Source organism: Parambassis ranga, chromosome 19 (genome assembly GCF_900634625.1).
Source record: "Parambassis ranga chromosome 19, fParRan2.1, whole genome shotgun sequence".
In the NCBI taxonomy this organism is placed as follows: domain Eukaryota; kingdom Metazoa; phylum Chordata; class Actinopteri; family Ambassidae; genus Parambassis; species Parambassis ranga.
Window position 1 is genome coordinate 17106388 of NC_041039.1, and position 138546 is coordinate 17244933.

General features: G+C 43.2%; 6 protein-coding genes across 7 annotated transcripts; 2 read left to right on the top strand and 4 right to left on the bottom strand.

Annotated features, from left to right (window-relative positions):
• Positions 1-215: 215 nt before the first annotated feature.
• On the bottom strand, positions 216-64281 carry nell2a (neural EGFL like 2a). The gene is made up of 20 exons (XM_028431036.1): positions 63926-64281; positions 63512-63640; positions 55573-55723; positions 54216-54389; positions 53517-53613; positions 51028-51100; positions 50513-50595; positions 50002-50130; positions 47871-47973; positions 45610-45701; positions 43932-44037; positions 43553-43681; positions 31399-31524; positions 21903-22025; positions 20415-20510; positions 10510-10650; positions 9296-9489; positions 6091-6267; positions 2929-3153; positions 216-787 (listed from the first exon to the last, which is right to left on the bottom strand). Exons 1-20 carry the CDS (start codon positions 63975-63977, stop codon positions 746-748), a joined length of 2442 nt encoding a protein of 813 aa, XP_028286837.1. The 5' UTR covers positions 63978-64281; the 3' UTR covers positions 216-745.
• An 8827-nt stretch (positions 64282-73108) lies between these two features.
• Positions 73109-73826, top strand: dbx2 (developing brain homeobox 2). Its single transcript, XM_028430491.1, has 3 exons — positions 73109-73112; positions 73231-73415; positions 73635-73826. The coding sequence occupies exons 1-3, from the start codon at positions 73109-73111 to the stop codon at positions 73824-73826; spliced, it is 381 nt and encodes a 126-aa protein (XP_028286292.1).
• A 751-nt stretch (positions 73827-74577) lies between these two features.
• LOC114451696 (prolactin-like) lies at positions 74578-75739 on the bottom strand. The gene is made up of 5 exons (XM_028430492.1): positions 75730-75739; positions 75467-75645; positions 75256-75357; positions 74938-75123; positions 74578-74787 (listed from the first exon to the last, which is right to left on the bottom strand). Exons 1-5 carry the CDS (start codon positions 75737-75739, stop codon positions 74578-74580), a joined length of 687 nt encoding a protein of 228 aa, XP_028286293.1.
• A 1273-nt stretch (positions 75740-77012) lies between these two features.
• On the bottom strand, positions 77013-78248 carry szl (sizzled). Its single transcript, XM_028431769.1, has 4 exons — positions 77900-78248; positions 77636-77802; positions 77422-77514; positions 77013-77323 (listed from the first exon to the last, which is right to left on the bottom strand). The coding sequence occupies exons 1-4, from the start codon at positions 78181-78183 to the stop codon at positions 77013-77015; spliced, it is 855 nt and encodes a 284-aa protein (XP_028287570.1). The 5' UTR covers positions 78184-78248.
• A 2810-nt stretch (positions 78249-81058) lies between these two features.
• Positions 81059-90432, bottom strand: mov10l1 (Mov10 like RNA helicase 1). The gene is made up of 26 exons (XM_028430498.1): positions 90339-90432; positions 89921-90041; positions 89629-89810; positions 88904-89063; positions 88691-88803; positions 88426-88613; positions 88101-88238; positions 87739-88020; positions 87404-87604; positions 87195-87309; positions 86800-86977; positions 86662-86732; positions 86503-86594; positions 86356-86411; positions 85685-85779; positions 85532-85604; positions 85266-85447; positions 84806-84952; positions 84542-84663; positions 84104-84203; positions 83832-83978; positions 83572-83745; positions 83257-83406; positions 83038-83145; positions 81232-81372; positions 81059-81136 (listed from the first exon to the last, which is right to left on the bottom strand). Exons 2-26 carry the CDS (start codon positions 90015-90017, stop codon positions 81059-81061), a joined length of 3390 nt encoding a protein of 1129 aa, XP_028286299.1. The 5' UTR covers positions 90018-90041; positions 90339-90432.
• A 2440-nt stretch (positions 90433-92872) lies between these two features.
• On the top strand, positions 92873-108963 carry nuak1b (NUAK family, SNF1-like kinase, 1b). Of its 2 annotated transcripts, XM_028430729.1 has the most exons (8): positions 92873-94204; positions 97858-97978; positions 101770-101921; positions 102952-103017; positions 103106-103225; positions 104600-104732; positions 104850-105989; positions 106137-108963. In XM_028430729.1, the coding sequence occupies exons 1-7, from the start codon at positions 93899-93901 to the stop codon at positions 105941-105943; spliced, it is 1992 nt and encodes a 663-aa protein (XP_028286530.1). In that variant the 5' UTR covers positions 92873-93898; the 3' UTR covers positions 105944-105989; positions 106137-108963. The 2 variants fall into 2 exon arrangements, with proteins under 2 accessions (XP_028286530.1, XP_028286529.1); XM_028430728.1 differs by having other exon boundaries at positions 104850-108963.
• Positions 108964-138546: the final 29583 nt, after the last annotated feature.

Consider the following 138546-nt stretch of genomic DNA (forward strand, 5'->3'; position numbering starts at 1 on the left):
ACATGAAGTAAATGTAAATGGAAATACTTTATTTCACTATTACACAATAACAAGCTTGAAAATCAAAATTACGAAAAAGAGAAATGGAACAAAAAATGCTACAAAGCACCACATAATATCGACGACTTGTAAATGTGGCAACAGAACCTTATGCTAACTGGCTAACTATCTAAGGTATCATCATTGAGAATTTAGAAATCAGCAAAAATGTTGGGACATCAAGCACAGTCATGCCAGGAACAGTAATATCTTACAGATTTATGTGGTGATGGTTGGGGGGGGGGGTCCTTACAGGTTCACACTTCAAGTGGTGAGACAGAACAAAGTGAGTGTGTCGGAGGAAACTGCAGTCCATCATCTGTTTGGTATGATATAGGTTTGCATTTGGTATAAAGGAGCTGAGGAGGCAGGCGTGGGTCACAGAGTGTTTGCACAACACTATTAATGCTCAACCGGGCAGCAGATGGACGGAGCGCCCTGAATAAACAACATGAGCTATAAAGTGTAGATAAGCAGAGGAGGAAGTACCTGAAGAGCCACTGTGTCTGTTTGGATTATCCTGATCGTTAACCTCTGTGTATCTGGTTCACCAATCCTGACAACACAAACACTGTCTGACCCACGCCGGGAGGAGGAGGAAGAGGAGGAGACGGTGAAGAGACACGGGGTGGTGTTACTTTTTTTTTTCTTTCTTTCTTTTTGAATCATGGAGAACACTGTACAGGTGCCTTCAGATCTGCTGGGACTAAAGGCACATGGGGTCCACTGAGCAACAGATGTGTCCATTCTGCAAAGAAAGAGAAGGCAGAGAAACATGAGTGGATTATCCTCATGCTTTAACCTCGGGCAAACGCTCTCTGCGAGCCAGCTGATACTCTTTTCAGGTGGCGCTGCTGCTGCTGCCGCCGCCACTGCTGCTGCTGCATGCACACTCAGTTTGGCATTTAGAGTTCCTCTGGGTGTCATTTCTGCACCGACTGATCCGAGGCAGCGATTTTCTACTGAGAATACAAATGTGAAAAGTCTTTCTGCTTGAAACTTTTGGGACTTAATTCTCTGGATCATGAAAAGGTGGCGAGCACAGAGAACTGTATGAATCATTAATCAGGAGTCATGCAAAGGCTCCACATTCCTTTATCGTGGAGCGTCCATGTTCTCTCACTCAGGTGTTAGATTTTAACAATGTTTCCCTTTTTCTATGAATTATATCCACGTACAGAACCAGTGAAGACAGAGTTAAGGGACAATAAACTCACTCATGTGTTGCTGTTTTATTCTCTGACGGGATGATGCTCAGGGTAAAATTGTCATTTTGAGGTTGCAGAGTCCTAAAAGGACCAAGAGGGCCCTTGGGTCCCGTCCACAGGGACCTTTAATCCTGGTTTGCACGTGTGATGAGTGCCTATTTACAAGATAAATATGACGCCACAGTTTGTTGCAATACTACTACTGGTCCACCAGGAGTGGCGTGACTTAGGCACTCTATGTAACGTATTACTCATTAATTAAGACATCACTGACAGCCAAGCAGAAAGAGAAGATTTAATCCCAGAAATTCTGGCAGGCCTTGCTGGATTAGGCTTAAACTAGTCATACATTTCACAGTGACGAGGACGCTGCTGACATTTACTCACACAGAGCCACCATACAACAACCTGTGGAGAACGGCTTCCCCGCCTGATTACCTGACTGATCTAAGTGTATCTGCACCTCCATACATTCTGAGAGCTGAATGATCAAACGTGTTCAACGCAGTGCAGAGGAGGCACGCTGTGACTCCCAGCAGAGACAGATGCTTTCTCAGTTTCTCTTTGGCCAATATGTCTCTTCACTTTTATTTAAAAGAGCAGCTCAACATTTGTGAAAACAGGGTCATTACACAGCCGTGTGAAATACTGGAGACTGATTGGTTGATTCTGCAGTCTTGTTTTTTTTCCAGCCATGTAAATGTACATAGATAATTTCATGTGCTTGGTTGTGTTATAACCAGGATAATATGCTGTAGAGATGGTAGTCCTGTTTAAGGTCTGGGAGCTGTTAGAGGGCTCAGACGGGAACTTTAGTGCAGTTCTGTTTGGAGTTAGTTCCTCGTTATTTATTTACATTTTATTTACACTGAAGGAACCGAGGTTACTGTTCTTAGAACGCTGTTTGTACGGCCTTCTTCTCTCCTTCTTGAGGGTAGGTACAGCCATGCAGTGTTGCCTTATGTTGTGCACTTTCTGTAATGCTACATCAGCTGAAGGCTATAACATCCTCTATTGCAGGTGTGATTGCAAACAGAAAAGAAGCGCCTGAAGGTGCCCGGTGTGGTCAGTGTGGAGCTGACCTTAGCGACCCGTTGGTCATACATCTGTTCGTTTGATTAGCATATATATATATATATATATAAGTATATTTACTGAAAATCTAACTTTTACCTTCACAGTATATGTAGTGATTAATAAATAAAAACTAAATAATCAGACATTTTACATTAAATCTTGTTACTTCTCCACTCTATTGAGCTACAAAAAACAGCAGCTGCCTCCTTCTTAACGTATGGATATCATATTTTTGGCTCTCCACAGCCACTATGTGTATCTCTGTTCACAGCTTGGCCGTTCCTCAGTCCACTAATGTACGGCTCCATTTGTGGCTCTACTCAATTACTGCAATTCAAAAATATTTCAGTCTGTCAGTCAGAATCAGGACACCAGCAGCTGTATACACCCCGTGTGTAATGAATACCACCCTGAGGTGTTACAGGTGCACAAATTACCTTCAGTGCAGAAGCTGGACGTACCCTCATTCTTAAAAAAAAAAGAAGAAGAAAAGAAAAAAGCACAAAGGCTTCTCACTTTCCACACCTTTTTTTTTTCTTTGGTGCCGCGTGTGCCCGCTGAACTAGGCGGACTGTAATTTGCCGTTTCGATGCCGCCGGCTTACCTTGCACTGGCACAGGGTGCACTCTGTGCCGTGTTTAATCCAGGAGGAGCCGCTGAAGCGTGAGATGTTGTGCTCGTCTGTGCACGTCTTGGTGATGTCGTTGCGGATGGTGTCGGCCTGGCAGGGGTCAGTGACACAGCGGGGACAGCACTCGCCCTCGGGCACCACAGTAAACTCGCAGTCCACAGGGGGGCACGGCAGAGGCCAGCAGTCCACCTGCCCCTGCTGCGGAGACATTTGAGACGGGAAGAAAACTCAGAATAATCTCAGCCTCACATTTTGTAAGTTTTCAAAGCCTAAACAAGTTACTCATGCAACCACACATATTTCTCCTGACGTTATGTATTTGTATGCTGGAGGGACCGTCTCCGCTTGAAGAAAAAAAAAAGGCACCAAGAAAATCCAGATGAGCAGAGCAATCTTCCTGCTCCACAGTCAGCAGGTTTTTCCACACTGTAGAAGTAAAGTGCTCCAGCTTTTTAATTGACTTGTTCTAGTCTTATTATTGTTCCCATATTTATCTCACAGCAAACTGCACAGAAAGCCTTATTGGATTTTTCTCTGCAGCCAATTTTTCCACTGCCCTCAGAAAGCAGGTCATATATTCTGGCCGTCTTTGCAAATACTAACCCAACTGTACGCTACATCATTCTGGCCTGACCCACTTCTGTTTATATGCTGTCATCATGAGTGTTTCTGCTGCACACCTCCTCGTGAAGTGAAATATGAGTTCAGGCTGTATATGATTAAACAGACCCGCAGATACACACACACACATATAAAAGTTACAAGAGGCTTGATGCAGGCGTCCCAGCGGGGATATTTAATATCACTGAAAATCGCCTGGCTCAGCGTTTCAGAAATGTTGTAGTAAATTAGGCTGGCTATAAAGACGCACAGACTCACACAGCGCTAATGCCCACTCCCTGCCTCTGTAGAGTGTGTAAACATTTGATGTGGGGGAAACCCGCCGAGTGGCAGCCAGAGGATGGGGCTGAATGTAGCCTCAGGTATCTGCTCCTCAGTGCCACTGTCATCTGTTTTTGTCTGCTTATGCAGATGTGGTCTATGATCACAAAGGAGGCAGAGATTTGCAATACAATGAGCTTTTATTTGCCTTTCATGCGGAACAGTGTGGCATAAAAACTTTATTGAACCAAAACTGAAGCCGGGCTTTGATTTTTTATTTTTTTTTTCCAGTAAGTTATTATTTTAATCTGGCTTTTTATTCAGCGGCATCTCATCTCAGTTTAATCTCTTATGCTTTTACATGGACAGATGTGTGTAAGAGTGAATGTTACAAAAGGCCTCCAGCAGATTAAAACTGGTGACATTTATCTGAGCCAGAGAATCAGCCTGCAATCATTTTTTTTTTCCTCCCATGCTTTGACCTAAAGTGCAATCTACATGTATGGTTATGGAAATCAATGCTTCTTTGATATTCTGGTGATTTAACAAGATAGCGAACCACACGTGTGTGTGTGTGTGTGTGTGTACGAAGTTTGCAAAAGGCCACATCCTTGATTGCACAGTTAGCAGAGAAGGATCTTGGTCTTGGGAGAACGTTCTGCCCATCTGCTTGTCCTCACTGTGTATTTTAAGGCCCCTGCTGAGCCCGGACAGCCATGATTCTGCTAAGTGTAGCAGCATTCAAGGTTCATTTCACGTCCCTGTCACGCTATCGGAGCCCCTGTACGGTGTCACAGAAGCAGCCTTCTCCCTTACTTTTTTTTCACCAGTGCTGCTTCGCTTTGCGTGTACATCTGTACCTGAATGCATTGTATATGTGCGGACATATGCACAATATGTGTTGTTGATAGGGGCGCCTATACATACGTACATACACTGCATGTGTGTGTGCTCCTCAGGTGTGCCAGCATTCTCAAACGTATTGTATCTGCTTGTGTCAACATATATAAGTGGCTACAGCCTCAGCACGGCGAAGCCGAGCAGACCTATTTTCAGCCAACTGTGCTGCCTCTCAGCTGAGCAGAGATTTTCAGGCTCTTCAATAATGGCTCGCTGTAAGAAATCTCAAACGCAGCCCTCAGGACCGGGCATCAGGACAGCATTACAGTGACCGGGAGGGAGGGAGGGAGAGAGGGAGGGAGGATGGAAGGGAGGAAATGACATTGCTGTTGTTACTGGAGACCATAAATCTGTCAGGCTGGAACCAACTTACAGCATCTTAGCTACAAGTCGGACTGATCTTTAAAAGCAACAAAGAGCGGATAAAAAACCCAGCTGTGAGAGCTCGTCTGAGATCCAGAGGAGAGATGATTTGTGACTCATTCAGCAGAAGAAGTGATACTGGTGTGGGAGTGAGCGGTACAGCATGTTAGGTCAAGACAGTGGGGTAGAATCTAAAGCGTGTCATTTGCATTTAATATGCATATGTGGCCATGTGGTACGAGAGAGGCGCCTCCCAGGAGTGATTTATTGTTTTTGTCAGATTTATTGGGAAACACTTAGAAACGGCTTCCCTGCTGCTCAGACAGCAGCACTGTGCAAACCTTGGAAAAGGTCAACACAGCGGAAAACGTGAAGAAAAAAGTAAACAGTGCATACATCTGACTGTGAAAGATTCATGCGGCGGACAAACCGTGTTAGTTTAGTGTGAGGAATAGGACTGCACATAGAGGACACTAGAAACTATCAGAAACACACACACACACTACAAACACTCATCAATCAACGCAGCCTTACTGCTGCATCCTCCCACTCCAGAGGCAAACACATTCTCTCAACCTTGGCAGTATCCTTCAATAAAATGTGTAATTCCATCACAGCAGACAACGGCGCAGAGGGTTCTTTGAATTCTTTAAAATCTCCATGATCACCCGCTCTCTTTGAAAACCAATCTTTATTTTCTCCTTTCTGCAACCTCCTTATTCACCTCTTAATCACTCCCCCTCTCTTGCCACAAAACATCTCTCCTTGACTTTCTTTAGAGAGCACATCTCTCATTCATGAGCATTTCCATGGAGACTGGAGTATTTGTTACATTTGGTGTGTGTGGGCACTGCGGCACAGCAACGAATGCTTATGTTGTTTTCACTATCACCCTAACTGACTTCAGATAAAAGCTCCACAGTGCACCACGTGCGGTGTAAATTTCATTAACACATGCACGTCGGGGTCCATTTATCCGTCTGCACTCACCAGGCACTGGCACTGCTGGCAGTTCTCCACCCAAGTGTCGCCGCTGCCGTAGGTGAGCAGGCCATTCTGGTGCAGGCACTGGCTGCTCAGGCGAGGGTCGCACTCGGGGCAGCAGAACAGGTCGGCGTTGGGGTTGTCGCAGTCGCACACCATCCTGCGGCACATCACCTGGCCGGCCTGAGCACGGAGCACAAACATCAAACCTTCAGCTACACATGCAAGCGCAACACAAACACATCGTTTGATGGCATCTTTAAACATATATGCTCATAGTAAATAATGTAATGTGAGCTACTGCTGTTTGTGAAGCAGTGTTTTTATGGGTATTCATCTCGTACTGTAGGCGGCGAACAGCTGATTGAAATGTGTTTCATGAATACTGATGCTCTTGGAGCTCTTGTTTGAAGATGTGCTACTTGGATGTCTTGTCTCAGTGACTGAACGTGCCTTCAAACTGCAACTCATTACCTTCATCAAACTGTTATGTGCTGCTGCCACTTCAACAGAAACAATACCAGAAACGTTGATTCCAGTTGTAATGTAAAAACAATTAGCTGATTAAGTGACTGTTTAAACAATCAGAAAATTATTCAGCAACAAATGTTTTGGTTCCAGCTGCTTCTTGATGTCCCGCTTTTTTGCATTTTAAGACTCATGGGAAGAAAAAACATTTGAATAATTCAGGCTGTGAGAAACTGTGCTGATATTTTAAAATATTTTTATGACAATTTCTGAGCAGTTTAAGGATTTATTAATCAAAACAAATTACAGATGAAGTGATGAGGAAAATAATCATTAACGGCAACTCCATTGACACGGCAAGAGGGAGCATGTGTAGCCTTTAGGTTGATTCTCATTAACTTTATATTGACTCTCCATAACACTCGGTGTAGAGAGTCATAAGCCCTCACAACTGATCAACACACTCAATATAAACTGACCCCAACCGCACTCATCAAGGGTCATTTGTAATCTCTAATACAATTCTCATCTTTTTAATTTTAATCCTGACTATCCCATAGTTTAAGCCTGTACATGTTAATATTTTTCTTAAAGATTAAATTAATCAATATAATATGAGAAGTCTTTTCCACACGTTTTACAAATTAGCACCCTGCTGCAAACAGCACTGATGTGTTCTGGCTCCTCACACAGGTTGAAACAATGAACTATTTGCATATTGCATGACCTCTGTCTGGACACATCCCAGACTTTGTCTTCCACCTGTTGTTTGACCTTGGTTTTCACCCCCCCCCCCCCCACCACCGCCACCAAATCTAATATCCAGCTGTGTCCACCCGCCACAAAAACAATAACATGTTTACTCCTCTGCTCCTTGAACTGCTCAATAAAACTAATTTTGACAGGCAGCTCTTCAATTTCTCAAATCAATTAATATGACTCATTTAATTAGGGGGCCATTTCTGCTCTGGTCCATTGTAATCAAATGAATAATTTGCTGCTTGATCATTCACTACCGACACTAATCCACTATAATCACCTTCCACTACTGCCAGACACTTGGCATTAGGTTCAGTGAAACACTCAAATGCAAAGTATGACTTCTGTGTGACCTGATAATCATGAAGGAAAAATGTGTCAGGGTGAAGAATGAGCTTTCTGGATCAACTGTTCCCAGATGCCGAAACACTCTGGTGTCAGAAATCAATCAAAAGAACTGTTAAAAAAGCCTGAGTCACAAAGACAGACCTTTACAAAGCAATTCATATAGCTCATGAACTTTAAGAAATTACTCGTTGTCACTGTAGCACCAGTGTCACTGTGAGCAGCACCATCGCACCACCTGTATACACCAACCACGACTCTGAACACTCTACTGTCAGCTGCTAAACGCTCTGCCGTTTAGGTAGATGACAGTGTTGCAATCTCTAGACTTTTAGGCCCTGTTCACACTGGAGAAATTCAATCCAGCTAGAGTAGGATTGAATTCGGATAGCCTGTAAACTGGATACATTCAGACCAATTTTCAAATCTGGCTATCACACACGCGTGTCCGCGCTCAATCCAGCTTAACCCGGCTTCTTTGTTGTCCTCCAAACCGCTAGGTGGCGCCTCGTAAAATACAGAGTCTGTTCAGGCTGCGATAGGGCCGTGCGCGCATGCATCATGCTTACTGTTTACATACGGCTTTTGGATGCAACCCGGACACTGTCCCCGTGAACCAGGAAGTATGACATCGCTAGGGGGGATCTGCTAGCCACATTTGTGTTCAGACCTGAGCCAGATGTAAGCCATTTAAATCAATCCAATTATATCCGGATTCACGTTGTTCAGACTCAGAAAATCTGTATATATCCAGATGCGGCCCGAATCCCGCTCTAGCCGGATTGATTTCCCCAGTGTGAACACGGTCTTAACAGGCAGGAGCACAGAGAGCAAAGTGAAACAGCTGTTTTTTGACCACAACCTCATTCTGCAGCGATATTTAGGTCCATGGGAAGAAAATATGATTTCTTTGTTAGATTGTTAGGAACATTGTGTACATCAGAAGGTTGAAGCAAGGCTCTTATCAATATAAACCCAGAGGAGACAGACAGCTGTTTTGTCTTTCTTAAACTCATTTGACCCATTGGTAATATAAAATATTGATCAGTTCTACTTAAAGCATGCAGTTACACAGTCTACTTAATCATTTACCATGACTGAGTGCACACTGCCGTTTACATGTTTTCCATAGAGAGGGTGGAATAACATGAATTTTTTTTTTTTTTTTTTTTAAGTTGCTTGGGACAAAAATTTGGGGCAAATCCAAACAAATGTGCACACTGACATTTCAAAACTTTGCTGCTGCCATGACCATTATTCCCCCTACAAGTGGGAGGCCATTGGTTCACACACACTTCAGATATTTTAAATGTCACTGACTGATGGAAGCGCAGCAGCAATACACAACAAGCTAACATTTGATGACTGGCCCAGTAGGGGACATCATTTACGTTGAACAGGTTTACACTGGTTTTGCTATGCTTTGTGAATAAAGAGAGACTGGAGAAGTCTCTCCTCCATCAGCTGGATATACATACAGTAAAAAAGATGGATATATCGCAGTGGACACATTTCCTCTGTCTCCCTTATTTTTCTGTCTATCCATCTTTTCCGCTTATCTGCTTCTGTCTGTTTCAGCAACGTCTGCCTCTGCCTCGTCTCTGTGTTCTCTCCGTGTCCATCGAGCTCTGTTTATTACCTGGCAGGAGCAGACTGAGCACCTATCACTGTCCAGCACCCAGATCTGCCCGCTGTGCTTGACCTTGTTGTCATGGATACAGTCGCCGGTGCAGTTGTGCCCGTGGGGGCAGCGACAGTCATAGCCTCCCTCCAGGTTAAAGCACACTGTGTCGTTGGCACAGGTGTTCCTCCCGGTCTTGCATTCATTAATATCTGCAGGGAAGCACAAAAAGATGACGTCATACATATGCTCTGTGCAGTGTACACGGCCAGTTGCTTTAATAACAGCACGACAAGGTGGAGGAGCTTTTCTTGAAATGTTTTTTTTCTGTGATGTGTTTCGGGGAGCAGCCATGTTTTGTGAAAAACAGTATCAGGCTTCTGGAAAATAACCGCAAACTGCAGAACTTTTTTAAAATCTTGATGGAAACACAGCACATAATGTGACCCAGAAACCTACTTTTTTTTTTGGTCAAATTATAACTTTGCTTTTTGAGGTGCAGGCAGGTAGGTTTCTTTTTTTTGAGATTGGCTTGAATGTGCTTTTTTTTTGTTGCCTCCCAACTCAAACTGACAGCTGAGATCGGGTCAACGAGTGGAGCAGCGCTAGCACTATTGTTACAGGCAACGCTTCTATGTTGTTGAAGATTGAGGGTTTCCATTTTGACAGCCGACATTTCTTCTGACAGGCTGCATCAGAGAGAATGTTCCAGAAAATGAACAGGCTGCAAAAAAAAGCAACAAAAAAAAAGCAAAAAAAGTGACATTTTTGGGAGGAAAACACACTTATAATGACAAACCTACTGAATCACACAACTATAGCCACACAAAGATATCCATGACTTTCTGATTTTGGTCGACTTATATATTTGAACTCACACTTGGCATCTACAGTGCAGCTATAAATTAGAGGGAGGACCCTTGAAGCTCTAATAAAAAGTGAGATGTAAAATTAAAAGCCATTCAATGGAAAATTAATGGGCTGTCAATTAATGGGGCTTTGTGGAGCTTCACGATGCAAACAAGGTCATATTCCTGGAATGGTGAGATGCAGGAAGCAGAATTTAAACATCACTGAGATCTAAAATCTGAGGCTAAGGCATGAAATGTAAACTCTACACACTTCATATTTTGTGTGTGCAACATGTAAGTCCTAACATTAGAAGGAACAGCATAATCTTTTCATCATGTTTTTTTTGTTTGTTTAAGAGAAAGTGAAGATGGGCCACTCACCTACACATGATTCCCCATTGGCAGAAAACAAGCCGTTGTCATGGTAGCCATCACGGCACTCACAGTGGTACCAGCCGGGCAAGTTGACACAAGTGGATTTACTATCACACTCGACAAAGCCATCCGCACACTCATCAATATCTGAAGGGAAGAGCAGAGCAGAGCTGTAAATCAATACATCATCAATAAAAGAATAAAACACAGCAGTCAATGGATCAAATATAACGAGTTTTTTTCAGAGGTAAGCGTATTTTGAAGTCTCATCCTCCCAAAGCATGCGGGTAAACACATACATTCCAAGGTGTGCAGACTTTTTTTAACGTTGCCTGAACACAAGGAGTTTCTATATGTGATGGACTTGGAGGCTCAGACAAGGGCTTTGACACAGCATCTAACACAGCCTGTGGGTGGGTCAATAGATGGAGCTGATGTTTGTTTTCACAGAGCTCCACTCCACCAAATATCCTTGACTCCCCGCCTCCTCCTTCAGCTCTTGTCTTTAATACAAGGCTGAGATTACACGCACTGACTTTTCCCTCTGTGAATTTTCCTGTCATTCTCTGCTTGTTTCATTTATTCTGTTTCCCTCTTTCACTCTCTCACTCCCCTTTCTGCTTACAGCAGGCCAACATCCAACCCTTTTATCACAACTAGCAACCCTGCAAACACCACCCGAACCGATGCGATTTCCAACAATGAGCATAATACACACAGAGAGACAGATTACTCTGATATTTCAGCTAACATTTAATTAAACTGAGGGCCAGACCCACATGAGAGGAAATAAAGCCTGTTATTACACAGTAGGGCTAAATATGTTAGGTCCAGACATGCATCGTGATTAAATGTGTCTGCATAGCCAGTGATGGCTTTTTTATGATTGTGCATGATGCATAATGCTCCGCTCTCATTATGAAAATGGCAGTGTGCCGTGTATGACCTTCTCCACGACTGCCTGCAACAGTATCCCCCACAGAGGGAGAGACAGACGGGCTCACAGTCCCCCACCACCCAGGCAGTAATGGGATTAAGATCTATTGGCTAATGAGCCCTCAGCCTTTTAATAGAATTTCTGCAGCAGATTAAGCGTTGATCAAATGTCCCACAGATTAGGGCTTTATCTATTTAAAAACTACCCGCATTTGTCTGAGTCAGCTGCAGGTTTGCTGAAAAAAAAAATGAACTGTATATTCCTCTTTTTTTTTTGGCTGGTTTCTCGTTCTTACAGCATGAAAGCCTTTAAAGCCCACATTTCCTTAATTACATCAGTTTGGTGTGAGCAGAACACCTCGTTTTCTCCCCTCAGGACAGCAAAGCTGGGTTAAAAGGACACTGCTTAAAAATCACGAGCACACAGCAAATAGCATAACTAGTCTATCTTTGAAAATTGATATATATTCTCCCCACTCTGAAGAGAAATATCCAATGCTCTTTGTTGCCTGTGTGATAAAAGCACAGGGAGCTTTTAAAGAGAGATGAGGTGTGTTGCCAGTAGAAAAAAAAAAAAATCAAGCTGAATTTGTTCCAATCATCCTCTTCTTCATCCCCAATATGGCTGCATGAAGCAGTTCATCTGAGCAGTCAGATACTATTTATAACACCGACGGTGAAGTAAAGTCTAAAAATATGCAAATGGTTTATTTTCAGACGGTTTCATTCAGGTGTTTTAAACGCTCGACTGTCTGTGTGTAACAACAGAAGGTGACACCCTCAACAAAGGATTTGTCATTTTCTCTTTATCTGAGCAAACCTGTCAGCTGCAATTATGGTGCGACCATTCTGAGCCTGCTGTCAAATCAACTTTAAAGTGCTGTAGAGCATTTTAGGACACAGTGAAACTCGCTGTTGTCGCACCTTGGGCTCAACACAACTGACTGTGTGAGGCACACGGCGAGGATACAACAGCCGTACAAAAGTCTCAGCTTCTCTTTCATCATCGCGTGTAAATGATAATGGGAGATCGCTGTAATTAAACCATCAACGATTGACAGTCAGACAAGGGCGCTGACGAGAAGAGCCACCTCCACTGAATCACAAGGCTTCTCCTTTGTTGAGTCACAGATGGATGGCGCAGTATTTTCACTTGTTAAAGCACATCATGTTTTTCTTCTTTTTGGCTGTTTGGAAAAAAAACTGACTACACAAACAAAATAAAATCTGGCTTTCTGTCTCTGTCTCCTGGAGAGAGGTCAAGGCTGCAGCAGAGCAGTTATTTCAGAGTCGTCTTTACTGAATGGAAAATGAGGGATGGGCCTGATGAGGAGGAAGGCAATGAGGAGGAGTCAGAGGAAGAGGTAGAAAGAGGAGAGCAAAGACAGAGGATGAGCCAGACTGCAGTTATCCTACTCGTTATCCTGAGTGGCAGGCTGGAAACAAGGGCTCTATTAAGGCAGCTCTCGGAGGACAAAGTGCGCAACATGCGGACAGTCTCTTCCTATTCACCCTCCTGGGCTTGTTATGCCACTCCGCCATGAACCCCCACTTCCTTCTGCTTTTATTCAACCCTCTGTCTTCACCTTTCCATGTGCTCCTGTCCTTCATCTGTCTGTGTGTCTGTCTGGAACTGAGGCTGAGGTGCTCTCATTAGTTTCTTCCCTTTTTGTGGAGGAAAATGAAGAGTTTAGAGTTCGTCTTCTCTTCATCTCTCCCTCTTATTGCCCCTGTTCCTGATCAATCTCTGCACTTTGTCCTTGCTGCCTATACTGATCCTGGACAGGAACAATGCCCTTCTTTCACTATTCTTTGGTTTGACTTTGATTGACAGGTAGAGATACCGTTCTGCCGTGGCGCATTGCTGAGTGTGAAACTGGTTAATGCTGCCACATGTACTGTATCATTTCCCTGGAGGTCTAAACCAAATAAGCAATGTGAGGATTAATCAATTCCAACTCTGAGCTGATTCACACTCCACTGGAACATAAGTGGATTTTAAAAGGAGCCGAATTTGTCATATCAGAACATGTTTACAATGACAGCGGAGAAAAGACTTCAGCAATCGAAAATAAAGTATACAAAGCTATTATTAGCCTGCACATGACAGTGCGGTAAGGTGAGAAATGGATCCCTCGTTCCTTCATGTGCAGCTCAGTGTAACTGAGTGATTGTCGCCGGTCCTCAGTCGTCATTAAGTAAAAGAGCAAATAATCAATCAATCATCATGGAACCCTTGGCAAACTGAGTTATACACCGAGTTCCTGAAGATGAAACAGACACTGGAACGCAAATCCATATCTGCAAGCACTTGAGTGGGAGAGTGGATGAGTAATAATGGCAAATTGGAAACAAGGCTTGTGAACAATCGGTAGCTGTGAGCACAGAGAGAACGCCATCTCACCCGGCATGTAATCCACTCACTGTTTAAAGTACAGATGAAATCACGATTTGTCACCTGCTTTTTATTTTAAAGGTATTGAAAAAACCTTTATAGTACACAACATAATATAATCAAGAATACATCAAAATATGATGTGCACGGTGAAATGTGGCCTTTCCTATAATGAGAAACCTGCAAGTGATTGTCTGATGAGGGCGCCCCTCGAGGCCTGGGAGTGTATTACCTTTACTGTTTAGGTTCATCTGTTACAAAAGGTGTTTTCAGCCACAGGTGCCATTTGCAGCCTCTCTTCACAGGCACGTAACATAACTCATTTATGACATTTAAAACGGACTGATTTACATTTAAAATGGAGCATGTGTGCGTATTTCGATGGCCACATCTCTATGAGTCACCCCTCACCCTGTTTTTAATGCCTATCTTTTACCAGTCGTCTTTTATGCCTTATCCAGCCACGCTTAAAAAATGAAATGTAACTGCTGGCGAAAACAAAAGTGGTTGCAGTGTCATGGGGGCAGATGCATTATCTTTACAGTGTTTGTTGTGGCCATTGGGGGAACTGCAGTTTTGGGCACTTCCATGTCGGCTTCATTTTGCACCCTTCTTTCATCTCGGCTGGATGTTAAAATCAGTAACATTTGGATTTTTTTTTTAATCTCTAATCACAGCACCGATCTGCGAGCAGCTGCAGAGAAAAACACGCGTTTTAATTTCTGTTGCCCTTTAAAGGGCTGCAGCTGTCCTGTGCCTGCAGCAGCTCCCTGCTGCAGCAGCTACAGTAGCAGCATATCCCTGGGAGACGTGTCATTTAGGTAGAAGCAGCAGGTTGCGCTCTGCTAAACGACAGCTCCGGCCATCAGCGGGGCTTAATTAAGACACTCTAATTATGGGTGATGGAGTGAGTGCTTTGTAAGGCCGTGCCTAAATAAATAATGAATACATAATCATTGTGCTTAAACAAGCCGCTTGAGCTTAAACAGTCGCAGGCCCCCGGGTCTTGTGGGTAAATTGTGAAGAGGAGGAAGGAGAGCTACACTGATGCATCATGGGAGCTGTCAAGAGAGATTTCAGCTGTGGTGACGCACTGATGTTTTTGTACGCACACATACAACAGAAACAATTTCACTAACTTCTGGAATCTGCCTGCCTCTATGTACCTGTACTGGTGTATCGCCCTCACCAGCTGTGTTTACTTAATTTCTTAGTCATGTGTGTTTTGGTATATTTGCTTTTTCCTGAAAATGTTCTAGTCCTTCATGTTGTCTAAACGTCTACGTACTTGGAGTGTGTGAGGGAAGAAATAGTTTGTCCGACCCTGTTCTGATCCCTGTCCAGAATGACCTCAGCACTCCATGCTCCTCCCTTCACTGCCTTCAAGGTTTTCTTCTGAACTCACTGGTCACTCCTTTTTTAAAAACATTTTAAATCTTGTTACAGATCACGCCCTGTCTTCTCCCAGCAGGCTTCATCTAATCATTAAATATCCTACCCTTTCTTAAGTGCCCACACACGTCCGACCTAAACAAATTTTCTCCTCCCTCCATCATTTTTCACATTATACATAAAAACCTTCCTGAATATTTCATTGGAAAAATAAAAATATACTGGATCTCGTATAAAAAAAGGTCAGATATTTCAGTGGAAGATGCCTTGTGCTGGTAAATGATATCTACAGAAAAGCTTTTTCCTTCCAATAAAACATCAATTTACAGTGTAGGTGTAATGCGCTGCTGCTTGATGGTGCTCTTGAACATAACCCTCCAGCGATGTGTAGGAGTCACAAATCTAAACAGCATCATTAACACCAAACATAAAAATCTTTTATCTCTTTCTCCTTGTCCTTAAAGAACATTCTCAAGGCTAAACTAGTCTCCGTGTGATTTGGCAGCGCTCGTTTAGAATAAGGTGGAAAGGAGGACCTGGGACTGCAGATTAATTGAGAGATGAAAGGATGAGAGGTGTCCATCCTCAGTAACTGATCAAATGCTCCTCTCCCTTTAGCAGCCCACCATGTCCTTTGAGAAACTTGCACGAGGCCAGCCAAGGACAGTGAAGATGGCCATTAGTTACAGAACTGACAGCATAGTGACAGAAAATTTTTAAGTGGTGGCCAAGCATCTTAATAGGCTTAGAGAGGCTTGAAAGGAGAAGATAATGAGCTGAAAATACAAGAAATACAAAGGCTACCTCCCCATTCATCTCACCGGAACAGTTCAGAACTTCAGTCAATAAACACACATCTAAGAACTAAACGTGGAGAGGATGGTCACAGATGTTGCATCCAATCATTTCATGCAGGGACTATGGGCTGGGAAGGAACTTCTAAGCCTTGATTCTGAAAAGCATCTTAAAGCTTTTTACATTTGCTTACATTCCCGGGCCGCTGAAGATGCTAATGCATAGATCAGGCCTTCCTCTGAACACCTTCAGATTAAGCTGAAACATGGTTTATTTAAAGTGTTTGTTACATTTACTGATTGTGTTTATATTTTGATCAAGGCCGGTGATGCGCGCTGTGTATAAAAGTGGTGTTTTATGCAAAATGAGTACAGTGAGATAATAAATGAATAAATACTCATATAGGCAGAGAAAGTGGAAAATGAAAGGATGAGATGGATTCAATTTACTGGATTTTTACAAAAGAGTTATTCAAAGAATAGACCCCAGATTTCCAGAGCAGCCATCACAATGTTGACGACATTTTGATGGAACGATAAGCAAGATACTTGTATTTTGTCTTTATCATTGCAGATGTTATACATTGATAAAATATACGGTAATAATCTCATGTGAAGAGACATTCTTTTGTTTTATCTTTTTTTTAATTATCTGCATAATTTTAAACTCAATTTGAGCACAGGGCTGCACTGTTTTTAAGTGCATTAGCTTAAGATGCTTGGTTGGAAGCTCCCAGCTTCATGGTGTCCTAATCATTATGAGCATTGTGTTTTCCAGACATTCCATTTAATGTATGTTTCTAAGATAGCATGAGTGCATTAAATTGCAGACAGCTAAAGTTTTGAAGCTGCGTTTTTTTTATTTTAAGTGCCTTTAAATTACCATGAATTCATATAAAGGCTTTTAAAACTATGTCTACAAATCTAGTTTTGATTTATATAAGGAAAACAAGGCAGGATAAATATGTTCTGTTTTGGCCAGTGGACAGAGAGTGTGCTCCTCTGCAACATTAACCCAAATAAAAAGCAAAATATAATCATGGTCACTGTGTTTATATTTCTATATTATGCATTGATTATGTCATGCTGCCTGAGAAACACCTTTCGAGCCACAGATGCTCATTTTTCCAAGCTCAGAAAAAAAAGGCCCATTCACTGAAAAATAATCCTAATATTTCAGCATTTCCCACCTCTCTCTCTCTCTCTCTCTCTCTCACCATAGAACTAGCCTGGGGGTGCCATGTTGACTATGCAGCATGTTCAGGGCATACATTACATGGCTGCCCCTGTGTACATTTATATCCATGACTGAAGTGTATGTGCAGCTGTATCGTGCATAATTCATGATGTGTCAGAGTTCTCCACTGGCTGGTGTCTGTCTGTCAGCACTGTGTGTCCCCTGTCCCTCCCCATCCATTCCCCCTGAATGGTAATGACAAGGCAGCATGTGTGCACACACACGCACACACACAACTAACACAAACAAGGACACACCGAAACAGCTACATAAACAAAAACAATAAATATTACGGTGCATGCTCACCAATGTACAACGATATAAAATATAGCAGCCAGCAGTTTGCAGGTTGGCAAATCTGAAATCTGCTGGCATCTTCTCATACGTAAATGTGTGTGCGCGTGCTCACAGGTGTGCGTGTGTGTGTATCTGCTCTGCCTTGAAGAGCTCCTGTTCGGTGTCTCATGACAGGCCGTCAGTCTGCCGCTGCAGCAGCAGAAGTGGTGGAGTCCCTGGGGAGGCCTCTAAAAGCTCACAGGGTTCTGGGGGTGGGGAGCCCAGACTTAGTGAAAGCTTTTCCATGTTCATCCACCCAGCTCTGCTTCTCCTCCTCTGGAAGCCCTGGCTCCACCAGCCTCATCCCGCATCCAAATGCAGAGGAGACACTCACTAACCCCTACCCTCTAACCACCCATCCCTCCCTTTGCATTTCCCATTCCATTGCTTCATCTGTCAGTTTTTCCCAACGTCTGTATCTTCCTTTCCACTTCACCTCCTCTCACCCCGCCTCCTCCTCCTCGCTGTTACCTCTCTTTCCTCTCCCTCCTTGAATTTTGCATCTGTCACTCTCTCCGTATATCTCCATCTCTTTCCCCCAAAACCGCTGTTCTCTCTCCTGTCCTCCCCCACCTCCTTCCCACCAGTAGAGCAGCATATCCAACAGAACGTTAACCCCCATACATCTTTGTGAGCTTCTGCAGTAGACACATCCCTCACTGGGAGCTCCTGTCATACTGAAGAGACAGTAGGAGCCCTCCTTTCACAATGAATGACTGGTGAAGCCTCTGAACAGTGCCAGAGGCTTTAGCCTTGTAGCATGGGGCCCCGATGGTGGTCCTGGGCTATAAAACCACAAGAAAATAAATAAATAATTAAATAACTGCAGCAAGGCTGCTGTCATCGGTCTGACTTGGACGAGATTGTAAGGGAGTCAGATTGTGGGGGGGGGGGGAACGTGCACATTGTAAGAGCAGCTGTGGTGAGAAACATCTTGTCGTCTGAGGCAGAAGGAGCGTGCGGGAGTTTTGGTGTGCATGTGAGAGCTTGTTTGTGTTTGCGTTCAAGAATTCTAATCAGGCACAATGATGAGCAGAGAGGAGTCTATAAACAGACCGATCCCTGAGCCACCAATCATTCAACCCCCAAGTGGTGTGATTAGGAAACAGACAAGTGTATTAAATAGAAATACAGTTTGAAGAAAATACATGACAAAGACAGCAAACTGTAAAAACTACCCAAATACATTCACTGAGAACAGATTTAAAGCTCAAAATATCACTTAGTATACAATAATCTGCAGTATTTAGGTTTGAATAGATATAACCAGGATATATAGGTGATGGACAAGTACTGACTGCTGCCACCTGCTGGTATGGAGGGTTATTTTCTTTAATGCAGACAGTTTTTCTCTGGCCTGTAGGCAAGTTCAAATCCAGGCAGAGTGAGATGGCACCTCAGCCTCCAGGCTTGAGAACTGAGGTTCAGAACTGCTCTAAAAAAGCCTACAGCTGACTTCTCAAAGGGAGAGTCCAGCTTTATTAACCTATGGCCTGGACCTTTTTCCTGTAGCTGAAATATTTTTCCTTTGACCATTTTGCAACTGTCTTGTGACACAAAACAGTGACCTACAATAAAAAAACCAGGGGACTGAAAGAGAAAGATGAGGATCTAAAATACTATCAAAGGTAATGAAATGTGTGATTGCCTGGAACATGCCACTGCTAAGGCATGAGGTTCTCAGATTCTTCTCTACTGCAGAATGGGGAGGAGGATAAGTCATTATGGCTCAGTGTGTTAACACAACCTCAGTAGCTCACCCTAACACACACATACACACACACACTTTTCTTGGGCATCTCGGAGCAGCACCTTCAGGAAATTCATTTACTTTAAGACGGGCAGTAAAAAGGATGCCTCATAAAAAAAGTCCTTTATGTGCAATCAATACCTGAACCAATGCGAAAGCAGCAGAGGCTCAGTTTGCCTCCTTCATACACAAACACACACTGAGAGAACTGTCATGACTTTCTATTAGCTCAGCCGCTCGTCTCCTGAAGGACACTCCATGAAAGGTTGAAATGGGTTATGAGAAGCGTGATCCTGCTAAAGATGAGACACACAGTGCATCTAACACATCCACGGGGATTACAGTCTGTCTTGGTTACCTTAAATCACCAGCACTGCATGAAAAAACACACACAGATCCAGCCGACGTCTTATCACAGCGCTGTGTTTGACACATTCCATGTGATGTGCCCTTTGCTACAAACACTGGCTGACTTGATCCTCAGTTAAGCTACCATGCCTTGTACAATACTGTGCATCAAAAGATTGTGCTGTTGTGATGTGGATGTGGCGTGGAGCCTATGAGTAACATCATGCTGATGCTAATATGCTAATATTAGCTGTAATATGGGATAATTTCCCATACTGCCATCGGGCCACAGGAATAGGTACAAGCTCATTATTCACCATGGAGTGCAGACCCACATGCACTCGTGGACACACAGACGCTGCAACAAACACTATGACACACACACACAGTGAATACAGTCGAGTGAGAACACAAAAACCAAGTCAGCGTTTACTGATCAGCTGCTTTATCGGAGGTCAAAACAAAGACAGCTCCACAAAGTAAGACTCACCACTCCCACTTTAAACAAGAGCCCAGATATGCCAAGATAACTAAAGCAACAACTTTGATCTTAAATACCTTTCCACAGAAATCCCCATTCCTATTCCTTTTTGTCCTTTCACTGATGGATGTGAAGAATGTAAAACACCAGTCACCCCTACTTTGCATTACCACTTCCTCAGACAAAAGTCCTCCTTGACCCCTTTGTTTTTTATTAAAGAAAAGTAAGATCAGAGCTCTTACCGGTTTCACATCTCTTCCCGGTAAACCCTTGCTGGCAAACACAGTTGTTGGGTGAAACACAGGTTCCCCCATTCTGGCACAATCCGTCACACATTGCTGGAGATACACCAGAGGAGAAAAGCCATTACTCACTAAGATTAACGAGCATTAACTATGCAATTAGACCAGCAGCAGCATATGTATTTGCATACAGAATAAGAGCTAATTTGGTGATGTGATTCATTATAGGCTTGTGCGATATTATTTCACATGATTAATGTACCTAACCAAGGTTAACTCAAAAATGTTCATTATCCATGGGCAGGTGGTTAGTTAATGTGTCCCCAAAACACTGGAGAAGTCACTGGATTTGACAGAATGAAATGGAAATGACTGTAATAAACACACAAATAAAAGGGAAGCGCACGATGAGCTGAAAACAAAAGGTCTGTCCAGTGAAGGGAAACAGCACAGTCTATCACATTTTGTTTAAGAAGCACAACAATTGTGTACTGAAGCAAAAAGGCTTGACTTTTATTGATTAGTGTGCGTCAAGCTACAAAAGTGCAGATGGCCACGTTTTCCAAAACGCAACCATCAGGCCTTCCGACTAACCTCGCAGGCCAGTGAATGGATGAAACCCTGATGGTATGAAAAAGGCACATCCAGGGTAATTTAAAGCCGATGAATCAATTTTGTCAAATGACAGAAAAAGTCATTTGTAACTGATTCATTATTAAACCCTCTGAACACACTCATTCTTCCAGGAACCAGAAATGGCTGGCTGTTCTCAAATGTTTGCCTACTTTAAAACAAAAAAAATAGCCAAAACTGTGATCTATGTATCTTAATTGAAATTTAATGTTTGTTAAACAGTTCCTTCAAATCTGAAAAAAATCTGCACTAAATGCAATTACAAAGCCATGACTGATTCACATCCAGCCAGCAGCCATGTGATTAAATCAGAGTGGTGTGAAAAGTGGATTTATATGGGCCATAAAAATACAAATAGTAGACATTTATCAGTTTTGTTACTACTTGAACAGACGTGGACGGCATCCAATGCCATGTCTGTAAGGTCTTTTTTTATATGTATCATGATATTTTTGCCGAAATAAGCTATTTGTTGTATTCAGTGCTTTTGCTGGATATCTGGTATTCACAATGACGAGCAAAATCTGCACCACTTCCACCCTGAATGGATTTCTAATCAAGGGATTGATTAACCAGCTGAGGTCAGGTCAATTTTTCTAGTAAGAGCACAGATTACAAATAGAACAGCAAACAGAGAAAGACACAGCTCAACACAAAGATTGTTAGAGTGCACATTTGACATGGATACCCTTTGAATATGGAGGTGAAGTCCTGATTTTGTATGATTGATTTTTCTTTTTGATCATGATGCACAATGCAAAGTGTTCCCATGCAAGAAAAAAAAGGTGGTCTGGTCTGATGGAAAATCCTAATTAAAGTGCTCTATGAGGAGAAGAGTTTAAAGGCAGGGATTACCTTTGCAGACTGTTCCATTGCCTGTGTAGCCCGGCTTACAGGAGCAGCTGTGGCCTCCAACCATGTTGAAACACAAGGCGTTCTCGTCGCAGTTGTGGAGTCCGCTGAGGCACTCATCATGCTCTGTTAAAAAAAAAAAGCACACAGCACATGTCAGTCTCATTTATGTTATATAGCTTTATGAATAAACAAAAATAAACATCGTCACCACATCTGTACACCGCTGCAGCTATCGTAACACTTTATTAAATAAAAGCTTATTTTCCTTGTGAATATAAAAAATGGTGGCAGCCAGCTGCTAATTTGTTGCACTTTCATTTAAAAAAAAAATCAGAGTTCACTCGATAGTTAGACAGCTGTGAGTCTAGTATTAAGACATGCATGACAAACAGCTGACTGGGGGATGAGTCACTCCTCTTCCATCATGATGTGTCATAAAGGGGTCTCCGATGTTCAGCTGTAATTTGTTGTCTTTGTTCGCCACGTTATGGGGGAAGAAAAATTCCCACTGTCAATGCTTTTACAATGACTGAAAATGAACTCCTTAATTTGCAATTACACATTAAAATGTATGTGTTGAAGGGTCTTCAGCTGTCGCGTTGTAAACGGGCAACAAACGGCATGTTAGGTACCCACAGGAGATGTTTTCTGCACCTTTTATACAAGCATTAAGGTAATGTCCCTTAAGAACCAGAACTCTCAAGCTCCCGTCACTGTGGAGTTAGTGATGTGGTGTGTTATGAATCACTGACAAGTTTGACTAATGGCTACAGCCGGTGATAATTTACTGTATCCAACTGGCCAACAAATCTCCTCCGCTCTATGTGGGGAACCCTTTAGGATAGGATGCAAATAATGTGGAGCAACATACAATACAATGAAAGCCGGAGGTAAAAATACACAAACCAGCCTGAGTTATTTTGTGTGTTGCATGAAGCGCAAAGAAAGTGATAATAGATACAGCAAACATTTTACTAATGATGATAAAATTATTTTTTTTAAGTGTCATAGCCCAGATCCTGTTACCTTTAAAAGACAAAAATAAAAGAGCCAACTGGGAAATTCACAATGGGCTGTAATTCATTTTATAGAAGATAAGAGAATGTATTAATAAGCCTCTTTAGAAATTAAGTACTGCAAATTAGCTCTAAGTGTAAAGTGATAATGGTATCAGTGGGGAATTTGGTTTTATGTGTGAGGAAGCTTTGATTAGATTTGTATTCATTTGTCATAAATAAATACAAATGATTTCAGTAATTTACCGTGTTGGACAAGACCTAGTTCAATAATCTGTTCATCAAATTAAAATGTACTGTTACCAGTCACCCATTTATTTTTTATTTTTTTGCAAAATAAGACTAAAAGCCTGAAAGTAATATGTTTAGCACGAGCAGCAACTTCTAATAGGCCGAGACATGAAGCCCATGCAGACGTGTGACGGTTCTCTCCACAGCCTCTAGGGGCTGGCTTCAAAAGCGAGTCAATCCCAATAGACTCCCATGTTAAAATGACCAACTTTACAGCAGAAATAAACATGTTTACAGCCGGGGGGCTTTTTTATTAGTACTTAAAAACATGCCCTTCGAATGACAGGCAGGTCCCAAATCACATCACAACCTGCCGTCTTTGTACTCCGATTCTTTGCCTGGGTTTGAAGTTGAGGCAGACTGTGATGCTGCTTACATGGCGACAGTCTGAGCCTCCTACAGAGACTCTCTTCAGAAAGCTACAATGATGTTACAGAAGCTTCATATATAGTTATATACTGTATATGGTTCGACAGTCTTCGGGGTGATTTACACCATCTCACTGTAAGAAACCCCTTTGCTGATCGTCAGCCAGCCCATTCAAACATCCTTCTCTTCTGGGACCATTTCTGCATGATGTGTAGGAGAAACATGTACAACAAGACCTATTGTAACTGTGGAGCAGCATCAACCAGGGATGTATGAAATGTTATGTAAAATGGCATTTAATATACAGTTGAAGAACACTCCCCTGTGCCATATTTGTAGCAGTGAGGGTTGAAGTTCAGTCCACCAAACTGTGCTCACTTATTGGATTCTTCTGGTTTTATCTGTTGGGGCATCCACGTTTGTTTACACACTGAGATGTCTCTAATGTTTTGCTCTAAACCAGACTCCACCTGTAATAACAGGCTCTTTGAAAATCTCATTTGATGCTGAACCTAAACTAAAGAGCTAAAGAAGTGTGGAGCACTTTAATACATGCCCTTCTTCTGCCCTAGAATACAAAGGCAGATCTTTATCCCTCTGAGAGGCACGCAGAAGAAGAATATTCATCCATCGTATTTTGGAGATTCACATAAATATTGCTTTCTGGTATGTACTGTGTAAGTGCCTCAGTGTTGCAAACTTTCTGGACTTGCTTTAACCTCTTGAATCTCTCTTCTCTTCTTCATTTACTCCTAATCATCCCTCCAAATAGATACAAACGAGAATATGATCATAAAATGTCCATTTGTGGGCAAGAAAGCTCGAACTGTAGCATTATAAAAACATTTAGAAAGTTAGCCAACTCATATCATCATCTGTTTATGGTGCAGACCGAACTTTCAGAGGCTGCTGAAAGGACAAGAAGTCAATTAAATCTTTCTGAAAAGGTTAAGACTCTTGGAAAACTGTAATATGCTAATCAGGAGGAAACATTCTGGACTGTTCTTTGTTCTTTTACTGATTTTTTTGGATGCATTAAGGCTGGGTGGGGACAGAAATAAATTCTCCCAGCTTGCACATTTTTTTAAGACATTAAGCAGCCCTCTGGAGCATTATTTAACCACAGCTACTGTGTGTTTGAGTGAAGCACCTACTTATATGTATTTTTCCCCACAACTTGGGACATTTTAAATGCATATAGTTGTGAAAGACAGCACGGTTTGAGGACTGAAAGATGGCACCCGAAGAGCGAGGGATCAGAAACCTGAATGCTTGTTGCAGGGGACCTGAGTCGCAGCATCCATTTCCCTGCCATCAACCAATCCATTATATCTCCTGAACAGACCGTGGGCTCATCCAAATTGAAAGTGACATTGTGATGAGCTCCTCCATCGAGGGGTGTGATGTATGTGTGCGTGTGTGAGACGGATTGAAGGGCACTTAGGAGGGCCCACTGCACTGCTCTGTTCATCACACACACATACACACTTTCTTTCTGTTAGGCAGAATTAAAGTCTGCTCATGTACATATAAAAACAGTAATAAGAGCACAGGAGAGAGGGAGGAGGTTTTTTTTCTTTCCAAGGTCACATCTGCCAGAGCAGCAAACACCGTCTGTTTGACCAGACAGGGCAGCAGAGGCACTAGATGCGTGTGTTCTCATTCTGGCCCGCACCTTTAGTATCAGTTCCTTGTAATTTAGGTTATTTTGGAATTTAGACTTTTTATATTCTTGCACACAGTGTAAGCCAATCCTAATGTAATGAGCAACTAAACCCCTAAAACGCATGCGCTGTGTTAGCATGAGAGAGGTTTTCCTCACTGACTGCTGCTGCTCAGGCTGTAGACAGATAAACAATCAATTATGTACAGCCTGTCACCAGGGATCTCTCTCTAGCTAGCTGTTTCTCCTCCTGCTCAAACTCCCTCCACCTTCTGCCAAACACCAGCACTCCGTGAGGTCTGACCTCAGGCTTCTTTTCTCCAAACAATGTAACCTTAAATTGAATTTTACAATCACAGCTGTGAGCAGACGATGATCCTGCACGGTTTATGTCAGGAAGAAAACACCTTTCGTTTGTCTGCTATGAATATCTCCTGCATGTGTAAATGTTTCCATTAGAATTGAATGTGCTACATTTCTTCATCTGCAAGGAGAATGTCGTGTGCAGGGAAATATATTTTCAGTGAACCAGGACTTATAGCTATGAGTGGGACACCAATCAGGATCTTCTGAAACTTAAAGTATTCTTGTTACCAGGACCTTTGCAGCAGAATGTGCTGTCTACCCAAGGGTTTGACCTGCAGCTTTAATAATACATCAATGTGTTAACAACAACTGTAAACAAAGGAGGAACAGGCCAATGGATAAACTAAATTAAGATTTAGCAGTCAAAATGTGTTAAGACAAATCATTCAGCGTTTTTGTTCTTAGATCTTTTCCTCATTAATCCTTAGGATTGTCTGCACCAATGAACCTATTTGCATGGGTTGCAGTAACATGGATTTTTGAGCGATGGAAGCCTCTCTCAGTTGGTGTCCTCCATCACACCCTGGCAGCAGTAGTGGATTCTGCTCAGCACTTCCATTACTCTGGATCTGAGGGCGTTGTGTTGTTGTGCGAGTGATGCTCTTCCAAAACACTTTGAAATCTGATTTGAACAGCCAGAGCGCCTGGACTGAAACACATCTGTAAAAATTGAATGGAATCACAGACGTGGGTTGAAACACATTTGCATAAAGTGAATTTCATGTGCTCTTTTCTGTCCAGGTTTTCTCTCAAATCAATCTGGACACCATCTGGATGTGCCAAATAACCAATCGGGGCTTTAGACATCAATGATGCACACAAAGTGTTTTGGTGAGAAACACTTAAAAGTCTTTAACAACTCATTTAGATTTCCAAATACACAGTTCGGTCTCCCATCAACAGAAATGAAAGGCTTTGGGATCTGCCTTTGGGATTCTATTGTTCCTCATACAGATGTTAGGAAGAAAAAAGACCCTGCAAGACCCTTTGAACTGTCGGCTTGAAAGTCATGTGTTCTGATCTCTGTTGTTGACAAACCCCCTGCTCCACCTCTGGCCTCTGTCCATCTCTTCCTCCCCCTCTCCACCCATCCCTCCATCGCTTTCTCAACCTCAGGGGCCCAGGTCTGGTTATCGCAGGATTAGAACAAGACACACAGACTGCATACACACCTTGGGAACAAGGGAACATATACACCGAGTGCGCACGCACACACACACACACACACACCCCCACCTCAGGATAGCCTTCTTTAATAACATTCAAACGGAGAGCACAACCAATCCGCTACCTTTCATGGATTAGCCACTAATCTCACAGAGCGAGCAGCACCTTGGGCACTTTGGGGAAAAGACGAAGAGCAGAGGAGAAGAAAGAGGACAAATCTTGACCTTCAAGATCAAGGATAAAGTGCCAGTCAAAGGAAGGGGCAAAGTAAAGTTGGGTATGTTTCTTTTTCAGAAGTCTCCACCAGTGAACAGAGTGTGGGCTGTATCAGGACATTTGGTTGGACATATTTCATTTAAACAAGTACAAGAAGCCCGCATGTTCCAGCCTACCACCAGCTGGGATGTGAACCTGCCACCTCTGCCGCTGCAGGTGGCCTCGATGTAAAAAACTGACTTCTGTCTGAGCTTACTGACCCCCTGACAAGCTGGGGAGAAACACAACCAGGGCTCCATGCTGCTTTTCCTAGGCTCAAATCTGCGGATCAGTCCTGTAATACTCTATTCTGCACATAAACACCGAGCCATGAAATGAGCTAGGGTCAACTTAATCCTCTTTAGTGGGCAGGCTGTTTCACATGCAACACTATAATGCATGTGGAAATATGGCTATCAATACCCGGACCATTGTTTCTGCTGAGTTTGCGATTTGTTAATTGGTGAAAGCTACTGCAGATGATAAAGATGGTGGTATATCATACGAATGTATAATGCCAATAGGTACTGAAGGGGGGTCGTTTAATGTTTCCTTTCACAGCTGTAATATTTCATCTGTGGGCAACTCAGAGGAATCAGCAATCCCTGTGGACGCTTTTCAAAAGCAAGCAGATGTTCATCGGCTATTAATAAGCAGTAGATTCCTGCAGCTAGTAGCTTAGCATGCCTCTGTTTGGATTGTCAATTACTTTCACCGGGACTACAGAGGTGACACTGAACTCAACATATCGACACAAAGTAGGAGCCGTGTTTTCAAACACTGGTTATTATTTTTTCATTTCAGCACAGTTAATATCTTTGTTGACACTTAATTTGGCCACAATTCAGGTTTCTAGGTGAGAAGCTGTTAAGAGTAGTGATTGCACTTAGTATCTAGTACGGAGAGCTGAGATCGTGGGTGTGTGGGTGATCATAGTCCAATAACTCAGCAGGGAGATCATGACGGTAATTTGACAGAAGCTGGGAAAAAGTCATTACATCAAGCCTCTGCATAAGCCTTGGTTTAATCACACAAATTGACTTTTATAAGGGGACGCATAGATGTGTATTCCACTACAGCAACTTGAAGGCATTTTAATAGGAAACTACATAAAACACAGTGACACAGTTTAATCCACTGGGGTTTGGGGGAATTAATCTTCATTGTGAATCTTGGGAATGAGAACACAGTGGAAGAATGACAAATGAGTAAAACAATAAAACTTGCCCACAGCTCAGAAGGCTGAAGAAAGTCATATCCCATTGGGTGCAGTGGCTGTCTGGAGATAATATGGAAAAGGACTGAGCAAGCATGGAGGCTACTTTCTCTAAATAAATCACTAGAACACAAGAAAATAGATGAATGTGCGTTTGTTTCTGCCTTAAAAAGCTATTCCTCAATCTCAGTTTTTATGGCTTCCAGAGGCTTGTTCATAAAAAAAACACAGAAGTCACAAATTCTTAACATTCCACTGTTATTTCTAGGTTTCCACTGACAAGGGCACAGAAAGACTCTACAGGGGAGTGGGGCAGAGAAGGAAATGGGAGGTTTCAAAGTGTGTTGCTGAGTCCTACAGCTTTAATTCAAACTCCAATGGCACGGCAGGGAGGCTGCGGGCCTAAATCCACCGGCAGCAGCTCCTTCACTACGCTGCCGCTGAGTTAGTTTGCATTGGTGCAAATTGCTTTTTTAATTACAGGCACAGAGGAAATGCAGCATGTTGCCTCCTCTTCGGAGATGATGCACACAGGGAGCTACTTAGCACCATGTTTCACAAGCTGCAACTGAGAAATGAGGCAGATCTGCTCATCACTGAGGAATTGTGAATGACATTGTGACACTCCAGATGAAGGGCAGAGATATTACATCATGGATGGGATGGATTGCAGACTCAGAACATAATTGAAGCCATGTGTGGATGTGTTTCAGGATTGTAAAAAAGCTATCATTTAAAATACACAAGTGACCTTACAACAATCCTTTTACACAAATGTGTGGGAGTCTCTGCCGCTTACTTCGCTCCTGACACTAAAATACGCCTCAGCGTTGCACAAGTTTATCACTCTAATAAATCCTGACAGTGGATTTTACACAGATGCCACTGTGTGGTTTTCATTCAGTTCCTGTGCAAATACTAACTTATCTTACATAGACTACAGCTATGTGCCTGAACAACAACAAAAGAGTCGCAGAGGTAAATAAAATTCAGATTTATTTTAAGTTTTGACCAAATTTAGACCAATAATTGAATAGCTGGCTTGGGGGTTTGTCTCTGGGCTTCTGTAAAGCACCTAGAGACAATCAGTTCTGTTCAGTCTTATTAGTCATGTGCAGGTAAGTCAACAATACAATAAAATGTCAAGAAAGATAAATCCAGGCAACTTAGCAACAGTAGTGCACTTCAAATAGGATGCTGTGGTGTAAAAATAAATAGACATATAGTGCTATTTTTACAAAGTAATGTAACATAGAATGACATACAGCCCTATGCACTACTTGCATTATAAACAGGATAAAACAGAGAGGATTGTGCTGGGGGTGAGGGCAGCTATAAGTGTGGACTGTAACTGTATGTACAGTATGTATGTAATATGTCATGGTTCTATTAGTACCGGGACAGTGCCAACAATACACTGACCTAGATAAAGTCATAAGGAAAGACGCATGGTGGCCGCTCACAAAAAAAAATGCTAATTTCCACCTATAGTCCTTGGACAGGTTGGTGTTACACAATGACATACTTAACTAACAGTTTGTTGTAAGTGGATGAATAAACCAATCAGTATATGGGATTTAATAATTTAATAAGCATATATGCTGAATGTTTATGGCTTGGGGCCAATATATGAGTTTGTTGGTGACGAGTTGTAGCTCATGAGTGACGCATCTAGCAACAATGTGAGACTGTTCTGCTGAATTAATTCCTTATAATTATAAAAACAAAGCATGAGGAACAGCCATACAATTACTTTTTACTGTCAGCAGCATATTGACATTATTCTTTTTCCTATTCCCAACATGTCCTTGAAAAGATGAATGTTTGCTTTTTGCTCTTTGTTGGAGCCAGACAGAAATTCTCCTCTTTCACTTCATCAAAAAATAAAATGCCCCTCCACTGATATTGTTTGGACACTGACTGGTCAAACAGGATGATGTAAGAGGGGTCAATGTCTCCACTATAAAACCGGTGCATAACATCTTGTGGCAGAAGCTGTTTCGACCATGCAGAGCTAGAACTACAATCATCCCCAACACAGACAGAGAACAAAGGCCATGAATCACCCACATAATCTTTTCAGATTGATTCGGTTTGCTTTTGAAATTGACTTTGGTTTAAACTTTGATCAGGAACAAATGGGTCTGCCGCCTCCACTCACAGTCTCGCTGTTTCTCAGGTTCTCAGTGACTTCCTGTCTTCCTTATCACACACAGAGTACATCTGAACGCCTTACTGCGCACACAAACAGCTGAGAGTCCACTGACACTTTAATGCTGCCAAAGAGCTCTAATCTAGTTTTTAAAGTGGCAAGATAAGTCTCACCAACTATTGGAATCCCTTTTGGACTAAACAAATAATACATTAAAGCTTTTGTTATAATTATATGTAATAACAGAGTCTGAACAGTTTTAACAAAGCAAGGAGATGGATGCACTGTGTAATCTACACAATGCAAACCCAATGGAAAAAACTGACTGAACAACTTTCTGTCAGCTCTTCTACTGTTATTTGCTGAATCATATTTAAGCAGTAAAACGGGTATTGATTGGTGTGTGTGTGTGTGTGTTTTAATGAGGTGCTGGCAATCAGAGAAAAAAACCAATAGCAGCAAATCAAACATTCTTCCCTGCACATCAAATGAACAGATCGTGCATAATAGTAGGGCGACAGATTTATAGTGTCTAACCAGGCGCCATCTGGAACCTGACAGAAAAAGAGAGAGTAGGTGTAGCGTATGGCGAAGTTTACAGCATGTTTTGCAGGTATTGCTTGATAAGTGCATCTCCCTGTCATAACAAGATTCTCTATGATACAGCTTCCTCATTCTGTCTCACGCTGCACTCTGACATTGATAACTCACAATGTTTATATCTGACTGTCTAGCTGCCTCTTCCTCTCTGTGTTTAGAAGAGTGAGCATCTCTTGGATGTAGAACTTATCATTTTAAAATCAAATATCGTCCTTCAGCACATGACTAAATCAAACTGAAATCTGGACACTGCATAGGTTCCCTCTTTGCCAATGCAAGGACAACAGAAAGAAAATGTTGCTCATGTGTGAAAGCTCTACACAAAATGGCTGCAGAAGAATAAAAACAGAGCCCTCTCTCACTGGATGCCAGCCTGTCAAAAGGCCAGCAGAGGAACTCACCTGTGCAGGAATAGTCATCGATCCTGATGTAGCCCGTATGGCAGATGCACATAAAGGAACCGGGGGTGTTAACGCACATGGTGTTCTCCCTGCAGTAGTGCTTCCCTTCAGCGCACTCATCGATATCTGAGGAGAGAGGAGGAGAACAAAGCTAGGTGAGATGTGAATTGCTGTCAATGAAATGGCACCTGGGACTGACGTCTGATGCTTTGTCGACCTGTCTTAATTACTACAGTCCTTGAAGGGCCTGGACAAAAATACTGTCCTCATGAAAGCTAATTTAAAGCACTGTTATATAACCGCTGTTATTTGGAGCCTCCTCAGTCCTGGGAAACCACCTCACACAGTTTATTCTGCTTGTTTGTCGCCAAGGCTCCTGCACAGCTAGTGGAAAAGGGCTATTTGTCTTCATCGGTGGGAGACAAAGGTCGAAATGCAGAAGGTCCATGAGAGGTGGGCGCTGAAGCACTTAAGGTTGCACCACTCGATTTCCAATCTATTAAAAGTAAAGTACTCCACACAGAGGCTTAGCTACTTTCCTCCTAGTCTTTTGGTTCATGCAGGAGCATATTTTAAATGTTATAAGTGCTGTAAATAGATGCTAAAGCGTGAGAATTATTCCACTGGAGAAGTCAATTTGAAAAGGCCGTGCATACAAACACATGCACTGTACTGCTTCTGTACACATATGACGGTGATAGTCTGTACATGTCAGTTCTGACTAGAGGTCTAATCAAGCAAGGAAAAGCACCTCTGTTCTCTTAAATATGATGCATCTGCACAAAATCTGTATGAAAAACTTGCAATAAACCACCGGTGTCAGTGCTGCGACCGTGAGGATATCCTTCACTCTCGTGCTGCTCACTCTACCCTAAACACCTTAACGCAGTTTATCATTGTGCTTTGTGTTTCATTACAGGAGATAAATTCCACACTCATCACTGTGTAGTACTAGTACCACCTCACAGATCCATGTGGTACCTATTACATTATTACACTGTTCCACTCGTTCATATAAGGGTTTGCCATCACACCCACCACTCATTTTATGTTCTGTTCACTGTATGTCTGTGATGTCATGTCTGTTATACCAATTTATAGCCTTACTTTTAGTTTACCTTGTTTACTTGACCTTATTTACCTTAATTTTATCTTAGTTTTATCTTATGTCATGTTAATTATATGTTTTTATGTATGCACCAATCACTAAGGCAAATTCCTAGTAATGTGAATCCCCTTCACTTACATGGCAACAAACACGATTCTGATTCTGATTCTGTGTACTAAACAGTACACAGAATAAGAATCGGAATCAGAATCGTGTTTGTTGCCTGCCTCCTCGTGAAAAAGGAGCCTGGCAAGAAGAACAGAAGCGCATTCTATCATTTTTATTTATAAAGCAACCTCGGTAAAACCACTGCTCACTGGACCACATGTCAAGACTGTTCAATACTAGATTCAATACTAGAGGATTTTAAAACTTGAATATATCCCACAGACAGGTTTTTGTCTTCACATTTATGGTGTTATCCTTCACTCTGTGATGCTGTTATGTCTGAATATATTCTTTGTATGTTTGTTTTTGCTTCTCTGTCATTTTGATAAATGAAACACCAAAAAAGTTAAGTGTTTTCACTTATATAGCTACAGCTCTGTACTCGGCATGTATGAGCGACATACCTTGCCAGACAACATAAAGCATTTAGCATATGCAATGTGTTATCAGTTGTTGTAAGAGCTAAATTAATGACTAGTAGAGCCCTCAAGAGCCAACGAGATGTCCAGAACATGCACTGTAACCTGACCTGATGAGGCCACCTCTTGTATACTTCATCAACACATCATTGGGTCACCTAAAACAAACAGTGTGTGAACAAAAAGAAACATTCCTGATGACATTAACCCAGTGGCCTGGGTGAAAGTCTGTGTTTTTCCATTGATATTCCATTAATTTAGCCTTACACTGTGTTCGCAATAGCTAGCTTTGCCCCTACAGCAGCAAACCTCAGAGCTGAGGAATGAAGAATGTGAAAACAGCAGCTTCTCAAGTGAAGTGAAGTTCAGCCCGGCTCCAGATTAGAATGTACTGTTTACCATACATTAAAATGTCCAAATAAATATTTACAGCCTGCAGTAGGAAACTGTTTCTTGATTTTCCCAGGCTTAAATCTTCTGTATAATTTATAGCATAAATGCTTTGAGTGACAGGTGGTGGCCTTTCCTCATGCTACCTCAACAACTTCATAAACCAATGCGTGCGCCTGCGCTTCTGTTTTGGATGCTTCCTGCACCATAGTGTCGCTTTAAGAATATCATTTAATAGATTGTCTTTTGTTTTGCCTTCTCACTCTTATGATTCCATATTTGGATCCATATTAGCTGTTGCCTTAGCAACAGCTATTCCTGGGTTCTAAAACTGCATGCCAAACCTTCAGACAGAAGACGCACAACACTGCCAGGGTAAACAAAATAATCCTGATAATGTGATGCAATCAAATGCAATTCAATGCAAATACAAGTCAAACTGAACAAACCCGGCCATGTAACACGCTCCCCAGATTTATTCCCATTGATAGTGCAGGTCAAATGTAGGCCCTTTTTGAGAGACAAGTTCCATAGTCCTTGACATTACCACTTTATTATTCATTCACTGTATTCAGTGTCTGTAAGAGTGCAAGAGGACATTCACCTCTGAATATGTTCTGTGCCAGATGCTTTTGCGAAGAGCACTTGAAATTGAATTTCAATAGATTTGCATTGGCATTCACTCGGCTCGCGTGTCCTTGGGTAGAACGCTGCCCACCACCCCGCAAGCAAAGAGCTCAACACCTGCCTACAACTGTGGCATTCACATTTCCTTGGTCTTCTTCCTTTCACAGTTCCATCAATACATGCTGCCTTCAGCTATTCAGAAGCTTCACGGATAAATGAATTAGCCAGACAATCGCCGACCACCTATGAAAGTACATGTGTCCTTCACTAAATGAATGGAGGCTAATTAAACCCTTACAAGCTTTGAATGAGAGAAATAAACAGAGAGATGTGGAGAGGGTAGAAAGGAATGGAGAGAAGAGGGAAAGGCAGACAGTAAGTGAAGAACTGGATTAGAGACAAAGGCAGAGTCATAATGAGCTGTACTGTGGAGCTAGGCAGAAATGGGGAGATGGACAGATGGGGAGAGTAAATGACAGAAGAGAGCGTGGAGGGCGGTGGGAAGGAAAGGCCGACTAGTGGATTAAACATAGAAAGATACAGAATGAGCCAGTGTGAGGAAAAAGTGGTGAAAAGTGTGAACAAACCAGATAGAGAAAGAGGTTTTAGATGGCAGAAAAAAGGTTTTAACACTCCCGAAGGAACAGGGAGAACAAATGAAGACTATCCGCAGTTGTAACCTTGAGTAGACATCCTAGGTGACAGCTTTCCTGTTTCCTGATTGGCCAGCTTTGATGTAGAGCCTATTAAGCATAACTATCCATCCCGCCCCTGGTGACAGCAGTTACGTTTGTTAAAACAATATGTTAGGAGGTGAGATGATGAGGGGCACAGCGTGAGCGCATGGGGGGGGGCAACCACCTCCATCTCCATTAGTGCACTCCATTTTCTTGATTGGCCTGTCACATGGACACGCGTGACGCGCCAAGCGAAGAAAGCTGGCCAAGAGTCAGAGGCGGTCTTCATCGCTGAATGGAGTGCTCGGGGTCAATCTGTTGCCACATGACGATGGATGGCCTGAAAACGGTTCTGCTTTTTTTTTTTCTAACTTTGTACATTCCTGCATAAGCACTGAATCAATCATAGTCACATCAGAGGAGGGTGAATAACTTTGCATTATTTGGGCAAAAAAAACATACTTCCTATGCATAATCTATTCGTTCCTGCTGTCAGGCAGCAACAGCACAATGAGGGGGTGCAGCATACTTCATTTACTGTACAGAGCAAAGAAGTTTAAAAAAAAACAACGTGACGCTGTTTAAATCAAATCTATAACTGCAGGAACTGTTTCCAGCAATAACATAAACCCTTATCTCTGCAATAATCATATCTCTAAAACATGTTAAAAACATATATTCAATATATTCCTGACTTGGAGCTGTATAAGTTAATCAACAAAAAAATGAGTGAAAAATGTAGGTTTTAAATACACAGTGACACATTCTGTCCCAAAATGTTGTTGTGGTGACATTTTAATATTCCCACTTCTAGAAATGTTCCATGTAAATAGGAAATAGCAGCTTATCCCTCTCCTCTCACATCGCGTGTTGTTGCTAATAGGAGCCATCCTCGCTATCTCTGACTCGTACTGCAGTACACCAAGGTCTGGGAGTAGAGAGATAACACTGCCATTGCCTTTGGACGTCCCACAAAGACACCCAAATCTGTGCCATTCCACCAGCGGCCTGTCTCTCTCACTCATTTTCTTTATCTCTCTCTCTCTCTCTCTTTTTTCCTTCCCTAACCAGCTCACTTACTCAAGCAGATGGTTTTCAATAAATGGCAGCGGGAGCAGGCCTTGCCAAAACATTGTCTGATATCCCTCAGCAGCCTGTTCCCTCGTGGCCTGATATAGCAGTCAGAGGAAAAGAGCGGTGAGACAAGGAGCTGTCCCTGCCGGGTAAACAGTGTCCCACTCCGTAAATTATCTCCACTGTGGGCCTCAGTTCCTCGTGGGTGGAGAAAGGTGTCAGGAGCTGAGCATGTTACAGGTTGCCTTATTTGGTTCAGGGGAGCATCCCTGGATCAAACATTGTAAAGTTAGGTAGGCATAGGCATAGGTAAAGTTGGAGTCTGAAAGGTGCAGAAGCCAATGACATTTTATTTATTTACTGTTTTTTTGGACTGAGCCACAGTAGAATTCACTTGGCTCATTGGCTGCTTTTTACTAAAAACAACCGATTAGAGGCATAAAGTGGGGTTAAACTCTGAAGTGTGGCAGTGCTAACAGACTATGGGAATCCATCTTGTACCCAGTCAAGCTACCTTTTAGTAACAAAACACAGTTACTCCTCTTCCTCCTCTTCAGACATCTGATTTGCTTCAATGGCTTCTCTTAGTTTTTAATGGTACAAATGCTTGCTGATTGAAAATGGCCATGGGAAACAGCAAAAAGTTTAATAACTTTTATCAGTGGATGGTGTATGGCTGTTGGATGTGTGTGACTGTCGTCTGTCCCTGTCAGTAGCCTGAAAGTCTGAATGTGGCATTATAATGTGAAGCTTGTTGAGGACAGATTAGATGAACAAGGTGATTTGTCGGGCAGCTGAATGAAAGAAGGGAAATATTGTTGATTCATGCACGCTACCAACAATCTAATATTAAAAAGCTGGGTCAAAAGTTGCACTTTAATACACTGAAAACAGTGAAATTAAATGATTATTCACCCAAGTAAGTAGAGTGTCAGTGATTTGTCTCTTCGTCGACTATTTCTGTCACAGCTCAGGTCGACTTTCTCTTTCAGCTTTAAGGCTGGTGAGCACGCTGTATGACTGAGTGTGTCTAGAAAAAAAAACATTCCAAGAAGCTGTTTTACACCGAAAACACTCAGGTTTCTCAACAACAAAGGAGTACGGTGGTTTTTTAATCTACTGGCTCTACAACAGCTGCAATCTGTAGGGAGAATTATTATTTTCCACCTTCAAACAAAAAAAAATCACAATGACAAAAGAATCCTTGAAATGAGTTTCTCCGCAATTGAATAACTTCCTTTTCTGGGCCATTACCTAAACACGAAAGTAGAGATAACAGAAAACTCTTTTTTGTATCTTTTTAGGTTGCCAAATTGGACAAACACCCCTAAATAAATAGGCTCAAATAGACCCAAAACAAATATGCAAAACGTCACTGTCAATTTGGGAAAGAAGTAGGATCCAATTAAGATGACTGAGTGGAGAGAATCCCATTTGGAGGCAGCACGAGTAAAAATCATTCTGAGTGGAGACGGTTTCTAAATACCAGGCACTCTGTGATCAATCACTGTAAACACTCAGAATGAACATCACATAAGAAAAAGACACAGAAGCTTTGTGTGTGTGTGTGTGTGTGTGTGTGTGTGTGGTGTGATTGCTAGTAAAACTGAGGGAAAGTGTGTGAACATCTACCGTTTTATTCTTGTCAGTGCACATGATCCCTACAATCTCCTATTTTCAACCACATACGGCCATTTCCATATGAGCATCCAATTAGTAGCATCCAGCAGCCTTTGAAGTGTGCGCTGGTGTGAGTCTATACGTAATTAAATGTGCACCAACATGCTTCCATTTGGTGTGACTCAACCGAAGCCATGTGACGTTCATGTACAAAAGCCTTGTTGATGTGCAACAGACGTGAACAGAGGGGGGGTATTGCTCTCCATCTTGGCTCTCATTAATCTGGGAAACATTTTCAAGCACGCGTCAATCGATGGAGCATCATCATCCATCATTCCTCGCACTGTTCGCAGCCTGCAGGCCAGAGGGCTAAACAATCAGTAACAAGGAGCAATAACAGCTCTCAGAGCTCTTTGAACAGCCGGTGACAAGCTCACACTTTGTTCTGGGATGTGTGTTTTGCCACATGTTTGTTCTCTTAGTTAAGATTGTTTTAGGTTTTTATTATTGTAATGTCTCATTTCTTGTATGCATTTTAATGTAAAGCATATTAGGGTCATCTGTTTGCCACCTGCCTACTGGTAAGACACAAATCTTTATTGATCTGTCCAGAACAAGATAAGCTAATTAAATTAATCTACATTAGCGACTAACTGTTCTTGTGCATGCATGACTTTCTGGTGTCCAGGCCTAAACATCTGAACATCATCAGTTTCTTCAAATCTTTTTCGTATCCTATTCACTTGCTGCTTAGATACATTAAAGATTTCTGCCACCTCAGCAGCGGACTCGGTCTTCAGGCTCTTGATGATCAGCAGTTTGTTCTGTGGGTGAATCTTTGGCTCAGTTTGCTCTTCATATGAAGGTCTAGTATTCTAGTGGTCCTTTTAAACACACCTGAGAATGTGTTTAGATCATTTGTCACAGGTGAAGCTCTAACATGTGATTGGTTGAGTCATGAAAATGTGACAAGACTTTTGTCCATGTAAAATCAGAGGTCATGGGCTTTACCAAGCTCCTAACATCATGGCACTTTTTGTTGCATTTTGCACCCTGTTATTAATGTGAAGTCTCTTGGCATTAAAATGAACCATTAATTATAACAAATAAGTGATTAGAAATACTAATAATTAACAGGTGAAGTTACCAAGTGTGTATGGGACAAGACTTATGTCACTAAAAATATAATAACACAACTTGATATTTCTGTGGGAAAATGTGTTTGCATTTACTACTAAATTCCACAGAAATCCAATATCATGCATTTCCAATTATACAGGTGAATCATCCAGCTATGAATTGGAATGACTGACTTGCACCCTGTATAGTACGGAGCAGTAAATGAATTAAGTGTGATCCCATCTGGAAAAGAGCAGACAGTTCTCCCATGTGGCATTTGAAGGATACTGGTGAAGCAGTGCTCAGATACTGTTGTTTACACTGGAAGGGACTGTCATGAAGGTGGGATTGTCTGTTTTGGATGACATTTCAGCAGGGTTACAGAGGTAAGCGCACACAACCAGTCAGAGCGTGTTTATGTTTCCCTGTGTGTTCATGTGAGCATTTCATCCGAGTGTGTAGGGGGGTCAAGACCCTTGCAGGTGGGGAGCGCCAGAGGCTCAGGGCTCATCCCGGCAGTGATTGGGTTTTGGAGCGGGCCGCGCTCTTCAGTCGGTGCCAATTAGCCTGCTGCCACCTTGTGACATTTAAAAGACAGCAGCAGCAATCGGACAGGTCTGCGCTCAGACACAGTGTGCTTACCCACTAGAGTAAATATGTGATGACACACACTGGGAGCAAGCAGTTTTTTAATCAATTACCCTTTAAAATCATAGTTACTGGACAAATTACACAATTAATGATATTTGCCCAATATGTTCCATCTTCTGGCTCTGGTCTATGCTGCAATTTCTTCATCAATTAACTAATTAACAGATTAATTCATTAGAACAAAACATATTTGCTCCAATGTGCCACTTTGTGGCATCTGTTGTTGCCAAGTGTGATTTACTTTATTAATATTCTTTTAAAAATTAAGTGAAGTGTGTAACCATTCTAGAATATGTTAGCATCAAAATAAAATCCTGGTGCATACTTTGCCTCTTTCAGTTTCTTGAATATAACAACGTTCCAAACTCTCCATGCAGGCCTTTTTTGAGGGAAGTTTTAAAGTGGGGCATTTGGTAAAACCAGACAACAATGGGCGATGTCTCTCTGTCTGCAGTCCTCTACAATGCTGAGATGAATTATGGTATTATCTCAACACGTTGAACTATACTGATTGTTCAATTTAGAGACAATCACACAGTCTGTCACTTCTCCACCACTCGCCCCTCTGTCTAATTCAGTCCTAAACACACGCATGCATGTAGCAAAATAGGCCTTCAGCCCGACTGCACTGTGAGAATAGGATGGAAAGAAAACTGGGCTCCTTTTCTGTTGGGGAACTCAAACACACACACACACACAGGCTTGCACAACGGCAGGGCTAGTATCCCCTTGAGTTTTCCCTACTGCTGTTTCTATGAAAAATTTACACAGAAGTGATCTCATCGGCTATTTTGAGCCCATCTCTGACCTAGGAGTGTTTTAAAGAGCTAGTACCGATCTCTGGGTTTTGTGATGTTTGTCTTTATGTCTGACAACCCCCCAAAAGGTGTGTCTGTGTGTGTGTGTGTGTGTGTGTGTGCTTAAAACGTAATGTATGTTCAGCTACCTTTATGTTTTCCCTGCTGTGTTCAATACACAAAATTGCCTCTGAGTTGCTTCTCATCTCATCTTACAGGCACCACTGTACTGAAACTCATCTAAAACTGAGAGACTTCACTCATCCTTCTGAACCTCTCTTTTCAGCCACAAAATGGTGTATCTATCATATGAACACAAACATTCTCTCATCCAACCGCAGGACCCTTAATGTTTTGGCAGGGCTTCTTTTATTTTCCACACAGGACACACTCTCACACACACACACACACACACAATCATATAGCCAAGTAAGTGAGTTACAGAGACAGACAAAAAATCAATTGCTTTTGAGAGAACTCCATCAGTAAATTGAGTCAATTTCAGGTTTCTCAGTGCAGTGTCTGATGCAAAAGCTCACCACAAACACTGCCATCCAATTTCATAGCGCGGTTCAGGCTGCTCTTGAGATGAATAGTCTGGGCCTGAAGTGTTGATGTTGGAGGCACAAGTCTGTCTGCTTGTACTTACTTTCACACTGGTAATCAGATGGGTTGCCCTAAGCTGATTCCTATAACAATGAGGAGCCGAACACGTTGGGGGAGTTTGGAAAATACATACGAGACAGTAAAAACAACCTGGCTGCACAAAAAAATATTGTGCGTGTTTTCAGGTGGTTGTTCTACACTCGTTGTTCTACACTCGTTTCTACTTAACATTGTCAAAGCCAACTTTTTATTGGATTAGTATCCAGGCAAATATTGACACAGACTACAGAACGTCTGGGCAGATCTATCCTCATTTACTTATGACAATCGAGCAGTGTGGTCTAGGACCAGGTTGTCCAGTAACAAGTGTCTAGTGAGGGACCTAATAATGCTAAACATTGTCTCGTATTTCTGGATCAAGATAGAATAGCATAGAGAATTTTCTTGGCTTGGTTAGGCCTCGGAGTCCTGTTATAATTCAGCTGCTGTTCACATCAGTTTTTAATATGCAGGGTGATGCAGCCCTCCGTCCTTATAGGTGAGGTTGAGTAAGCAGTGTGACAGGAGGTTGCAGAGGCCAAAGTGGACAAATCTGACACAGGACTCCCGACCAGCAGCCCTCAGTTGTTTTGGTTCTTTGACTTTGTGCCACTGTGTTTATTTTTATTGCTTCAAGTCGCTGTCTGGTATTAGCACACAAGCAGCATTTTTAAGTAGCTGCTTTCAGTGGTTACTTATATCATGCCGAGTTATCCTGGGCAGCCTTTTCTGTTCATGCTGTTAAATGGGTCTGGGATCCCTCCTTTTACCAGCCAGTTCTAGCTGACAGAAAACCTATCGTATCAATCGTAACTGTTTATCTGAAACTGGGCAGGCGAATGTTTGACATGGGTAGTGTTGTAGGAATGCATGCTTTTCTGTAAACACTAAGGGTTTGTCTGAAAAACATATTCTTAAAAGACAAAAATCTTTTTGAATAATTAAAATGCAGTTGAATAAAGTTTTCTAAGATTATTATTTATGTGGATGCTCTCATTCATCCAGGTCATAGTCACTCCCCCAAGTGGCTTCAAAACGTCTTCAAAAACAATCCTTGAGTCCAGTTGATTTAAACTCTTGGAAAACAAATATTATTTCTAATATACAATAGAAACAACTGAAATGACTACTAGTACCACATAGCTCTACTAAAACACAGACTGTGAGTGGGAATGAGTGAGATTACTTTTTTATCAATTACATTCTACTAGTCTGTGAATGAAGAGCACGTTCACACAGAGTTATAGTGAATGAGGCCTGCAGTTCCCATTCGACTACAACCTACAACCCATACCATCACTTCCTATTAACTTATGTCAGATAGTATCTGTACTGATAGTGTCTGGACTAATTGACTGAACAACTGCTCATATCTGTAAATTACAGCGAGATGTGCTGAAGCTGTGAACGATTACTCTTTCATTTAGGACCTTGGTTACAGTAACAAAAAGCTCTGCTGATTGATTGACACTTGAGTCTCATCTTGATGAAGGTGACAGAAAATATATTACAGAGAGTGTGTGGACTGTAGATAACAAAATAGGCCAACGCATGCAGACACTAACAGATGTTTTAAAAAAAACACACACACTAAAAAAAGAAGATCAAGAAGGCTGTATATTGACAGGGCAGCTGTCAGGGTCAAAAGAAGGAGAATCTGAATAACTTTGATGCGATGTTTGCTCATTAATACCAGAGATGCAAAGGGGCTGCAGTTACAACATGCTGTTTACTACATATTTTACTGCAGGATAGAAGATGGCAGATGAGAAATTCAGCTTCAATTACATGTGAACTTTTGTTTTCATAGCTTCAGCATCAATGACCTTTTCAGTAAGGTATATGTGATGTCTTTCCTTTGGGTGAGGCGTCCAAACGACAATAACAAACACCTTTATGTGACTTTATAAAACATGCAGTGCTGATCAAATTAACCACACTGTGTGACACATGGTTAGACACGTCTGAGCTTAGCGTGCAATCAGTAATGAGCAGCCTCACTAATAATAGATGGCATGCCCATCGGAGTGATCCTGAATACATGCAAGCATAAAGACCCTCAGTATGTGTAAATATCACAAATTAATCTACTGACTGAGAAGACAAACTCCCTCCAAACACAGTCATTATTGTGGATACAAATAATGAGAGGATTACAGTCTCCCATCACAAAAGGATTATGTGATAAAAGCATAAATTCAGTAAAGTGTTTTCATGCATATTTAGAAAATGTTACAAATTATTCCAACTTTTAGGTATACTTGATCAAACGAAGTAAAGCAGCCAACATTTTTTCATCAGTACAGATAAATTGGATGCATTTATAAAAATAAAAACTACTGAAATTTCAAAACCCTGACCTCCTCACTCTTGGGTTTATTGTGCTGGATTATCTACCTCAAGCCTGAGGCAAGTCTGTGGACAACTATTTTATAAAGCTCTAAAATGAATACCAGTAAACACTGAAAAGCTGAAAAATAAGCTGTGACATCTACTCTGACTGTTAGATGACCTTGACAAGAATAAAGGAAAAGACATAGCTGGCATTATGTGGGTATGTCAGAAGCAGGGAAACTAATTATAAATATAAAAAAACGTTAAAAAAAAAAGTTATACTACTTCAAATTCCAAACAAAATATATGAACGTATGAATTAATAAATAAATCTATACTGTATGTGTATTTGATAAAAGATGGAATGCTCTAAATTCTTCAACATGAATATATAACCCTAAAAATGCAATGTCCATCAATGCTATTTTTAATGCAACCCACTCACAAAATCCAACCACACACCCACTCTTGGGCAAATAAGCTTCAGCTAAACATCAGGGTTTGTTAATAAAAGCAATATTTTACCTTCACAGTATGCATTATCATCTCGCAGCGGGCGGAAGCCATCTTTACACACACAGCAGTCTCCTGCCTCAAGGTTCACACAGTCGGAGTGCTCCATGCAGCCGTGGCCCTCTGAGCAGAAGTCATGACCTGCAGGAGGCATCGAGCAGGAAAGGTTGAAACCCAGAGGGGGGAAGGGAAGAGGCGTGATGAAGGCAGTCAGTTCCAGTGGAAAGGCTACACTGTAGTATCACAGCCCGTACCTTTTCACTGCCATATAAGGACAAAATATACTTTCTCGACTGCTACAAACAATTTCTTAGTGCACACACAAAACCTATTATAATAAAAGTCACATTAGTAATTAGTGATGAAGCACAGGGTAGTGCTTCCTCCATACCTCTGCAGACTTTACAGCATCTGCCACTCACAGTGATCTGCTCCGACTCTGGACAGTTAAGTTCGGGACATGGCTCACTGGAGACCACTCGATGCATGGTCCGGTCCTGTCAAGGGCAGAGACAAAATCCTCATGAGCTACCTCTTAAATGAACTCTGACCCCCCTTCATTTACCAAGGGCCTGGAGGTAATTATGAAGGTAATTAGTCATCTATTGTGTTTCCTCTTTCACTGTCCCACTTTCCCTCCTCCCAGCGTGTTCATTAGAAACCAATTACTCGTTGTTCAATCAGAGTCTTTTTCCCCAAACTCTTTGCAGAGTGGACAAACTCGCACGCTGGCTCAGACAGGGAAAAAGCCTCTCTACTTTTCTCCTCCTGATATCCTCAGCGATTTACATCATGATTCATTGTGCATCTTTATTATCCAAACGGGGAATCAATCTTCTAGATTATCCCTGCATGTGTGTTTAGTCAGAGTGTAAAACCTGATTAGGAGGTTCCTTTTCCCTGCATGCTTTTGGCAGGCCTCTAATGATCTCATCCGTGTTCCTCCAACTGATGCTAATTTAGACTCATTAACCCCAGAGAGAGATGGACAAAAGCAATAGACCATCTCTATCAATTTATAGTGAATAATGTTTACATGAGGACAATGCTGAGGCGTTCTGTCAACAGAACTTCTCTAAGAGGTGTCGTGACCTCCGATACTACACTGGCTAAGTGCACTCTTGTTAAATTCTAGGCCTAGCTTTCCCTAAAAGTCGACAAACAACTTTCTAAACAAGCCTTGCCATCTACTTCTTGACGCCCACTACCCAAAACTTGCGCCCTCCCACCCCCCTTCCTCCCTCCCTGCAGCCAGCAGGCAGACAGAAGATCAGAGGCGTGACAAGCAGCTGTCAGGGGAAGCCTGCAGGAATCTGCAGCAGTGGGCTGACTGACAGCTCTCCCCGTCCCCACTTCTTTGATCTGCCTGGGACTGCCAGTCAGCTAACTGGGACTACAGATGGGCCAGGTGTGGGCCAGCAAGCCAGACAGCTGTCTGAAACTGCAGATTCTAATGGAGCTTTGCAGAATTCATGGAGGAGATGGCTGATACGATAGAGCTGGGTGATTAAAAACTTCAAATCAATTTTCTGTGATTGATTGGGCCTGCCTGGTGTAATGTCATCAAGTGAATTACTCCCAAAAGTGAGCAACCCACCCATCTGGTGCACCAGGCAGACAAAAGCAAATACTCTGAATAATTGGTAAATTAATCCAATTTAGGACCACTGTGGTATCTGATGATTGGAACAGAAAAATAGCTGTTGCATCCTCTGATTGACAGGTGCACGGCTGTGGCCCCCTGAACGTAAACTCAAGTCAGGATTCAGTCATTTTTCGCAAACAACAAAGAAGATGGTGAAAATCCAGATCAATAATATTCAGCTGAAGTGGACAAACACTCATGTTGGCTCAGCGAGGTTTTATCCCTTGAATGTGGGCCATATCGGCAGCGACAGGCCATGTATTTGGTTAGCTGTGATGCACTGCAACATGGAAATTCATAGAGCTGAAGTGTTCAGTAACTTGAGCTATTGTGAAGGGTTGGAACTCTTTCCGGAATCTGATAAAATTCATCTGCATAAATATGGTTAAGTGTGCATTAATGTGTCAGTGTTGACATGACTTACCCTGCATTCAAACAAGAGGCACCTGCCGGAGGAGTCGCGCACAGCTTTCTGATCTCCCTCCACCAACTCTCTTCCACCAAACAAGCAGACAGCTGGTAGTAGACACAGCATAAACACACATAAGCAGGCTGAACATGCAGAACATAAACATGCACATAAAAGCACATTTCTCTTATGAAATCCACATTTATTTAGTGTCATATACAATATATTATTAACTTTCATTAACCCTTTAATAGCACATCTAAGCATGTACACTTGATTTGTATGCATGGCAGTTTGTGTGTTACTTTCTGATACTATATAAAACATACAATGCATTTTAACAAAATAAGCAATTCATACTTCTATCCCTAATATGCTAAAAAAAATAGAGATAAACACCCATGTATAATCTGTATTCTATATAGTCTGGAAATATGTCATTAATTGGAAAATACATTTGTACAACTTCTCTTTCTATTTATACTGTGTTAATCATCATATACATTTTAATCCCATTGACTCATCTTAACTATACTATTATGTAACTCGGTGCTCCTACAGCTGGATATAAACACTGTTTTTTAACAGTGCTGTTTTACATGCATGACACATTCTGCACTTAATAATTGCAGATTTTATTGTGTTTTTTTTCTTATTATTGGTTAAGGTAAATATAGTCAAAACAAATCAAGCATGTCAAACCCAATTAAAGAATGCCACAGAGGAAGTGATGACATAATTAACACGTGGAGAGAGGCAGATTCATATAATTGGTGGAGTGGGTGTATGTGGAAAATAATCACATGGGCAGAGAGCGTGTGTTTGATGGGCAGCCAGGGTCAGACAGACTCAGACTGATGTGAGGAGGAGAGATGATTGACACCACAGGTCAGGCCCTATCACAAAGCAGTGTATCATGAAAGCAAAGGGCTTCTGAAACAGGCGTTTCTATTTGACAATAAAAACAACAACAAACAAACTCGGAGCTCCTCCCTGCGAGGCCCTGTGCTGTGAGATAAGGCTTTAATTTGGAGAGTGAATCATGTCTTTGTAGTGGGGGAACTTGTGGCACTCTTCTCTCTAAAGCTTGAGCATGCGTAATTAGCGCGTGTTTGTCTACCTCGTTAAGATAAGTGAACACAGGGGTATTGCGTTTAAGAGTATTACCTGCTGTGTGTTTATATTTTTGCAACACGGCAGCAGATCCAGAGTCATGCTTTAAACCCCTGTGCTGCAGCCCTGACCCTCGGGCCAGTGGAAATGATGCTGACGCAAGATGATTAGAATCCAGGACTAATGGTTTCTTCCTGATAGAGAGTTAAGTCTTATCTATTATTTGCTTGCAAGCCAAGCAGGAGAGCAACAGCAGAAGTGTGTGGGAGTCGGCGATGAGACATTTCTCAAACGAAGTCAGCCCGCACACGATGTAAGGTGAAAATCTGCAAAGAAATACTACACATACATGAAGTGCTAACGATGTTTTTCTGTCACGCATATGGTCTCACTTGTTTTTTTAAATATCACCGTATACATTGACAAGGTGTCCTTCCAAAAGGAAATATATGACATCTTTTTAAGTTTAATTTGGGTTACTATCAGAGCAATGCAGCGGTAGGAATAGATAATATCCACGGAAAATCCATTTTTATTGAGAGGGGAATTGAGAGAATATGAAATGCAGAGTGCTGCGGTGAGGAGGCTAATAAGAGTTCATTGTTTAGCTCAAAGTCTTTTGGAAAAAACAGACCCTGTATGTAGCAATGTAATGAAACAGAATTATTTATCCAGCCAGAACATATCAAGAAAAAAGTTCAAAAATGGACATTTATCAAGACACCATTGCCTGCGTGAGTGCACGCATCCCTTCCAACCTTCAACATTTCTTTCTTCTTCACTTTTCTCACAGCCTCCACATGTCCTGCCATAAATAGGAACTACTTTACATCACTTGCAGCGATCCCAGATTTACTGGCTCATGTCTGTCTGTGTGACCGGTGGCCATCTGTGTTTTGAAGCCAGCTAGTGAATAATTGATTGGTCCATGTATATGCAAAAGGACAGACTCATCTCAAGAGACATGTTAGGAGGTAGCTTAGCAACACAGCAGAGCCCCGGTCAATTGTCAGGCAGCCCTTGTGGAGGCGTTACGTGTGCTCTAAATCTGGTGGTGGAGCTTGTGTTGCTGTTTTGTGTGTGTGTTTGTGCACCAACTGTGTCCATGATTGTATGATTGTATGAGTGTAGGAGGGTGCTGAGGTTAAGGGTACTTCACTCACGTTGGCACTCCTTGCAGCAGGCACCCTTTACGTAGGCAGGCGCTGTGCCCGCTGGGCACTGAGGGGGAGGGCAGGAGATGGCCTCACATTGGACTGTGCCATTCTGTTGAAAAGACACAAAAGACAGCACGTTGTTTGGAGAGAGAAGTTTGAAGCCTGTACTGACACATGCTACAGAAAGATATGTAGCTGACATTTTAGCCATCGCCATATAGAGTGGAGATGTGCCAGGTGCTGGCTCTACTACATGCCCACATGGCAACTTGTTGATCCCATTTTACTCCAAAACAAAAACGTTCAAATGGTCTTGCAGACGTTAAAACTGCCAAAGTAACAGTCTGGTTTGTCACTGTTTTGTGTTTTTGCAAGCATTTTCTTAAGCATTGAGCTCTCAGGGTCCTTTAGGTCCTTTAAACCTGATTACCAGGTCACAGAGCAGCGAAACATCTTCCAAGAAAACCCGTTCAGATGCTTGCTTCAACCTTCTAAATGAATATGACCTGGATGACTGAGAATCTTCATCAACATTTTAGGGCAAGAACCACTCAACTATGTAAAGAGAAACAACAGTCTACCATATTTTAAAGACATGAAGGGCAGGTACCACAGACATTTTGTCTTAAAAGAAAACTACAGACTACTGACTGGTAGTTTAGCATCAGAAAAAAAATTATACTCTACTATAATCTGGACTGATGCTTTGTTTTTGATAAGGACGCTTTATATAATTACATAATTGTGACATTTGATAAAATTCCTGTTTATTACATAAAGTAGTCTAATACAACAATCATACCACAAATATTACACAGGTTACAGTGTTCAGGTAAAACTGTTATTCAGCGGTGTTTATTCCACTTCAAACAGCTGCCATTATTCATCAACAATTAAGGAATTATAGCTCTATGCATATTTACAATAAAGAGATTTGATTTGTTAATTTTAAAAAACTGCTGGTGTGCACCAATGTTTGCACCATATCTTCCATATAACTGTAAATCTACTCATAGGCTGTAGTAGGTTGTCACAGCAACCCCTATATATATAAAAATTCGATCCCTTTTCTGTGGCTCTGCCTGTAATTAACACTGTTTCCACGGATGAAAGCTCTGTGACAGCAACATCTATGAACCTGATCCACATAATTGATAACATCTTAATGCATGACCTTTGAATTTTAAAGGTCTCCGCTAATTACTACACATAAGGTAAGGAACATATCCCATCTAATTCCTTAATTGCAGCCCAGGAATTGCAAAACACTGTTCCTGGCATATGAACCGATTTCATTGGATGAGTGGGTAGAACAAATCCCTGATGATAATTATCATCTGTCAAGAGCAATTAGGTGCGGTGCACTGAGATATGTGATTTCCTATTTTTTTTTGCATGTTGGGTAGTGGTGCATGAAAGCCTCTCATTGGCTGGTTGGAGCAGTTCAGTAGCAGTCAATGAGTTTCATGTTCCAAAGCCGAGTAGACTGGCGGGGGGTGAAATCTGTTTGCTGATGTGATACTAGCCCAAGATCTCCAGTTACTTCCAATTCTTCTTTTGGCAATTATTTACACTTTACAAAGCGTAAAGTAGACCCTTGAGAGAATGGAGCATCACTAAGTACTGTTGTCGAGACGTCTAATCCTGCGTACTGTCAGGGTTTTTAATACAGTAACTGGGGCAGCCCTCCACTCCGGCAAGAAAATAATGACAATACAAGCGGTTGACAATGGGGCCCCTGCACTCTGCACCTCTACCCCACCCAAACATACACCCCCACCTTCACATACACACACACACACACTCAATCAACAGGGGAGCATAACAAAAGCCAACTCTTACAATGGGAGCTATGATGCTCCTCATATCTACACAAACGCCCACAAAATACACAACACTGACAAAGACAAGGTAAAACACACATCCTATTTATTTTATGATATACCGGCATGCCTGTAAACTTATAATCACACAATCTATTCAGTATGACAAGCGAACGCACGCACATACACACACACTTAATTAAAATTGGATGACCTATCTCTATTAGTCTGACATACACACCCATATACCCCGTCTACACACACTGATATGTGCATGCACATGCACTGTCATGCACCCGTGTGTGAAGCCCCACCGTGCATGTGCAGTTCCTGCAGCCATCTGTCCAGCCCTCGTCCTCCCTGTAGACGACCCCCTTGACGCTGCAGGTTCTCTCACAATAGCAGCCATCCAGCCCATTCATCTTCTCCTCCGCCCTGGACAGCTGCTCACGCCATCCCCCCCCACAAAAACAAAAGGATAAAGAAGGCGAGAAGATATGAGTCAGCCTAGTTATGCGTCTATGTCCTCAAGTAGAAAGCAGAGCTTCTAAACCAGAACCAGTGTCATCACAAAAGTCAGTCATTAGATGCCATTATCACCTTTTACACTCACTGTCTCTGCATCAGAAGAGAAACGACTTCAATAAAAGCCAACGTCTAATGCTAAAACGTCTCTGCAAACTGCCTGTTGAATATTAATGACAGAACTACACTCTGTATTTTACACTAAATTTACCATTTAATTCAAAGGTAACTTCTATTTTTTTAGGATAATGCTCAAAGTGTGGACTAAATGTTGATTTAGGACACATTGCATCACATTACCTTGCTGGATGTTTTTGCAAGGATGTCCTGCAGTTCCATGATTTTCTGCACAAGCCCATGGAAATCGTTGCAGGTTGGACATGCTGGGATAAGAGGCAGAAAACACTGTAATTTAAATACATGCAATACAATCACCCGGCAGTAAGGCCGTTACAGCAAATGGCCAAAAAACTGTGCATTCAACCAGTTGTTTTCAATATTATTATAATCACACACCATTATTATTATTATATATCTTATTCATTCAGATTAAAAATGTGCATGCTGATGTAAACTCAATATTGAATAAAAATATTCCATACCGACTTATTTTACACTATTATTTAGACTTAACTGATGGAAAAATCATTTCTCAGTTGATAAAATTGTTTTAAACTGTTTTACTCCATTCAGAATAGATCCTTTTTAAGAATTTCGAGAAATGCCTTTGAATTGTTTGACACCATTTAAATGAAAATAAAGACAATATATTATATCTGGTAAAAAAAATGTGTTGAATGAGAGACTGGACTCACTTCTGTTCAGATCTGGACACTGTGAGATGTAACCCTGTGGCATCACCAGGATCTCCACATCCTGCATCACTCCCTGCACACACAGATGTCCACAGAACAACCTTTATCATCATGGAGAACAGCATTTATGTTGTACAGACAAGCAATACAAAGAAGATGGGAGATGAGCGAGCAGTGTGGGAGGCAGTGGAAGCGTGCTCATAGTATACATAGTCCCAGGATCCCAGCAGCGAATGCAAAGACGAAATCAACACCCATGTTAACAAGAGTCTTTGGCGCTCATAGAACTGACCACAGTGAAATCTGTAAAGCAAGTGGAAATATATTTTTGCAATCTGCAGGGTGACACAGAGCGAAGTTGCTTGTGAAGTAATATGTCTTCTAGATTGTCACTGATGAATCATCTCATATCTAGACACCAACAGAAAGTTAAGCAAACCAATGCGGTGGGTTTAGTTTGGTACATGGAATTTTTTCTTCAATCTCCTCTGATAAGCATAAATGGGAGACACTGATTCAATTTAAATCATAAGTCCAAATTGAGAGCCTTTGTCCAGTGTCCAAACCCTAAACACATACACCCCCCTAGATACTCTGTTGCCATAGTAACCTGAGCCATTTCACTCCTTGAGAGCATTTATTACCCCTACAGAAGTGGAGCAGTGCAACTTAGGAGAAATTGTTTTTTAAATTGTCTTGCCACTTCAATTTACCGGCCGTAAATTTAAAATCCTGCGGAAATGATTTGCTGATTTTTTCATGGCAATGTGCTGAAATGGAAGCAGATAGGAGCTGTGTCTATAAAACTTGTTCTGAAACCATAAAGCTATACATTTATTTACAGGACATGGGATAAAATATACATTATGTGGCAGCACTAAACATCTGAAGTGCGATTAATGCTGCACAATTACCACCAAAATGTAGTGAGTCTATGCAACACCACAGTGAGACAACACACAAAGCACATCACAACTGTCAACAATCCCAGCTAATAACAGACTTACGGTAATCTGTCTTTTGGAAATGCTGAAAGAATCCAACACATGTATGCAGTGTACAAGTGTTTTCATGCTTTAAATGGCACTGGGTTTAATATGACAATTGTCTAGAAGTAACTAGTAACAAGAACATTCTGCTGTTACATAACAATCAAAACAACCAGTTTCCAGATTTTGTGTTGCACCTTCTGGCGACACACATGTAGCAGAAATGTGTGCAAAACAGCGAGGGGCGGAGTGAGAACTGAATCCTAGCATTACATTAATTTAACATAAAAAACAAACAATTGTGACAGGATGAATTCTGCCAGGCTTAAAAAAACAACTCAACTCTAACTGTAAGTAAAATTCGTTTTGCATGTTTCAACAACGGTTTCCGTTTCATTTTGAATTAAAAGAAAATAGATTCTTTCAAGTTAGGATGTAGAACAATTTGCTTCATTAGCATACAAATGACACATCACTGATGGAACTCAAACACTGTGTCACTGGATAAGTCAGATACAGATTTAGCTATCTTACAGTGTGTGTAGACTATTAAAGAAGATATTTATTGAGTTGTGAAGTAGAGGTGCAGATGAACCGATTCTGATTAAAGTCCTCACTATTACTGCTAGGGCTGTGATTCCTCGTCTTCAGCTAACACCCACATACAGACACTGACTGCGCCTGTGTGTGTGTGCATGTGTGAGCGCATGTGCACTAATGAAGCAGTGTGTTTAAACGAGGAGACGTGCCTTCCCAGCGACTAATCAAGGCTTCAGAGAGCGGCGAGGAAAGATGCTGCTACGTGACAAGATTAGCGGGTGACCTCCAAGCCTTCTTTCATCAACCAATTAACAGGGAGGAAATTCAACATCCAAGACACAATGTATAAAACATTAACAGGTACGCCCACACACACACCGCCGAACACTGAGCCAGCTACCATCAGACTGATTAAAATAGTTTCAGTGGTTGGTAAGCTGACATGTTGCCACAACGTGTCTCCCCAGGTGGGACGTTCTGTAGTGCAGTCCAGTCTAAAAGAGGCGATATACATCTCTCTGCCTGATAAACAACACTATAGACTAAGCTTAATGAGCATAGTCCAGAGGCTATTTAATGATTTCTCCCAAATCAGCGTTGCGGGGGTTGGTGAGATAATTGCACTGGGCTTAGCTGCAGACTAAGAAAAAGGGAACAAACAATGACAACAACAAAAAAAAGTCAATTCTTAGGGTGGGCAGAACAAGCATCAAATTAAAATGGTAAGCCTTGAGAAATGCATGCAATTAAATCCAGCAGCTATAATAAATAAAGCCAAACAACGAGGGAGACGATACAGTGTAAACCAAGATTGAGTATAGAGTGAAAAGATGGTGCAGCTACTGAGATGAATTACTCGTTCTTGCTAATCTGAATCAGTTGTCGCTTAGTAACATGACAGATCAGGACGGGCATCGTCATTCATATATTCTGACAGGAAGTTTGCGCTGCAGTGTTAACCTTAAAGAATCCATGAGCAGAGTTCCTCTGTCCGAGCCAAAAGGAAGTATCCTCAGGGATGTCCATGTAGGGGGCTTCCACCACACGTTCATAGATCCTGAAAAACACAAAAACATAAAGTTAAATGTACAAAACACCTGAATATTACTTGTTCGTGTAAGGTTTTTAAAAGTGGTTCCCCTCCCACACTGCAGGTCCTGCCCTTTTAAATCCTTCAGTTAGCTCTATCCCTAAGGAGGGTATATATAGCCACATGCTTTCTGCGATACACATGGCGTTGCCGTCTGCTTCACTTATTGTGCCAAGGAGAATCATCACACACAGCAACACCCAAGACACACCACACAGCAGATGCATGTATAATGCGGGGTTTAGTCACGGTGTCTTCAACCTGACCTCAACCGATTAGACAGGTAATCAAGGTCAATTTGCAGAAGCCCCAAGTAGCAAAGACTATGGTGTAATAATATCATCTATTCTGGGCACAATTAACCGGTTTTAATAATATTTAAACAGTATCACAGATTTTTATCAATGCCAGAGAGGAGAGCCAGTTTACAAAATCCATGGTTTACGTCTCAAACCGACTTAAACTCTAATCTAGACAAGTACTCAAGCAGGGCTACCTAGCTTCAGCAGTAAGATTGTGTTGACTTCACCATTTATGGTCTGATCTTCTATAAATTCCCTGCATCTTACCGGTTGCAGTCCACGTGTAGTATGACATGAGAGGCACTGACAGCCACAGAGACTTTGTGCCACTGGTCATCGGCCAGGCTGTAAGGGAAAACCTCAGTGTGGTCCTGTTGGCCTTTGGTGCGATAATGAAGACGCACCTCACTCCGCTGCCCGCTGCTCTCAAGCTCCAAGAACCTGCAGAAGAAGACGGTTTACATTGCCTACATTTTACAGCGTATCCTGTTTAATTTGCTGAAACAAGTGATGCATTTCTGTCTGCACAAAAAAAAACCCACATCACCACAGGGTCTAAACTTAGGTTTCCTCTCAGCACAGTGCTGAGAGATGAATACATCACCCGTTTCCAAGCAGTGCACTCACATTTCCCCAGACCTGCGACATCATTTAGAATTTAATCACATCAGTAGTCAAACATAATGGTGCTATTGCAGTGGCTGTTAAGTGCAACATCAGCAACACACAACAACAGCCCACATGTGGTGGGTAAACTCTGTGCATTGGAAAAGTAGTATTCTAGAAGAATCCTCTTCTCCACGCCGCTGAGATTCAGCCAGCAGAGTGACACTAATGGAAAGAGCTGCCGATACACACTCATCACCTCTGCCTTTAAAGGCAGACTTAGAGTCATTTGCTTGAAACATTATTCAAAAGAGAAGTAGACACTCATGCAAGTGTAGCAATGGAATTGATTTATCTGCAAGCCACATCTAATAGATTTACTCTCCCTTAACCATGCATGCACATTCATCCTGCACTAGATAACATATCTGACGCTGAATTAGTCCTTGCCACGTTTTCCGAATGAAACCATGCAGCTCTGCTTTGTTGCATATGAATGGCTGGGAGAGCTAATCAGCAGTGGGGGGAAAAGTCATTAACATCCCTGTGAGCTCTCTTCTCAGGACTGACTTTAATGTACAAACTGTTCAATCATCACATTATGTGGAATTCAGATTGCTGTTCTGATCATTCAACGGCTCAGCTACCACAAACTAATGGAAAACATTAGCATGCTAACTGCGGATAGTGTCTCATCAGTTTTCCAGTCACAATTACAGAGTCAATGTTTGGATCGTTGATGGACTGTAAATAATATGTCGGCATACAGGGTGATTTGCTTTGTTTACTTGACTGGGGTGTAAAACATCTAAATGTTTATCAAACACAAATATCCAGCCTGCTAATATGACAAAACAAAAGTGCACTATCTTAGAATACAACTTAAATAATGTTGTTTCTCAGAAGGCTAATGGGTGCTAATGCTAAAATGTGCATCATAAATTAAAACCTTTGCACCAACTGCTCTATTACTGAGTAAAATAAAAACATAACATCATGAAAAGTGAAGTGATCATACCTGTGCTCAGAGTGATGGATGGAGAGGATGACTCCGGAGTTGAGGTGATCCTGTTTGAGAGTCACCAGCACAGTAAACTCATTCTTGCCTCTAAGCTTCTGCACCATTTGCTCTGAGACCTCAGCAGGAGCTTTCACTTCCCTGGAGGACCCTAGAACAAGGACAGGGATATTAGGAATGAATGACACTATTAACAGACTCGCAAAGAGTGCCCAAGGAAATAAATATGTGCTCCTGCACCATCTAGTTCAATTTAAAACTTTTACAGATGACTTACTAATGAATAGCACAAGTTCAAATGCAGCTTGGAATTATGAAATATTGTAATTTTTTTCCATTCTCAATTCAATTATGTTACTGCACTGCACAAGTCAACTGTTTTATGCATCAAATTAGTAACTGTTTAACTACTGTATGTAATGTGAAAAATGTGCCATACTAAAACTATGTTGGTTTATAGTAAGCAGTGAACATTAGGCTGTAATTCACCCCTGTGAATCAAGCTAGGTCCAGTTACCCACCATTCCCTCAAGTTTAGGCCTATGCATTTTGCCTGCATTCATGGATTGACTACAAAATTGATCATTTGCCATCATGAGACGACAACCACACATTTTTACATCTGTGAGTACCCATAATGTTTAGGCTCATTGTTGTATGCTAGCTTACACCAGATCAATGTGTATATTTTCCTTTGCCTTTGTATAAGACTCAAAAAAGAAGCTAAGGACTTGTGAGAAGAAATGAAAGGCTAATGGGGCTCATGTGGATGGGAGGGCATTTTCTGCATGTTGTATGTAGTTAGCTCAGCTGTAAGCCCCGTTCCACCAGCGTGCCCCCTTTCTCCTCTCTAACTCTACACAGACGTCTATGCTACTTTAATGGAAGCATCAATAAATTATGACATTTCTCAGAAGCAATCACATCAAAGAGCTCACTTCCAGCTATGGGATGCATGCAAGATGCCCTGGCACACTTAAGCGCTCCAGGAAGCTAGCATGGCGGCTTTTCCTCAGTGTATTAACATTACTTCCAGCTGGTGGGAATAGCCAATTAACACAATGCAATGTGAAACAGTGAGCATCGCAACATAAGACTGAAAGTATAGCATACACGTTGCTTAAATAAGATACCATGACTGCATGCTGGAATAAAGAGCCTGTTTTTGTTCTTATATTTTGAGTGTGCACTTATAGTGCTAGCATTAGCTATTTTCTGATGCAGGCTTTTAAGACCATTAGGGACATATTTTGAGTCATTCTGCCTAAACAAAAATGTTCACTTGATTTGTCCCTCAGAAAAAGATGCACAGGGTAGAGTTTCATGCATTTTGCATTACCAGAGGAGTATCATCCTAGTGTCACTGGCTGAGGTGGGACAGATGGTCTAATGCCTGCAACAGGAACTCTGCCTGGCAATAATCTGCTGCTATGAACCGGCACCCAACCCAAAAACCACTTCGAACAATAATCTCAGAAATTATTGAAAATAATTTTTGTCATTGAAGTTTCATTAAAGCCAAATTATTTAAGCCAAAAGAACTCACAATGTTTTGTCTATATGCACTGGTCAGTCTACTGCAATGCCATGGGTTGAACAGACATCTCAATCATGATCAACATGAGCACAGTGGGAGCAGGTGTCAGGGCGGGGCCCACACTACGGCAAGGCTGATGAGGCGGGGGGATGGTGAGGACCTGCTCAACAACCTGGCAGCCATGAACCTTTGACCTATAAGTGGATGACTCTCATCACCAGTCTTTATAAGTTGAGGTCTGCCTCAAATGGGCCTTTGGGGGATTGGGGAGGGTACTCATTTCGATGGGTCTATACAGAGCTGCCTGTGTGAAAGTAACATCTTTCAAGTGAAGATTACAACAGCTATAGCAGCAGCATTTCTGCACACCTAAAAGTATGCATAAAAGAGCAGTAGATGACTTTGTGTTGTGGTGAGCGGGCGAGCTTTCCCTCATGCCAAATCAATGTGGCTCTGCTGAGAGGGCCTTTGGTCGATTATCTATTGGCAGGCGCCTGGATGGGGCAGCCACCTGCTCCTAACAACCACTCTGATGAGAGATACTGACACAAAATAGCTTGGAAATGATGATCCACTGCATAAAATTCTAATCAGCACATTTTCCAGTGGAATAACCCGACTCTTGTAGTCTATTTTAGTTGTTTACAAGCTATGGGAACCGGCTGATGGGTATTTTTGAGACATACAGAGTTCTATCAGCTGACTAGAGATCTCTAAAAGACTGAGGCTCAATAGCATCCCTGGGAAGCACAGCTTTAGGCTAAAGCCTAATCTTATCTCCAGGGCACATTGTGCTTTAATAGTTACGCTCAGGCCACAGTTTTCCTCCCACAGCTTCACTTCTAATCTTAAAATGTCTAATGGCCTTATTTTGTTTGACCCCTACACACACACACCTTTAATCTCTCATCCTTCCCACCCCGTCCTACTGCATTCCCATAAAAGTACCGTATATTGGCAGTGCTGCATCAATCCCTGGCTCACACATTCAGCATTTAGAACAGGTGCCCTGCAGCACTGCTTGAGAGTCCAGATACATCCAGCTTTGCCACAATCATCTCACACAGTGCTTTCACTTCTACCCGTATTTACAGGGATGGGAGCTTTTGTAGTGAAAGAGATGAGTTTCCCACCCAAACTCTGCCGGACAGACAGAGGTATGTTTTTATTGTATTAGTTACATGTTTGGTTTCTCAGAAGATATTAAGACTAAAAGCAGCAACACTGATTTAAGATAAGAAGATCATGGGCACTTTTGCAATGAGAACAAGAAGGACTTTCATTCCCTGGTAGATTGCCACAACAAAATAACACCTCCTACATCTTTGAAATGTCTCCTCAGCAACATTCTGCAAATCTCTCCACCAGTTAAGAGTGAGTGAGCAATGAGGAACAGAAGCAAGAGGTCCAAATATACATAACAATGATAAAAACAAACAGAGAAAGGAACGCCATAAACCATGTTATATTTTCTTATTGCATAGTATTTTCTTTAAAAAAAAATGACTGAGCATATTTCCAACAAGACGTTCTATCTGTAGGCCTGAGCGCAAAGGGATATATGTGTGGGAGTGTTAGGCAAGAGAATATCTCTCCAGAGGGATTAGAGTAATGATAAACTCTCCAACAGCAGCAAACTCCAAACCCTTTATTACTGTCCGCACACACACACGTGTCTGTGGGCACAAACAGGTGTAGACTGCATCACGCACAGACACTACAACTCCAAACAAACACTGAGTCAACACAAAGAGAGGGACAGATGCAGAGATATGAGGACTAGAGAAAAGACAAATGACACACACACCCACACACACACAAGACCAAACCCGAAAAAGCTGGTCGTTACGGCTCCTGAATATTCCACCGTGCGCAGGCAATCTGCGTTCGGTGGACCATCTCCCCCCGCTGTGTCTCCACTCTCCTGGAACAAATACTAAACTGAGCCAAGGGCACCTCCAGGACTGCTTTGGCCAGCAATTTCTCCCCAATTCTCTGATCGCCTCCTCAGTGACCGCCTGTCTGACATTCACACATACACAGAGCTAATGACAGCCTTCTAGCCACCCAACTGTATAACTGCCCAGGGGGGATAGAAATATCTCTCCCTCCACGGTCACCGGTGCTCCTGTGTGGAATGTGGGATCAGGCTTGCTTCAAAAGGCAGCAAGCAAATAGCCCTGACCACAGGGAGTTGGCGGATGATGTAATAATCATTACATAGAAAAGACTGTGTACATTTTTGAGTTGTCAAAAAAAGTGGGATCATTTTTAAAATACAGGCAAAATGCAGGCCTGACTAAGTCAGGAAATCTGACGTAAGGAGAGTTAGGAAATCTGATGTCATATAAACTCAGACAGTCTCATCCTGAGTGAACATTTTGTTTGGTTCATTTTGACCTAAATAAAAAATAAGGCTGTTAAAGATTCATCACAGGATCACAAGAATAACAAAAAGCCATTTTATCTGTCACTGAGCCTTACAATGTCCTATTCATCTAAAACCCACTGGCAAGACTGTCCAGACTAGAAAGTTATTTTAAAATTATATACAAAATAAGGCACATATGACTTTATATTGTAAACTGACTCACTTAAACAAGGGTTGTGATCATTCCTCTTCCTTTTACAACAAAGAGAACTCATCTTCCAACTATTTTAATATAAAATGGGGGGCACATTGCCAGCCAACTAATTTGAGTATAACTGTACAAGTTTTGAAGGTTAGGTTCAGCAAAACTTTATAGACAATTTCTACACAGAGCATGGAGTGTGTTTATCACATAACAGGAACCGGCTCTTTGCAGCTCCTTGAGGATTAAAAAAAAAGTTTTGTCCATCTTTGACTCAGCTATATCTGCAGTCAAGGCTATTTGAGGACTACTCTTATCCAGCCAGACAGAGTTTGCAGCTGAACTGTCAAAGAGTTGCTGTCAGTTACAGTGTTGCCGGAAAGGAATGAAAATAAAATGTCACCCGGGTGTCATGTTGTTTACATTCCTGCTGATCTGAACTCAGAAGATAATCATCCTTGACTGCTGTGAAGTCTTTTGACCTGAGAGTAAATGGTGATTATACCATTTCAAATGGGACACAATACTTCCCTCCCTCTTGTTCACATTTCAATATCACTGACTGCTGGATTGATGCCAGAAAAGTACACTAGCCTGGATATATGAGAATACTCTTCATTTGGGCACAGGGCGTTTGATGTTTTGGGGATGTACTAACTCTTCCTGCTGTACTAAATTGTAGCAGTATGGCTATCAGGACACAGTCTTGGATCCTGACCCATATTACAGCAAAACCAAATCACTTGAGCTTAGTCTAGGAGCTAGATTTGTCTACTAATCTGACCCCATTTTCAGAGTTTTCATTTACTGCAACTACTTGCTTCTTTTATTTGCAGACTGCAACGAGACAACGTGAAAACATAGTCTACAAACTGTTAGGAAGAACCTTGCAGTGTAGAGAGAGGAGAAGTGTTACACTAACCTCTTTAGTCAGTGTTAATTACGTTATTAATTCCGGTGGGTATATTCCCATTTTGCTTTGTTTTTCTTATTTTAAGCGTGAGGTTAGCCACAGAACTCCACACTATACAATTCAGCAGAACACAGAAGCCAATTTCCTATATATAAGCTTCCATCTGCCTCACATCCTTCCATCGCACACAACCCCAGTCTATCACAGCTACCAGCAGCTGGTAAGTGTAGTCTCTACACTGAAAACACATCTGTGACACACACATTAATGCAGGACAACAAACTGACATTCACACATAGTGTGGCTGTCATAGGCTGTCTTCCTCCCACCCTCCCACACACATGCACACACAGCATGGCTGTATTATAAATGAGTCTCTTCCATCCCGTTACACTTGCTGCTGTCTGGGACATCATCACCACATATACAGAAACACCTCACCGGCAGCGTTCAAACAGTCTGAGCAACAACACGAGAGACACACACACACACACAGATACAATTACAGAGAAGCCTCATGTTAAAGCTGAAAGGATGCTGCTAGCAATGGTGCTGTTTGCACTTCGAATGAGTTTGGTCCTTACATTGTAGCCAGAGAGGCAGAGAGTGTGGGTGTCTGTGTTGGGGGAAGGGAGTGCTTCTGGGTGTGGCCCCTGTGCTTGTATTTATCTGGATGTCTAGATATAAAAAAGTGTGGGGGAAGTGCTAATGATGTGATGATTTTGTGGTACTGCTGAGCAACACCTGGCAGCAGGACATGAGAGAAGCATAGCCCGGGGGCTTCTCTCTCTCCCTCTATTATGCCCATCCCTGAGGTCCACCTCTGCTAATGCCATGCAATGTAGTGCTGACAGCTACCTTCAAAAGCATCAGCAGGGGTGCGCTAAACAGCTATCCCCCTACTGCTCACTGCTTTCCTCTTTCTTCCTCAGACACACACAGAAAAAAACATACTTTGGCAGACAGAGATACAAAGATACGGCAAACAGCAGCATGCACACACACCACAATCGCTTATCCACATACACACATTTCTATACTGTGAATTACACTCTTCCCCTGCTGCTTCTCTTTCAGCTCTCAGCAGCTACAGCCATCCTCCTGCCTCCACCCAGCACCCAGAGATAACAGCCTTCCCTTCGGGCAGGCAGGCAGGCAGGCAGGCAGGCAGGCAGGCAGGCAGGCGGTGGAGGGGACAGCCATGGATATGTTCTGCCTGCTATCTAATGAGCGTCGGAATGTCACCATGGGCCTGTCTGCTGGTCCCAGCCAGCCAACTATCCATACATGTGGAATCAGCACAGTCTAACAGCTGGCAGACAGCTCTCCGTATTGCTCCCTCTCTCTCTCTCTCTCTCTCTCTATCACTCCCAGCCTCTTCCTCTCCAGCCCCCTCACTCAGTTCTGCATCCCTACAGAATGTGCCTCTCCCTGTCTAGTTTCTGATCACAAACAAGCAGAGGCCCAGGTCTGCTTTGCCGGTACAGCTCTGTCTGCCTCCCCCTCACCCAACATCATTGACTTAACATAGACATCCCAAATGAAGGATGGAGGCGAGCTCTGCCATAAATAACACACCGCCTTCTCCACCTGGGTGACTGAATGTACTTAGCAAAGGTAATGCAGAAAAATAAGAGAGCCTAATGACAGAGAGGTGCCAGCTGCACAACAGTAATGTTTTTCATTTCCATAACTGTCTTTGTGTCTGTCTGTAGAACTCTTCCTTGTCTCTCTCTCCTTCCTCTTGCTACCTGCCTCAGTAAAGCACTTCTGAGTGTTGTCTACACAGAGGACATCAAATGGCCTGCCTTCACAAAGATGCTGGAGTTGCTGCTCCATGCAGAAGTGCTGCTGTCTCAGCGGCTGTACAGGGAGATGAGAAGATATCAGCAAGGAGGGAGGGAAGCAGAAGAATGTCGACAAAAGATTGTGGCTTTTCTCTGTCCCACAACAACGATGTCACTTTCGTACATGTCGTGATTTGCAATCAGATCCTCCTTATGAAGATTTGTATGTCACCACATCCCTGATTTTGCCACTGATCCGGAGTCAAAACCAATTTCCTTTGTTGCAAATTCTGTCTGGGTTATGATAGACATCTCATCCCTGTGATGGAGATGTTAACAGTTGCAATTTGGACTGTAATGGGTGTCTGACATCAAATAACAAAGATGTAACACCGGCGAAATAAAAATGCATTTAAAAGTCAAGCACGAACGCAGCTTTGACAAGTCCATTTTGCATAGTGCCATTTGCTAAATGCCGTAGATAATATATTTAGCCTACACACTGCCTCGCAACTGACAACATGAACATCTGACTCACTCAGCTACCATTGATATTTTAGGAATGGAAACAGTTCAAACTATTTGCACACTCCAGAACATCTCCAGTGGGCAAATTCTCACAGGGGGGGGCCTGTTCGCCCTCCAGACTCACATCATCATCTCTGTGAGTGCAGGATTTTTCTCCTCTGCCTAATCTGATTAGGCTTACTCATTCTATAACTCTTTGCGCGATCCATCCCCCCCCCCCATTCCCTCTCTTCTTCTTGCTTGGGTGACACCCCACTTTTTCACAAGGACCTTACATTGCCTATTGTTCAGGCAGGTGGCAGCCTGCCCCCCACCCCCAGCTCATTCCCTGAAAACTAAAAATCCACCATATGTTGCTGCTGAGAATTCACCATCAGATCAGTCTGGACAGTAATAATCATACATGTGCATAAGGGCTACAGTATTATCAGATCATCTGACGGTCACATCATCCATCTCTCCTGTGGATTACTGAGGATGCATCATGTTAAGTCTTACAAGTTGTGTAAACAACTTTTGTTTCAGTGTTTTTTCACATCTGGGCATATTTTGTGGTCAAACAATAACATACACACAAATAAATGCTGTTACAGTACAGTACCTTGGAAGTGGAAAGCTCTTGACTCGCTGTGGAAACCCTGGACCTGAGTAACTCCATCAAAGCCTTCTCCAAGCGTTAGTTCATCAAACACGCTGATGCGCAGGGCAGGGTCAACCCCAAAACCTACAACTAATTTACAAAACACACACAACATTGTTACCTTAGAGCAGGAGAGGAACACCTGTGATCCTATTAAAGAAATCCTGCTCGCGTCAGGGTAACAAATGGGAGATCACAGTACTTTCTATAAGCTGCTTGACATATATTTATTTCTTTTAAAAGGAGAAAAGAAAAGAAGCTTTGTTGTCAAGTTCAATAAATGTCACTGTATTGAATTACTGTATAGATCTTATCTAAAGCTTACATGTTGCCAGAGAGGGTTACTGTAAAATCAGTGACAGCCCTGTGTCCTACCTGAGGAGGCGCAAAATATGCCGAGAACCAGAAATAGCTGTAATAATCCCATGGTGAATGAATAAAAAAATTAGTCCATGTTTTGTCCACTTCCGAGAGACAGTGTTGTTCAATCACAGGCGATGATAAATATCACCCTCGCACAGGAGGCTTATTACCAATCCCAAATGCTGAGCGGAGGCATCATCACAACTTTAGATGCCCAGTGATGCAAAAACAAAGCAAATCCGGAAGAGCAAATAAACAGTAACGATGCGGAATTTATTCCATGTAGCGCAGCGTCTGCTCCATCAGCACCATCCGCGGCACAGGTGGGTAACAGAGGACGCACAAAGCGAGCTGCCCTGCCTCAGCAGCCCCACAGACGCTTCTACAGCAGCGAGCGAGAGAGAGAGCTACGTCCACTGAAGGAGGAGGAGTGGGAAGGGAGGAGAACATCTGAGAGGAAGAAAGAGGGACAATAAAGCCCCCTTGTGGCTCAAGAGGGGAGAAACCCACCAATACAACAGTATGAATACAAAACATAAGGATTACAACCACGCCTGACGCTGATAAGATCTACAGCAGGCAGCAATGGAAAGAACCATTCTGCAGAGAGACTTGTAATTTATTACAATTTGTAAAGATGTTATCATTAAAGGTCAGACGATGTGTGTGGCAATAAAACGACCACTTACAACAGATGCTGTTAAATTTGTGCCAGTGCCCAAAACGTTCTATTAATTCATAATTTAAACACCGGACATGACAAATGCTAGTTTACAAATATACAACTAATCAGCTAAGTAGTAAAAGAAAGGCTATATTCAAGAAAAATCTGTATGGACACGTAAAAAAAATATGTTTAATCAATTTTGTTAATGTTAAGTTTACTAATAGCAAAAACACTGGCTGGAACTTTATCATAATTGTTTCCCTCTTATTTTGAACTATCAGCATACTAGTTAGCATACTTGATATTAGCATACCACTTAGCACAGTAGCTAGTGTTCTAGTTAAGGTTGAACCAACGTACCAGTTAGCATACAAATTAATATGCTACTTCACTTTAATAGATAGAGCGGCTTAATTTAAACATATGAAAGGGTATCCTAGTTCAAACTTAAGGTCCCTCAGCACGAGCATGCTAGTCAGCACAGTAGAATTTTGAACTAGCTTGCCACTTAGCATCCTAGCACACACACGTCAAGTGCACACCAGGTCACTACAAGTTGTCGGGCAGGCAGAATTCAAAGATAAATTCATAACCTACCTTTATTTACTAGCTTGCTGGTAGAACAGTGAATTCAGAAACTTACACCATTTACAAGGTGTTTGGTCATCTTCCATTACTGGGCCAGAGGTCTGGATGTGTACACGGTATTCCAGCACTCAGCAGGATTCTACCGCTGAGGCCTTTAAACCGCGGCTGTTACACCAAGCGGCAACATCCGGGACTTTAAGCCAATGCGGAAGCGTGAAAAGTTGCAGTTTACACCGCAACCACTGGGGACTGAGGGCTGGCTCCAAAAGCGAGTCAATCCCCTTAAAATGGTTAACTTATCAGCGGACATAAACACGCTAACAGCCTGGTACAAAAAACGTCAACTGTAGGGAGTCGTTTTTTTTATTGATTTTTTTTAATTATATTCACATTTATGTAGAATTATGAGTGACAGGCCGTATTGCCGTATCACAACGTCGGTTTCCTGCTTCCGGCTTCTCGCCCGCTCCCCCTCTTTGCCCATATTTGGAGTTTTGGCGGACTGTGGCGGTGCCAATATGGCGACGGTCAAAACAGCGCTTCATGAGCTCACAGAGGTTGTTATCCTAATATTCTACTTGTGGGAATCTCCTGAATGTAAGCGCACATTGGTGTTTAACAGACAGGGGTGGCATGATAAGCAGGCGGTACACATCTTACAGGTTGAGGGGCCAGCTCCTCTTCCAAACCATCTGTTTTGTTTTCTCCGTCCTTGTGAAGAATGGAGGTCAGAGAAAACACCAACTGGCTCATCCGGAGTGTCAAATGTTGAAACTGTTTTGTGTTGTGACCTCCTGAGAGCCTTCAGTGTTCCTTCCCTTCAATTAGTTAAGTTGAATCTGGGCTTTTCAGCAGGTGGCGTGGAAATGAGAGGAGCGTTGGGCTGCTGTGACTCAGCCTTTCTAAGGCCTTTCTGTTTGTGGAGCGCAGATGCTTGGTGCTTTAGAGGTTGGTTTATTCATCTTGCATCTTCCTCATCTATGGGACCAATTACCATTTTAAAAAATAACTGTTTTATCAGTCTCCATACCATGCCACTCATCATTGTTTAAGGACACTAATAATACTCATTTCCAGCCAGATGGACGTGGATTTGGAGGGACAGTCTTGCTGGTCCTTACACGTGGGCAGCAGCAGCAGATAGGATTCTGGGGACAGATCCTGTGCGGTGGTCTGATCCATCCACATATTAATATAACACAACATATTTGTCATTGCAATCTGCCTCCACTTGGAGACAGTCTCCACTCGTGCCAATGACGTGTTTTGTTTTAATTACAAATCACACAAAACAGATGTGTTTTGGCGAAGAGGCCCGTTTGTCTGTCAGCGATTGAGTTAGCTTGTTCATCCTTCCAGAGAGTGCGTCTAATGGGTGGCTATTGTTTAATAAAACAAAGGCAAGCAGTGGCTCTCCGTGCAGTGTCACATCTGCTGTGTGAGAGGGCCTGCAACCATCTATTCATTATTAATAATACTACATTACTCCAGGCTCCAGACAGGAAATGTAATTACTCTGTACTGGCCACAAGTTGTCATTTCCTGAAGTGCCATGAGGAAAATAAGAGTCATTAAAAGCATGCAGCAGAGAAAAGTAGAAAAATGTACACAGTGCCAACACACACATGCATAGATACATACCCTCCTGCTGTGGACACATGCATGCACACACAAGGACAAAGCAGCGCCGCCTGTCCTTCCGTTCATCTCTAAAAGAAGCAGATGGATGATGCATTACAGAGCTCTCAGGGGCTTATTCACTTTGGCCATAATATACCATATAGACTTCCTAATGCCACAGACGAAATGGAATGACTCGCAGTAGCTGTGCCAGGATTTGAATGAACTGCAGGAAGGGGGGAAAGAAATGGCCTATTGTTCCCACAGGGCTCTCCTGGGTTACATAATTCTGTTATATTGACCTTGGCAGTCTTTATAATTTGACATTCATGGGTCACATTTAAGGCTGCAATGATTCATTGCACCAGTCTGCTCAGCTTTGTATTAAACAGCTCTACTAACAAATTCATTTACACATCAGGAATCTATGGCACAGGATATAAGCTGATCTGTGATACACTGTTACTTCATACTTATGTGTAGCATTTGCCTTCCAAGACTGAAGAATATAACTAAACGCACCAGTCACCAGTCTGAGGAATAAAACCTCAAATTTGATTACAAGCAACCTTTGGCTCTCTGGCCATCACACAATAGGCTGAGCTGTCTGGGCCAATTTCCATGCTCAGCATGAGGTATCTACACGCGCAGGCTGGAGCGCCCGGTCGCCCCAGCACACACACACACACACACACACTTCCCAAACAGTGTGGATATGCCTGTTTACTGTGCCTAAACTCCGGGTCTGTCGCCCCTCTTGTTGGATTTTCTATTACTATGTGGAGAATCATTAGTTGCAGTGTGAAAGGTTACACAAGCCTCTTATTGGATGTTTATACCAAAACATTACAACACAGAGACGTACGTGTGTGTTTGGGTGAACATTTTTTTATGTTGCATTTTATAACAGCGTGCTGCCCACGAGGATCTGTCTGTAAACCGAGCTCATGCTTAGCTGGTGTCATTTTTGAGAATTAATGTTTTTAAGGGGAAAAAAGTAATAATCAAGAACTGTTTTGCTAAAAAATAGACTTACTGAGCAGAGTTTCTAAAATTAAACTAAAAGGAGAATAAAGCACATTGCAAATGAGTGGCCGAGGGGTTTGTCTGGGCACAAAGGAGCTCTGAGGGAGGCTGGAGAAAATAGAAAACTATTTACTACTGGTGAAGACTGTTTGGTGCATGTTAAACTTTGGCCAGCACTTCATTGTCTCTGGTGTCTATCATTTAATAGGCTAGTTGACATAATGAATGAGCCAGACCCACCTTCTGCCACTCCAGAAAGGCCCCAGCCATATCATATAACTGCAACAGATGCTAGATGTGATCTTCGGTTTACTCTGAAGTGCTGATCAGTGCTCTCATTCTATCAGTGCCACCTTGTGTGCATGGCAGCAAACTGCAGGCAGTCTGACGCTGTGAAGCAGTACTGAAGGCAGACAGGCAGTGTCACCATTGGACTGAAGAAGAAGTGACACAAGTGTGTAAGGCTGGCTGTTTGGGGGGGCGAAGGTTAAATGGCGTTTAGATTGGGAGGGGCCAGGAAAGAGGCGTTTATTCCGACACATTACCCAACAACAAACTGAAAATGATTTCTTCCTTACCACAATAATACTCACTTTTTAAGGCCTCTCTTTATAAGTGAGAGGTTGTGTCCCTGAAAAAGTGACTGTTTTGTTAAAGCTGCACAAAGAGACATCAAACATTTTCAATTCATTGATCAATGAATCCATGTCAGTAGTACAGGTGAAGCCTCATACAGGATTTATGTAACCAGCTTAATATGAATGTACTCTTAATCACAACACGGTCAGATGTATGTTGAGCTTTTATGGACCGGTCGGGGCAGTGCAGTCTCTCCGTACAGCCACGCCCATTCCTCCAGGATCCTATTGTGAGTGTGTGCAGTGAGCTGGCTCATTGGGCCCTCATGGTGAATGGCCCGCAGCCATTCACTCAGCATACAGAAGCTCATTAGAACTCTATAGACACACAATTGTGAGGCTCACATTAGAAACTTCCTCCTCTGGGACACAGACACTGCACACAAAGTGCCAGTTTGCTGCTAAGCTAAGCGCATTGTCCTCCTGATTCATAGAACCTGGCCCTCCATTCACAATATTAAGTTCGAGTGGTGGAATATCAATTGCGTGTGCAATGGGCCGGTATCTTTTTAAGAGCTTTAGTGGGGTTAAAAAAGAGAGAGAAAGGGGATCTCAGCCGCTCTGCAGAGTGCTAGCTTTCAACAGAGCCATTGTGAGGAGGCTGAATGAGGGACCCCTGTTTTTTTCCCTCCATTTCTAAAAAGAGATGGACATCAAATAAATTCACATGAACTTGCTTCAGGGTGTTTCTAAGCCTTACTGTTTAAGAATAGCCTAATTATACCTCCCTCTCCTGGAGAGCTCAATTGGAATCTGGCTAATTACACAGTGGTGAATCTTAATAATGATACGCTCTTAGCGTTGCCTTTTAAAATGTGCACAAACTCACGTGAGAGTTTTTCTACCTAAAATGTCAGTGAACAGAGAAATATAGGATTTTAAACAGAACACACAGAGTTCTAACAGGTCTGAGGCACTCCTGACGTCTCTTAAACCTGCCGCAGTCTCATTGGGCGTTAGCTGCATGAATGAACAACAAAGTTGTCACATAAAACATACGTAAGGATCCTTCATAGTCTGAACAAACATACAGTCAGGAGTACGGGCGGACATCAGGCATGGCTTCACCTTCTGTTTTCTTTCTGTCACACAAACAAATGACTCTCCTCAAGAACAAAGCTCGGGGCTATCAGCCGCTGGCCTGCCGCAGCATGTTCACACACACTGCACAAATTGTGCACGCAGACTTGCTAACACTCATCGTGACAGAGCGCGGTGCCTTCTCCACCAGTCTGAGGAATAAAACCTCAAATTTGATTACAAGCAACCTTTGGCTCTCTGGCCATCACACAATAGGCTGAGCTGTCTGGGCCAATTTCCATGCTCAGCATGAGGTATCTACACGCGCAGGCTGGAGCGCCCGGTCGCCCCAGCACACACACACACACACACACTTCCCAAACAGTGTGGATATGCCTGTTTACTGTGCCTAAACTCCGGGTCTGTCGCCCCTCTTGTTGGATTTTCTATTACTATGTGGAGAATCATTAGTTGCAGTGTGAAAGGTTACACAAGCCTCTTATTGGATGTTTATACCAAAACATTACAACACAGAGACGTACGTGTGTGTTTGGGTGAACATTTTTTTATGTTGCATTTTATAACAGCGTGCTGCCCACGAGGATCTGTCTGTAAACCGAGCTCATGCTTAGCTGGTGTCATTTTTGAGAATTAATGTTTTTAAGGGGAAAAAAGTAATAATCAAGAACTGTTTTGCTAAAAAATAGACTTACTGAGCAGAGTTTCTAAAATTAAACTAAAAGGAGAATAAAGCACATTGCAAATGAGTGGCCGAGGGGTTTGTCTGGGCACAAAGGAGCTCTGAGGGAGGCTGGAGAAAATAGAAAACTATTTACTACTGGTGAAGACTGTTTGGTGCATGTTAAACTTTGGCCAGCACTTCATTGTCTCTGGTGTCTATCATTTAATAGGCTAGTTGACATAATGAATGAGCCAGACCCACCTTCTGCCACTCCAGAAAGGCCCCAGCCATATCTGAATTGAGAAGCACATTAGAGCCTCTCAGCCAATCACAGCACAGCCCTGTAAGCAAAGTGCAGGCCTGAAGGAGGAAGAGCAGAGGACTTTTGTTTTCTTCAGGGTTTAATGAAGTTGGCCTGGTCACTCAAGTAGGGATTAAAGGAGAATTTAGTGTCACTGAGCTGTGACTGCTGAAGAGGGAACTGGAGCGTTCGGGTCACTGTGTGAACAGGATGGTCTCAGTGCAGAGCTGCAGCAGGAGGAATATGGCTGGCTTTCCACCCGCTTTACCAGGATTTGGGAGCTCAGGCAAGAGTTTTCTTATCGACAATCTACTGCAGTCGCAGACACCTTCAGCCCGTCCTCAAGGGACCACAGGCGGATTCATGAGGCGAGCGACCTGTGAACGTCCCAAAAGAACCTGGGGCCCCGAACACGGAGCCTGCCCGAGCCAGGCGCAAAGTCCTCAGCAGGTGAAAGACTTAGGAGGACCGCTGCTCACACACTCAGGTAAACAAAAGCAAAAATATGATATGTTCAAATTTATATGAACTCCCCCATAACGTCTAACAGAAATAGTCAACTGTACTTAACTCTTATTTCTAACAACAGGATAGTTTGTGGATAGAAAAACACATTTTTTAGGCCGTAAATTACAATTACAGTTGAATTCTACAAGTATGTCACTGGCAGAATTTTAACTTTTATACACATTTTTTATAAAAAAAATATCACAGAATCCACTAATGCATACTGCTTTGTCAACATAGTAGCAAAAAACTTCTCTTATAATAGAAATAACTGTTTCCTAGATGGTGGACTTCATGGTGGTTATAAAATGAGTTTGGTTCAAATTTAAATTCCATGATTTAAACACATTTAACACATAATTCAATATGACTCAGTGAGCAGCTTTGTTTGAATTGTCATATAAATTCCAAATGTCCATGATGATGGCAGGTGCAGCTTTCTGAGGATCATACCTGCCTCACCGCCCCTCTGTCTTTGCAGGTGTGCTGAGCAGTGTTTTCCTGCGGAGCCCGCAGTACCTTCTGACATGCTGCGGTGGGTCCAGCCCCCCTCCGGTCTTTTCCAGTGAGTGTTTTATGCCTCATCAGCAATGCCTCAGCTCCTCTCTAAGCATTAGCAGCAGGGTCTCCCATGCTCTCCACAGCTAATTACAGATGCAATGCCAAAGAGCTAATTCTCCGTTCAGCTCTGCACAGCTCTATTCATAACCATTCACGGCTGTTTAGGACAGGGAAGAGGGGTGGGCTGCGGGGCTTTCAGGGGTCCCAGAGGCCCCCTGGTTTGTACTTGCAAATACACACATTTACTAGCACAAATATGCAGCACTAATAAACATCTTGTCCTCTGTCATATTAAGATAATTACAAGGTGTGGATTTTTACTGCTGAGTAGGATTTTTTCAAAGCTTTTTTTTAACTCCCTCAGCACATTAATAAGTTTTAAGGGAAGTTTTCAGGCTGAATAAAAAGGTAAAACTGCATCTAAGGTATTTAAATTTAGGCTTTAAATGTGCATATCGCTTAAGGACTTGTGTTAGAGCGCTGAGCGCTCCATCACACTCACACAGCACAATTAATTCAATCAAGCATTTGTCTTATTCAGGCTTTGTCCCCAAGCAATTGGAAGTTATTAGTTGTTGCATCCTATGATGGCTGTCAAGACTTGTGGAAACCAGCACAAATCTGAAAGCCCTCATCCCACAAGTCCCCGGAGTCCTCTTAGCAGGCTGACATTTTCCCACAGTGCCCAGCAACACAACAATGCCAACTCTGGCCGTGACCAATCGGCACTTTCACTCCACCATCCACACGCGACCTCACTGCAATTTTTCACTGCAGCAATGAACTCCACTAAGCACAAAACAACTGGCAGAAGAGGGCTGGACGAGGGACACCCCCCAGCCATTGTGTGGCTAAAGAGCTTGGCTCTCCGACCCCCCCTCCTTTCTCCTGTCCTTCAACTCTCATTCCTGCCCATTGGAGCCCTGTTGACTATGACATAAAGCATTCAATAAAAGTGACTTTTATAGACTTATTCGAGCTCATCTTCACATACAAACTGGCTTCAACCGAGCAAGAGAAAAGATTTAGTGTTGGGCCACTGAGCCATCGGGTAATGGCATTTCCATTGAACAGCTCTATTGTTGGTGTCCCGCAGGGCTCTATAGTTGGCCCACTAGGGTAGACACACACGTTGCCCAGGAATGACCTGGTAATCAGCTATTTAAGTGAAAGCCATTGAGCTCCATTAGAGAAGTGAGAAGCATGTCCAAACCTGTTTTGTGCTCCCCAGAGGTGGTCTATGTGCAGATTTGTCGTACAGATTAAAAAGGCAACGTTGAATGGGTCGGATAAATTGTTCCACTTGACTTTTGTTGTGCGTGCACCTGTGAGTGAAGCAGCGTGGGATTGGTCCTCACAGGTCACCAAATCCCTTTTTCCTAAGTTAAAATGGCTTTCTATTCACTTTAGTCACCCTCAGTTTGTTAAACTGGACAAACAGAGTGATGAAGTGAGTATGACTAAAACAGATTGATCCGTATAGAATCACACTTTGTATCATAGACCTGTTAAGTTTGCTTGATTTGCTCCACACATGCCAAGTTTCCATTAAGTTACAGTTAATGATGAGATTAGAAGCCCGCACATGGGTCAGACCAGACCACTGACAAGTACCAGTAACACAAAAACGAACCACTGATCAGCCAGGATGTTTACATGACGGTGAAAAAACACACTAAGGTTTCTATATGCTTCCCTTTTTTCCAGAGGGAGCAAATATCCAGATGTGGTCGACTAACTTGAGCCCTAAATCACGTAGAGGGATCCTTAGGAGGGCAGTGTTCTCTGAAGAACAGAGGAAGGAGCTGGAGAGAACCTTCCGGAGACAGAAGTACATCAGCAAGACGGACCGGAACAAACTGGCAGCTGATCTCAGCCTCAAGGAGTCACAGGTAACCCTCGTTTTTCTTTTTATTTCTGATGCTAGAAACAAGGATGTAACAGCAAACATGACTAATTAGCAATGACTAGCTAAGGATGCAAGATATCCGATTGATCAGCTGATTGCTGATACTGAGATATGCACATATATTTCACCTGAAAACATGAAAGTCTCTCCTGTATGACATATTTGGATAAATAACTTTTTCTTCTTACTTGTTGGTCTTTAGGTGAAGATCTGGTTCCAAAACCGCAGAATGAAGTGGAGAAACTGTAAGGAGAAGGAGGTTCATAACAGCCGCTCCCCAATGGACGAGCTCATGGCTCACGGCCTCGCTCAGGACGAGAAGGAACCATTACAGAATCACAGCAGTGCAAAAACAGAGAGATCACCACCACAGAAGAGTACCAGGGACACATAGAAGGCCATGCTGAGGGATAAAGAGTGACTTTCTCACATCCACAAAACCCTTAAAAAAGGACAGTAGTACTGGGGTGTGGTGTACAAAGATGGAACATACGGCCTCAGAAGACTAACATTGATGATTTTCACTTGTCTTTCAATGCACGTCATGATTTGTTGAGTCATAAATGTAATTAGATTCAAGTGATTGGTCAATGATCTGATTGGATTTTACTGCCTCCAGTGAGCAATTTCATGGTTATTGCACTGACAAGTCATTCCAGGAAAGATTCTCACTCTTCATTCCAGGAAAGATTCTCAAATGAGTCACTTCATTTTCAGCTGTTCTTGATTTTCATGCTTTGGTTTGCAGTAGTATTCAGTTCATAATCAAATCACTTTCCAGGTCATTCTTTGATGTGTGTGTTTTGTAAATAGTCATTTTCATGATCGATGCTTAGGTCAACTGTAAATAAAGCGCTCCAATGAATTCTGATTGGCAGTGATTGTTCTTACAGCATTGGACCGTTTTCATGTAGTATTTCCCATTTCTATGAATACTGGCAAGAAAATGACTGAAAACAATAATGACTGTATAAACTTCGATTTTATTTTTTGTTTTTTTTGCTCTGTTCAGAAGCACATTTAATTAATTAATTACACACAATATCCTGAATAGTAACAGGGCTTTTTGCATTATGAGAACATGATGTACATTTAAAAGCACATGAGAAACATGTTTTCATATATTACCTATTTAATATTACCTATTAACAGACCAGTCCGGGAAGCGTGGTGCATTTCAGGATATGGAGATAATTTTTGACTTTGTTGGAGTCCCTGCGGAAGCAGTAGAGCAGGTCGTGATGATCTACTGAGTCCAGTCCTCCACGTTTGTAGAAGGACACGGCAAAAGAGGGGACCAAGCTCTCTGGAGAAATGGAGCCCACAGTGTTACCGGTTACTCCTTCTAGCTTCATCTGAAACGGACAGGATGAAGGATCGAAGGAATACACAAAACCACTGGATTTAAGTTCTTTACAATCCCCAGAACAAGCAGTGTAAATAGTTGATGCATTCTAACTTGAGTTTGGTATACTGTGAATAAAAAATAAATAGTGGACCTTTACCTTCTGGGCCATTTTTTCCACTCCGTCCCTCAGCTCCTGCACCATATCCGTGATCTCCAGTGCTTTGCTGGGGCTGTAGTAGCTGAAGTCTTGATTCTGATCCTGGGACAGGCTCCAGTAGAGATGTGACAAAGGATCATTCCAGGCCTCCAGCAGCTTCAGGATCACTTCTGTCAGCTGCTCTCGCTGTTCATGAGAGAAGCACTTTAATAACCTGGTGGTAGACAGTCCAAGCACCATAAACACAAGACACAGTGGCATCACTTGCAAGACATAACCACAGCGATATGTTTTTAATATTAACACATGTACACTCACTCCAAGTCTTTGAGCATTCTCTTTGTCATCAGGCGTCCGTATGGCGTACGTGTGGCACCTCCGTTTTCCTATCAGGTTCTTGTTGGGAGAGAGAGATTGCTCCTGTTTAAATGGAAACAAAAACCACCCAGTTCAGAGTCAGCTCAAACGTGGGTGACTGATGATGACGGCAGACAAAAGGATGATGGATGATGAAGACAAAAAAACTCACAAACTCAGAGTGCAGGTCACTGGACATGCCGTGCATTCTTGAGGACTGTTGTATGACTCTTTCAAAGAGATCTGCCAGAGAAGGAACTTTGCAACCAGCCGGCCCATAGGCACAGACAGGAACGGTGCCAACCCTCACAGAAAAATCAAGGTACACCAGTATGAGCACAGTAAACCAAACTGTGTGAGAAAGAAAACAGAACAATACAAGTCACCACAAATCAATAGATCCTTTACAAACTCAAGAACTGCATTTGTTCTTACCTTTCTGCATCTTGCAGTGGAGTTGCAGATGATGAGTAGAGCTCTTTTGCCGCCAGAGTTCCTCTTGCAGAGGCTAACATGAACAATGATGACGCCGCTGATTAAAACAAATTGATTTGTAGAGGATAAAAACGTGATCCTTCTCTGGACGTCACAGGCTGCGCGCCTAGTGAACCGCTTAGCCGAGAGCGGACAAAACGCACCCAGGCGGAAAAGTTACAACTCACTGTAGACTGGCTGAGATGAAGTAATTAACATTACTGTATGAAATAAACAGCATTTTAATTTGTTGCTCTTCACCTCCCAAGTGCAGTTAATTATACTTGTTACAGTACTTTTTATATGCTGTGGCTTCACATCCATAGCATTACTACACTATGGAGACTAATGACCACCCAGCTGCTCCTGAGGGGAAACATACATTTAAGATCATTAACACTAACTGGGGTGAGACTCCCACTCCATAGAAAGCCTTTAATCCACCAAGGGCACAACATAGAACTGAATAGTAAATAAAGTGCTGTTGTTCAAAGCACATTGTTCAACAGCCCCACACAGCCTGTTCAGCCCTATAGTGAAAATGAGGCTATTCAAATGTTAACGGAGTGATGCATCTTCTCATTAGGGCTGCACAGTACAGAGGGTCTGCTGTGAGTGCAGCCATGAGTCACTCTGACTGTAGAGACACTGACCCACATGCACGCCTGCTGAATCTCTAGATGGTGTAATGGATGGTCCCAGAACACTTTTCAACAAGGACCATGGTATCATAAAGGTGCTGTGCTTCTCCGTTAGTGTGCCACCTTGTGGTAAACCACAGTAGGAGACCAAAATTAGGAAATGATGCTGTTTGATGTGCAATCTTTTCGTGTCTTCGTTTTATAGGACAAATATTTTATTGTAATCTTTTCCCTACATAACATACACATAAAAAAGATGGTATAAATACATCACAGTGGTTATAGAAAATATATTTATTATTACTATGTACAAGTTTGAGTGCATCCTATTGTGCTAGCAAAGCAGAAATGACTGTGAGCTGCTGAGTGAAGCAAAGATTATCATCTTAATCTTTTGCATTTTAAGTGGAGAATCTATATATATATATATATATATATATATATATATATATATATATATATATATATATATATATATATATATATATATATATATATATATATATATATATATATATATATATATATATATATATATATACATACACACACACATTCTAACCTGATTCAACACCAAATGCACTTTTCGAGCTCCGTGTCCATTCAACATCTGTGATGCTTCCACTTGCGGGTGGCCACTGCAATGTTTGTGTCCTTTTTGTGCCATGGGAAGAGACGGGTGAGAGCGAGGGTGCCGTCGGGCTGCACAGACCCGGTCAGCACGTAAAGCTGCGAGCGACCAGGGCGCACAAGGGTATTGGCACATTTGAGGTTGATGAGGAGCCACCGGTGGAGAAGATGCTGGGTGTCGTAAGGCAACAGAGGACCCTGACGGATAAACTCCACACGGCCCTGGATCTCAAATTCTGGCTCTCCCGTGAGTGTGCGATGGCGATGAATTTTGGCCGTCACAGCTGTTGACATCAGGAAAAATAGCATTTAGATTATTAACTGTTGCAACAAAAACACTCGATAAACAAATATGATGCACACCAAAAAACTGTAAACGTACCAAAATCGTGGTGGCAGAAAGCATCCAGGACTGTTTTCATTGCAGGAGCGTCTTCCACAGAAGGACAGTTCTGGCAGGCAGGTTTGGGTAAACCTGTGACAGAAAACAAATTAAACACACGTTAATACAACACAAGGAGCAATCATAGGCAAGCTGAAAGAGCAATTACATGGTAGTCAGTGGGATGACAAAGAAGGAAAGTAAATGATGTTACCTTTAACGAAGTGGCTGAATTTTGCATGGGGGGAAAGGCACATGTCTTCCTCAGCAGGGAAACGGTCACAGTCCAGAGCCTCTGGCCATGGGTGTCCCTGGCAGGCAAGCACTGGAGCACAGCTGTCCTTCACTGCCATGCACAGGCTCCGACAGGGCTGGATAAAACTGGAACATTAGATATAGAAAGTTAGACAATGAATAAAAGACAAAACTTCAAAACTTTTTTTTGCGCCTTCAGTGCATAATAAATAAACAAACTTACGTGTCAAGACAAACAGGGGCAATAAGGGAACAGAGGAAGGCCTGAGCCTGAGGGTGGCAACCGGTCTGCAGCAGGGGTTTCCAGTCCTCTGAACGTGGCACCACTTCACCTTCCAGGTTACTGTGGCCCAAAAAGTTGGGCAGTCGCATTTCTGAGTATCCGACATCTTTGCAGACCTTCATCTGATTGGGGATGGCGACGCAGCGAGTGGACTGAGCCATGTCAAACGCCTTTAATGGACACGCCATAGCCATGAGAGCCAAAGTAAAAGAAAACACAGCCATGCTTTGCAAAGGTTTGCAAAAAATCCCAGGTGTCCACAGAGTAAGTAGGATTGCTTGTTGTCACGTCTCTGCTCTCTCCTTGGAATGGCTTTGCAACGGATGCAGCCTTGCTTTTTATACAGCGCAGTCAGCCAGCCCCATCAGCCTGCAAGTCTCTTATCAAGCACTTATCAAAGACACAGAGACGATGCGTTTGGAGACAACGGCTTGTTTTGTGATGACTGCAGACAGGGGGGGGGGGCATTAAGCAGATGGAGGGTGTGTAGGCTAGGGGGTGGGGGGGGGGGGGGGGGACAATTGGCAATCATGGCCAAGCTTTCACTGAGTAAAGACCAGCTCAGACAACATGCTTCATCTGGCTTTAACTGACCCAACAAATACAGCTCACAGAAAAGTGTGTCCAACAATACAAACTGCACAATGTGAAAATTAAATCGCCAAATGTTTTGGTCCACTCCTGATATTGTATGAACTTAGAGCACAGAAAGTTAAAAAGTTAAATTAGCTATTTTGCTCAGGTTAATATGTAGAAACAATAAAATCCCCAGCTCTGTCTGAAATCTGAGGTTTCTGTAGACAGACGTCTCCTTCATCCTGCCAGCCTCTTTCATGTGTCCCTGCTTCCTAATTGAAGGTTTTCATCAGCAGTGCCTCAAGTTCTCAATAGCAAAAGGAGCGTCTCTCCTGGTACACCTGGCTTTGATCTGCCAATAACACACTCAGATGTAAAAAAAAAAAAAAAAAAAAAGCTATTGGCCCACGTCCTCTGCCTTTGTGTTACTGTGCATGTTGCTTCTATGACAATCAGTGTTATAGTATCAAAAATCTTTAATCTGATGCTCCAAATGTTAAGAATTTCACTGTGATATTTACAAATAATGGAGCAACAACACTTTCACACTCTTCAGGTAGAGTCTTTGTGATAATAACATCCCAACCAGCAGACTGGAGATCCAGCCCTGAGATGCAGACCTGAGGTACAGACACTCGTTTGTCTCCCTCTAACCCAACAACAGAACTCTTGCTGCATCATCGCATTTGTTTGGATGTCGTCTGTCTCCAGATTTTAGATGCGTATCTGAGGCTCATGCCTCTGGGCCTTCTGAGGACTTTCCCCTCATGAATCGGAGGTCTCTATTCCACCCAGCCCTGGTCATTGTGGCTGTATACCGAGCCCTGTCTGCAGTAAGGACAATGCACATGCCACCAGCCCAGAGACCTCCACTGGCCCCAGCTTAGCAAACTTTTACAACCTGATCAGATGAGTGGAGGCTGGTTCCAGTCCGGGTAGACGAGTGTAGCTCGTAAGAGGGGACTAACTGGGCAATTAGAGTCACAGACCAATTTGGGAGAACAATAGGTCCACACATTTAACAAGCTCCCCCTGCCAGGAGCACAGCAGGGGTCTGTTGTTGGGCCTAATGGCTGCCCTGTAGACAGTGTGTCTGTCTTGGTAATGTGTTGCCTGCCCGTACCTCAGCTAATGAGAAGGTGATAGTGTAGTGAAATATTCGGGCACCTGTCCAGGACACAATTAAGCCAAAAAACATGGTATCCACGAGTCGGGGGCAACAGGAATTGTTAGAATAAGAGATTTTTCCACTTTTCTTTGCTCCTTGTACCAAAAACACAACTTCAAAAATAGGTTCACACGACAACAAACCAATGTTTGTCACTGCAAGGTATACCAGCCTCTCTGGACTTTGCCACTGTCTGTAAAGTCTCATTCATCCAGGTTATGTTATGTCCAAGAGTTTAAATGAAGGCAACTGGACTCAGACCTGCTGAATCCACAAAATAAATAAATAAACAAAAAGCAGTTCCAGTTCAATTTAAACTCTTCTAATTTGAAACCACATTCTTCAAATTTGGCTTTGGTATTAATTCCTTAAAACAGCACCTGTCAAAGAAAATCTGTCCACGGTGGCAAGTTCTATGTGAAGAGACACTTAAGTCACACCAACAGCACAACGTCAGCACTTACAGATATTAGAAATAAGCATCTTCATGCTTCTGTATCGAGGCTGAGGACAGCCTGCAGAAGACTTCCTCAATCTTAATTTTTTCAGCACAACATGTGTTTGGTGTATCCCTCTCTCCATGGCAGAACAAATACCTGAGACACATCAAAGACAGAGGTGTGTTCGGGAAACAGGGAGGGGGCCTGGGTGTCTGAGCAGGGCTCCCATAGCACAGCACACTCAGATAAAAGCTGTCTCCTCCATGCACATAGAGACTCATTAACTTAAGAGCCTGAACCCCCATTTGCCTCTTTTCTCTCCTGTCCCCTCGCCCCCCCCCCTCCCTCCATCCTGCTGGGCTCCAGGAGGACTGACAGTCCCTGTGCAGACTGTCAATAGCACTCAATTGTCACATCTAGTCTCCGAGGCTGACGGGCAGACGCTGCCACGCCAGGCTGCGCAGACAACTTAGAACCTAAAGACATCTGTGGCGGGTGAATCACTCAACATACTGAAAGTTCAAATATTATATCCATTTGTTTTTTTAATTGTTTCTACAGCAAACCTATGCAAACACACTTTCACTTTAAAACTGGGTCACTGCCATTCGCATCCTTTTAACAGCATCATCATGCAGCCTTCAAACATGAACACAGCGAGACTGCTATGACGCAAATCCCCAATAATCTACCCATAATCTGTGAAAAAAAAATCTTATGCACAGTCAAGCACATGAAGTTAACAAAGAGACAGAACTGTGCAGTGTGCACAAAGGCCGTCTTTATTTCTAAGTGGAAATACTAAGACTGATCTAAGTGAGGCCGCAGGTTTGTTTTGCTTAATTCACAGATACATAAATTACACGAGTAACGCTGTTGACTGATGGTTGATCAGTGTATATACACCTGAGAACCTTACAGGGAAGGAGGTTCACAGCCCACATACGCCCCGTTAGTAACACAATACTGCAGCAGACTCCTGAAGCATGAATCCTGGAAAGAAATGAATACACTCATTACCCAACAGGCTACGGTCTTATACCAGTAAAAGTGTGAATAAATCTTAGACATCTGTGTTTGTCACTCACCTTAACGAGAATGTGGGGGTTTCCAACAATTAGGAGCAGAGCTCTGGCACGAGTGATGGCCACATTGAAGCGTTTCGGGTTGGCCAGAAAGCCGAGAGCTTTCTGCAGATCGCTGCCCTGCTCAGGAACGCTGGAACGCACCTATTTTATCAAAGAATGGAACCGACTGATTACCTTAACATAGAGGTGGACGAGATGGCAAAAATATATCACGATTTTTTTTTAAAAGGTAAAATTATGATGAAGATTTTAAGTGTTTACATTAAGACTAATTTGCAAGTCGCTGAACAATGCAACCAAACCATTCCCTATGTTTTCATTTGCAAAGTATAATGGACATTTGACAAAAACATGAATACACTTAAGACTTAAGGTAGCCTACCCTCAGAATATAAAAAAGTGCTCTCCTGTTAATAAAACAGTCAGTTTATCGATCAGTATTCGTTTTCATTAAAACATGAAAATTAGCCAGTTTCACACACGTTCTATTTCAAATATGTTAAAAAACATAGATATCTTTCTGTCAGCCCAACGTGCTCGTCTGATATGGAAAATTTTGGCCTAAATAAATGATGCTTTCTGCCTTATGTTTACAAGTTTGACATCATGTACTGATGTAAAGTGTTTTCTGTCCAACCAAGACCGTGAATGAGTCAGTGCTGCTTAATGTTGCTTTACTCATACAGTACTGCTTTCTCCGAGCTACTTCAGCCGTCAGGCCTCTGTCAGTGCTGGGAAGAATACTTTTTAAAAGTATTCAGTTACTGAATACAGATTACATGCCCTAAAACGTAATTTTCAATGTACATTACTCGGTCTGAGTAACATATTCTGAATACTTGGATTACTTACTGAATTGCATTTTAAATGATAGAGTGCAACAATCAGCCCCTGCTGACTACAGAGGACGCTATAAAACATTCAATAGAAAATGTCCAGACTGTTCCAGCTGACTGCATTCAGCGTTATTAGTTATTCCATTTAGAGAAACAGAAACAGAACGTAATGTCAGAATAATATATTTTTTAAACGTAACCCAAAGTCATTTTACACACGCAAAAAAAAAAAAAAAAAGAGTTGAATACCTACATCAAACAGACTCATGTGAGACACGTATAAAACCAGCTGACTGCGAGAGACACGTTCATACTTAGATGTTAATCAGCCTCCGTTTTAGACAGAGTTAGCTAGCATGCTAACAGCTAACTAGTTCAATTATTCAAGTGATGCTAACAGTGTACCAGCATCATGACATCAGACCCAGTCTCTGACCCCAGTCTGTCCTCTCTACCGCCCCCAGCTGCAGCTTTCTGACCAGTTTCACTGTTCACTGATTTTAGAAATGTAACTGTATTCTGATTACCATCTCTTTAGACTGTAACTGCAATGGAATACAGTTACTCATATTTTGTATTCTAATTGAGTAATGTCGGTACATGTAATCCGATAGAGACAGAGGCCAGTGTTGGTGACTTTGAAAGACAAACATGAGCATGTCTTCTCTGAAAAATGTGTGTCTGCAGGAGCCGTGCATGCAGAAGCTAGCACAACATCCCCTGATCCCTTTCACAAACTTTTACACATCATGGATAAAGAAAGAAAGAAAGAGGTGAAATGTATGCAATGCACATGCATCGACATGAAGATTCTGCAATTTGTGACCCAGCTGTATTGAGATGTGGATTTTCACATGCATCATACAAACATCACACATACTCTTACAAATCTGTGTGCTGACACTGTACAAGGCTGACATCTGATAACATCTGATATCTGAGCTTCCTTTGACTAAACTGTTTTTCCTACCGTAGACAGGATGATCACTAGGAACTCTTGTCCTTGGAACTCCTCCACAGAACCCACTTTGATATCAGACAGGCCCACCCAACTCAGCAACCCTCGAATCTTTTTACACTGGAAAGGAATATAAAAATATGCCACTTGTTAAGCATGTGGAGTGCTTTCAATTTTAAATCACACTGAATTCTAATGAGATGGAAAAAGAAACGCTGACAAATATCTGACTTGTTTCTTGTAGGGGGAAATGATGCCAATGTCAGAGACTTTCACAGGTTTGTAGAGCTTCTTTGCCATTTGACAGCAGTAGCGCATGACCTGCACAGCCTCCACTGGGTTAAACCATGATGGGTTGTTACCTTCCCTCATTTCGTTGCCCTAAAGCAGAAAAATAAGCATGTGAGCTTAATATCACACTAATGAGACAGGATGATATAATTCCAACAAGGATCAATAACGAATAAATCAGTAGCTTAGAGGCCTAATTCAGCAGATCCCACCTGTAAAGGACAGCTGTTTATTTTATTATTTAGGTCCTCATACCTTGGTACCGTGAAACAGGAGGGGGAAGCCTTTTTTGGGGAGGCACTTCCACTGGCAGAGGGAATCCACTACATCGGCGGGGCCTTTAAAACACAGTTCACCCTGGTAGAATAGCTTGGACGGCAGACTGAGCAAGGCCTCGTGAGAACGATAGTTGTAGATCAGCTTTGTCACCTGATAAAAAATTTAAAAAAATTCTCCTATAAGACATCAAATCATGGTTTAAATGTGCAATAAATCTCTGTATGCACTGTACTAACCAGCATAGGGTTGTAGCCCCAGTCATGTCTGGAGTAGAGTGGGTTAGCCATTAGTCTCTCCATCAGAGACATCCCCAGGCCAAAAGCAGAGGCTAGCTTCGACTTCACCATCGGACCCAGCTGACAGGGATCTCCAGCCAGAACAATCTAAGCAGAGTAAGAAAACAAAGTTACAGTTTCATTGGCTGAAAAATAACTGACATTTAAAAGACTAGGCCTTGTTGGCTCAGTTGAAGGAGTGAGAAGTCAGAAATTGTAACATTTCTCCTGACCTGACCATCTCGCTCTGATATGAAACTCATTGGGATCAGGGATTCTGGCTCAAGGGCCTGGCTGGCTTCATCCAGGAAGATATGGGTAAAATGTCCCACTCTGAGAGAGAGAGGGGGGGGGGGGGAGAGAGAGAGAGAGAGAGAGAGAGAGAGGGGGGGGGGGGAGAGAGGGGGGGGGGGGGAGACAGAGAGGGGGGGGGCAGAGAGGGGGGGGAGACAGAGAGGGGGGGCGGCAGAGAGGGGGGGGAGACAGAGGGAGAGAGAGAGAGGGGGGGGGGAGGGAGGGAGAGACAGAGGGAGGGAGAGAGAGAGAGGGGGAGAGAGAGAGAGAGAGAGAGAGGGGAGAGAGGGAGAGAGAAAGAAAGAGAGAGAGAGAGAGATCCATGCTCAACAAACTGAAAGTAAAGTTAGTAAAGTAGAGTCTAGCCCCAGCCTTACTGTAGTCCTATATTATGCATCATGCCAGCGCTGCAGCAGGTGCTGACCACGATCCTGTGGAAAGCAGCATGGTGGATGTTCTCTCCTGCCTTTGAGTACATCATCAGCTCTTCAGGGATAGACTAGGGAAAAACAGTCAGTGACACGCCATGTAAATACACAAAGTAAGAGACAGATGCAGACCATACATGTTTCCAGATTGCATGTCGGAAAATGGAACTGGCAAGTCAAATGTCTGTAGTCAAATTAAATGCTGGTGACTACCTCGACTGATCGATAGGTCGCATTAACCCGGGCCATACTTGCAGCATGCAGGAAGCCACTTTCATGTAGGCGGACGCAGATGAGGTCAGCTGCACTGTTGGAAGGAGTGCACACCAGGATCCGACTACTGGGCAGGAAGTGGTAAACCTACAGACGAAAACACACATGCAGGAAAAACGAATACACTTGAGAGGAATACGATGTCATACCACTGAGAGAATTTTACCGTTTGATGTCAGTGTTTTCAGTTTTCTTTGACCACAGTTCTTTGTTATGAATGGGAATTAGAACCATACAACATAACTGAAAAAACTGTCTTTAAAGCTGAAAATGGTTTATTAAAACTACTTTTTTTATTAAAATCTGACTGATGTGGAAAAATAAAATAAATACTTTCAAATTAATACAGTGTAATTTTGAGTGAAGTCCTTGATTCGGGTTCTGTAGTATCTGTGTGCACCTGCAGTATGGCTTCAATAAGGGTGACCGTCTTTCCCGTTCCCGGAGGTCCAAACAAAAGATAAGGAATGGGCCGACACTGTCCTGCCAGGATCCTCTTCACTGCCTCTCTTTGAGGGGGGTTAAGGTCTCTGTTAAAGAAGTGCCCTTCACTGGGAACTGGTTTGGATGTCAGAGTCCCATCTAGAAACAATTATACAGCCGTTACTTGTTATTTAATCAGACAAACAGGGAACATAAATCTGTTATAAGTTTTAATACCAGTACCTTTGGTTTGTGTCGCCTTAGACTTTACATCAATGGAAAAGCTTGACGTCATTCCATTTTCAACCACTGGATCCTGGTGTTCAAACACACTTACACTGATTAAAAAATCATGTAAATAAACCTCTACATTTTCTTTCTTAGTTTTTATTTCACCTCAGCAGCTTCCATCGTTTTGTTTTGGTCTTGCTCATCTATCCATTGTCCAGTCCACTGAGGGGTCTGTGGTCTTATTGTGGTGGGGAAGAGAACTACACAACATACAAGGATGACACTGATGCATGACAAACATAGAAGCTTGTGTGTCAATCTCCTATATACATAAAAACTTTAAGAGATAACTGATGAATAAACTTTTTGTCTCAGATATTAGTAAATAACTCCTGAGTAAACCAACTGTGTAGGACACAAGAGGTGAGGTAACAGCACCCTCTTGTGGTTGTGTCGTCATGTGCCCTCATGTCAGTGGATATTTTCTTAAACTCTTGTAACTGTTTCATATTAGATAATATTTATTTTACAAATTTACTAGGTAAAGAATACTTCATTAATTTATGTAAATGATCGTTGTATGGAGGCCATCACAACACCAAGCATGACTGTCCTAAAATCCAAATTGTGAAGACCATAAAGTTAAACACGTACTACGATCAGTATGCTTACATGCACACTCTTTACCACAATAACAGCTGTGACTATAGTACTTCCTCGTTTACACTGCACTGTGTGACACATTGCCTCATAACCATTATAGTTAAATATGAGTGAATGGGAGTTCTGGTGTTTGCTTTAAGTTATAATAAACTTTTGAAATAAATACAACTTACTTTCCTCAAACTGTCGGGTCAGCACAAGTGCTTGGTGACACCGCCTCATAGGCAACCTGACAATTGTAGCAGTAGAAAACATTATTAGCAGAGAGAGAGAGAGAGAGAGAACACTGGACATGAACTGTCTCCCTTCTTTTCTCTCACCTGTTGTAAGAAAACTCAACATCAACTGGTTCTCCGAGGTAGCTGTGATGAAAGTCCGAGTTCACTCTTAAACTCACATCTTCATCATTGATCTAGGACGGATGGACACATCAAGTAAAAAAGGCTTTACATTTAAAAGGAAATCCAAATTCTTCATACCTCTGCGATGAAAGTGCTGTACTCTGTCACTACGCCGTTGCCCTGTGGTTTCTTCAGTACTACTCTGTCCCCTGCAAAAAACAAAAAGCTTACAAGGCAAGGCCTCTACAATGATCATCATGATGAAAGACACCTCACCTATATTCAGACTGGGTCTGCCTTCACTCAGCCCCGGGACCTCAAGATGCAGGTAGACAGATCCTTTCTTGAGAAAAGTATCATTGATCACAAATTCTCTCATTTCCATTTCTCCGTGCAGCTCCTCCAACCAGAGGAGGGCGGAGAAGCGTGACTGCATGTTGCAGGGCGAGAGGACCTGCACATCAAAGGACAAAGAACAGCAGAGTACAGAACAAGGAGATCATTTCAACATATTGCATCACTTTTTACTGTAATAGTGCAAATGTTTAAGCATTTGTTAGATTCTAAAAAAACACATGAACTATTGACCCAAAGCATTAAATAGCCCAAATGAGCCAATAATAAAGCTTATATTAGGCTGCAAAAACCCAAACATCACTACACATGCCTACCTCTCCCAGGCAGGGTTCAACTACCAGCACATCCTTTTGGGCCTCCACACAGTCTCTGAGGGCTTGAGGCACCGGGAAGCGGGGTAAGAAGTTTGGTAGGCATCGCTTATTCTGCCTAGACGGGGGAGAGTCAATCTCACACTGTTTTCTGAAGCGGCAAATAGCATGATAGTGTTCTTTAGATTCACTAGAATGAGCTGTTTGGATACCTTTGTGGGTGCTTTGGGGCAGACACCGTCATCACATGAGTTGCTGGTGTCGTCCTGACCAGAGGAGCGCTGCTGGGAAAGTAAGGCGCACAGAGATGCAACAGGTTTGCTTCCTCACATCCCACTGTGACTTCCAGGCGCCTCCCAATGGTGAAAGACGAGAAGTGCAGGAGCAGCAGCTCTGCACATTTGCCCACAATCCTGAGGGATTTCAGTACAGACAGCAACTAAACAGAAGCCTCACTGGGACACTTTCACAGGCCTTTCATATCTTCTACAACTACTAATTCTGTTATGACGACTACTGAAACAACTCACGGTTAAAAAACACTTACTTTGGTTTGCAGCCTACTACAATCGACAGTCGTTCTCCTGGTGAAATAACCGACTCTCTTTGAACTCCTCTTGCAGGAGCACAATGACCTTTCTGCCGCTCACCACCTTCTTTGTCATCTCTGACTGGTTTTTCTGAAGACTTGGAACAGTTTTCCTGCCAGTGTTGTTGTTTCTCGCTGGGTGATGAGGGCTGACTGATGCTAACTATGGTGAACTGCTTTTCTGTGTCCCAGCCAGCGAAGTCACAGCAGTGCAGCCTGTGAGTCTCTGAGCCTTTATTTCTGTGTGGGGAGAAAGACAAATATTATTCACATTAGTGACATTAACAAGAAAAAAAACTACATTTATATTTTTGACTCACTGTATCCAGAGCACCAGCTCGTGATTTTCCCCAATCATCACATTTCCAAACTGTCCATAGGCGGTCACATCCAGTCCTCCTTTGTTTTCATAAATGCTCTCAAGTTGAGTCTCCACAGGGTGTATAGGGCAACTCTTACTGCAAATAGAATAAAAAAACTCAGTGAATACAGAAATACTACATGTTATAATAAAGATAAAAAGCACAACTAATCATCCACATCTGTTATGGAGACAACTCCCTTCAGTCTATGTCTTGTTTTGTCTCTGTCAGCACCCCCTCGTCCCACTGACACTCTCAATCACAAGTATCTCTCCTTTCCTACCTCTGGAGGCAGGGCGCCATGCAAAGGGCTCTCCAAGTATAAAGTGACTGACTGCTCTCCATCATTACAATGTTTACAAGATGCCCTTGCATAGGCTGGTAATTGGCAGGCAGCAACAACGAGTCCAGGCTGAAGAAGACACTGTTGTCCACTACTCCAATGTTCCCATACATGTTGGTCACAAACACCTAAAGACAGGGAAACATGAGGAGGGGAAGAGAGGGAGCTATCAATTACACTTCATACCCAACTATAACACCTTTACCTGGTCAATGCGGCAGTAACGTAGTGGGGCCACAGACTGAGCTTGGGTTGTCCACTCTGTAAGATTGATAAAATATTTCGCTTCAACCCAGTCTCCCTTCACTGGCCTATAACCTGTAACGAAAAACAAACAGCATGTAAACAGGCACCAATATTAAGTAAAACTATAGTTTAATCTAAAGTCACAGCATCAACAGGAAGTGACCATCAATACCTGCACAGAGACTGTCCGGTGGGAAGTATGTGGTCTCGTTGATGTAGCCAGCATAGCCATCGAATGACGTGACAGTGCCAACGAGAGGCCGCAGCTGCATAGCTTCAGCCTCTGGTGAGGCACATCCTCCATCTTCCCAAGCATTTGTACTCTTAACCACCTAAACGACAAAATTAAAACGCTAACAAGGCGAACACCAGCTGGCTCTGCCCAGTAAGAGCTGGCACATAAGTCCCGCTCTCTTTGCCAGCTACCAGTGCAGAACTCTGAGACTTGTCAGCCTCTTCCTTCAACACTTGTTGTTCCTTTGCACCATCTTCTCCTCGTATTTCCCCCAGACATCAGGCGTTAAACTATCAAGTATGATTTTTAGCTTTAGCAGTAGCTCCAAATTCCATCCGATGGCATGTCTGATCACCCAGTAGACCTTTGCAGGTAAATGAATGGAGATCCCAGGTGGCATGGAGGGAGAGGACATGTTGTTTACTTACCCATAGTATCCACACTAGAAGCTCAAAGCAAGCTAAATGTTACTATGAATGGCACGTATGTGTGCCAAAGCCCGCTGTGAACTGGTCTCATTAGAACACAAACATAAAGCCATTTAAGATTACAACAAAGTGAGGACATCAAATGGAAACTACAACTCCATGAGAGCAAAACCATCATATAAAACGCGTTATTCTACAGGTTCTCACACACACGGACAGTAACAGGCTCCTCACCCTGACAGCCTTCCACCCCCCTTGGACGCGGTCTCTCAGGGCCGTGCAGTTCACCCGGTCTCCCTCCTTCAGCAGCTCCCCACCCAACACCTCCTCAGCGCTGAAGTAGATAACATCGTCTATCATGCCGTAGCCGAGACACAGCTGGGTCACCACGCCGTCACGTACGTGGCGAATTATGGCTACGCAAGAGACAAATGGGACAGAACCCGACCTGGTATTAATGTCATTGAACCAGGCGCTCAGAGGGACTAAACAGAGTGGGCTTCATCTAGTGAAGTGTCGCACATACCTGCCGTACCAGAGAACATGTCTTCCTCATCCCCCTCCACAGTCCTCCACAAAGGGGAAACCAACTTAGACACCACGCACCACAGCGCGGCTAGCATGTTTGCTAGCGCGGCTAGCAACCTCTGCAGAGAAAACCAACACCTTTATCAGGCGTTTGGGAATGATGCTACTGCACACGCTCAAAAGTAAAGTTAGCCGCGGCACACAGCGGGCTAGTTAGCCAAATTTAACCCACCTGTCATTTGTTCGTGGAATAGCACTTTACTTTAATTTACCCGTTGTGCTGTAAGCTATCTTTTAGCTAACTTTACATATGAGCGCTGTAGCTAACGTTTAGCTAACTTTACCTTTTAGCGCTGTAGCTAACGTTTAGCTAACTTTACCTTTTAGCGCTGTAGCTAACGTTTAGCTAACTTTACCTTTGAGTGTTGAAGCTGAATGCGGTAAAACAACAGAACCAGAGGTCTGGTGCTGTGGGGCCAGGTGGAGCTCTCCTGCCTGTAGATCCACCTGCGAATCGGATCCCGGATACCCGCCAAACCCACGACGCTGAAGTTGACTTCCGATTCTCAACGTCTGACGTGGTTTAAGGGGAAAGTAAGAGGGAAAGCGATTTAAGGGGAAACAGAGAGACATCAATACTCCTTAAAAATAGGTTTAATGCTGTTGTTAGACATAATAAAATGACAAAACATGCACAGAATAGTAAAAATGAGAACTGAAACAATACGAAGAATAAAAGGGATAAAAAAGTGATTTAGTGGAATAAATAAAGACCTTTGCTGTTCGGGCTGAGAAGAAGACGGCTGACAGGGCAAAGGACTGAGCCAGCAGCCACGTTGTCACATTTGTTTATTTTCACATTAGTTTAATTGTTTTTAATGATGTTTGCCTGAGTGCCTGGCTGATGTCATTCCGTCAGGTGGACTCTTACATCTAATATCCTGAAATAGTACTAAGACGGTTATTTAAAGATGAAAGATGAAACTTTAAGTGACTTCAAAATAAAAGTGGGAATTGCTGTGTGTAGTGGTCAGAACAGAACAGATCACCTGACCTCAGCTGTCCCACTATTTATTGTTTTAAACAGTAGTTCAGAATCAGAATCAGATCGTGTTTATTGCCATGTAAGTCAAGAGGATTCACATTACTAGGAATTTGCCATAAAACGTATAATAATTAACATGAAATGAGATAAAACTAAGATAGAAATAAGATAAATAAGACAAAATAAGCTCAATTAAACAAGGTAAATAATGTAATCTAAGAGTAAAGCCATAAATTGACATGACGTAACATACAAGACATACGTAGACATACAATGAACAGAACATGAGTGGTGGTTGTAATTGCAAACATAGACCCTGATATGAAAGAGTGTAACAGTGTAGCAGGTCCCACATGGATCAGTGAGGTGGTACTGGTGTGCAAGTTGTACAAGTGTACAAGCTCAAAAACTGTAAAACTAGGATCAAGTCGCCACAACTGAAATTTATTGCACAAAAATCTCCTTATTTACAGAGAAACTGCATCATTTACTCGTTCTATTCCAAGACTTCTTGATGCATCCTCTGCTGCATACATTTGTTCCCATTTTCACCACAAGAGGGCAGCGGTGCTTCTCTTTGTGTTCTCCTATCTCCACCGACAAAGTGCAAATAAGGCCATGGGGTGGAATCAGATCAGATACTAATCTCAGACTGTTGCTAAAACTGGACACTGCACCAGGCTTGTTTAATGACAAAAACAAAATGCCATGCAAAGTTTCATGCCAGCTACTGTGAGGATCACAGGAAAAAACAAATTCCCTGTTTAATCAGACCATGTTCGGCAGCAGCCAAGAGTTTTCCTCCGTAATTAGCAGCTGGAACACACAAACATGTGGGAGCACAGTTAGAGCAGCGTGGTTGCTGGAGTGTAGTTGGAGTGTTTACAGATTAATTAGGTAAAACTGAAAAAGTAAACCTTTTCCACAACATGCTGGTGATGACATGGATTAAAAATGTCTTCACGCTCCCAAAGATCATGTCATCAGAAAAGCAGCTGAACCAAAGTGACTGCAACTTTCTGGATGTTATGGTGTTGATAACATCTGCTTTCATCTACACACAGGAACAGACAATAATCTTCTTTATGCATGGAGGCGTTCATAAATAATGAGCTGTGCGTATGGATTTTTGCTTCAAACTGTATCTGGTTTTGGAACAAGTTCACCTCAAATCTCCTCCTGTCCCTGAGCCATTTATGATGCATTTTCACTGTTGCTGCTGTAACAAGTCTATCTCTCATAGCAGCAGAGTATCTTATCAACCCAGCAGTGGATTTAAGAGTTCGACATCTTGGGAAACACATGTCTGCTTGGCCGGGCCCTGAAGTGTCTGCTGGTTGTCTGGCAACCTCTCTGTGTTAACAAGAATCCAACCCAAGATGTTTCTAGAGAGCCCTGATTTAGAGAGAGAACATATAGCTTTAACCCTTACCTGATGGATCTGTGTGAATGTCAGATTTCTGACATTTTAACATAAAAGCCTAGTGACGCCTGGAGGAATGTGATTTGAGGCACATGAACCTAATGGAGATTTAATGTTTAATAATGATCATTTAAAACTATTCAAAGATGGCGTATCACAGCCACAGACAGTAAATAAATATGAAAACCAAAGGTTTTGTATCAGGCAGTAACATGTTCATGGTCATATTGACATGGAGGTCATGAAGATTATTCAATCAGTGTAGAGCAGGGTTGTCCAATAACCGGAAGGTTGGTGGTTCGATCCCAGCTCCTCCCTAGTCATTGTTGTGTGTCCTTGTCAAGGCACTTTACCCGCACTGCCTCCAGTGACTCACCGGTGTGTGGCGCTACTTGCTGGGCAGCTTTCAGCAATGTCCCTGATGGGATTATTAAAGTATTTTAAAAATAAAAGTAAGAGGCACCTTTAGCCTGAACCTCTCTTTGAATGAGGCTCAGGATGCGGACCTCCTGCGCGCTGGATCCCCGGCTACGCCCCTGATCAGAGATGTGAGAGGGGATGGGAGCACAAAGAGGAGACAGGGAAGGAGGAGGAGGAGGTCTGCCTAGACCCCGCCTCCGGTCTGGGATCCTCTCGCATTCCTCCTTCGCAGCCCCTCACGCTGAGCATAGAGAGAGAGAAGGAGAAGGAGAAGAAGGGCACACGAAGAAGAAGAAGACGAAGACGAAGAAGAAGAAGAAGAAGAAGAGGGGGAGCAGCGAAGCGACCATGGCAGTATCCAACCCGTCTCAGCTAGAGATAGAGTCCGATCACAGCGCACTTCCAGCAGCGTCGACCCCGGCACGGAGCATGCAGGCGCACAATAGACAGAGTCCTGATGAATGAGGATCTGTACCTGGGCCGCGGACAAAATGAGGGTCATCTTCATCCAGAACGCCGGTTTCGTCGCAGCTTTCTCGCCTTTCTCGTGATGTTGGCACCGTTTACGACGACGACAGATAATGTGAACGAGCTACTATGCCAGTCAACTGAGGAGTGAGGGGATCAATCATTTCGGTTAATGGGATATAAGCTCGCACATCGTTAGATTATTATTATTATAGCATCTTTGATCAAAGTGCGCTCAGCTTCCGGCAGCTCGCTGCCGAAACCTGAATCATTTCATTATACAACCGGCATTAGAATTAATTTTATAATCAACTGATAGAAGAGTATGTATCAGGATATTATGGGCCGAGTAATCCATTATATATATTGATTATATAGCGATAAGATGAATGGGTAGAAGGAGACATCTCTGTTCACTTGATCAAAGCCCATTGATCAACAATGACAATCTGGAAATGTTAGTTTCCACGTGTGATAACATGACTGGCGTTATTCCTTGTAATTTATTTATTTATTACTACTATTATTAGGCCTATAAGTATTATATTATCAATTTGAGTAAAGTAGGTAGTTTGGGATATATGTAACAGTGGGAAGGTACGCTTCCCTATTATAGTGAAATGGAAACTGCTTATTTATCACCCCACCGGGGAACCACCCGTCCCGAGGCCCAGAAAGGCCAGAGCTCAGCGGGCAAACCGGCAGGGGGTGACCTCTGCCCTGCGCCTCCAGCTCCGGCTCCGGCTCTACCTGCCAGGAGCTCACCTGAAAACACGCCTTCTAGCGGCGATGGAAGGAGGAACTCAGGCGTGAAGAAACACCACCACAAGCACAACCTGAAACACCGCTACGAGCTGCTGGAGACGCTGGGAAGAGGCACGTACGGCAAGGTCAAGAAGGCCATCGAGCGGCACTCCGGCAGAGAGGTGAGCCACAGTCTGCACACATCTGTCCGCCGCTGGCCGTGCATGCTCGCTCCTGCAGCTCTGTTTACTACAGTCACAACAAACAGCACTGCTCTTACATTAGAGGCGTGTGCATGTCTTTGCCTCCTCTGGGAATTCCCCCGTGCTCCAGAAAGGGGCCGTGGGGCCGGAGCTGCACACGCCTCGTCCGACGACCGGATGCCAGAGTGCAAATCCGGCTACTGACAGACTGATGCGATTTGTGTGAATCCAGTGAGCATCATGAGCAGCAGCTAAAGTCCCTTCAGTCTGGTGAAGCCTCAGAATGGATGTGGTGAGGTTTCTGGGAACGACCCATGTTAGTTTGTTTGCATTCCTCACTCCTTGACTTTCTGTTTCTTTATGAGTTGTCGTCCTAAAAAAACACATCTGCTGTAATGTCTTTGCACACATGTGACCCCTGTGCTCATTCTGGCAGAGCACGAGGAACTTTCCATTCACTCTGAATGCCAGGATGGGAGGCAAACATTACAGGTCCACAATGCCCCCTCCACCACCACCACCGGCTTCATAGCTTAGAACACATGTAGCTTAATAGCAGGGAGTATAAACCCACTACACACACAACTCATTCTCTATGATGGTTTTCTATTTGTTCTGTTAACCAGTCAGTGCAGACTCTAAATAGGAACGTGTAGGACTTTCTTTCATCACTGTGTATACCTAGCTGTGAGCATGGCTGCCGGCCACCTCACATGCCACATGTGTCTGGAGTTTACTTGACCTCTGACCCAGAGGAAGTCCCTTGTGTCCTTGTGTGTGACTGTTACGCAATCAGGCAACTTTTTCCTGCTGATTGAGGAGATAAATGTGTGAATGAAGGCTGGACTGTTTAAACATGGGCTCAGCCAAAGCAGAACTGAGTGACTCCACATCCATATCTGTGTATGATAATAGAGGAGGTACGTGCATATGCTCCCGTGTCTGTGTGTAACTCTAGAAGATGCTGTTTGTGACAGTAGTAGTGGAAAGGTTGTGGTGACAGACGGGCCAAAAATGGATACTGACACATGAAAGGCTGCAGGAAATGAGATCGGAGGAGGAAGGTTAATATCCTGTATGGAGGACTCATTAGGGACAGGAGGGGGCGAGCAGTTAGCACAGATACAGAGATAACCCGACATCATCACAAGAGAGGGGCAGCCTCAGTTAAATGGGATACAGAGGCATATTAATATGAGCTCAGAGCACCAGATTACATCATTCTCCAACAATGGATTGAACGGGGAGGTGCAGCAGAGGGGAGAACACTGACAATCCTCTGCTGTATGTGCTGCTGCTGATGAGGTTTTATGATTTATTTTGTTTCAGTTTGAGAATATAGTTCTCTGGAAAAATGACTGGGCTCCTCCTCCCCCACCGCCCAGACCCCACCCACCCCACCTCAGACTCTGAGTCAGACAGTCAACACAGCAGACGATCATGATTTTTAGACGAAGCAGTGATGAATACCTCATCTATTTTAATGGCCTGAGAAAGTGCAGGAAGATGTCAGGCTCCACTGAAGCGATGCATGGACTTTCACTTCAAACAGGCCCGAACAAGGAATAGAAGCCCCCCCCCCCAAACACACACACACACACACACACACACACACACCCTCCACCCCCCCTCAGACGAACCTGCGGCCCCATACCTGGGCAGCAGTGCAGCGCCTGTTTACTGTGAGTGACAGTAATAGGGATCCACTTAAGGACAAACGTAGCTGTGTCAGCCAGCCCGGCCAGCTGGCAACTGGCTGATCTACAGTCCTGTTTAATGATCCACACCGGGGTCAGGGCAAGGGAACATGAGGAGATACACAGGAGACACTTGGCCGGGTCTCAAGCCCGATGTGGGAGAAGTGGATGCTTCAGTGAGCAGGCATACAGAGAAGAATAAAGACAATGCTCAGGAAAGACTGATACCGTCTGACAAAGAGGGGAGATACATTTTACTTGCAGGTTTTGCAAGTTTTTTTAACAAATGTTGCAGAAATGAATGAATCCCTGAATTAAATCCAGGAAGGTGAGTCACATTCTGCAAAATGTTCCTCACATTTTGGGGATCAGTGGTGAAGTGTTGATTCTCATGAGGTAAAAGAAGACATCAGTGTTAAGACACAAACAACTTTTACCAATTAGGAGCGCAACATGTGAACCCCCTGGACCCCGGCTTGTTAATTATGGTATCATTTCTTTAAATTCTATGTAATCAAGGCGTGCTCTGGTAGGGAGCTATTCCGGTTTGGGGTTATTTTTATTGATGTACACGGTAATTAGCTTGGCACTCGCTACTGCCTGTGGTTTTGTGCTGCATGGAATAAAGCTGGGCTCCTCTGAGTACTGCAGCTTAGCAAGGAGAGGACAAAAGTTTAAACTAACAGGATTCAGAGCAAACAGACTTCATGCACCTTGATCAAAAGAAACCCAAGATTCAATCCAGAATGTTTAGGCTACAATTAGAGCGACGTGCTAGACTATGTACTCTGCATTGGTTTATTTGGAGAGGGCTGCTAACCTCTCATTTATGAAGTGCATAGGTTAGCGGTTTGAATGCATGCAGTTGCGGCTAACTCTCGGCCCACTGGCATTGCCACGACAATGAAAAACCATCAGACCGAGTGTCATTGAATATCCTGCAACAAGCTCATTTTGTAGACTGAATCACTTCCTCGGCCTCAGCTCACTCCCCTGGTTCTTCCATAAAACTCCCAGCAGGACGGCTTTTCAAGCTGTTTAGAATGTAGGCCATTAGCTGCTCTTAATCAGAATGACTAAAATAAGACACTGGGTACTGATTAGTGTCTTTCCAAGGACACTTGGTTGACAAGAATTGATTTATGGCGGAGCGGTCTGAGCTCCAGGCTTTTCCCTTTTTCACCCTTTTCTCATGAGGTTCACTGTCCTTATCAGCGGCATTATTAGAAATTGTGTCCACCATTTTTAGTGGACACAGAAACATCTAATTTGAATAGACTTTGCGTTGCTTACTTTGCTGAGGTTGTAATTTTTAAGAGAACAAATTGCTGCCTCAGTTGTTCCTTATTTAATTCCAATGGTAGTGTTATTAAAACAGTCAGTGCTGTGAGCCAGCCTGGCTGTGGAATCTGTCATATTGCATTACATCGAGTGAACAAACAAGTGTCCAGCTAATGTTCAGTTTGAAAGAAGCTGCGATTTCACAGCTGATTAGGACGTATTATTTAGCATCAGCTGTAAACCACCATGTTTTACAGTGTTTATCTGTGTTACTGTTCCACGAGCTTCTTATTGTGGAGCGATGGGTCACAGGTTGCTTCACTTAATAAGCACATCTTCATGTGGCTTCACCTGGAGAAAGACTGTAACTGTATGTCAGCAAGGGGAGGTCAAAGGTCACAGCAGAGTCAGGATGTAAAGGAGGTGGATTTAAGAGAAAGATAAAGCAATAGATGCAAGACATCACATGGCCTGCACCATGCAAGAGTCCTGTACACCCACTGATAAGATAATGCACGTGCATCCTGTAGTCTCCCCATGTGAGTTTGTCTGTTTAACTGAAAAATGTATTTTAAGCGGTTGCAGATGATACCTGATATCTCTTACTTCTCTCTCAGTCATCTGATCAAAGTGTTTCCTGTCTCCTGTTTCCAGGTGGCTATCAAGTCAATTCGGAAGGAGAAGATCAAGGATGAGCAGGACATGGTACACATCCGCCGCGAGATCGAGATCATGTCATCCCTCCGCCACCCACACATCATCTCTATATATGAAGGTGAGATGCTGGAAAACACACACACACACACACACACACACACACACACACACACACACCATGACAAATCATTCATACTCCTTTGACTTAAGCACACATAAACAAAAACACACGTCCCGTCCCTCGGCTCATTCAGTGCTCGTGTCCGAGCTGCAGGACTGTCATGTTATGACATGCAGATGGCATAATAAGTCCGAGACTACAGCAGAGGGATGTTATTCATCTCCTGTCTGGCTGCCTGAGCCAGTAAAAGTCTGGATGAGTTGGACGTCTGGATCTCGCTGAATGTGTGTTTGCGTGTGTGCGAGGAAAGTTTGTGTTTATACAAGGGGTGATATTCTAAGGGATTGCCTCTCCCACATCTAAGAGGTCTCATCCCTTGTCTTCTCTGGTCTTGATCTCAGGGCCAGACATCTGCTGATACTTAGAGACAACTGCAGCTGGGAACCAGACTGTTCTTGTGTATTGTGTGTGTGTGTGTGTGTGTGTGTGCATGAGTCCTATGTTATTTATGTCATTGTATGTGTATGGTATGGCAAAGGAGACACAGCACTGACCTCAGTCACCCGGGCTTGCACCCGGTCTGACTCCAGTCCAGTGCTATGCGGTAAAGAGAAGAAGGCCTTAAGCCTTCCCTGGAGCAACTTATATCTGCCTCAGGAAGCAAACCTCTAAATATCAAAGCCTTCAGACAGCATGCATACTTTTTTGGTGAGACCTTTTGAATGACCTTAACTTTGCAGTCAGAAAACAGACCGACAGATTAGACTGAATGGCAAGTGTGAAATCGGAACAATTGTTGCATGCACATTAATCATTTCTTATGATGGATTCTGGGCATACGTGCAGGCATTTAAAGTCACAAGGCGCTGCAGTGTGTGCTGATTTCATATGATTTGTGACTCGTGACTATTTTTACGCCTGTGTCAACAAAGCAACAGTTTCAATGGCCTTTTTTTTATCATAGCTACCCGGGCATAATGGCAGCAGGATCTGTGCCACTGCTCACACCGGCTCACCCACTGCCCTTTGTGCAGTTTAAAGTCCTGAGGTTGTTATCAGCAAAGTGTATATGAAACAAACATCACTGTTGGTCATGGAAATGTGCCAGCAGTCAGCTGGAGGACTGAAGTGTAGCTGACTTTTATGCGTTTTGAAAGACGAGCCTGTCTGGTGTTGCTTTCCTTTAAAAACAGCCCGCTCCACCAACAAACTCGACCAGACTCATTGCTCTCGCTCTTTGGTGTTTCTCCTTAAGCCCAGCGTTTACTGTTGTGGCCTGGCCGCCGCCCAGCCTCCGCTTTAGAGATATATAGGAGGCCCAGAGATTTGTGTATCCGGCAACACCCTCTTCAACAGCCCCTGCTAACTGCCTTGTGTGAAGCAAAGCTGAACCAGATGTGTGCGTGAAGATTGATTTTTACCACTCCCTCACATTCTGCATCCATCAGCATGCTGTGTGGGGCATTTAAAAGTGGAGTTTTTTGGTCTTTTCTCCTCAGGCGCAGCCATGTATCTCAGTGCCCTCCTTTTTTAGTCAACACCAAAGAATGCTGTAAAAGCACAAATTGATACATGCAAAGAGAATGTTGAGGCGTACGTAGACACAGATGCTCAAGTTGCTTCTTTTTTCTAACAGTTAGAGTAGATAGCACTCTATACTTCTTATATCTGTACAGAAACCAGCGGTCGGTTATCTGTAAACCCTGCTGCTTCCTGTTGTCTACGGCCTGATATATAACCCTCAGCAAAAAAAACAAAAAACACATACATGCTTGGGATTTTTTGCAATAGGCAGGGATGCAGTCAGTTTTTATCTAGTACTCAGGGGTGTTTATCAGCTTGTGCCACTTTAGTCATTGAGGTAAATATACAAACTATGGTTTCCCTTTTCTATACTCGTGTCTCATATTTCAGCAGCTCTGCCATGTCATCCACCAAATCTAATCAATCTCCATTCAAGCAGCACTCCAACAGCATTCACTTGGCAGTAACGTTACTGTAATAGGTATAAACCTGCCTGCATTTTGCTTTTTTCTGAATGGTTATATACATATTTTAATCCCAGATTCTGTGATTGTTGGTGTAGTTTTTGTGGTGGTGCATTAAAGGTAGGGGAGGAGGTTTTAAAACTCAGTGAGAGTCAGCCAGTTAATTGGCTTTTTTTGTGAGTTCATGCACAAAAACCTACATGAAGTAAGTTGATCTTTTCCACCATTGCTCCCAAACTATTTGCTGTGTGGGTGTAGCTTCATAAATACTGTACAGTGGCATCTGCTTTGTGATTCAACTAAAGAGCAACAAAGTTTATCTCTAAAGATACTGAGCAAATTAGGCCGCTTAAAAATTAACTTTCAATAAAACAACCTGTGTCTAATTCAAGTTTGCAGCGGCAGACGGACAATAGGTGCTAATTGGTCAGATGTGAGGGCTTGACCTGTGAACAAAGCCCAGTGAGTGACAGCGAGGCTGCAGGCGAGGCTGCAGTACCCAGCAGGCTGCAGCAAAAAGTTATGTAAACTGGGTAATTACTTCACCACCAGGGGTCAAAGGTAAAAGGGAGTGCAACAGAGAATTTGGCTTTTCAAGCGCAACCCCATCGAGGAGCTCTGTGAATGTCACCCCAGGTCACCACTCTGTCCACCAATCAGAGGGCCTGATCTCCACTTGCCTCCCGAGTGCTTGGCTTACGTCCCGTCTGTTACTTCCTAAGCAGCCCGACAGTCACAATCAGGGAGCATTACCATCACTCAACAACTGTGTGTTTTTGTAGAGGATTATATCTTTAAAAAGGACCCTGGGAGGGAGGGGCGGGTGCTGAGGAAAGTAGTGTGACAGACTATGAAGGTGCTCACTCAAGGGTGCAGAAAGCAGAGGCCCTCACCCCCGGTGACCCTGCTGTGTGGGAAAATCAACATGTACAATATGTAGCAACATGGCTGACTGTGCTGTTGACGTCTCCGCTGCGTCTCCTCTGTCTTTATCCCTCTCTCTGTGTGTAACCGCTGTCATTCCTTTCATGCCAAGGAGACACATGTTGCCAAAGTGAAATTATACAGCAGAAGGCTAAAACTGACTCAAAATGAGACGTTTGGTCGGACAGTGATGCCTTACAGTAACATCACTTTTCAGCAGATGTGAATCAAGTAACTCTTTTAGCCCGAGTGACACATACACACAAAGAACCAGTTTCATTAAACTTCCTGAACTGATCCTTATTCTTCGTATAACGTGCCGAATGAGCCACTGTTTGTTTATCGAGGACCAGTTGAATAAAGATCGGGGTCTTGTTAGTGGCATTATAGTACAATCTCTAAGTGAAATAGGCAAATGTCTCAGTCAAAAGACTCACAGGAGGATCATCAGACTCAGCATGGTGGTGAGGAATATGGGAGCATGTTGTGAAGAGTTGTGACATGATATGAATTTTAAATGTGACGTGTCGGGACAATGGTTTGAAGCGAACTCGTCCTCTCTTCGATCGGCCTTGTTTGTTTTCACTGCTCTCCTCGTGCCGTGGTCTCTGAGGACTGGGCTTGATCGAGTTAACAGTCCCTCCCTGCAGTGTTGTGGAGGAGCCAGACACACGAGGTGGGGTTTGGGTGATGTAACCCTGGGAGAAGTGTAAAGAAGTGATGTGCTCCTCTGGAATTTAGACTTCCAAACTAAACGTGGTGCTTGATGTAACATAAAGATGTGTATTCATGGTTTTAACATGATAAAATGAAGCTGGAAGGACTCAAGTCGTCCTCAGATACTAATGGACAGTTATTTGTTTTCTCATTTGTCAGTATTTGAGAACAAGGACAAGATCGTGATTGTGATGGAGTACGCCAGCAAGGGCGAGCTGTACGACTACATCAGCGAGCGCCGGCGCCTGAGTGAGCGTGAGACGCGACACTTCTTCAGACAGATAGTCTCTGCTGTGCACCACTGCCATAAGGTGAGACAACCCAGTCCATGTCTCATACATATAAACAAAACAAAAACATGTACATTCATTTTCTGGTCACTGTACGCCTCTCTCTCATTCTAACATTGACCACGCGCCTCCACAGTCAGCCATACAGCCAGTTAATCTGCAGCGCCCGACACAGAATGCTTTTCTTGGCGCACTGGTGTTAGGGAGTCATCTGTTTCTGAGTGAAGAGGGAACACAGGCTAGTTTAATTCAGGCTTATGCTCTCTGCAACAAATAGGCCTTTGCATTAATACTGTGCTCATGTGTTACCACACACACACACATTTACGCAGATGGAGATCCCCTCCAGAGCATTTCCCTAGAGATTCAGCTCCGCCCTCACCCATGTTGACGCCTATTCTACACCTCACTAACCCCCATCACAACCACAGGGCCTTTCTGCTTATTTGGATGGGCTCCCTTGTCACACTCTTCCCAGCTGGAGATAGGGATGATGTCACTGTGCTCAGATAGGAGAGTCCCAGAATGATGAATCATCACCACCAGCCGCTAACCCTCCTGCTGGGTGGGGTGATGTGAGTCACAACAAGCAACAATCCACCAATCGGAGCCATGTGAACACGAGCGACATGCCAAAAAATAACCAGAAAGAGGAACCATGTGGATCATCCTGCGAAGGGGGTGACAGGTGTAGTCCACATTGGAGTTCGGTTCTGCTTCCCACATGTTAATTCATTGATTTAAAAAAAAAATAAAACCAGTGTAGCTGTGTTCTATCCCAGGATGCTGTGAGAACATCACTCATACAGGGTGGTAATTACAGGCCCGCGTTTATGTGACACATGTGAGTTGGTTTAAAAAAGAAAATGGCAGCAGATGTCAGCATAAAGACGCTGGAGGGGACAGGAGCAATTAAAGAGTGCTACACCAACAGGCTGCCTTGATTTCCCTGGAGAGCCACAAGCTTTGTCAGAGTAAATCACATCTTAATATAATGGACTGTCTGTGGCGTGGATCTCATGAATAATGCATGGATCTCTCTGACTTCCAGAATGGAGTGGTGCACAGGGATCTTAAACTGGAAAATGTGCTACTGGATGAAAACTGTAATATTAAGGTACGTTTGATCTGTGATGCGTTCTGGTAAGAACTTCACCTCCAATGATCTCACGTGTCAGATTCACACCTCGCCTGCCTTTCAACAGATTGCTGATTTCGGGCTGTCCAACCTCTACCATAAGGACAAGCTACTGCAGACCTTCTGTGGCAGCCCGCTCTATGCTTCACCAGAGATCGTCAATGGGAGACCATACCGTGGCCCAGAGGTGAGGACAACACAGCTAGTTTCTATTAAGCATTCGTTACCCTTCCTAGAAACCTGCTTATGTAACTTTCATTATTATCTCACTAGTGATTATCTACATTGTCACAAAAGTGGTGGGAGGCTTTATGTTCAGCCTCTTTGATGGGATTAGACCACAGCCAAAGGGAGGTCTGACTCCACAGTGGGTCAGCGTGGAGAGGGCCTGCATCCCTCCTCTTCTCTCAGTGTTTGAAGTGAGGAACTGTAGACTCACTTTCTTTTGGATTAATGGGTGAGGAATGACAGCTGCAAAAAAAAGCACTCATGGTCAAAATTAGCGTCTTAACTAAAAAGTTTTGGTGAAAGAAATAGTGGAAAAGTCCATAGTCATTCTGAAGGGTGTTGTCTCTACAGTTGAATCGTTTGCATGAAACAAAGCGAGAGGAGAAACAAAGCATTTTTAGATATTCAAGTCCAACCATTCAATTTAGCATGATTCACTATAATTTACTCCAGAGTGCTAAAAACTACAGCAGTACGATTGCAATCGAAATTACAGAACCACATTTGGGGTGAGGCCACAAATTACAGCAAACACAGGCAACGAAAATAGAACGCAACAATAGTGCGTGCCCTGTCTCGCCCTCTGGAACCAACCAATGGCAACAGAGGAGTGCAACATTCTTGGTGCTGGTCCAGAGCCTTGAAGGAAGTACAGCAGCTCTTTAACTGGTCCTATCTGATTTCCTCTTCCTAGACTCGCCAACCCCCATCACAAGCACATTTCTCAGAACATCTCATCTCCCATTCTCTCCCTCACACACACACACACAGATCATCAGAGTGTTTCTAGTGGGTTGCCGGGAGCTCACGATATACAACTCTGCCATCTCTGTTGGTCTCATTACCCACCGCTTCCCCCTGTGGCTCTGCATTTCATGCCCCAAACCGTCAGGCTTATGTAACTGCAGAGGAAGCCACATCACATTAGGTCAGTGGTCAGAAAGTTCTTGCCTCAGCCTGACAGAACAGGAGAGAAGGCTGGGGTTGATTTATCAGTGTGTAAACAAGCCGTTTCCCACCAGACCCTGGCATTCGTCATTACCACTATGAGCGACCTGCTGGAGAAACACTGCAGTGTCAATAGCTTTTTAACAGCGGCGTTCTTTTGAGATGTTTGTGTGACTGCGGTGCTTAAAGTCTGCAGCTCCACTCTGATGTTGAGCAGACCACCTTCATCCTAATGCCATGAATAGCTAATAAAAACACAGACTTGAGAGGTCTGGGCCTACATTGCAGAACACGTCAGCGTTTTGTTTCATTTGCATGCTGCATGGTGTGAGCTGTGTTGATGTTTGAATGAACAAGTTCAAAACCAGGGTTCTGTCCTCAACAGGTGGACAGCTGGGCTCTGGGGGTGCTGCTGTATACCCTGGTCTATGGAACTATGCCATTTGATGGGGGAGACCACAAAAACCTCATTCGCCAGATTAGCAATGGCGAGTACAAGGAGCCCACGCAGTCCTCAGGTACTCTCTCTTGCATGTATCCTTTTATTCATAAATGCACAAGCATCGACTTAAGTTGTGAGTTTTTTTATGAAATGCATCATGAGGCAGCTCACACATTGTTCTGTTTCGTTCTAGATGCCCGTGGACTGATCCGCTGGATGCTGATGGTGAACCCTGAGCGCCGGGCTACGGTGGAAGACATAGCCAATCACTGGTGGGTAAACTGGGGCTGGAAAAACAGCGTGTGTGACTGCGAGAGCCAACGCGACCACGGAGGCTCACCCATGCTGGCCCGTTTCATCGACTGGCAGAACCGCACTGAGCCACGTGGTTCTGGAGCCAAAGCTGCCGTTATGCCCCAGCTGCTGCGCCAGAGGCCCAAAAAGTCCAAGAAGGAGAATGTGGAGGCGGGACAGACCCACTGTGGGGCAGAAGACAAGCCGGGTCTGAAGAGACCCAAGGGTATCCTGAAGACTAGGGTTACTGAGGAGCAGCAGTCTGCCAGTCTGGAGGAGGCGGAGCTGGCTCAGGCAGCAGGGTCTCAACAAGTTGAAGGGGCAGAGGAGCCATCGAGCCCAGATCAAGAGGAAGAGGAGCCGAATCTGGGAGGAGGCTCGCCAGCTAAGATGGTGCCCTCTCTACCCAAGAAAGGCATCTTGAAGAACAACCAACAGCGGGAATCAGGGTACTACTCTTCCCCGGAGCGCAGTGAGTCCTCCGAGCTTTTAGGGGGCGCCAGTATGTCTCTGCTAGCCACCTCTCCACCCAAGAGAGTTATGGGGAGAAAGGGTATCTTGAAGCGAAACGGCAAGTACTCCACCTACAGTGGACCTCCCTCAGCAGCAGCAGTAGCTGGACTTCTTGGTGAGCCTCCTCCCTCAACCGACTCTGGTCTGTCCCGAAGTCAGAGTCGTCCCTCGAGTATAGTGGGAGAGGACAGCTCCGTCCTGTCCCTGTCACCCAGCTCCCTCAGTGGGGCCGAGTGGCATCCATCCACCCCGCACCTCCGCCCAAACATCAGGGCTTGTGTCTCGGCTGAAAACCTGCTGCAGCTTGCCAACTTCAAGGGCTTCCAGGCAGCCCCGCCTCTCCAGGGACCCAAATTCAGCCGTGGCGCCAAAACGAAAGGCTCCCCTGGGGACAATGGCAGCTTCTCCTTGCTGGGGGACCTGGAGGACATGACTCAGGTGTACCAGCAAGCCCTGGACATCAGCAGCAACCTCACCTAACCAAACAGGCGGCAGAGAGAGAGAGAGGAAGAAGAGCGATTAAAACATGTGTGCACGTGTGTGTGTGTGTGCGTGCCCTGCATTAACGACCAGTGCATTACTGGGATACACTGCTGGGAGGTTGTGGCTTTTGAAATGGGGCTGAATCTTGATTGAAAACGATATGTCCATGCTCAGATGCACACACACACACATGTGCACACGTAGGTGCACTTCTCTGAGCTGGAGGAAATTCAGTTAAGGTTTTGTGAAGGGGAGAGAGACGGAGCGCTGGCAGGAGAGAAAGCCACCCAGTCTGCTCTCACCCGCCCATAGACTGTGCTGTGTTCAACATGTTTACATATTCAGCAAGAAGGCAAGTTAGAATCACAAACGCAGCGACCAGAAACTGGTCGGCTCTCCTTTTTACACCACCCATTGAGTTTACAAAAGCACCTTAAAACTCACACCGAGCACATGCTTTTGTGATCTTTACTTCCTTAAAAAAAACAACCAAACAAACAAACCAGGGTCTTGTTCCAAAAATAACTAACAATGCTGATTATTTATTAATATTTTGTAGCTTTAGTTTTGAACTGGTGGGCGCTGGCTATTACTGGAAGAGTCAAAAGAAAAAAAAAAGCTCCTTGTCTCCATCTCTTTGTGCGGAACTGACATATATAATTATGTTACTCGATGATGAGAAACATATATATACTCGACATATATAACTCTGCCTGCGCATGTAAAACATGCAGGCAAATATACCTTCATAAAAGCGTATGTCCTATATATGTGTATGATACTAGGGAGTATGTAGGAAGTGCCTTTTTTGATTCATAATTCAAAATTATGTATGTCATTTCCTTAAAGTGGAAGAGGGAAAAGCCAGGCCAACCTGTCACCAGTTGTGCTTTTTATTTTTTGTGTGTGTCATGTTGAATGTGGAGAGACCCAGGGCCTCCGGAGCACAGCGACCGACTCGTTTTAGGGGTCTCTGAGGCACACAGAGATAAACCAGCATCTGCAGACTACCCTGTGTTCTTTGTCAGTGTTTAAGCCCATAGCTTGGTTTGTCAGCAGTTTAGGTGGCTTGGTTAAACACACAAGAGGTCTGGAGGGGCTCACCTAGTGGGACATGTAAGATGGTGCAGACACCATCTCACAGTCCTGGAATGTGCCTGGAGCTTTTGGTTGTTTAGTCAGAGATGCAGGTTTTTTTTTTACTTTACCAAAGACTTGTTAAGGTGTTTTCCATTGTTAATATTTAACCCTGGAGCTCTTCAAAAGAGCAAAGTAAGGCGGTTTGTTGGAGCTGGCTGATGACACAGCGAATTCCTTCAGACGAATCCTGGAGACGTGCCGATGCGTTGAGATCTGCACCCTGCACAGGTGGGGTCTGCGGTCCTTGCTTAAGCCCTCCAGCTGTGTGTGCTAGTTCATTGTGTCAAGCAAGCACAATTAGCCAGCTATTGTTTTCATTCCAGCGTTGAGGAGAGAGAGAGGCAGTGAGTGGAGATTTGTCGCTAGAGGGGAAAGAAGTAATGTGTGAAAGAGAGATGAGATGAGATTAGAGAGAGGACTTCCCTGCACAACACAGGAGAGTTGTGTGGATTTTTTGTTTGAAGGATTTGTTATGTAGACTAGTGAAAGTACAGGAAGTGAGTAGAAAGAATAGAAGCAACGTAGTTTCACACCAAAGATGGATTCAGGGAACCCCCCCCCCACAGGTTTCACCTCACGTTTGTTTTATTTTTCTTCATTTATTTTTGCATTCAAGATGCTGGGGGCTGTTGATACAGCTTGTCTGGAAGGGTCCGTGTGTGGCCTCAGAACAAGAGCGTTACACTTCTTAGCAGCAGCAAGAAAACCGGTGACTGACATCATCCAAAACATCAAATGATGCAGACAGAAAAGCATGCAGGAGATGACCCCGAGGGGGAAACAACAAGAATGATCAGGTGTCGAATGTTTTCAGTGGTCGGCTGCTGTGAAGGAAAGGTCCTGGGTTCTGATCCGAATGAAAAGACCCACTGCGTATTACTTTGCATTTTATTATTGCCTTTTTTTTTTATTGCATTTTATTGTCAACTGGATTTACAGTGAGAAAATTATACTATGTTAGTATTTTGTTTTATTATGCTTCTGTTTTTGATTTTCCAAAATATAAGAAACTTTATATTGCTTTATGTTATGGCAGAAAAATACTTCCTTCCTTGAAGTATTAAGAATTTCTCTCACACAGAGCTGATGTGTGTGATCTCATCTCCCTCTTTGTTTTGGTACGTCTGTGGTTCACAAAAAACTGACCCTGACCAAATAAATAAATAAATAAATAAAATGATATTTCCACCTCTTCACAAAGGAGGAGGGGGGCCCAAAGTGCTGCCAACACCTGCAGGAAAAAGGAACTACAGCAACGGAAAGAATCTGATGATGAAACTCTGCCAAACTGGAATTAACTGGTGCATATCTGTTAGTTAGCAGAAGTCTAATCGTAGGAAAACTTGACTGGATGTTGTTATGACAATAATAATTAATTAGTATTATTATGTTATTTAAGTATTATTTTCATTACAGCTCATATTTTTGCTGGCTAGTGCCACCATTTTTTTGTTTGTTTTGTTATTTTGTCTGTGGGTGATCCTGGACTGCCAAGGTTAATTAAGTTGCGTGCCTTTGATATCTTTCATGACCTTTTGTTTTTGATAATAAAAATTATTATCAATGAGGTTTTTTTTATACTTGTATTTATTGATCAAGCCATTTAAAATTTTTAAATAAGTGCTCCGCGTTCACGCTTCGGCCTTGCTTCTGACTTTTGTGTGTGTGTGTCCTGAATGTGACACAAAAAAAACATGTTTGTTTGAGCGTAGCGTGGTATCATCTCATTGTGAAAGCAGCCGCTAAGTGTGCGTGTGTTTTTTAGGAGTAACAGATCAATAAAGGTTCTTCAAATCCTGTAAAACGTCTTAATTCTTTGGGTCAGCACAATGCGCCTGTAGTACTGTATCAACTGAAATAAATGGATCTTGACAGGTTTTGTTTGCTTTGTGTGTGTTTTTTTTAGTTTAACATTAAAATAAGGCAAACAAGCGAAACATTAAATGTAGCTCTTAGTGTAAGTTCAATCAACATTCACCACTCATCCACATCCGCTGCTCGAGTCTCTTCCTCTCCACCATCCTCTCTCTCTCTCTCCGTCTATCCCTAACTCCACTGCTCTCCAACCTCCTGCACCAATCAGCTGTCGATCTGTCCTTGTCCTGCCCAATCACAGCTTAGCAAGAAATTTAAGTCTCTCGTCTCTTTTCCAGCCGTCTTCTGATCGTCTGAGAGGCCTCCTCTAATGATTGAAATACATACAAGAGCAAATAAGCTCTACATTCCAAATGCTCCATCCCTCCCTATATCCCCTATATAGTATCGCTCTCTATCACACATCACTACGACTTATTTCTAAGTCGTACGAGCAGCTTGAATGAACAACATGAACCTTATTCATAATTGGTGTCACAGTAAGATGTTCAGAAGTTCACGAGGACAGACCGACTAACGCTGGGAGTAAAAACACGTGCCGCACTATATTTGGACGGATGCCCTGATTTCTTTTCCATATTAAGACTATTATGACCTCATTGAGGCATAAATGAGGTGGTGTCCTGTTTTCATCCTGTTAATCCTGAATGTGTTGAAGCCTTATGGCCTGTATGAAGGAAGCCAGTGATGGGAAGCAGAATTAGCCAAAGTTTCCACATATTCTTGACAGCTGTAGTTAAATGAACTGGACGGATTTTAAAGTGACACACTGGTTTTTTTTATGGACTGAAATACTAACTTGATATGACGTTCTCCTGATGAGGACATGGTGCTGTGTGCATCCTGATGGCAGTTTGATCACAGCCTATAATAGAGCAGGTCTATATGAAGCAGCTTGATATGACTAAACTAGCATCTTTAGCCACAATTTGGCAGCTCTAAGGTGAACGGTACATCAGGCTACTACTGTGAATGATGCTGACAACAGTAGGTTGGTAGTTGTTTATCACTGTCCATCAATTCTCACTGGTTTTCCACCTTCCACCTGATTTATTCACATCAATAAGACAAACATGTGCGATTGTGACCTCCATCCATTTTCTTAAGCTGTTTTGTCCTGTACAGGCTCACAGGTGGGCTGGAGTCCATCCCAACGAACCTGACACCTCACTCACACTGGTCACAGTTAGAAGCCACTGCACCAGACTGACCTACACAGACAGACCTACAGACATTCTAAAGGAAAATGTTTTCACACTGAGAATAAAGGGACCTGTGTTCACATTCCATCCTTTAAATCCTGGGAACATTTGATTGATGATGAACCAGCCCCGGTGAGTCCAGGGTGGGAAACTTCACACCATAATGAGACACACCATGCCAAAACCAACAGGTAGGCACTGACTCACCTGAATAAAGCAGGGAACCAGAGCAAAGATAAAACAAATCCTCGGGCAGCTATGTGACAAAAGTGTTTATATTACATTTTCAGGGGAAACTGTTGTTTTCTTGGAACCTGCACACCTGCTGGTAATTAACTACAAATGTAGTATTTTCTGCTCTTTGGAGAAATGCATATTTTTATCTTTAGGAAACTGACAGAGTCAAACAAACAGCAGCAGACAACACGGAGCAGAGGACACGGTTTGTGTCTGGCTCCAGGAAGAAACAAGAGGGTCTGTTTTTAGGACTTGGAGAGTCGATTGATTGTCGAGGGAGAACATTGCGGCCTGCTGCTGGGTTAATTTGATCCACATTTTGCAAAGGGGGGAGGGAGTGGGTGGGTGGATGGCTGGAAGCTCTGCGAGTCTTCCAGGACTTTTGGTACTGATGAGTAGGACAGCACCCCCAGCTCGTGCTCGCCAGACACAAGCTGCAGGCCTGGAAGACAACAACAAAGAGCTCTGCAGAGCCATGCAGAGCAGGATTCAGACTTCCTCATGCACACATCCAACTGTTATTCTTAGTCTGTTACTGTCCTTTGTAAGCTCGTCTGAGCCTTCTGTTTATAAATCTCTCCTACATCAATACTCATTTGTGTCATGCAGACGGTAAACTACAGAAAATCACTGAATAAAAAGTCTTTATTACTTCGAGGGAAGTTTTCTCAAACACTCTCGGACCGCCTCTTTTTGTTTTAATGTAAATTCCAGGTGTCTAAGTCAAAGGGGATGTACTGCAGCAAGCCAGAGCACAATAATGGAGCAATTATGCAACAATTTCAACGGTAATTCATTGTCACTCACGTACAAAGACTAGTGCAGACCCTGCTATGAAGAAAAAAAAAACTTCTTTTGAAACTTTACCGGCTGCAGCCCTGATACTGATATGATCTGAGTTTCAAAGGGATTTTTTAATGTCTTCAGAATATTTTCTGGTTCACTTTTTGACCCTTAAATAAAGTCCAGCTGCTAGACCCTCTGAACTCTTCCCTCCTTCGCCTTCCTCCCTCCATCTCCAGAAGGTGAGCCAGTTTGCCCCTGGAGGTGGTGGCTGAGGGTTTATTGGCGGAGACGGTAACCACACACTCCAAACCTCCCTTACCCATCCGGTCCTCTAGTGTGACCCCGACTCTATGCCCTGCAGATATGGAAGCCTGCATAATGTCGGAGGATATAAGCTATTCTCCACTTCTAGCTTGAAGCAGCGACTTGAAAAGAGGCCTCTCCCTTTGCAGCCCCCTCGAGCTGCAACGGATAAAAGTCGTCACACGCAGAGGGATTTGAGACATGAAAGCTAAAAGAATTTACATGCAACTCAAATCAGTTTACAACTCCTTCTGTCTCCAGAAAAAAATGGCTTTATATGAAAGAAGTGGGGGGGATATTCTGCAAATTGAGCAAAAAGCAAAAAGGATTTGGCAAGGTCAGTGCTGCATTGGCTTGTCTGACTGCTGTTGCAGGCAGGATGTTCCACAGTGAAGGTTTAGGGTGGCTGTTGTAAACTGAGCTGCCCGTTCATTGCAGGAAAAATAAACAGAGGGCTGGGCCTGAAGAAAGTCCTGAGTACAGTGGAGCATGTGTTCCCTCGGTTAGCTGACACATTGTTTTAGAAATAACAGTCCGTGAGGCCGCTTTCCACGCTCTATCATGGACACACAAATGCCTGAGCACACTCACACGTGCAAAGTTTTGGAAGTCCACGTTCAGTCTTTGAGCGCACTCACACAGGTCCCTAACTCACATCCCTGCAGGACTCCTTTTCCTCTGCGCTGCTGTGATAACATTGTGACTGGATATGGAATGGAATAAACCACCCTCCTTTCCTGTTCAGCTTCCACTCCTCTATCACTCACCCTCCATCCAGAGCGGCCCCCTCCACACACCCAGCTCTCCATCCCTCTCCTGTCCAGATGACTATTTTTAGCGGCAGTACTGCTATTCTGGAATTTGTTGCTGACTGGCTGCTGCTGGGTGTCTGGGCGGCGATCTCTTCAGGAATGTCTGGCCCACTCTCAAACCACTCCAGAGTCCCAGCGCAGGGCGGATGGCTCAGAGCTCTGATTACAACTTTAAGCCTGCTGTAGCTGGAGCACATTCTTCCTCCAGCAGAAACACAAAGCTGGAGCAAGAGGAGGAATCTTCTCAGTTCTTTTATGTACAACTTGCCTTTGTTACTGGAGGACAGAACACTCACACAAACACAGTCAAACGTTTCTGTCAGGGATCACTTTTTGTGGAAAGAATACTCTCCAATTTCTTGCCTAAAAAATGTAAACCTACATGTCACTGTGGTGCTGGGAGTTTAGAGAAAGATTAAATGTCTTTTACATTTGGTCTGACTTCAGCTAGCTGTTTCCCCTGTTCCCAATCATCCTACCTGACTGCTGAATGAGGTTTTCTCTGCATGCTGCATTCATACAGAGAGTTGCGTTCACAAAGACTTTGTGATGTCAGGATGCCTTGAATCAGAGGACCAGTTGGCTACCACAAGTACTGAAACAGCATTGACTAAGGAATGTCATTGGTCATCAGTCCATCATCTTAGTCACTGGTTGTCTTGGGATCATGAAGGTATCAAGCAACCAACCAACACTGGTATCTCAGACAGCAACATGTTTGGTTGCAGCTTCTAGATCGTCACTGCAGGCAATACCGCTTCATCAGACTAATGCAGCATGAACCTAGGGCCCAAACCTGGCTGGCCAGAGAAATAACCTGGGCCAAGTGTGGCTCCTATAGAGTCTGAATGTTGTCCACAACTGAGAGTGATCATTTTATCCCTAGAGCTAAACACATGACCTGCTATCTGGAGACGAGTTTTGGTCAAGTATTCACTCACTCTTATGCACAGGGTCACTCCTGACCGAAGACAACATAAAAAAGAAAACAAAAGCTGTAATTCAATATAAAAAGTAATGGCCATCATAAAACTCAATCAGATAAACTATTCCTTCAAGCTGAAGGTTAGCACTGGGGGTTAGGCATGCCATGGTTATAGTTAAAGTTTGGTTAAGTCTCCAGGAAATGAATGAAAGTCGGAGCATTGTTGCCTTGCTTGCAAGTTGTGGTGTGTTTGTGTGTGTGTGTGTGTGTGAGCGCACGTGTGTGTGTGTGTGTGGTCCATGAAAAGAAAATAAGCAGCACTAATGGGAAGTTTTTCCTGTCTTGGATCAGGCTTAAGGGGTTTCAAAGCAAAATTGTTTGCAGTGAAGGGAACGCCGTCCAAGCCCACCTGTTGCTCATGATTGCAGAGATCCGCTTGAGCTGGGTCTTGTCGAGAGACATACGGCTGTATGCCACTCAGTAACATCAATGGACCAGGCAGGCCCATTCATTCCACAAGATTACCCAAGCAGAGACAATGCACTACCATGCAATATGTACTTCATGCAGGCATGCCTGAACTGCTGGGAGCGACACAGCCAACAATGCTGCACACACTTTTTAAATCACCCGAACATTCAGGAAACGGACAGCTATTCAGAACAATACTGCTGCCTGTCATTCCTGATGTTCTTCCTCAGGCCACACTCTGGATCCACAGGGTGTATTTTGCATTCATCAAATTTAATGAAATAAACCCAGCCCTACCAAATGGCAATGAGATTTTAGCCAGGCATGAACAGGAGGGTGTAAAATAACATAGGGAGACAGGGCCAAGTCTTTTAAAACATGTATTTATGCACCGTGTGCCTCTTCAGAAGCCAACAGGAGGAAAGGCTTCCATAGTATGTAATCCTCTCACTGTAAATCAGTGAACTCTGCATCGTGAAAATCGAGCTACTGATAAGAATTCCCATCACAAAACATCTTGTTCTTGTTAGGATGTACACAAGCAAGCATGAGAAGTGAACAGTCAGCAGTGTGAGCATGGGTGCAGCTAATTGCTCTTGGCTCCTAATAAGGGGATGTGGGTTTCAGCTCCAGTACGGAGGGACTGGAGTCTAGTGGAGACTGGGAGGAAGCCCATCAGACGCCATGGCCGGGCCGTCCAGCAAAGTGGCCTGTCAGGTAATTAAAAAGACTCGTGTGACAGTGTGAAAGGCCAAGGCGAGGGCTGGGAAGCAAAGTCGATCTTGGCCACAGCTCAGAGATGTGCGGCCTGGCTGCTGTGGGACCCAATACCACAGCGGCAGGATTTTAGCACTGCTGGTTTTAGCCCATCCTTCAATTTGGCTTTTGTTTCAGAGAGTTTCTCTTTTTCCCAACCCCCACCTCAATCCAATTCACTCTTAGCTTTAAGTAGAAATGCAGCAGAAAGGGCTGGATGGATGGATGTATCCCCCAGCTGGCTGACATTCCTCTGGTTTCCACTTGTGTCTGCTTCTCCTTCTTTATGGGTCAGTTTCTGTGATTAAAGTTTCTTTTTCTTTTCCCCTTCTCTGTGCTTTGCCTTTTCTTTCCATTCATAGTTGTTTCCTCTCAGCCTTTTTGCCTGTCCGTGCTTTTTTTCCATGTGAATTTTTAAAGGCCCAAAAATGTACCAGGGAAACTCCCATCCAGTTTAGTCCACTTGCCACATTAACCACCAAAAAGCATTGTTTCTTTCTGTAAATATATTAATTTGAAATCCCCAGCCAGCATTTATTCTGCTGGATGTTACTAACACTCCAACAACTCCACATTTCCTCACAGACTGGCCATCCTCAAACTGACATTACACTGATCAATACGAACTAGACTCCTTGTTCCTGCTTCCTCTTCTTCTTTGGCTTTGTGTCTGTTTCACACGGAGGGGGGGGCCTGACGAGGTCAGGAAAAGATATAAACATCAAATCCAAGTAGATTGACAGAAGAAAACTGGACCTTTCTGTTCTTTGTATAACATTACGGTTGTCCGTTTTGCTATATTTATATGTGATAAAATGCTGCTTGCAAGGAGGCGAATTGAATTGAAAAACATGGCAGCTTGGTGTCTCTGCTGATCAGAGCTGGAGCCGATAAACTCCTGCAATTGTTGCAAACAGCGACAAACCTCCCACGCCTGATAAGCGAGGCCCATGCAGAAATGTTAAAAAGTGCAGTTCACCCTGTAGCCTCTAGGGGCTGGCTCCAAAAGCAAGTCAATCCCATAGACCTCCATGTTGAAATGTACGGGTTTATTCCAGAAATAAACATGTTTATAGCCCAGTTCAGGTCACTTGCACTCAGTGTTTCTGTGCCTTGTTTTTAAAATAAATGTCCATAATGATCTGTTCACTGTATTTACTAAATATATACGGTATGGCCACATATCACCAAGAACAATTTGTTTGTCTGGCCTCACTGAATCTTTGCCAAATTTAGATAACTTGGTAGTAAACCCTGCAACCCCGTCCACATTAATCCCTGTCAGGGTGGTCCATCTACTGTTGTCTCTCTTTAAAAGGAAGAGAAGAAGAAAAAAAAACTTCCCAGGAGTACGTGTGGCCTGACATTCGCTATCCCATTACAGCCCACCTAAGACACAGCGGTGCGCATAAAACAATATGAGACACAAGGTAATGAAGTGCTAACCACTGAGGTAATCGCTCCTGGAGCAGCGACCCTGTCCCCATTTCTCTTCTCATCTTCACAGCCTGGGATCTTCTTTTCCACCCGTGTGCTTTTACAATAGCTTGTGAGAGATTCCAACAGATAAATGAAAATGTGTTTCTGTCCCAAGCATGCTTGTGGGATTGGAGACAACTATGAGGAGATTTTGCGGTTCTTCTTATGATGAGGGGATTAAAAGCAGCCTCAGGGGGATGAATACATACTTCTTGGATTGATTTAAGAAAAGAGGAACATCCTAGACAGATATTAAGGCCTGGGTTGCCTGCCAAAATTGGGGGTGGGGGGTGGATGAGGAGAATTCTTTGGGGAAGGGTTGAGTTTCAAATAAAAGCAACTACAGGTGAGTCGAGTTTGATGCTCACTTAGGGTGACATTTAGATGGTTGCTCTGTGCTTTTTCTCCCAAGCAGAGATACAAATCTCCATTTGGCAGCTGCGGTTTGCTTTGCTGGGGTGGCTTGTCCTGACATGGTGGATCGGCTGGTGAGTCGTCCTTGAAAGATTCCCTTTATGAGTGATGGCCATCTGGGCCACTTCTCAGTGTGGCTGAGCCCATGTATGGTTTCCCCTTTTGTCATATTTTTTCTCCTCCTCTTGTTCCTAAATAGCAATGAACCACAGAAGGAAAACAAATGAATAGATCTTTGAAAATGGATCTGTCCCAGCAGCCCTTCACCACCACCTCCCTCCTTAATTCTGACCCACTCCTGCATCCACTTGTGCAGGCTTGACAAAAGAGTATGCCGCTCTTCATCGCACGCAATAGGGGGGGGGGGGGGTGTGAAAGAGTGGGGGTGAAGTTGTGAGGGAGAAGAAAGGAGTGATAGAGAGGAAGTGGAGAAAGTGATGGTTAAAGGCTGATTACAAAAAATGTAAAAATACCTCAAGAGCAGAAAGCAATAATAAACTGTAGGAGAATAAGGCAGAAGGTATGGTTAGCAAAGAGCAAAGCAGGCAGCTGGAGAATACGAGGTAACGGGGAAACGGGTGGAGGAGCTTTGAAGGACATGACTGTGGTGTAGCAATAAATTAAATGACGATGATGATGAAGGAGAACATAGAGGAAAGGAGGAGGTGTTTCACTCAAATCTGTGAGACAAAAAAATACAGATACAGATGCAGATTCATGAGATTATTTAGAAGCTACTGTATGTCCAGACTTTGTTTTACGCTGAGCTAGCTAGCTCATGTAGCTGAAGGCTTAATAATCCAGCTGTGTAATTAATGTGACCAAGGCGAAAACAAAGCAGCTTGCAGTGTCTGGGGACTTGAACCTCAGACTACTGAGTGAAAGTCTGCAGCATCACATGTTCCTCCGGCCTCTCTAACCTGCCTCCAAAAGGGTTTTAGCAGGATGATGCTAAGAACGTCAAAATAACATAATGTTAACGATAAATGATCGTGAAGGACTTAAACGGACAGATCGTTTTATCGTCCATAGAGCACGTTCTATTAATTGCAGTTCTATGTTTGCACAGACGCATGAGTTTTTTCCCTCGGACAAACTCTCAGTGTGCTTAATGTGAACCTGACCAGCCAATGACAGTCTCCCTGTTAGGAAGCAACGGCTGAAAACGGAAAGAGAACGGAGGAACTGGTCCCTAAAACGAACTCCACGTTTATATTCGGTCCTGTTTCTTTTGGAAATAAAACTTTATTTTGTCCTGTATTATTATTTAAATTTTCATGTTTATTGAAAACTAATACTGAGTGCATGTTATCAGAGCTGTTGTTTGCCTTTTAAATCTACTGATAGATTTTTGAGAGTGACAGAGTAGGCTACCTGACGTCATTTACACAGAAACATGCAAATTAGTGTCAATGAAAAAAAAATCATGATAAAATTGTGATCGTGATTTTACCATTAAAGAATCGTGATATAAAATTTAACTATTGTTGGGCAATATAATTATATGGACCGCTGAATGTATTGCCCAAATGTGACATTTTTCATGAGGACATGCTGCTATCCAACACAAAGTAATATGGTTAAAAAACGACATGTAGGTGTCTGAGCGGCTGAGAGGGGCCCCACCCTGCTGCTTAGTGCCATATAATTGAGGTAATTTGTCATGCAGTTTACAGAAGGCAAATTTATTGTTCAAATATCGTCTGTCTGATGCTGGCTGCAGCTTGCTGATCCTAAAAAACTTTTCTTTTTCTAGCAGTCACTTGCCAGCCCTGTGTCTTGTCTTGTTGATGTTTGGCAGGTAGCACGGCTTAAAACATAAAAACGCTGTTTGGACCTGCAGAGATAAATGATACTGACTGACAATGTTTCACATGTTAATAATGATGAGGTTCCTGCGCTGGGCTTTGTGTGATTTGCATTTGCCATCGAGATCAGATCCTTTCGGAGTCTAACTGGTACCATCCCTAACAAAACAATTCTTCTTTGATTAGCAGGGAGTTGCTGCAGCTTGTTTCTTGGACCACTGAAATCATTTGCAGAGAGACATTCAGTACCTGACAACATCAAAGACAGTAACACACACACACACACACCTCCCACACGTCTGCTTCTCAAAACACAAATCCTTCATACTCTAATGACACACTATAGTGGTGAGATATGCACTGAGCAGGGTGGGAAAGATTAGTGAACTGACAGACATTCCTTGCAGCTGATGTCAACGGACTATCGCAAAATACACTCAATGTGAATCAAATAGGAACCCCTGGGACAATATGAGAGGTGATATGTTTGGACAAGGGTGGTCCCCAAATGGCTGACCTCAGAGGTCAGAATCATAACTCCTGAGGTAGAAATTCCTCAAGCACAGTCCAAGGAGAACCTCACAAAGGTGAGAGGTGGACTAGAATGCCTTTGTTTCTGGAAGCAATACTATCCAAATGAATGGTTCACGGGCCTGCTGACCACAAGGGCACATTCCAAACATTCTGTCAGTGATGTCCTGCAGAGCTACACAGGACAGATGTCCTCCTCACAACCTGTGTGTGGCAGGAGGTGGGTGTCAGAGAGCAAGCAGATGATCGTTTGATATCATTGTTCTTTCCCACTTCCAGACTTGCTGCGGTTTGAACTCCGGTGAATCACTCCATATGAGTCCCTGTGACGTTCATCCATCTAAAATGTGCCAGAAGTTTATTTAGACTCTGATGTTGGACCAGGAAAAATAACTTCAGACCCTGCAGGCGGTTTACAGTTTCACGGTCAGGTCATCTGAACGATGGAAAAAAAATAATAGCTCAAATTCACATGTCAGTATATAGGACCTCATCTCACCAGTCTCCAATATACACTGTACATCTTTTCCCCTTGTGGAAACCTTGCAGATAATTGTTGAAAGTTTTACATTTTCTTTTGAGACATCCAAACATTAAACATCAGCCCATCTATAAATCATCCTTTTTTGAAAATGTACAAAAATATCCATAAACAGTACTTTTATATGGACAAGTGTACAAAGTCATCTGATCAGAGTGGGTCTTAGCATGAGGCAGTTACAGCCTCAGACAAACACCACATAGCTTTTTACTGTGACATTTTTTAAATAGCAAAAATGAAGCCAAAACAAACAAAAAAAAACATGTGGGTAATACGATGTAGATTGAAAATTCAATAGCTAGATCCTTTAGCAGAGATAACCTGAAGTAATGGTTTCCTGTAGGACTTTATCGCTCTCTCACATCGTTGTGGAAGAATTTTGGTCCATTCTTCTTGAAACATTTGCTTCAGTTCATTGAGTTTTTGGGACATTGACTTATGCGCAGCCCTCTCAATGTCCTACCACAGCATTTCAAGTGATTTAGGGTCTGGAATTTGACTAGACCATTCCAAACCCTTGATGCTTTTATTTTTCAGACATTCTGATGTGGATTTGCTGCTGTGTTTTGAATCATTGTCCCATTACATGACCCAAGCTTTAACTGTGGGACAGACAGCCTCATATTTGTCTCTAGAACACTCTGGTAATACAGAGGAGTTCATGGTCCACTCAATGGCTGCAAGATGTCCAGGTCCAAACCATCATCCCTCCACCACCGTGCTTGACAGTGTGTATGAGGTGTTTCTGTTGACATGCTGTTTGGTTTTTAGCAGACAAGACTAAACAACTCCCCTTTGGTCTCATCTGTCCACAGGACATTGTTCCAAAAGTGTTGTGGTTTGCTCACATGCAGTTTTGTGAACATCACTTGTGCCTCCATGTGCTGTTCAGACAGAAGAGTCCTTCCAAAAATACCGTCCTTGTTCAGTCTTCTTCTTCTTATGCTCCCAATGCACTGAGCATGTGTAAACCAAGATGAAGGTTTACACATGCTCAGTGAGGCCCGTAGATTCTGAGATGTAGATCTCTTGTTTTTTCTGGTTCTGAGCATGGTCTGATCTTGGGGTGAATTTGTTGGCATGTCCATTTCTGCTCTTTACTTGTAAATAATATTTCTCATTGACGAACGTTGAACTGTTTGGGAATGTTTTTATGACACGTTTCAGACTGACGTGCAGCGACCCTCTTGGCATTGTGTTAACACACACCTGAACGCTCCAGAGCAGCAACCTGCCAAAACATCTGCTTTTAAAGAGGTCTGCACACCTGCTGATGATCAGTTCATCAAGGGCTTCATTAGCAGCACCTGCTGCAGCTCATCCTATTAAATCCTGTGGAAGCATTAAGAGGCTACTTAGTGTAGACTGCAGACCAGCTAAACGTGAATATTGGCCTTGTATACATGCCGCTCTATCCTGCAGTGCAGGGTCACAGGGGGCTGGATCCTATCCCAGCTATCTATAGGTGAGAGGCGGGGTACACCCTGGACAGTTCACCAATCAATCGCAGGCCTGTTGGCCTTGTATACATGAGCTGTATATGTATAAAATTCGCTTTATGTGCTTCATGTGTAAGTAGGCAACTGTTTACTCAACAAGACCATTTTATGAAGCAATAAAATATCATGTTTACTGTTTGGTCTGCTATAAAACAACACTTGCTTCGTCGAATGCCAGTTCTTTTTAAATCCCCTCTGAAATGTGCCCAGAATAGCATTTTATATTAAAAACTCGCATAGCCAAGATAAATATGTGAGGAGATGAGTTTGCCAGCAGTGATGCTAAGTGGTGACCATCATTGCTCACTTGACCTTTGGCCTGCAGGTCAAAGTGTGTCCGTGTAGTTTCCCCCTGTGAGCACTACAGATGAAATTCAATTAGCCTCCATGTGTTAGGGTGCAGGCTGAAATATTAGAAACAGATTTAAAGACACTGTTTGTCTATTTCATTGATCTTTTCAGTGAGAAGTTTAAAGCAAGGCTAAAAAACAGTTGCCATCAAACTAGAAACAGTAGTCGTAAAATCTCTGCGTGCATCGCTGCGAATCTGCCAAGTCAATTACCTGTCCCCTCTCCTCCCTCCATCTTGAATTTGTCCCAAAGGGTCGGCACTCAGAGACCTTTGATTGAGTTCCGCCACCAGGTGCACATACAGTATTTAGACATGGTATTTGCCTTCATCTCATTCACATCCTGAAATGGTTGTTTTATCTGGAATTTGCTCCGAATAAAGCAGCTGCACAAACAGGAAAAGCAATTTGTGTGCATGCAAAGCCGAGCGCCAAGGCTTCCTCACCCTTTCAGTGAAATGTCAGCAACAGTTTAGAGTATCGTTCTTCATCCAGTTTCTCTCCTGCTGAGAGAAGAGTTTCTTGCCATAGAAAGACAATCTCACTCCAATTAACCCCTGCCGTCTGCAGATGGAGATAGCAGCTTTGTGTAGCATGTGTGATGAAACACAACCCTCCTATCCCCAGTGTAAACACTGTAATTACTAAAGGGCTTTTTTTTGCACAGGGCCCTCTGTATTGACAGACTACAAAAGAGTTTCATCTCACTGGCGGTGTGTTTGACTTCTCCCGCACACTGAGTTGTCTCTCAGTCAGGCACGACCATGGGTGTGGAGCGGCTACTTACTGCACAAATACAGAAAAGGCTGAAGGGGTTAAATGGGAGCCCACTGACCCACATAAAAAACAAGCACTCTCATTCATGGCCTCTGTTACTCCCTCATTGCAAGTCTGACTCACAATCGTCCAAACACAACTGAAGTGCCGTACACCCCCCCCCCCCCCACCAACTCTTCCTCCCCCCATTACCACCACCAAATGCTGCTCCTTCTCCCACACAAGTCACCCACACCAGAAAAGCTCCCCTTGTATCATTCTCTCTTCATACACACTGACTCATCCTGCACACACACACACACTCCAGGAAAAGGAGAGGAGGTCAACATAACTTCTCTCAAGAATGCAGAAGAAGTTTATGTTGCTATTGGAAAGGGAGAGAGGCATCTTGTGTGAGCTCAGATGAGCAATTATCCTTTTCAGCACACAAAAAAAGAAGGTTCTTTTTCTGGGAACATGCCTCCCACTAATATTTCTCCTTGCAGCCGCAGGAGTACAGCCACATTTGAACTAAATGGGCAAATGTCGACCTGTCACTCTGTAGGAATGTGTTATTTTTACCGTGACTATTTTTACCTCCACTTATTTCCTTGGCGCCAACATTTTTTTTTCTTCTTTGGACACATAAAAAAGCACAGCCATTAAAAAAAAGAAGCACTTTGCCTTTATATACGGTGCACATTGACTTGGTTTACAGTGCCAGCTTACTAAGATGTGGTGACATAACACAGTCATGAGATTATAAATACACAGTAAAGGATCATATTATAGGCCACTCACACTGAAAAACACAAGCTTATATCTGTATTAATTATGATAAGTAACCCATCTTTGTTTGAAGAGGTCCACACAACTTTATGACTGTGGGTTTAGAGGTTGTGCAAAGCAAGCTTCTGCGCTGTTACCAATTACTCTTATAGCGACTTTTAGAGCAAAAAACAAAAAACAAAAAAAACATTCAGGGCTGTAATCTGAAGGAAGACTCCACACCCATACATACACTCAAATATGTCTGGCACCACTCGCAGATCCTTCCTGTCCCTCTGCCTGATAGACAGTGTTTACAACTGGATTCCCAAAGTGGATCAATGTTGCCGTTCCTGCCAACATTTTAGCAGCCGGTCTGTTTATGTGGTCTAGGTCTGTGGACGGGTGACTTCCATGGCACATGATCACTGTTTATATCTGTATCTGTACTGTGTGTGTGTGTGTGTGTGTGTGTCCTTTACTCTACCGTATGTCTCTCTCTGTCCTATGCCAAAGATTAATTGAATTGTTTTCTGGCATCCACACTCACAATGTGAATAAATGCGAGGCATGCAAGTGTTTACAGTTCATTTCTCCAGTTGGCAATGCACACGGAGCCGTGTTCTGCTTCATATCCACAATCACTAGAAAGAAAATAAAGGAGCAAGAATGTACGTCTAGAGGCTACAACACACGGCACAGAGGACACAAAAGAAAAGAAAAGTGGGTTTTATCAGTCGTTTGTGTGCGTAGGTGTTGTTGGTGTTGTCTCGTTGTGTCGCTGACACAAAAATCTTCCCAGCCTGAATCCCTACCAGACATTTTCTCATAATTGTTCCAGAAATCCCTGAAAAAACAACTCACGTAACATTTGTTATAAATGAGGGCCGTGATCCTGAACACTGAGAGTTACTTTCTGTTTTGCTTGTGGAAGATGCATTGCCTTTTGGTCGCCTTCCACTTTCTAAACCTCCCTTTCCTTCCCTCATGTTTCAAAGACACAGCTTAGAGAGACAAACCCCTGCAGACACGATGGGAGCCTGTATTTACTTATCAGATAAGGATTGTGGGTGATGGTGGGAGCGAGGTGTGCTGGCATGTCAGCTTGTTTTGGGGAAGCTTCAAGGGCGATAAGAACACAATGTGGTTCTATAGTAGTGGTCTGAAAGAATAGACCTTTATTTTACATCAGGGCAGAAAATTCCCCTTAGCTCACCGAACATGTAAATCTTATAAGACAAAGACAGCAAAACAGGCAGCATACATTTACAAACTAAATAAATCTTAGTAAATCTTAAAAGCTTGATATTGTGGAATTGTGCATAAATAGCATCACTTCAAGCACAATCTGCATCAGTGAAACAGCACAAATAGCACAGGGCAGAGTTCTCATCATAGTAAAACCCAAAGAGATGGATGACATAGCTCCGCCTCCGGCTATTGTACCAAAGTAAAGTCAATATATCTGTCTTATGGGGGCTGCCATTGAGGAAAAGACACCATCCCATAGCCAGAGTATGCACAGAAAAATCAGGAGGTGAAGCTACATGACTCCATCCAAACACACTTTTGTGTCAATATAGTGGCTTCATTACCGACCACAGCGTTACTTCCTGTTTATAGCCAATAATACATAAATAAATGCAGATAAAAACACAGATCAGGATGATAAAAATTAGCTGACCAGTCAATATTCATCACTGGTAAAAAAAAGGATACTGTAGGTTCCAGCCGGACGTAAATAAGAAGACGGGAAAGCTTCAAAGAAGCCGGTGCTTTATTGGAGACCTAGAGCGGTTACTGTTGGCCGTAACCACGCTGACACAACAGGAGCAAAACTTCCTAACTCACCAGCTAACTCAGGCTCCCTCCTCATTTGCGCTTCACTCTCACACACCCACACATTCAGCTTTTTCATTCTTACACAGTCGCTCGGCCCCCTGACCTTTAGCCCATTATATGCCTGACCCCTTACACATACACTGACCTTAAACAGACAGCAGTCACACAACACCTGAACAGGACACTATAACATGACAACATTCAACAAAACATTACTGCAGGATCACGACAACACTTTTATATTCTCAGGTTATTTTGTCCTTAAACTGATCATATGATAAAATATCATTCTATCATATCTTACCAAACTAAGACCAGACCAGCGGTACACTAAAATGGCACACGGTGTCCATTTAGTTTTGGTAAAACGTGACATTTTTCATATCGTTTCTTTTCTCTTTATTTGGGAATTAAGTGTGAAACATGAAAGATTTATGAGGAGTGTTTTTGGGAAGTTTTTCAGCTCTCTGCACATTTCCTGGTACAAGCAGACACGTCAGCTTCGCAGCAACCGTACACATAAAACGTCCCTTTAATCTTTGCAAAGAGAAGGAATGCATATTTATTGGTGTGGCGTGTCCGTGCCAGCCGAGCAAGACGAAGTGTTAAGTGTGTCGAGTGAGAATTACAGCCGTGTGTGATGACTGTAATTATAAAGTTCAGAGCTCGCGCTCCATTCATCATCACTGGGTGGTGGATCATATCGTTCACACGTTGACTGATTCAGATGATGAATGTGTGAGCGGCTGAGGTTTGGCCACAGAGCTTCATTTCAGAGATTTTCAGAGGTGAATTTTCTCTCTAATCTTATTTTTATTTTTGTGTGTGTGTGTGTGTGATGTGATGACTGAATGAACATCCCTGAATCACGGCTCAGCTCAGGGGCTGTGAATCACGAGTGTGAGTTAAACCTCTTTTACTTTTAAAATTCATGGGCACTGGAGCATGCAGGTGTTTGAGGTTCTCAAATGAGCCGTCTTCCCAGTCCGACCTCCAAATAGCCGATATCTCTTCTTCACGGATCCATAACATGACCGACTGCTGCGGTGTTTGTTCAGTCGCTGACTCCGCCCCTTCCCATCATTCCCACTCATGTTTACTCTTCCCGCTTCAGTTGCTGTTGGCATCCTCTGGAGGCGTATCCATCACCAAAAAAATCAAACAAATTGCATGCAAAGCTGAGATATGTGGATGGACGTGGGATGAAAACAAGGCCTTCCAGCATTCCCAAACATCCTGCTGCAATCCAGTGGATGCTCATTCTTTCAATCTGTGATTCATCTTCATGCCGACAGACAAGCTGAGCGGGGAGAGATGAGAGCACCTGTGAAAGGGAGCAGCTGTGGAAATCTATAGCATGTCTTATCTTCATTTCCACTTTCACACAAAACGGCAGGAAAATATGAAGACTCATGTTCGTAGATACAGAAGATAAAAGAGAGAGAGAGAGAGTCAGAGGTCTTTGTGTCCTCGCTCACTTTCATCTTAAAAGATCTCACAATAGGGCTGCTGTGCTTTAATGCGAGGTAAAGAACCAACCCGGGCAGAAGTATTTCATTAACATCAAAGAAGTGAATCAGGTGCAGTTTCAATGCGTGTTGTACAACAAATCAGCAATTAACTCATTCTTGTGCTTTGGCATCATCATCATCATCATCCTCTCTGGTTTCATTTACCTTACATAAGAGGGTCCCCTCGCTGCAGCGGGCAGCCCGGCTCTGTTTGGATGCCTTAGCAATGATTACTTGGGTGAAACTGACCTTGTGAATGTTTATTGCCCTGTAGTGCTTACATGTTTATGAGTGTGTGTTTATGAGATAGCGGCTGGGATCACTCGCCGGATTAAAGATGGTGGTATTTTTTTTTTCTTTCATGTGATGCAATGGGGAACTTTCTGAACTCTTAACTGGCAACTAATTGGAGCAAGCTCAGCATTTAATGGTGTAAAATTTACACCAGCGTTTTGCACAGTTTGAGCACAAAAATATCAGCAGGGGTTGTGATCAATTCCAGAAGAGGTGTACCTCAAAGGATTCTCTGTGGCCTCTTTCTGGCTAAACTTTGCTTTGTGTCTGATATTTGAGTAACTTTGAGTAACTGGGAAAAGGTTCAGGCATTAATAATCTGCTTTACACGCCGCACTTTATCCACAGGTGTAACTAATAACATCAATAATAACCACATTCCATTTAGGCGTGCCAGTAAGAAGAGCACGTGAGCCAGGATATTGTTGAGATTAGTTACACGGTGTGTTCTGTAAGAAATATTTATCAGCATTATATTTCTTGGACAAGAAAGCCAAACTAATCTAAACATTAGCAAACATCGCTTTGTCAGAGTACAAGCAGCACATGAAGGGGAGACAGAGGAAAACACCTACAGATGCCTTCACTCGTACAGCTGGACCCTTTGAGTCTCTTCACACACTCACACATCACACGTTCATGTTCTCACACAGAGAAAGTGATGACTGACGATGTTACACTGACAGATAAGATGGGACAGAACTGTCTCTGAGTGCCTCACACAGGAGGCTCACAGCAAGTAGAAAGGAACATAAAACTAGTAGCTAAGAGCAGCTAAGGGGTGGAGGGGGTCCTGCTTGGTGACCTCAGGATCTTGTCTCTGCTTTTTGCAGACGACAGTTAATGAGAATCAGCACCTCCAAATCTGACACCTTGGTTCTCAGCTAGAATAGGGTGGCAGGCCTTCTCCAGTTTGGGGACAAGATGCTGCTCTAAGTGGAGGACTTCAAGTATCCTGGGGTCTCATTCACCCTCTATTTCGAAAATAGCATTGACCTCCTATCACTATTTAACCGACTTAGTCAATGATAATACAAAAAAACGTGTCAGTGCAAAACAATGACAGCCAGCTGCCACACCAACCAAAGAAAGACTGAAGACTGTAGGTGGGCAAGGAGCAGAACCTTTTTCACCATTACTGAAACGCAGCATTTCCTAACACGGCTGTAAGTGCTGTCTTTCTAACACTGGCAGGAAATTAGAAACAGGCAAAGAAATAATATTTTTCCGGCGTTTAGGGATGATGGATTACAATTTATCTCAAACAAAGGCTCTTTAAATCCTTGATTCTATCCAAACTGGTTTGAATATAACCCTTTAATGGATCTGATGAAAGATTAACTACCTTGCATGAGTACATGCTGTTGAGCTCTGTCTCTACAATTATCATGTGCAGTTCATTATTGAAGGCAGATGTTCATTTAGCTGATGTTGCTAATCTGCCGACTCCTCCTGTGTAAATGTGTGTAAATGAATGTGTGCATATAGTCAAAACAAGCAGCAGGCAAAAATCCCAAGGAAAACCAGAAGTGATCCAAGCTGACTCCAGGCCATCTGTCTCTGCCAGAAGAAATGATAGAGGGAGCGGTGATAAATTATTTCTCTGCTTGTGATCTTCAGGGCAGCATTCTTCCTTTTCCACAAGCATATGTGACCCCTGTCTTCCTTTTTTTAAATATACTGCCTTCTTCTAGATACACGTTTTATCCTCTTCCAAACACACCAGTACCCTCACACTTGTTCTCCTGTGGTTTGGTCTGCATGTTGCGTCGTGTGGCCGTCTTTCAGATGTCTCCCCAAGGCCTCCATAAGTAGCAGATGGGCACAAGGGGATCCATGAACATATTCAAAATCATGTGATGATGTGACACCCAAGGGACAACAAAAGGAAAGACTGATCTCATCTCTTCCATATAAGTCTCCTCCCTTGTTTAGGCTGTGTAAGTCTGGAAAAAAACAGATGCTGAAGCAATTTAATGTGGAGTTTGTTAAGAATTAGGAATGGGAATTCTCTGTGGTGGCTGCACCCTTAAGCCAGAACCACACTGGTCTCACATTGCCAGACTTGTCTCCACTTTGCCAATGCAGGGAGAATGGGCGGGCAGTCGGAACCTGCTATCAGTGGTACTGTAAGTGGAAATAAAAAGAGAATTCTTAAATGCATAATCAGTCTATCGTTTTTAAAGCATTCTTACAAAGCTGAGAACTGCTTTCCATGGACTCAAAAGAGACCGTGAGACACCTTCTAAATTACACCAAACTGCACAGAGACTATGTGCTTTGTATAGTTTCAGTTGACCACGTTATTAGAGTTTATCTGTGGACGTTGTTGTTTCCACCTGTTACATTAACATGTGCATAGACACACACCTACAGCATCAAGTATTTATGACAGTGGAATTGTGCATCCAAATGTAAGCATAGTGGCCATGCTAATGTGAGAATGTCACAACAACTGTGACCATTATATATAAATGTAATAAGTTTGTCCTAATGATTATAACAGTTCACCACAGTCAGCTCAGCAGCATATGTTCACCCTTTCATTTTCCATCTCCACCCCTCTGTGTCCTTGACGCCTTGACTGATCCTCTCCTCCTTGATTTTGCTACCACCCGTGTACCCACATGAGGTCATCTGATCTTTGATGTGAGGCTGTTTGATTGCCTCTCATGTGTAGGAGTCGTCCACGCGGCCTTTGATCACAGTCTTGATGTAAGTGATGGAGCTGTGTTTATGCGGTAGCTGTCTGCCGCCAGCCTCCTCCTCCTCCTCCAACTCCCTCACAGCTGGTGCTCCGCTTTTCCCCACGGCTTTCTCCTTAACTCTGACACCTGCATTTCTCTCCTCTGACAGGTAAATCACGAAAACGACCTTGCATAGCTTGCACTGAGCCGCTCAATCTACTGTACGCCACCCAGCCTACATACCCTGAGTCTATGTCTTTCGCCACCAGACTATGATGGCCAGACCGTACGATCATACCAGTGATGAAATGGTCTGTCCCCGCATACAAGCAGCCAGGCTGGGAAAATTAATTAGGCCAGGGATGATGGGGGTGCAAGAAGGAGGGGGGTTGACATGGGTATGCACGACTTTCCACTGTACAGACGGCCATGTTTATACAAGGGGAACAGAAAAGCATACATGTGCATTGACAGGTTGGACGTAATGTTGTGTTAATGAAAAAACAAAAGTGGCCCCGATGTGTGAGAAAGCTGCACATCAGGAAGTGAAGAACCTTCAGCAGCTGTGAATTACACATATGCTGCGCTCGTACATAAACAGAAACGCACACTGAACACGTCGGCACAAGCAACAACAAACGACCGAGCTCTGCTCAGAGCTGAGGGCAGGTGACTCACACCGCTCACGTGTTGACAGATCTTTTGGTTAGAGGGTCAGAGCTTTAGAGAAATGGCAAAGGTCACCTACACACCTGCACGCTTCACACACGGCACCAGGGCTTTCCACTACGTCATCTCCACCGGACAACTCCTACCATTTAAAGGCTGTGAGAAAAACACAAGGTGCCTTTCTTTAAAACACACAGAGAGGAGGTGAACCAGTCCGTGTCCTTCACTGAAGATGGGATGTGAGAGGCTCTATGCGTGCAAGAACTCCATTCATCTTTGTCAGTCGCCTTGTGTTGTCTGGCCAACCCCAGAAAAAGCTCGGGGATGAACCATTGACTCCTGTAAAAAAGGGGGTCTCAACTTAGCCAAGGCTCAATAAAAAGGGCCAATGCACTTAGTGCGCTGTTAATTACCCCACTTCAAGTGAAGCGAAACCTCTGTTAACTTAACATAATGGACTCTGTCACCACTTCTGTGGGTTAATTGAAGGTTTCTGTCAGTACAAGAGGTTTCTACAGCGCACATATTTAGAGCTACATCTCAGAAAAAAAATGATCTCTTGTTTTGTGTAGTGAATAAAAAGTAAACATCATAAGGAAAGTACAATATTCTAATTATAAGGAGGTATAGAGTCACTAAATAAATCCAGTCATTTTTGAGACTCTGAAATTTCATCTACAAAAGTTCGGACTGCTCAGACATTAACCTCATAGATGGCAGGATATGTCTGGACTATAAACAGTGGACTGAGACTGCTGTCCTCTGATCCCCTCTCTGAGTGTGGTTAAAAAAAGAATCGTCCTCTTTTTAATATTGCAGGAACTGGGGTAGCTGATGGACTGACCCATCTTCATGTTTTGGAGGTCGTGAACACACACACACACACACACATACAAAAGAAAGTTGTGTCCAAAAGAAGCATGCGTCTGACCTAGTTTTGAAGTAAACTGGTACATCTAATTCAAGGGCAGCTGGCTTCAGTGTTTATTGGTCTTTTTTAAGACAAATGTGTGTGTGTGTGTGTGTGTGTGTGTGTGTGTGTGCATGTGCACCCTTGTGGTTTAGTCCACATGACTTTGAAACAGATATTACTGGTCTTGTGAGGAAGCACGCAGAAGAAGCCTTCGTTTCTTCTCATTTTGAATTTGAAGTGAATGATGTCGCAGCAAGCGAGCCAGTTCTGAAGAAAAATGCTGGAGTCAAATTCAATTACCTTAAGTGGACCAGACTCAAAATGAATGGGTCTGTTTCAAATTGGGACGGTTTCAACTCAAAACACCCATTTTACCCGACTAAAGGTAACACGAGCTCAGAGGCAGTGGACTGATATTAAGACTTTTACAGACAAGAGGAGCTATCAACAGTTAATATTTGTAACTCAGCACAGCGCTGACACTGTAGATGGCAAATTATCACCAACTGTCAATGCTATAGTTTCTGGGGATCAGGATTTCCCGAGAGGCACCAGAGTAATGTTTCACTTTGAACTCCAGCACATTGTTCTGCAGGGACAGGGGTCTCTGAAAGTCTTCCTTCTTGGTTTTAGCCAGATATTAGAACATGTAGCCTTGCTTCAATCTTCTCTAAACATGTAGAAGGCAAACAAAGCCCTGAAAGACATATGTCACACAGGTAATATCCGCTAGAGAGGCACATCTGACACAAGGAAACCTCTGTTGCACGTGCTTCATCTCATGTGGGCTAATTCTATTTGTCTAATCTTAGAGTGAATCACTTGCACTTTGTGTCAGTGAAGATTCCACCTTTACACACAGTGAATGCAGAGGAGAGGGAGAGGTAAATTACATAATGAGATCAAGGGCCGGAGTGTTGGTGTGACCCAGTTTGACGAGCAGTACGCAGACACGATCTGAGAACCATTATGCACTCTGACAGGTCCAAATGAATGGGCCACCTCTCTAATGTGGAACAGGGATGGGGGGCCTCGGATACTTCAAATGTTTCAAATTCAGCAAAACAGTGACCTCCCTCCAGAGAGCCGCGAAAATAAATCCCCAGTCACACAATTTGGCTGCAGGAGAGAAAAATGGGGCCTGTCTGCAAAGCCCACTCACTCGCTTTCTCACCCGCACGTGAGACAAAGTAGAAAAGTATGTGGAGCTCTGGCCGCATTGTGCTGCATGTTTTCTGATGTTTCTTGGTTTTTACATATCCATTTAAACTTTAAACTGTCTGCCTTTATTTATATTTATTTATTTGTGTGTGCTAATGGAGCCACAGAAACACCACTTGTGCTGCTTTTGTGTGTGTGGATTGTACAGTGTGTGTTTTCTCCCCTTTCCGTTCCCCTTCTCGCCTCTCGTTCTCCGTATCGTCTCTTCTTGTCAGTCTGCCCACTAGGCCAGCCTCACTGGACCCCGGCCATAAAGAGGCCACTTTCTGGCCCCACTTGTGTGTGCTGAAAAACCCTACTTGAACCCTGTAGACCTGCCAGCTTCACAAGGATCCAGCTTCTGGCTAGTGGTTGTTGGTTTGAATCCCTGCTCTGGCTGGTAGATGAGCATTATTGCAAAAAAAAAAAAGGGTCATATTTATTTTGGAGCGGATCGGATCACACATTGACAGAATCAGTTCCAACTTTGGCACTCATTTATGACTGCAAACATGGCGGTGCAATTAAAGTGCATCCATTGACAGCCATAACTACTACCTGAAAATGTCCAAAATAACAGCTTTATAGTGTTCTGGGGTTTGTGGCAAACTTCAGTATTTGAAAAATGTGAACTTGTAACCAAGTTTAAAAATTCTGTCTTTATGAGGATATTTCAGCCGTCTGTGCTTTCTAGTCTAGTTTTCATATATAGGACTATGTTTCAAGAAAACCGCGATATTTTTCATTTAAAATAGATTTTTGTTGTTTTGTTGTTTCTGTACATGTGTGTAACTTTGAGTAAATATAGAAAAAAAAACAGTAGAGAAGTGGGTCAACTGAACAGAGAGGATCATATTCTCAACTTTTTTTTGCAAAACCCAGAAAGATTTTTTTAGCATCATCTTCAATTTAATATATGATCAAATGAACTATAATTGTTTTCATTTCCACTAGGAGTGTTGTTGCATATACAGACAATGATCAGATATTGAGTCAAATCAAGGAGCATTCTGCAGTGTCACACAAATAAAAGTATCAAAAACTATAGTTCCTCTACTGGCCACTTAAGGTTGGCTCCAAAGGTGAGTTAATTCCCATTGACATCCATGATAAAAAAAATAAATAAATAAAAAGCTCCAGTCAGAGCAGACTTTTCCTGCATGAGGGTGAACATGTATATACAGGCAGCTTCATAAGTGTTTTGGAACAATGATAAGTTCAGCCTTTGTGTAAAACCACATTAAATCTGAAATGAAGTTCAGACTTTCTGCTTTAATTCAAGAGCTCTGGTGGGGCACTAGCCATTTAGGTCAGTCTGTGATTCTTTTCAATCACAGACAGGAACAAATAACTGACATGCTGTAACATGGCCCAGTGTGGCCTGTGACTCTTTGACTATCCATCAGATAAAATGCTGGAGGTGGTTAGGAGTGTTACATAGGTGCTTAATGGAACTGTCAGCAGTGTCACCATCGAAAAAGGTGTCTATGCAAGTGAAGGAGGCCAAAAAACAAAAAACAACCTATTAGACAAACAGCAAAAACACTGAGAGGCCAAAACAACAGTCTGGAACGAATGAACTGAAAAGCTCAGGAACAATGAAAGACCTGGAAGAACACAGAAGACAACTAAGGAGGGTGGAGACAGGAATGCTGTCCATGAAGAAGGAGAACCCTTTATTTCCAACATCTAGCAAAGTCAAGGCACTCTGAAGGAGGTCGCCATGTCTTTGTCAAAGTCTCCACTCAATGGGTGACTTTGTGGATCTACATACAGAGGATTCATAACAAAGTGCAAACCACCGGTCACACTCAAGAACAGAGGCCAGATTAGACTTAACTGGAAAACAGCTTTTAAAAAAGCCCAGTGCTGGAACAACATTCTTTGGACCAAGATGATGTTGTACCACAACAATGGCAAGAAGGAAAGGAACAGCTGATGATCCGAAGCACAGAACATCTTCAGTCAGACATGGTGGAGGCAGTGTTATGACATAGACATGTTATGTCTGCCAATGGAACAGGCTTAATGCTGTTTATTGCTGATAGGACTGCGGAGAGAAGCAGCAGTATGAATTCCGGAGTGTATAGATCTGTACTCTGTCAAGCTGCCTCCTCAGTTCACATGTATCTGCTCTGCCCATCTGTATCAAGCCTCATATCGTGCATCCATATTTGAATACTTACTGTCATCCAACATTAGAACTTGTTCAAATGAGACAAATTCTAGATACAATAATGTATTTTCAAAAACTTTCCCTGGAACAACGAAGGATCACAGCACATAACTCGTTGCCAGACAGACTCGCAGGTCATGTCAGTCGGTCTGTGAGCGTGCCCCGCAGAGACAAGGAAACCATAAAACCATGAAGTGCTTCTTTTCCTTCCTCTGACACATTTCTCTTTCGGCAGGGCGTTTTTAGCACACTGAGCAGGCGGCAGCAGCAGCAGGAGGAGGCTGATGGAGAGGGCCACCTGAACAAACCCAGTGTGGAACCAGGCCGCCGTGGACAGCCAGGCCCAGCCAGATTTATGACCCTCCTCAGCTCTTTTCCCACAGAGAGGCCCCTCTCTAGAGCTTCTGGATGTATGATACCCAGTCTATTTCTTTTTGTCACCTCTGTCTACTTCTCCTTCCTCTCCCTTTCCTGTTCCACATTCCCATTTCTCTTCTTTTTTAACGTTCATCCATCGCTTGCCTTCCTCTTTTCCTCGATCTCAGGATCTTATTCTCCCCCCTCCTTTCTCTCCCAGACATCCTGGCCAGCTGTTCATCCAGACAGGGTGTCTACAGCTGTCTGTGCAAAGCTGAGTTGCAGCTCCAGAGGTAGGTCAAATAGCCTGCAGCGTGGCGCTCTTTCCCAACACCTCTGTCTTCTCACTGTGCAGCATCCATGACCTGAGTGCGACCTTGACATCACAACTACATGTTTTCTCCAAAACCACCCACGCACACCGCACGTCTGCCTAAGAGAGGTTGCACTGTCGAAAAATCACAATAAACTGTGCTGTACAGAAGCACTATATTCACTCTAAAGCTCCTTAAAATGAAGCTTTGAGTGTGCAGCTTTTACAGTACTGCAAACACATAAATTGAAAAAACTTCTACCTCTTTTTAAAATGTTTTTTCTGCCCAGAAATAGTGAAGCCTTGGCAGAGGCTTTGCTGTGCCCTAAGAAAAACCATCCATGGACTGCAGACATCAGTAAATGGGTAAAAAAACCTCCCCAGACAGGGGTAAACTCTGTTACAACACCCCAAGAGACAAGTGGTAGTAAAACCAAATGAAGTGTGCTGCAAATTAGCCCAGATATTGCAATAATTAATCCAGCCCTTGCACGCTTTTCAGCTGTGCCTCGTTGGCTAAGTCAATCTCAGACGAGGGACATGAAAGTTTTTTCCCCTTAGAAAAGGAACATTTTAAACTTTACCTTTGTGCATATTTGGTTTGGAAAATGTGTCTGTAAGTTATTTGTCATTATTTCTGAGAGAAATGTCTTCCTAAAAGTTTACATAGCTGGGTCCCTGTTTTTTTTTTATCCGAGTTCCAGGGTAATTGTCCAGATCAGGTCAAAAACAACATTCCTCTGTACCTCAACAGAGAATGGGTTCGATTATTGGAAGGAACAGCTTAAACACTTGAAGCAACATTACACTAAACTGCAAGTGAACTCAGACTGACAACATACCATAATCTTAGGTTTTGCCACACAGTGTTAATGAAATGTTATGAATCCTCAAAGCCTTGGGAAGCATGGTTTATTACTTATGGGAGGCCTCCAGTGTTTCTTGGTTGGTTGTTACAGTAAACCGTGCTGCCATCCGTGCAGCATAGGCAGAGACCTAAGACCTCTGAGATGGACGTGTTTACTCTGCAGTTAATCACCATGTCTGATGCGGCCTCTCTGGACGTGTGAGGGGGGGAAATGCCGGCTAAATGCAGTCACCACGACCTAATGAGGTGGTTTAGCTGCAGCAGCTTGCCTTCAGTTGTACTCTGTAATTCAGAGACACCGACTCCACGGTTCCCCTGGCCAGTCTGCGTCACAAGTGCGTTCGTCCGTATTCGCCACGTTGCCCACAACCCTGTGAAACATGTTCAACGGCTGCTCAAGGAGACCGGGGTCCTACAGGCCGTCAATCAATGTGGAGTGTGTGGTTTGAAAATGGGCTTGAATGGGGAGAGTGAGGAATGGTTACTGAGAAAAAGGAATTACAGCCTGACTGTTTTTCGTGAGACCAGCATCAAACTTCCCATATGAAAGCAAAGCGAGTGTAAAATGTGATGCACGCACACAGTGTGCGCATCGTTCTCGGACACTGCTGCTACAGGCCTTCTCCTCCTCCTCTCCTCTGTCTTCGTGGCATAACAGTGCTGTTCTTGGAAGAGCCTGGTGCTGTAGCTCCGCTCCTCACTAATGGTTAAACAGCATGCCCATGCCATGCTCACTAATGACAGGCTAGGCTTATTCCACTGAAGTGGCGCTTTTCAGAGTCAATGGCGCACAAAGAGCATAGCGAGCACCTCCCAAAGCTGAGGTGCTGTGAGGACACTGTCTACACGCACAAGAATGTATTAACAAACATGCAGACGGGCTCAAATGAAGCTATAAAACAGAGAAAGAGTGTTTACAGAGATTTTTGTGGTGACTTTCTTAGCATTTACCAGTTCATCATCATGTATCATCTCAAGTTCCTACATTTATATAATACCTCTTCTTTGCTTGACTTTACCACTAAAACAGTCTAATTAGTTTTATTTGTGTCCCAGAATGAACTCTCACATTCTGTATACCTCACTGGAGCGTTTGTCTATACATGAAAATGATCTATATGTAAATGTGGCTTCTTGTGTTTACGATTGTCTTGCTGAACAGTCAACAGATGAGGGCAAGTACTTGTTGTTTGTGAGGCCAGAGTGCTTTGTTTGACTTGGCATTTGTTTGGCCATATTATTAGAACAGTAAACTTCCGAGTGGAGCCGTTATGTGCACCACATGTTGGGTTTTTTTTTTACACTTCCCACGAGACAGCTAAAATGTAAGAGAACCTCTGCTTATTCCCTCAGTGAGGTGATGTAGGAGAGGTAAAGGTCTACAAAGTGTAGGAGAATTTCATGCACATCATCCATCATTTCCTGCAGGCAAACTAGAATACTTTTCTTTGCATTGTGTGTGTGCGTGGGTGTCTTTGTATCTAAAGGTATGCACCAACTCAAATTCTCCCTCTTTGGAGTATCTGACTCTCGGTTCCTGACACATTTTCCCAGCAGCCACAGGCTGGATCTCTTTCTGCCCCATGGCGGGCCCACTTCAACACTTCCTCAGCAGAAAAGGTGGGAGCAAGAAGAATGTGTCTTTTCATCAAGACTGGCGCTGCATGCATTTCAAATAGGCAACATGATTCCTCTGTGCCACCTGACACAAAGGAGAAGTCTCTGGGTGAGTTCAGAGGTGGGGCGAGCGGAGGTGAAATCTCAGATTGTGTGTTGTGCTTGCAGGCACCACCTGCTCACTGCGACAGACAAGGCCCTGGAGCTGGTGCTGTGATGGAGGTTTGGTTAAATACTATCTGACCATGTCTGCATGCATCAATGCCAAGGCTGCCACTGGAACATGCTTTGCTGTGGAAAACCATAAATACAAGCCCAGGCATGCACTTGTGTTGTTGATTGTGTGTGGATGGAGAGGATGGGTGTGCCTGTGGACATACCAGGCATTCCAGGTCGGCAATAAAGCCAAATTGAAGGTGGGGGATAAAGCCGGGATGTGCTGAGTGATACCTGGGCAGCTGGGAATGAGACAGTGAGACAGAGAGGTTTAGGCTGGTTGGGATGTGCTGACACTGCTTTAGGTGAAATGTGGGGAAAGATGAAGCCAGAGGGAGGATTTTAGTGCATTTCTCGTCCAATCAGCAAGTTGTGTTTGACTTTAGGGTTTCCTTTTGACTGAATGTGTATCAAACATCTTTTGTCAATGTGTGTGATTCCTGTTCTGTACTACTGCCAACAGACTGTCACATTATTATTGTACATGTTCATGGCAGTGACCCTGAATGTCACATTGGTATGCTATCTCCACATGTGTTTAGGTTTAGAAACCTTTCCAATGCGAGGAATCAGCCAAACACAGGCTCTACAGATCCAAAGCAGATAGTACATACATGGCTTAAGAAGTACACAGGGAACAAAATGTTCTCTCAGTCAGAAGGAAATGTTCATACTGAAACGATTCCAGTGATTTCGGCTAGTGAAAAAAAAACTATCCTGATGTTTCTGTCCATCCTCACAGAGCAGAAAACTTCATGAGAAATGAGGCCAACCTGCCAAAAACTGCAGTTCCCCAAGTGGCCACTAAAGGCTGTCTCCAACTCCACAGTTGAAACAGGTTAGGCAACTTATTTAAAGAGAAACAATTATTAAAAGAATCACAAAATCAAGCAATTAACAAAAGGGAACAAATGGAAGCTGTCAAAGACAAGACAGCTCCAACAGTAAACAAAAGAATAAAGTGCACAGGCTCCACATGGGCTACAAACACTCAGCTAACGCTAAGCTAACAGAAACAAGCATGGCTGTTCACAGATCTGAAGCATTCCATGTGAAAAACGAGAGGCACACAACAACCAAGTGCCGCAGAAAAACAAGTGTGACTGCAATCAACACTGAAACAGTCAATACAGAAACAAGAGGCACATCGGGCAAACTGCAATGTAGCCGCCCCCGAAAGAACGCTTGCATCTTCTTTAAAAAGTCCCAGGCCTCCTGCTGATTGGCCCAATAATCTTTGACGCGGAGGTCGACGAGCCAACCAGCTCAACTAAAAAACAGCCA

Excerpts from the sequence above, each read along its gene's own strand:
- dbx2 (XM_028430491.1), top strand. Across the intron at positions 73,416-73,634 it reads TCAGCCTCAAGGAGTCACAG|GTGAAGATCTGGTTCCAAAA; the intron begins GTAACCCTCGTT and ends GTTGGTCTTTAG.
- LOC114451696 (XM_028430492.1), bottom strand. Across the intron at positions 75,358-75,466 it reads GTGACCTGCACTCTGAGTTT|GAGCAATCTCTCTCTCCCAA; the intron begins GTGAGTTTTTTT and ends CCATTTAAACAG. Across the intron at positions 75,124-75,255 it reads AGAATGCTCAAAGACTTGGA|CGAGAGCAGCTGACAGAAGT; the intron begins GTGAGTGTACAT and ends TCTCATGAACAG.
- mov10l1 (XM_028430498.1), bottom strand. The coding sequence starts at position 90,017 with ATGCTAGCCGCGCTGTGGTGCGTGGTGTCTAAGTTGGTTTCCCCTTTG. Across the intron at positions 89,811-89,920 it reads CATGTTCTCTGGTACGGCAG|CCATAATTCGCCACGTACGT; the intron begins GTATGTGCGACA and ends TCTCTTGCGTAG. Across the intron at positions 84,664-84,805 it reads CGACCTATCGATCAGTCGAG|TCTATCCCTGAAGAGCTGAT; the intron begins GTAGTCACCAGC and ends GTTTTTCCCTAG.
- szl (XM_028431769.1), bottom strand. The coding sequence starts at position 78,183 with ATGGCTGTGTTTTCTTTTACTTTGGCTCTCATGGCTATGGCGTGTCCA. Across the intron at positions 77,515-77,635 it reads ATTCAGCCACTTCGTTAAAG|GTTTACCCAAACCTGCCTGC; the intron begins GTAACATCATTT and ends TTTCTGTCACAG. Across the intron at positions 77,324-77,421 it reads TTTCTGCCACCACGATTTTG|CTGTGACGGCCAAAATTCAT; the intron begins GTACGTTTACAG and ends TGATGTCAACAG.
- nuak1b (XM_028430728.1), top strand. The coding sequence starts at position 93,899 with ATGGAAACTGCTTATTTATCACCCCACCGGGGAACCACCCGTCCCGAG. Across the intron at positions 103,226-104,599 it reads GACCATACCGTGGCCCAGAG|GTGGACAGCTGGGCTCTGGG; the intron begins GTGAGGACAACA and ends TGTCCTCAACAG. Across the intron at positions 104,733-104,849 it reads GGAGCCCACGCAGTCCTCAG|ATGCCCGTGGACTGATCCGC; the intron begins GTACTCTCTCTT and ends GTTTCGTTCTAG.
- nell2a (XM_028431036.1), bottom strand. The coding sequence starts at position 63,977 with ATGGGATTATTACAGCTATTTCTGGTTCTCGGCATATTTTGCGCCTCC. Across the intron at positions 55,724-63,511 it reads AAGAGCTTTCCACTTCCAAG|GGTCCTCCAGGGAAGTGAAA; the intron begins GTACTGTACTGT and ends TCCTTGTTCTAG. Across the intron at positions 50,596-51,027 it reads GTGTCCAGATCTGAACAGAA|CATGTCCAACCTGCAACGAT; the intron begins GTGAGTCCAGTC and ends CTCTTATCCCAG.